This window comes from Centruroides sculpturatus, unplaced genomic scaffold (genome assembly GCF_000671375.1).
Source record: "Centruroides sculpturatus isolate CEXI.00-Female unplaced genomic scaffold, Cexi_2.0 scaffold7, whole genome shotgun sequence".
Classification (NCBI taxonomy): Eukaryota; Metazoa; Arthropoda; class Arachnida; order Scorpiones; family Buthidae; genus Centruroides; species Centruroides sculpturatus.
This window is the reverse complement of record NW_019384510.1, coordinates 1,180,496-1,303,260: the sequence shown is the minus strand read 5'-3', so window position 1 is coordinate 1,303,260 and position 122,765 is coordinate 1,180,496. Positions and strand designations below refer to the sequence as shown.

The 122,765-nt window shown below is 33.2% G+C and overlaps 5 protein-coding genes across 7 annotated transcripts in view; 4 read left to right on the top strand and 1 right to left on the bottom strand.

Moving 5' to 3' along the window:
- Nucleotides 1–3,863: 3,863 nt before the first annotated feature.
- LOC111622354 lies at nt 3,864–4,682 on the bottom strand. Its single transcript, XM_023364713.1, has one exon. The coding sequence runs from the start codon at nt 4,680–4,682 to the stop codon at nt 3,864–3,866; it is 819 nt and encodes a 272-aa protein (XP_023220481.1).
- A 4,024-nt stretch (nt 4,683–8,706) lies between these two features.
- On the top strand, nt 8,707–73,465 carry LOC111622379 (protein kintoun-like). 2 transcript variants are annotated; one of them, XM_023364738.1, is made up of 6 exons: nt 8,707–10,873; nt 12,019–12,114; nt 37,275–37,341; nt 55,761–55,837; nt 55,915–56,114; nt 71,586–73,465. In XM_023364738.1, exons 1-6 carry the CDS (start codon nt 8,981–8,983, stop codon nt 72,481–72,483), a joined length of 3,231 nt encoding a protein of 1,076 aa, XP_023220506.1. In that variant the 5' UTR covers nt 8,707–8,980; the 3' UTR covers nt 72,484–73,465. The 2 variants fall into 2 exon arrangements, with proteins under 2 accessions (XP_023220506.1, XP_023220508.1); XM_023364740.1 differs by lacking the exon at nt 12,019–12,114 and having other exon boundaries at nt 8,708–10,873.
- Nucleotides 73,466–79,529: 6,064 nt separating this feature from the next.
- LOC111622380 lies at nt 79,530–83,774 on the top strand. The gene is made up of 2 exons (XM_023364741.1): nt 79,530–80,601; nt 81,831–83,774. Exons 1-2 carry the CDS (start codon nt 79,713–79,715, stop codon nt 83,672–83,674), a joined length of 2,733 nt encoding a protein of 910 aa, XP_023220509.1. The 5' UTR covers nt 79,530–79,712; the 3' UTR covers nt 83,675–83,774.
- Nucleotides 83,775–93,643: 9,869 nt separating this feature from the next.
- Nucleotides 93,644–109,699, top strand: LOC111622381 (leucine-rich repeats and immunoglobulin-like domains protein 2). Its single transcript, XM_023364742.1, has 4 exons — nt 93,644–93,924; nt 106,433–107,323; nt 107,399–107,561; nt 107,958–109,699. Exons 2-4 carry the CDS (start codon nt 106,451–106,453, stop codon nt 109,280–109,282), a joined length of 2,361 nt encoding a protein of 786 aa, XP_023220510.1. The 5' UTR covers nt 93,644–93,924; nt 106,433–106,450; the 3' UTR covers nt 109,283–109,699.
- Nucleotides 109,700–120,671: 10,972 nt separating this feature from the next.
- LOC111622382 overlaps nt 120,672–122,765 on the top strand; it is a 9,730-nt gene continuing 7,636 nt past the window's right edge. Inside the window, exon 1 of one of the 2 annotated variants that reach the window (XM_023364744.1) lies at nt 120,672–120,805. In XM_023364744.1, coding sequence (XP_023220512.1) covers nt 120,790–120,805 — 16 coding nt within the window. In that variant the 5' untranslated portion in view covers nt 120,672–120,789. The other variant, XM_023364743.1, reaches the window with a different exon arrangement.

The following is a 122,765-nucleotide window of genomic DNA, read 5'->3' as shown; positions in this document are numbered from 1 at the left end:
GTTGCTGTATGGTGAAGCAATGTGGCCGTTTGACATCATGTCTGAAATCTAGGGTGTTTCTATCTATCTATCTTTGATATTGAAAGTCGGTGGTTGTACAATATTTCATAAATAACAAAAAGTATATCTTAATTTTGTGTTTCGATAATAATATGTTTACTTCCAACACCGAGAAATATAAGCGGAATATGTATGTATTGAATCAAGGCTTCCACAATTTTCATAATGAAGTTAGTATGTATGTTTGGGATGAAACTAACATCCCGAAGAGCACAAGAAGTAGCATCTTGCTGTTTGAAGCACTTACAGACTGTGACAACCCAAAAACACATTATAGCTTACATGTGCACTGGCCAAAATGGAAACATAAAGTTGGCCTTAATGTGGATGAAAATTGTTCAGGCCAGTGACAATGAAATAAATATCATTGATCACAAATTTTTATTTTCAGAACATTCATTTTTACCGAACGATCGTGATTTTGGAGTAGTAGAAATGGCAATCCAAAAAACCAGTTCCTTGTATATTCCCCAGAATTATTATAAACTAATACGAAATTGTCGAAGACATAATAAATTTTTAGTACATGAAATGAAACGCGAAATTTTTTTTCAACCCAACCTCTGGGGAAAGCAGTTTAAAAAAAAACAAAAACCGTGAATTGGTTAAATATATGCTGGATCAGATTTACAAGGGCTGCACCATACAAAATGTTCTACAAAACTTCGATAGAACGAGATGCTGAATTTAAAATTATCGATTTGTCACCACAACGAGGAAGACCAAGTAATTTCGGAAATATAAAGTTATCTTTTCTGTATGAAAAAAGGAGATCTATTACATCTGAAAAATACAAGGACATGATGGATTTATTACCATATATACCTCCCGTTCATCATGAATATTTTAAAATGTTAAATCCTGAATAAAATTCATTTAGTTATACCTACGTATAAACTGAAAATGTATAATTTGATTGAAATTCTTAATAAAACTGAATTTTTTTTTGTTATGTTATATTTTCTACTAGAATATTCTTTGTTTTGTTTCACTTTTTATCAAATGAATAAATATTTATAAAAATTTAAATAGTATTTTGTTTTTATTATTAAAAAAAAAGACTGATCAACCGAAAAAATTCCCAATTAAATGAACGATTACAATAATTCATTAATTTTGAAAGTGAGGCAAGTCCATTTAGTTATAATGAAACTCTTACATTTTTTAGTCAGCACTGTAAACACTATTGGATTATAAACTTACATTATCTGGTACCACAAAATATTAAAAATATATCTATTAACACTTACCAATATTTTTAAATTTATTGAAATGCGAACCTTTAAATATCTCGCAATAACAAAAATTGGACTTGCCCCATTTTCAAAATAAACGGCTCATATATTAACTGCACATGTGTATATGCGTATATATTGCATTCTAATTAATTACAGCACGACCTAATGGAGATTTTGCTTATCCTGGTTGTATAAAAAATCCCTGCCTCCATAAAGGGCGCTGCTTAACGATGCAAACAGCGCCCTCTATCGAGTTAGCATCGTTCAACAGCGACAACAGTAGGTCACGTGGCCATCGGTGGCGAACCAGGTCAGAGAAGACACTGTCTGTAACGGGTTAGTTTGGCGGCACGATTTGTTGGTCGGTTCGAATGCCCGCCATTGCAAAACGATGCGGAGGATGCTTATCAAAACAAGAAAAAAATTCGGGGTATCAGTTTGTAAAGCGATTACATCTTATAAATAAGTAAAACAAGAAGTATTGAAATAATTACGAACGTACACAACTATACAATAAACTAATTAGTTCAAATCTCATGGGATGCACCATACAAAATGTTCTACAAAACTTCGATAGAACGAGATGCTGAATTTAAAATTATCGATTTGTCACCACAACGAGGAAGACCAAGTAATTTCGGAAATATAAAGTTATCTTTTCTGTATGAAAAAAGGAGATCTATTACATCTGAAAAATACAAGTCGTATCCTGAAAATTTCGTATGGTGGGGCGTTCGTAACCTGAGGTACCACTGTATAAATAAATTAATGCAAGCAAATTTTATTTCTAATAATANAAGCATAAACCTTACGCCGTTTCCTGTTTAATGTCTTAGCAATAACAGTATACAGAATAAAAATGTTATCAACAGTCGAGTAGCCTGTACGAAAGCCAGCCTGACTCTCTGATAAAATATCTCTCATACTCAACCAACTTATTAACCGATAATACAAAACTCTACAAAAAATCTTAGAGACACAGCATAACAACGAGATACCTCTATAATTTGTAAATACTGATCTTGAGCCACCCTTAGGCACTGGAACCAATAAAGAACTCTTCCATTCATCTGGAACAACACCAGTTCTCAAAACCTTATTAAAATTATCTAATAAACAAAAAAAGCACTATTAATTTTCCAAAATTCAGTAGGAATACCATCTATTCCCGGAGCACCACCAACACTCGACTTACTTAAAACAATTCTTAATTCCTCCTCCGAAATATAAGAATCCAATATTTTGTTCGACCAAGTCACGCAATCATTAAAAACCACTAAATCAACATTATATGGACTCTCAGAGCCATAAAGGGAGAAAAAATAACCAAACAAATCAAGTAAACTAATATTTACCCTAACACAATTTCCTCTTGCTCTACATAAATTCCAAAATAATCTATTATTTTTAAAAAAGCTTTTAACACTTTGTAACCTTTTACAAAATTCTCTCTTTTTTGCTAAACATAATTTCTTTACCAAGCTCCGGTACAATACAAAAACTTTCCTCTGAGCCGCCAAACCATTTTTTTAAAACTCTAACCAAGCTCTGTTTCTAGCTCTAATCATTAGTCGACAATCCAAGTCAAACCAATCATCAATTCCAACCATAGTCTTTTTCCTTTGAGTCAATCCTTTCACTTTAGCCAAATCCAATATCACCTTACTGAGCTCCAACAAAGATAAATTAGGGGTCTGTTCCAAGCAGCACCTCAAACCAGCGGACAACGACTCCAACTGATCCATATCCCAGAAAATCCTCTGATAACAAGTACCAGAACCACCCAAAGAATCTGTAGTACAATCTTCCAAATAAAGTACTATTGGGCAGTGATCAGACCAAAAACAACTCTCTACTCTAAAGCATTTAATACAATTCCACACAGAAGGAGTAACTATTCCCAAGTCAATTACCGAGGATCCTCGGTTAGAAACAAAGGTAAACTCTCCCGCTTCATCACCCGAAGCTCGACCATTTCGAATTATTAAACCATTATCCGCACAATACTCCAGAACTTTTCCTCCTCTCACATTCATATTTACATCCTTGGAAGCTCTACTTCTCTTATTAACAGTAATACCTCTGCTATCACTTATACTTGTCGAAATTATATTATGATCACCAATCCGTGCATTGAAATCACCCAACCAAATCCAATTAGAATCGTCGATCTCAAACCTGGACAATACATCAAAAATTTCTTGCCATCTTTGTTCCTGTATATAAACAAAACAAATATTAAACTCTCCTAACGGTAACAAAATGTTAATCAGTATAATATAACTATCTCTATAAATAATGCTAAATTTCAAAGAAGATTTAATGCAAAGCAACCAACCAGCCATAGGTCTACCTCTATTGTGAACCCTCAAAGCATCACCAACAATACAATGATATTCTCTTAATTCCTCCCAATAACATCTACTCCTACCTTTAACGAACCATGTTTCCGATAAAAAAAACCACGTCATACTTCAATAAATAACTCCAGAAGGACCGCGGTTTATTACCAATCCCAGCACAATTCCACGCCATAATAGAAAACACAGAAGTCATTGGTAGTTGCTATGAAATCGGCACCACCTTGGCCGATACTTCATCATATTTATACCGAACTCCATCTACCAATAACTTATCATAGCTTAACCGAACATTCCTTGCTCCTTCCTCCCTTTTTTTCTTTCCAAAAATCCTTAGGTTGTATCTAATATCCCTTAAACGTTTAGAAAAATCATCATACACAGCAACATTAAGATTCCGGTTTTCAAATACAGCCTTTTTAAATTTTAATTTATCACTAAAAGACCCAAATTGACAAATCACTGGTCTAGGTTTATCTCCAATTCTCTTCCCAATCCGATGCACATTTACAAAATGTAACGCGGATAAATTCAAAGTATTAACCGCAAAAGAACTAACAGTATCAAATATTTCCAGAGACGACTCCTCTTTCCTCTCTTCCAATCCATGAATAACAACATTGTTCATCCTTCTCTGATTGTCCATCGCATCCAGTTCCCTCTCAAAAAAGGACAATTTCGTAAAAATTTTATCCATATCCCCCGAATGTCCGACACCGACCACATCCCCTCCAACCTTTGCCTCAACCTCCCCCAACCTCACCTCGAAATCAATCAACGCCTCATCTACATTCTTGAGCCACTCTGTCAAGTGATCCAGTCTTCTAATAAATTCATCAACCTTACCATTCAACGAGACACGCAATCGCAATAGAAGCCTAACTCCCTCTGCCACATCAAAATTTGAATCCTGTAATAAATTCGCAATATCCTCTTCACCAGCAGAAGTCTCACCCCTAAACCTAGCTGTTGCTCTTTCCGGAACGGTTGGAGAAAATGTCTTCCACTTCCGAGCCTGGGACATATTTATAAACAAGACTTACCTAGAAAAGAAAAAAACAGTACGTTATAACACGCTCCAAAAAAAGTCGGATAGTCTCTTCGACAGCAATTTCTTTAAAAAACTTGAAAAAAACAAAAATGACATTCCTACGTACTGTACAGTACATCGGATTTCAACTGGAAATTCAGTTACTCTGGTCTGTTTTCCTTTGCTCCGATCTCAAAACGTACTTCTCGCAAAATCTCAGGATAATGATAGTTTAAAGGATAATGGAAGTAATAAAATACCGTATTTCGTTGCAAAAATAAATTTAATGGCAATTAGTACTTTAAAATTTATTGACTCTCGTGCTTTTAAAATTTGGGGGACCAAACGAAGCTTAATTTTCAGAGTAGGGATGGATTTTATATATAAAAAAAATTGTGAATGTTAATTACAAAATTAAAATCGTCATTAATTCTGGCCCTACTGGAGCTTCGTACGACCCACTTTAACACCAATCCTCCTAATAAACTTGCCTGCAAAATTTCAGAAGATTTCGACAAAAGGTGCAGGAGTTATAAAGCTTCAAATAGGATTAATGAAATCGTGCCCCTCACGTCCATACATACAGCAAAAACCCGCAAATCTTTTGCATTTCTCGACGTTTCAATATCCTCCTAGTCCAAAAACGTAAAAATCTTGGAGAAGGTCATTTTTGACCGATCTCCATACTTTCTTTCTGTTATATAAAACAGTCAGGAAAGTAAAAACGAAACTACAACACCAAATTCCTCAACTATAGCAATATGAAATTAAACTGTTTACATAACAAATTCCAAATTTTTGATAACTGACAAGTATTTTTGTTTTCGCTTGTGGAGATAAATTCGGTTTTACAATCACTTACGTCGGGTGTATCAAACTTATTTAAACAACGGGCCATTTAACACGACTGGTAAGATTCACGCGGTCCTCATTATATTTACAAATTTTCTTAAAACTATAATTTGAAGTAAGAATGCAAGAATATAAATAGGGCAATTAAAACACATTATACAGTTCAGTGAATTTAACTCGACAATATATAATTGCTATAGTATTGCTTTTATTTAAACATTTACTTTATTTAATGTACATATTTATAAACTAAAATTAATTGTTTTCTCCTGAAACTTGCCAGCGATTTCTTCCTCCTACTAGTTTTCCAATATCTGGATCGAAAAACTGAGAACAAACAATCTTTGTTATGGCAGATAGATGTTTATCACAATATAATTGAATTGCTGTATGTTAGATTTCAATGCAAAAACGTCTTTGTAATGCAAAAAATTATGGTCGACTGTCTCACTGTGAGACAGTCTACCATAATTTTTTGCATTGAGTTAATCTTAATTTGTAAGCCGTTTTATTTAATTTCATCCGCGAAAATAATTGCTCAACATAAGTACGTACTCCCAAAAAGGCATAAAATTTGTGCAGCAAACTTTTTAATTTCCGGGTATTGATCACTTAAATCTATACTAATACATTATTATAAAGAAGTAATGTTTGTAAGTAAGTTTGGATGTAGCGGGAAATCTCCGAAACTACTTATCCGATTTCAAAAATTCTTTCACCAATATTTAGAATGGAACTTCAGGGTGGACATAGGCTTTATATTATTCCGTTAAACATTCATATAAATTAAAATACAGTATATAATCTAGGTTAACGCTTTTATGTCTAACAGATGGCGCTACGAGTACGACGCCCTAAGTTTGCTTTTCTGTGAGGCATTACGCTTTTCTGTAAAAATGAACTAAAGCGGATCATCTTCTATCTATCTATATAAATAAAAATGTAATGTTCGTTTGTTCCTACCGATTCCTTTTAAATTTTGACACAACGCTGCATTCGAATGCGCACGTGTTTTTATATAACATACGTGTCGAAATTTCTCGCACTGGGGGGAGACGGACAGGATTAACGCTTACAGTAAAGAACTCTGCTTCTATTTATACTATTTAAGATGCGGTTTTTTGCGTTTTTGATCGCGTTTTAATAGGGTACGTCGACAGAATGTACACTAAGAAGAAATTTTTAGAAAAATTTCCCCCCACGGGGAAGTGTTATACATTTATAATAGATACATTTTGAGCCACAACAACGCGTGGCGGGGTCTGCTAGTAGGAATATATTTTGGGCGCTCCTACTTCTCGATATTTGTCTTTTAAAACCGAATCATTCTGGAAATCAATTCCAGTTTTATCCAAGTCGGAGAATTTTCAACTTTAAAGGAAAAAGGTCCAATGAAAAGAGAAAAAATTTCTTGTAATTCTTTGAAATCGTTAAAACGTTTATCGAATTCGTTTATGATTTATTTTTAATTGTTTACTTGGACATTACTCATTAAACTGGTGTTAAATTGACACAATAATGAGAGTTAGTTTAAAAAATACAAATTTTCTTTATTAAATCACCTGTACTTTTTCCGTACACTTAGTAACAGCCGATTGCAGAGACAACGTTTAGAGACCGACGGCTGTTTATAGATCGGGTAGACTGCTGTTGAGAAAAATTTCATGGCAGAGACGGAGTTTCTCGCCTGCCACAATGTAGACAGCGATTACAAACAAGTTAAACAAATGAGACAATTTTAATAATTACAGAAATCTGTTTACAGATATGAAAAATGTAATATTAATAATAAAATATTTAAAGTTATTCATTTCGACAGTAATTAGATGTCGAAATAATTCCTTAAAAATCTATTCCGAAGACGAATTTTTAATTCGCTATAAATTTTCTAAATATGGATTTGTTCGTATTTTAAACCGTAATGGCGACGAAATTAAATATCGAAATGGAAAAGGATTGTCATTAATTGCCGAACAATGATTTTGACAGCCTTAAGATTTTATTTCTGGAAGCTTTNAAACAACAAAATTAAATACTTTAAATTTGTTCTAAATGTTCCAATTTCGACATTCAAATGGGTGAAGACTTAAAACTTCAATTTAATTTAAATCAGATGCATTTATTTACAATTCGAGTATTGTGTCGGTTATAAAACGTTAATGCATTTCGGAGTCATTGTAGTTAATCCCTAGTCAGATTGTTCTGTTAAACAAATGAGACAATTTTAATAATTACAGAAATCTGTTTACAGATATGAAAAATGTAATATTAATAATAAAATATTTAAAGTTATTCATTTCGACAGTAATTAGATGTCGAAATAATTCCTTAAAAATCTATTCCGAAGACGAATTTCGAATTCGGTATAAATTTTCTAAATATCAATTTGTTCATATTTTAAACCGTAATGGCGACGAAATTAAATATCGAAATGGAAAAGGATTGTCATTAATTGCCGAACAATGATTTTGACAGCCTTAAGATTTTATTTCTGGAAGCTTTCGGAATATAGCTGGCCACCATTTCTGACGTCACAAACGGATAACCCGATTGGCCCAACGACTCCTAAAACAGGGGAGTAATAGCGAAGTAAGTAAGAGCCAATGTTTTTCCGAAGTTCGTTTAGAGAACTGTCAAAAATAGATGATCGTCGTCTTTGCAACGCATTTTAACCGAGGTTCGGCCAGCCAACGTCTACAGGCCGTTCTGTTGATAAACAGCGTTTAACGTAAACTCTGTCTCTGCAATCGGCTGTTTGAGTTTGAGGGCCTTTTTATATCAAGCCCATCGTGGGTTCCGCTGGTCCGGCTACAATGGAGCGGCCGGATGGTAAGAGATCCCGACATATCCGGACAGACTTCCCCAAAAAATTCTTCGGATTTTTCGACCCATCCGGAATCGATCCCGAATCTTCGCAGTTATCGTCTTTAAATTAATCATTTGGCCAATCGCCCATGGAAGCTATAGCGGTCATTAATGCTAATCATTATTCAATTTTTAAAAATATATATAATTTACAAATTAAAACTTATGCGTGTAATTAAATTTTACAAACAGCTCGTAAAAAATGTAATTAAAAAGTACAGTACTTTTTAGATGTCGATGATACAAATTACAAATATACCAAACAATCGTATATGTCAAATCGTCATTAAAAGTAAAGAAAATTTAATGTGTATACGATTTGAAAATTATAATATATTTTTAAACTTTATAAGAATTGCAAAAACGAATATTTTAAGAAATTAAAATAAATAAATGTTGGTTGTAGATGTCGATGGATGATGTAACCTCAAACCGGAAGATCGACGAATACTGTATGTTGTAAACAAGTGACCGTCGAAAGTACTTTTAAATTGCTTGGTGGAAAATTGTCGTTTGGTTTTTTTGATAAATTCGTATCAATTATGTCGTTATTTTGATTATTTATTAAGTAAAACATGGCTTCGAGCGATATCGAAGAGTTCACTTTAAGTAAAGAAGAATCGGAACGTTTAAAGGAAGCTTTCAAAGACGAGAAGTTCGTTCGTTTGTTGCACGAATATGCAGAAGAAGTGAACGATCCTGAAAACAGGAAGAAGTACGAAGAAGATGTTATTGCTGTCGAGAAGCAACATGGCCACCAAGTAACGTTTATACATCAAGAAGCTGGCTATGTTATTAAAACCAGTGAAGAAGGGGAGAAGAAGGCTTTCGTCAACGTTTGTCAGAACGATAAGGTGGAGAAGCCTTCGTTTACTAGGGAGTCGGAGTCCGACGCAGAGGGAACTCTTTGGAAATTGCCTCACCTGCTGACGCCGCCCCGCCAGGATCTGGACAAGAGTAACCGAAGATGCGTCGTCTACGACGTCGTCTTTCACCCCGACGCTCTCCTTCTCGCCCGGAAGAACGAGCGTTTTCGCAAAATGCTCGACGACGTGGCTTTGGAAGCCGTCGAGAGTAAATTTGACGTTAAGTTGGATAGGGCCAACGTGCGGTTTCCCAAGATGAAATATAAGGGTTGTCCCGTGGCTCCGGTTACCAGGAAGAAGATGGAAGCGTCGTTCTCTCCGAAGGATTCCGAAGACGACGAATTTGACGACCGGTTCGAGGAGTTATTTAGACCTCCGAAGAGTTCGTTCGATTGGAGCGAAACTAAGAAAAAGAAAAAGAGCGAAAAGCCGGAGGAGGCGGAGGAAGGTTCCCGGACTCGTCCGAAGTATACCGTTAAGTATCGTAATCGCTTCGATATTCAGGATTATGCAAACGTTCCCGGTCGGACCGTCGACGCTCGACCTCAAGAGATAATCGTAGAAATTCACTTACCGCTTTTGAGTTCTGCTTCCGATTTGAACTTAGACATATTTGAGAAAAGACTGTTATTGATATCCGAGAAAAAAGGCGCTAGTTATAAATTAGATTTGGCACTTCCTTACTCCGTTAATGAAAATGATGGAAAAGCACAGTTTGATAAAGCTAAACGAAAACTTTGCATTACGCTAAAAGTTTTGCCTTCTGTAGATAATTTAGATACGACCTCGTCCGGCAAGATTGGGGATAATTTAGATACAAGTTTATGTGATAAACTAGAGAATACTTTGGATGCAAGTCGATTGGATAAAATTGATGAAGATTTGGAACTAAAAGAACAAATAGTTTATGACAAAACTGCTAAAGATTTTTCCTGTTACAGTTTGACTGTAGATAATATGGATAACGAAGAAGAGTTTGAAAAAATATCTATTGATTTAATTGAAAATAGTAATATATTAGATGAAAATAATTCGTCAAATGTTTCGGCTAGTATTCGAGATATTGCGGAGATGAATGATATTACCGAACGATTTGAGGGAAATCTTCACGTTGACGAGAAGAAACAAGAAAACGGTACAGAAAAATCACAAATGGAAGAGACCATTCAAGAAAAGAGGCATGACTGTGATTTAAATATGCCCTTATCACTAACAGTTCCTTATTCTATACCAAAGTTTGATTATTATCAAACTTCTAAAATTGTGACACTTGTTATTCAAGTAAAAAATATTGATTCTAGTTCAATTTACACTTATTTCTGTGACTGTCGTCACAGTTGTCGAGTCACATTCTACACGCTAGGAGAAGGATTTGTTCCTTTCTACTATTGTTTATTTTTAAAATTTGAGTATTTGTTAGCTACGAATACCGAGACCATGCGAGTGAGTTTAAGCAGAGATAATTTAGTGTTTCATCTTATCAAAGATGCTAATTATTGTTATTCCTGGACTGAATTCCAAGCTGGTTTGAACAACAAACAACTAACAAAATATGAGTTTGTTTGCAAGAATGCTGTCCTAAAGACTATACAGGAATTGAAGGTAATGATCTTTGTATATATTTTAATTAATATCCTATTGCAGTCGTTGGCACAATGCAATTAATCATATTAGATAATCTAATTATTAAAGATGATGCTTTAATCTTTTCTACTTGGCAAACTTCTTTTAATGTACCATAAGGTCACACATTATAGAGCCGTGTCGCCGTTTGTGAACCGTAACGTATCAACTTCATGATTCTTTAGCAATAAGAAGCATACCAAAATCGAAGAAAACATAAAATTTAAGAAATATGAACTTCTAATAGGATTAAATTGCGTAAATTTGCCAACGTCAGATCCTCTAATTTTATGCACTTTACTATAAAAAATGTTAACTACACGATAAACTTTCGGTTTATTTAAAAATTAATTTAATATTTTGCATTCAAAAAATTATTTTTAAAATTTTGAAAATGTATGAGAGATAAAAAAGAAAATCAATATTTATTTAGATAATGTAATACCCTTGAGTAATTTTTAGATTATTTTACAATTTAAAACAAAGTAACATCATTTAGCAGTTTTGTAAAGATGATAAAATTAAACACATTCTTTGGACCTTTCAAATATAATATTAAAATTTTTTCTTAAAAATTACTGAAATTTTATTTATTTTCTTTAAAAACTTACTGTGTAAACAACAAAACTTTTCTTTTATAAAACAAAAATTACGTGATAAGGATAAATATGTATTGATAATCATTCATCAATGATTATGAGATGAGCTGTTCTCTTGCTTATTAATTAATACATTTTGTACTGTGAGAATAGCTCCATATTTTTGGCTCAGTAGATTAAAATCATTGATAAATAAATTTAATTTTGATCATTAATTAGTTTTATCAATAATTAATGAATATGATCATTAATCAAAGAAACCAGTTCTTTGATTAATGATTAAATTCCTAGATTTTTTTGTTTGTATTTTAGAAAAATGTCAATAAAATTTATTTTCTTTCTTTTAAAATAAGCTGTTTTTGCAATAGGTAGATGCATAAGTGTACAGGAAGTACTTTTAATTTTTTTTTTATATGTAGCTAAAAATTCTGTAGTTTTATTGGTTATTAAATTAGCAATCACTATACAGTTAGAAAAATTTTTATAACATGTAAAATTAAAATAAAAACTTTAAATGTATCTTAGGATGAATCTGAAAATGTTATGGCTGGAGATAAACTAACAAATGAAAATGTTCATGTTGAAGATGTCAGCCTCAACCAAGTGACATTTGATATAAATGTAAATATTCCTGTTAGACATTTTTAACTCTTAAACATGTAACTTTTATCATTTTATGTAGAAGTAATTCTACTTCTCAACTCTGGATTAGGTGTCATTCCACTTTTGCCAGTCTTGAAATCATTGTTCTTTTTTCTATAATATTCTATTGGTTGGGACTTGAAAGTTTTATTGTTTAATTTATATATATATTACTTACCTTTCAGTAACCATTTTACAGACCCGAATGCAAACAGTTCAACAGTAGCAGTATTTTGTTCTTTCAAAGAAACATGATTTGAAAAATGATAAGAACAATAATTGGGCTGCAATTTGAAAAAAATGTAGACCTATAAATTCCTACCATTGTCCGTCTGTCTTTCCTTAATTTTGAGAATGGAATTAGATAGATGAAACACAATATGGAAACCTTAGAGGAAGGAGGTCCTGATTGACTATATATGAACTTCCAGTTGGCTTCAGAAGTCATGTTATTTTAATTCAAAAGTTTTCCCTGAAAGCATTAACTGTTTTCAGGAGAAAACGTGGAAAAAATGATTGGTACAACTCTATTGTTAAAGGAAAAGTATAATGTACAGGGCAAGACACTACTAATTTGAGGTGAAGAGCATATATTTAAATTAAATAAATTAAAAATATGATTAAAAATTGTAGCCCGGCATTTATTTCAGAGCATTTATTTTTAAACCATGTGCATGCTCTTTTGACATGTGAACAATTTGCTTGAATAACAAAACAATATTTGGTGCATTATTAATAAAAGTTTCCAGTTACAAGTTCTGCTCTCGCTGGCCTTTTTCTTGGATGCTTCTGATGATATGTTATCTTTCTACTATTAAGCATTATTATTAATGGTTCAAAAATAGTACTGTTTGATTAACTTTACCCTAGTTCAATTCTGAAGATTTTTTTTCATATGCACATGCAATGAGAGGTCACAAACAAGCTTGCTCTATCTCTGAACCCAAACGAACTGTTGATGGTTCTGGTCACAAAATCATTATGCAGGCTAGTTAGAAGTTTACTGCATGTTTCCTCCATTCCTCTCACAAACTATTTTTACCCATATTCATCTAAATAGCATAATCTATGTTGACTGCTGATCATTAAAGCAGTTACCTTACAACTGCCTGATTAGGATAGAGAATTTTTTTAGGGTCCTCAAAATCAATTTTTGCATGCTATTAAGTGCTATATGACATCATTTCAAAGAGCACATATATTGGATCTGCATTCAGTTCAGTGTACACTGAATTTGTCAGAATTTTCTCTAACTTAAGAGAGTTAGGACATGATTTCATTTCTAGGGACTTAAAAGCAATAATTCAGACTTTGAAAATGATTTTCAATGCAGTCTTTTTATTTATTTATATTTATGCACTTCATTTTTTTAAAATTAAGTTTATGTAAAACTATTTTATGAACTGTTTGCATTCTATCTTAATGCATAACTACACTAATTACTTTTTCGTGTAACTAAAAATTTAATGATTTCTTTGATAAATTAATATATGCTCATTAATGCTTAATGTTAATTACCTTAAAATAATTTTAATAATCAAAATTAAGCTGTAAATGTATAAAATATGCTGAATTTGTTTTTATAACAATTGTATGTTGTTTATTTCTCATCAAATGTGACAAATGATTGATTGCAAAATTGTTGTTGAATGTATAAATGTTGATATTTTTCATTTGCTTTTTTCATTAAAATTAAACAAATTAAAAATTTTATCCTTTTTTTTTAAAAAAAGAAAGTAAATATCATAAGATGTACGAGGACTGTTCGAAAAGTATCGGACCTTTGGTCGGCAAAAATGCATTTATTGATTTTGAGGTACAAAACCCTAATCCCCTTCAAAGTAGTCTCCTTGGTAGTGTATACACTTCTCCTAGCGTTCCTGCCATTGCTGGAAACACTGTTGGAACACATCTTTTGGAATGGCCATCAGCCGGTCCATCGCATTCCGCACGATGTGTTCTCTTGACTAAAATCGGGTTCCTTTTAGTGGCATTTTCAGCTTGGGAAATAGCCAAAAGTCACACGGAGCCATGTGGAGAGAGTATGGAGCGTGACGAACCACAGGAGTGTTGTGTTTGGCGACGAAAGCCCGAATAAGATGCTCAGAATGGGCGGATGCGTTATCACGACAGAGCTGCCAAGTTTTGATTGACCACAGATCTGGTGGTTTGCATCGCATAGCATCGGAAAGACGACGAAGGACCTCCTAGTAGTACTCCTTTGCGATAGTTCGGCCTTGTGGTGCGTACTCACGATACACCACCCCACAAGAGTCGAAAAAACTGTCAACATGACCTTGATATTGCTGCGGACCTGCCGTGCCTTTTTTGGCCTCCATGATCATTCCTGAAAGCCTGCTGAATCTTGCGAATGGTTTACGCTTGTGTATTGCCAAGGTTTTTGGCAAAATTTGATGTAATATCGCTGCTCATGTTGTTCAGTCATTTTCCAACTTAGTGGAATCCGACGAGAGCTCACTACACGTTCTCACTCATAGGCCGACTGCCAATGATTGATGCTTCCTGCAGGCGGGAAAAAATTCAGGGCTGTGCATGACTGTCTCCTCCACAACTCCACCAAAAGAGGCCTCCTGGGCATCATTGGTTTACGCAGAAAAAATAAAAGTCCAATACTCTTTGAACAGACCTCGTATAAGTTCAAGTCCGTGTGTTTGTTGATACTTTGATTTCTTTGATTAATTAAGTATAATAGTGTTATTTATCCAAAAAATTGACTTCAGATAGTGCTAATTTCACAATGTTTTACAATGCTTAATGGTGATCTTTTGTAGGCATGCTATTAAGTTATATTATTTCCACTAGTGTTAAGTTTTATTGTAGTGTTAATAAGTCAGTTTTCTAATAAAGTTGATTTCTCTGGCTTAACCATTTTTTATATTATTATACTAGAATTAAATTAGCATTTGTAGTTTATTTATCTTTTTAATTTTTTCTTACCAAGTATGATTATTATCCAACATTATACTGAATTAATCATTGCACAGAGAATCTCGTATCGTTCCAACTTCTTGAAATTTGAGGTGAAGAGCATATATTTAAATTAAATAAATTAAAAATATGATTAAAAATTGTAGCCCGGCATTTATTTCAGAGCATTTATTTTTAAACCATGTGCATGCTCTTTTGACATGTGAACAATTTGCTTGAATAACAAAACAATATTTGGTGCATTATTAATAAAAGTTTCCAGTTACAAGTTCTGCTCTCGCTGGCCTTTTTCTTGGATGCTTCTGATGATATGTTATCTTTCTACTATTAAGCATTATTATTAATGGTTCAAAAATAGTACTGTTTGATTAACTTTACCCTAGTTCAATTCTGAAGATTTTTTTTCATATGCACATGCAATGAGAGGTCACAAACAAGCTTGCTCTATCTCTGAACCCAAACGAACTGTTGATGGTTCTGGTCACAAAATCATTATGCAGGCTAGTTAGAAGTTTACTGCATGTTTCCTCCATTCCTCTCACAAACTATTTTTACCCATATTCATCTAAATAGCATAATCTATGTTGACTGCTGATCATTAAAGCAGTTACCTTACAACTGCCTGATTAGGATAGAGAATTTTTTTAGGGTCCTCAAAATCAATTTTTGCATGCTATTAAGTGCTATATGACATCATTTCAAAGAGCACATATATTGGATCTGCATTCAGTTCAGTGTACACTGAATTTGTCAGAATTTTCTCTAACTTAAGAGAGTTAGGACATGATTTCATTTCTAGGGACTTAAAAGCAATAATTCAGACTTTGAAAATGATTTTCAATGCAGTCTTTTTATTTATTTATATTTATGCACTTCATTTTTTTAAAATTAAGTTTATGTAAAACTATTTTATGAACTGTTTGCATTCTATCTTAATGCATAACTACACTAATTACTTTTTCGTGTAACTAAAAATTTAATGATTTCTTTGATAAATTAATATATGCTCATTAATGCTTAATGTTAATTACCTTAAAATAATTTTAATAATCAAAATTAAGCTGTAAATGTATAAAATATGCTGAATTTGTTTTTATAACAATTGTATGTTGTTTATTTCTCATCAAATGTGACAAATGATTGATTGCAAAATTGTTGTTGAATGTATAAATGTTGATATTTTTCATTTGCTTTTTTCATTAAAATTAAACAAATTAAAAATTTTATCCTTTTTTTTTAAAAAAAGAAAGTAAATATCATAAGATGTACGAGGGCTGTTCGAAAAGTATCGGACCTTTGGTCGGCAAAAATGCATTTATTGATTTTGAGGTACAAAACCCTAATCCCCTTCAAAGTAGTCTCCTTGGTAGTGTATACACTTCTCCTAGCGTTCCTGCCATTGCTGGAAACACTGCTGGAACACATCTTTTGGAATGGCCANATTTATTGATTTTGAGGTACAAAACCCTAATCCCCTTCAAAGTAGTCTCCTTGGTAGTGTATACACTTCTCCTAGCGTTCCTGCCATTGCTGGAAACACTGTTGGAACACATCTTTTGGAATGGCCATCAGCCGGTCCATCGCATTCCGCACGATGTGTTCTCTTGACTAAAATCGGGTTCCTTTTAGTGGCATTTTCAGCTTGGGAAATAGCCAAAAGTCACACGGAGCCATGTGGAGAGAGTATGGAGCGTGACGAACCACAGGAGTGTTGTGTTTGGCGACGAAAGCCCGAATAAGATGCTCAGAATGGGCGGATGCGTTATCACGACAGAGCTGCCAAGTTTTGATTGACCACAGATCTGGTGGTTTGCATCGCATAGCATCGGAAAGACGACGAAGGACCTCCTAGTAGTACTCCTTTGCGATAGTTCGGCCTTGTGGTGCGTACTCACGATACACCACCCCACAAGAGTCGAAAAAACTGTCAACATGACCTTGATATTGCTGCGGACCTGCCGTGCCTTTTTTGGCCTCCATGATCATCCCTGAAAGTCTGCTGAATCTTGCGAATGGTTTACGCTTGTGTATTGCCAAGGTTTTTGGCAAAATTTGATGTAATATCGCTGCTCATGTTGTTCAGTCATTTTCCAACTTAGTGGAATCCGACGAGAGCTCACTACACGTTCTCACTCATAGGCCGACTGCCAATGATTGATGCTTCCTGCAGGCGGGAAAAAATTCAGGGCTGTGCATGACTGTCTCCTCCACAACTCCACCAAAAGAGGCCTCCTGGGCATCATTGGTTTACGCAGAAAAAATAAAAGTCCAATACTCTTTGAACAGACCTCGTATAAGTTCAAGTCCGTGTGTTTGTTGATACTTTGATTTCTTTGATTAATTAAGTATAATAGTGTTATTTATCCAAAAAATTGACTTCAGATAGTGCTAATTTCACAATGTTTTACAATGCTTAATGGTGATCTTTTGTAGGCATGCTATTAAGTTATATTATTTCCACTAGTGTTAAGTTTTATTGTAGTGTTAATAAGTCAGTTTTCTAATAAAGTTGATTTCTCTGGCTTAACCATTTTTTATATTATTATACTAGAATTAAATTAGCATTTGTAGTTTATTTATCTTTTTAATTTTTTCTTACCAAGTATGATTATTATCCAACATTATACTGAATTAATCATTGCACAGAGAATCTTCTGTTACTATAAACTTTTATATATATTTGTTTTTATTAACTAAAAATAACTGCTATATACTAATAACACTATAAATGACAATGCATAAATTTTTTGTGTTTTTGATAAAATTTGTAAATATGGGATTACAAATATAGCAGATCTTGGTTTGTGATGATTTGATACGTGCCAAATTGAAAATTTTTTTGTATTTATTTTTTTGAAAATTTTATAAAATTTATATATAGTCCTCCTGCTAGTATGAAAATTTCTCATGTAAGGTTTCTGGGGGTATGTATCACTTTGGATAAATATGCTATGTTATAGCAATGTATTGTGTTTACTATTATTACAAAAAATTCTTAAAAAGATTCTTCTAAGACAATACATACAAATGTATCCTTATTCCAATCCAGTCCTTTCAAACACACATTTGAGGAATTAACAATTTCACAGCGGAGTCAACCTTTCTTTTAATCATTACAACAGTTAAAATATACCTCTGGCGGTGGCACTTATACAAAATTAAAAATATACATTTGGTAAAATATATGGCCAGAATGAATTAATCCTGGCCATATAAAAGATCCTTAAAAAGATTCTTCTAAGACAATACATACAAATGTGTTTTTTATTGTGTTTATTCTGTATCAAATGTTACAATGATGGTAATATATAGGCTCTATGAAGAATTGCAGCTATGGCATTATTTATGTAGCTGGGTGGTTGAATGAAGTGGCTGGTATAATGTGAGGACATAGATTCAACTTGTTAACAGAACACCTAAGATGATTGGAGGTGATTCACGTATATAAATCTAGCCTTATCGCCACATGCATCAATTATAAAGAGGAGTTGGTTTTGTCGGTACTCTGGCAGGTGCTGATTGACACTAATCTTTAAATGTCAAGATCAACTAGCCATACAAATGCACTTGCATGTCATGTGCACTTCATTTTTTTAAAATTAAGTTTATGTAAAACTATTTTATGAACTGTTTGCATTCTATCTTAATGCATAACTACACTAATTACTTTTTCGNCGTATATAAATCTAGCCTTATCGCCACATGCATCAATTATAAAGAGGAGTTGGTTTTGTCGGTACTCTGGCAGGTGCTGATTGACACTAATCTTTAAATGTCAAGATCAACTAGCCATACAAATGCACTTGCATGTCATGACAAATATTTCTTGAGCATCAAATTTGAATGATTCTTCAAATTTTCATAATCCAAATGTTTTGTTCTATCAGAAATTCCATTTAACACCTGAAGAAGAACTCGGGAGTTCTAAAACATTAGTGGTGAACTTTCTCTTTTGTTTTTTCATAGCACACCAGTCATCGATTCATAGGGTATGCCGTTTCTTGTTATATATACTGAAACAACTCCTTCAAACGTTTTTTATTAGGAGATCTAGGAAAGTGATTCTGCTGTCTTTTTCTTTTTCTGCAGTAAAATTGATTGAGGTGTATATCTGGGATAATTGCTGTATGAACTGTGAAAGTTTAAAATCAGTTCCATTCCACGCTAGTAATATATCATCTACATATCTAATATTATAGTAAAGACTAAATACGGAACCTGTTACCGGTGTAATTTTGCATGAAAAAATATGTAAAATAAGCACAAAACAGGAATTGCCAAGAACATCAATGTAGACCATGTGAACTTGCACTTCATACAATGCATCTGTGACTGTTCAGTGAAATAGTTGAGCAGTTAAGTACTTTCTTAAAATTCTATCTGGATTATATTCCCATTAAAAGATACTAGAAAATTAGTAGCTTAACCCTGTATATATATAGGAGAAACTTTTATCATACAGGCATTAAATTACAAATAAATGTCGGTCTAGTGACATTTATTTGTAATTTAACACCTGTATGATAAAAGTTTCTCCTATTAAATGGTCGGTGTGCTGTCCACTTCTGTACTGTATATATATACAGTAGTATCTCAGGATACGAAATTAATCCATTCCTAAACTGAGATCGTATCATGAAAATGTCGTAAGGTGAATCATTTTTCCCCATATGATTACACGTAAAACCAAATAATCTGTTCTAACACGAAAAACACACTCAAATTAAAGCTAAGTAGTGCATTGAAAAAAAAAGAAGACTTTAGTAAGGAAAACACTGAAAAATGAGTTTTGTAGTTGTAAATGTATAAATAACCATAATAGAATAATAATTGATTAAAAAATGTAGTTTTATTTGCAGATAGACCTTTGAGGATAGGTGGAGGTGTAAACTGGTGGCAGAGGAGAGGGAGAAGGGAAATAATACTAAAACTTAACTTACATAACATAATGTAACAATAACTTAAAAATAACTTAGAAAAGATAAAAAAAATTAGTGTTGTTATATATATATATATATTTTATTCACTGAATTACTGCGACAATGATATAGCATGAAATAGATGTGCCATTATGCCATTACTACGACAGGTAGCACATAGCACTTGCCTGTGTTGAGTTTAGTAGTGTTTTGCCCCCATACATCATACTTTTTCTGTTAATACTACAGTCATGCCAGTTATGTATCTAACTCCANCAATTGTAAACGCACTCGCTCTAAAATCGAATACATAATTCATATCTCACACGTAAAAATAAACGGCTTTAATGTTTCTAAAAAGGGCCCCCCGAACCGAATTATACACTTTAGTTAGGCCCACTCACCAGATGTCGCCACGGTCTACCTACTGAAAAGACGCATTATCCCTAAACGGGAGTAAACTTAACATAGAAGAACACTTATTTTAGTAATAAATTCGTGGAATAATTCTCCAAAATGCCTCCTACAATATATATATATATATATTGTAAAATATTTAATGCTGTTTGCTTTCTTTCCTTCACTTCCATCAGCACTTTCACTGGATGGAGGTTGCTTAGTAAAATAAAATATCTATTCAAAGAGGTTTGGCTTTGCCTACTTTTAAAATGTTTTTAAAATGATTTAGGTAAATGTCATTACTCTGAGCAGCAATACGGCCGGTGTGAACCTTTACGGGATATTTCTTTTCAATAAAATCAGTTGCTTTGTGATAATACCTCAAGATTTCCTTTATTGAGCGAGATCCTTCCACGACGAAGCAAACATTCGGACTGAGACCAATGAACAGAAGGAACACGTGATCATTGTGGTGGTGCTACGAACTAATGTAACATCGTATGCTGAGTTTTAGTTCATACTGTGGAGCAAAAATGTGTTTGAATTTCATGTTGTATCCTGAAAATTTCGTATGCTGATGCATTTGTATTCTGAGGTACTACTGTATATATATATATCAAATATACAAAATGTGATATATATATATCATATTTTGTATATTTTATCTGTATATTAACATACTTTTAATGTTCTCTACCACTAGAAGTGTATTTGCATTCTTTATCATAGCTGCTGATGGTGCTCTACCACAGTAAAGTGAAGTGCTATTTAGGTAGATTACATTTTTATATTAGGTTGGTGTGTGGCTATACAGAAAGCATCTTTATCATCATATGTCATTTTTGGAACATAAAGACTTCTTTTGTTGATGTAAATGATATATGAAGTTTAAATGTACCAAATGCAATTATGTTGGTAAAAAGAAATTATTATACAGTAATACCTCGACTTACGCTACCCCAACTTATGCGAACCCAGAGTTACACGATTTTCAAATCTCATCAAATCGTCTTTTGTTTGAGCGCCAGGCAACTCTTGATTACTTACTCCTCCACACTATTGTTCAGCTTACATGTTCAGACGTGTCGCATGGAATCGATGCATAGCTACAATTTTTTATGTGTTATTTATTTCTGTGTATTTTAATATCTACAGAGACTTGAGAGACTCTATGTGGTGATTTCTTGTAACCATGAATAAATCAAAAGACGAGATAAGATTAATGAGAACATTTATTAGCTTACATACCTCCAACTTGGATTTTACACAAATTGCGAAATTATACCCCAACTTATGCGAATTCGACTTATGCGGTTATCGCTTGGTCCCACCTATCGTGTAAGTTCGGGGTATCACTGTACTTTAAACAATTTAATGAATCAAAATTAAACAAAAAATTAAAAAATGGGCTTTTCTTTCAATGAAATTAAAAATAATGAATGTGTAGAAAAAGAAAAGAAACATAAAACCGAGTTAGTGTTTACTTGCATCTTTTTCTTGTTGATTTTGCTAGATCTTTGTATTTGTCAAACTGATGCTAAGATTAGATGATTTTGCATGAATTGTTCTTAATTCAAATGTTGATTTTTAATAAAAAAAAAAAGAAAATATTGCATTTTGAAACTGCTGTATATCCATTTTTCTGTCAGTCTTGTCATGAATGATTTGTACATTTGCAAAGTTTACTCTATGATTAAGTTAAAAAGAACACTTTTAGTGTGAGCCACAGGTGGTACACAAAAGGCAAAATTTAGAATATAATAATTTACTGTACCATTTTATTGTGTTGTGTGTCTGGACACAGTCATCATTATAATCTAATTCACTATAAATAATAATGTGGTGGCTGGCAACATAATGCTGATCATGACTCAACTTGAGTGATGTCAAGCTTAGTCACTCTTCCTTCTGGTGAATGTGCTGGTATGAGCTGGATCATGTTCCCCATCTCATGACTTAGTATATTTGTTTTGTACAGTAGAGCATCGATTGTCCGAATCAATTGGGGACTCGGGTTGGTCAGAAAATTGATTTTTCGGATAACCAATTATGTATGAAAAAATATAGTAACCTATCCCATGTTGAAATTCATTCAACATGACCATGAGAGAGAGAGAGGTCCCTCTCATGGTTGTGCCAGTGCTGCCAGCTAAAACACGCACACCAACAAAAATAATATTGGAGTAGCCAAGACATAGCCAAAGATTGCAGCGCCACAGCACTAGTGGAAATTTAAATTTGCCGACTGGAAGCTTTCAGTTAATTGACATTTCGGTTGATCAATATTTGGATAATTGATGTTCTACTGTATTTTCTATAAATATATATATAATTAGTAAATGTGGAGTAGTAAATATATGGGATTCACTAAAGAATACACTCAACCATGTCACTTTGTTTTCTTACCATCTTGACAACACATGTGCATGAACACAGATTGATCAGTTTGCATGACTTATTTGAGGTTTGCCAACATAATGCCTAAATATCCTAATACAAATTTAAATGCCTAAAATATAACAGATAGTGCATACATTTCCAGAGAAAGAAAAAAAAGATTTGTTCTGTTGCAAATGTGGAAAAGCCTGTAGTTTTTATTATCAAAAATATTTTCTGATTATTCTGATTTATCATCATCTAGTGAAATTAGCTTATGCTAAATTTGGGTAATGAAAAATTACATAAAATGGGTTCTAAATGAATATTACAAAAGTTGTCTATAAAGCATTTTTCATATCAAACTACTGATTAACATATGTTATCATTCTTGTAATTTTTTTCAGCTGTTAATAACTTCATGTAATTTATCCTATTTACAACTGCTAAATTATTCATGTTTGAAATTTTTTATTTGTTATAATTGAGAATTAATTACTACAGTAAATACATTGAAATTATCAATAAACAAAATGTTCTTAAATTTATATCTTAAATCATCTTCATGTTCTCTTAATTTATTAGCTAAGATAATTACACAGAATCTAAAGGAAAGTCTTAATAATTAAACAAATACAAACTGTTCTCAATTTGTAGATGGGATCTCTTCCAAGAGGTTGTTTTTGTTCATTGCAGTAAACACTTTTAGTTACTTAAGCAAAATAACACTTTTATATATAGCATTTCACTAATTTTGACAAAATCTGGAGTCAAATTAGTCGGTTTTCCTTTACTTTAAGCATCTATATTAGTCTAAAGGAATTTTATTAATAATTTTCCTACCAATTTTGTTTATATGAATAATTTTTTGTAATGATTAGTGGAATATACATACAACTTATGTTATCTAAGCTTTTACAATGTAATAACATCATAATTATAATGCAGTCAGTTTTTATCTGAAATATTTCTTCATAAATTTTGATTAGCGTGTTGTTATATATTCATTAGCAAACAATCTTCTGATGTATTATTTCTATAATTCTTTAATTGTTTTGGACTTTTCTATGTCTATTTTCATGATGAATAATTTTCAATTGTTATAGTTAATTTTATGGGAATCTCAAAAGGATCTAGGATTCTAGATCTTTTGGGAAATCAGAAGAAGTAATGATTGGAATTATAATTCAGGAAAATATTTATAGTGAAATTATATAACATTATTAAATACAGTAAAATACAGGATAAAATGTGTAGCAAACTTGTGTAAAGAAAGAAAAATGAAAAACTAATTAAACATTTGATATTTATGTTTAAGAATGTAACAGACATACTTTATGTGATGAAGACTTGCTTTTTAATTAATAAAGTGTATGCTGATTGAAATTGTAAGTTTATTCATAGAAGAAATTTTTAAGGGACTTTGCCTGCAGACAATGTTTGGTTTTCGTTTTGTTTTTTAATCAGCACAAATTCTTCAATACATTCTGAAGCTAGCAATGTGAGGAAATGTTGAACTTGTTAGTTTGAAACTTTTCAATATTTTTTGTTCCTGCTTCATATTCATAAAATGGATGCATAATAACTTCTCTAGGAACAGAAAAATTACATTACTTGTGGATATTATTGTAACTAATTAGGATACATACTCAAATTTCAATTTAATGCCACTATTTGCTTGTGAAATTAGCACTAAACTGAAGAACCAGAAATAATACGAATTATATATACCAGTAATAATGAAGTCTGTACAAAAATTTAGAGTTTGAGAATTTGAAAGTCATGTGATTTGATGATAACAATGTCATTTGCAATGCAAAGTCATAAATTTAGTAATCTGTGGATATTGAAGGTTCTCTATTTATTATGTATACAACGTCTTGTGTGAGGTTCAGGTGCCATATCATCAGTGATGTTCACATTGAAACAAAATGGCTGCTCAAGATCAAATTTCAAGTGCTTAGCTATAAATTAACACCTTAACTGACTCTGTAAATTCTATATGCTTTCAAAGTGGTATTAATCTTCATTTTCACAATTATACATATACAGTCGACCCCCTATAACACTGTTGATTTTTCCATTTTATATGAATTCCATGTTGTACGAGTCACTTAGATTTTACAAATACTGAGCCGTTCACAGCCTGGCACACGTATTTGTAAAATCTAAGTGACTCGTACAACATGGAATTTATATAAAATGGAAAAATCAACAGTGTTATAGGGGGATCAACTGGTACAATGTATAATTGTGAAAATGAAGATTAATTTAAATATTTGGAAATATCAAATGATGACAGATACTTAGAAATTGTTTAGAAAGATGCTTAGAAATTGTAAACAGATTTCTTAAAGAATTATACAGAAATGTCTAAATTGGTTTGATTTGGTGCTGAGAATTTCCTATTCCAACCTATAAGGCAGACTTTTTCACATTTAATTAGAAGAGAAAAATATAATTTAATTGGATCCAAATTACTTAGTATAGCAATGAGAAAAAGTTATAGTTTCTGGATACAAATTCACTGAGTTCAGCATTAATAATTAACGCTGAACTCAGTGAATTTGTATCCAGAAACTATATAAAGCTTGGCGTAAGTTTTTAAATTTAACTTTTTTACTTAGAGAAAAAGTTAAAAATCCAAATCAGGAATGGAATCAGAACTGAAAAGTAAAAGTACAGAAAAAGAATAAAGACCCAAAAAATGTAATGGTTTGTTTGTTCATTTTTTATGTATGGCCAGACAGAAATAAAAGAGAAGAAAAAGAGACCAAAAGAATCACTAGATATAGATGAAAAGTGGAAGAGATTAAACAGTGTGGAAGAAAATCAGGTTAGGAACAGTGAGAAAGTTGATTCAGCAAATTTGACAGAAAACTGGATAGGAAAATAATGATGATAAAAGTGAGAGGTCATACGTGTGAGGCTATTATATTTTGACTTCATTTACTTCAAGTAACAGTTGTAATTTGTGACCTTATTCATTTGTTTAAAAATGTAAATATGTATGATTCATTATATTTATGACCTTTTTACAACAAAATTAATAAAATAAAAGCTAAGGAGGGGTTGTTGTACAAAAGAATTGTATTCAGCCAATTTGCATAATATAATTTTATTGTCAAGTGGATGAAAATACTGAATAAACACAAATGGAGAATTTTTAATTTTATATTTCAAATTATATGTAGAATTACAGTAGTGTTTATTTAAAACAAACTCTTGGCTATAACAAACCAATTTTAAAAGTGTGAATGAAATGCCCATAAGAACAATTTTTTTTTCGGCCACGACAAATCAGTATATAACGAACAGTATTTAGATTTTTAAAAATGAGTTATCACTTATAACAGATTATGAATGATCTTGTAGATTTCTTTGTACACAAAAATTATTTATAAGGAATTGTTTTATCATACTTGTTTTATTATTATTTCTTCCTGTCAAAAAGTTGAGGAACCCAAAAATAAAATCTTGTGCAGGGAAGATAAATAAGCTAGTTTTGACACTGCTCATATATTTTATTCTATTCTGGAATCATTAATTTCTTCTTGTTTTTCGGTGATATAAATGACGTTATTTTTTAATTTTATTTGATTACAGACAAATAACTGTCTTATTATTCAGATAATTTTCCAAAACTATTACCACAAATTGGCAAATATTTTGCAATAATCTTAAATATTTTTGTGATCTCTTTTTCTTCTTTCTTGAAATTATTAACAAAGCTTATGCCCACGATGGCCAAGTAAAAAAAAACCACTAAACACTGATAATTGGTTGTGGGCTTGCACCTCACCAATGGAATGGGTTGGCCATGTGGAGTTTTCCAGGTTTTCTTCATGTTTGTAGCATCTAAGTAAGAGTCAGTTTTCCATTGAAAATCCTTCCAGGAAGCATTTCCTTAGCAGATCACCCACACGTCACTTTGCTGTAAGCAACTAATGCAATCCATTAATAAAGCTTATAAATTTCTATTTATTTTAATTACTAAATAATAATTGCCAGTGTGCAGAATTTTTCAAAAATCTGTTTTAAATAGCATTTTTCTAATATATTAAATAGTTTTTGCTGTTCCTCATATTAATTCTAAAATCATAGCTTATGCTGATAATCTACAAATCTACAAGCTGATCTGAACATTTCAGTTGCTTTCCTTGAGTTTCTAAATTTCAAAAGTAATTTATCCAAAATAGTATGTATCTGTTATTTACTATTAAAAAGTCCAAATTATTTACTTTTTATATTAATGGACAGCAAATTAATTACATTCATTCATACAGTGAGTCGTCTTAACTTTTAAGTAACATTTGATAAATATTTTAAAAGATTTAGATGTTAGAAGGGAAATCTTGTGGCATTACTAACTTAGTTTTGAGAATTCTTTTCTTCACTAATTTTCAATTCCTGGTTGACTATCTATATGATCAACACTAATTTCATTTCTTCTTAACAAGGTTTTGAATGCACTTTCTGAAGTTTATTTTCTACTTAAACTAGGTCATCTACTTCATACTAACTTAAGCAAGGTGGCACAAATAAGATTTGGATTCCCAAAATTCTTTGCATGCATTAATTATTTTGATTAACTGTTGTTTTATCAATACAGTAGATCCCCCTGTAAAACGGGTTCATATAACACAGATTCGTATATAATGGCGAAAAAATTGCAATCGTATTCGTATAAATACGCTAAAGAGACTTGTATGATACGGTAAAACGTCATCACCAACTCGTGTCACAATAGGATTGGTCGAATTTAGACCAATAGCGGATATTGTACAAACCATTGAGTTTAAACTAGCAGTTGACCTAATAAAAACCATTTATTATTTAATGTCCATAAAAATTATATTTATATTAATGATGTCTCCAAAGTTCAGTGAATTTTTCGCAAAAAAAATAATTTATCAGGAAGCACGCACCCGCCATTTGATGCGCCACTCCGTGACAAAAACAAGCTTAATTAAGCAATGGCGTCGTCAAACAGTGCACACTCGGTAAGTAATCCTACAATTGTTTGTTTATAGCATAGTTTATATGGATTATTCCCAAAAAATTATGTGTTTTGGAAATGTTGAGTCAAATTTTCTAGAATCGATTAATTTTATGGAAGAAAACTTTCAAACAGCCATAGTCCCTAAACTGCATACATGCTGGGCTGTGATTGGCTCATGTATTTAAGGGCTCGTAGAACATGAATTTCATAAAACACGGAACGTATCTATCGTGTTATAGGGGGGTCTACTGTACTTTAAATTAATGGATTGCTTTAACCCAGGGATCAACAATTCAGATCTGTGGGCACTGTGGTGCCTTCATTATATTACACACATACTGAGCCCAATAACCATATTATCTGTACACGAGACAATATAATCGTGCAAGCATGGCGTCAGCAAATACCAATCAAGGTCACACACCAATGCACTTGCACACTTAGCATGTAGGAAGATTCTCGCTACTGGTACATTTGGTAGTATGTTATCGTTCTGCAGACAAGCTTCTCATATTTTGGGTATTAGTGACCATATCATGCAAGATAGTTGTGCTTTTCACTACTAAATATGTATCGTACTGGTTAAATGGATTTTATATATACTGTGTAGCCCATCATGAATAATTGTAAAAGAAAAAGAACTTATTGTTTTAATCATGACTGGGAAGAACAATTTTGCCTTATTGATTTCAAAGGCTAATGTGTCTGCTTACTGTGAAATAATAGTGTGGCGATCCCCAAGAAAAATAACATTGAAAGACGTTTCAAAACCATTTATTCAAATTTTGATGCCAACTATCCTGTGCGCTCCAAAATAAGAAGAAAAAATATCTTCCTTAAAATCACTTATTACCAAACAACAAAGCATTTTTGCTATACCTTTGGAACAGTCTAAAGCTGCAAAAACCGCATCCTTTAAAATCTCACATTTATTAGCTAAGAAGAAAAAACCATATGCAGATGGGGAATTAATAACAGAAGCCATGTTTGAAGCTTCTGACTTGTTATTTGAAGGGTTTAAAAATAAATGAGAAATAATTTCAGCTATAAATACTTCACAATTGTCAGCCAGAACAGTAATCAGAAGAATTGAAGCATTTTCAGATGATTTAGAAACACAATTATCAAATGATATGAAAAAATGCATTTTTTTTTTTTTTTGCTACAATTGGATGAATCAACAGATATAGTAGACACAGCTCAGTTAGTGGTTTGTGTAAAAATGGTGTTCAATGGTTTATCTACAAAAGAAGAATTCCTTAAAATCCTTTCACTAAAGGGGCATACTAGAGGCAAAAATATATTTTTTGCATTTAAAAATTTTGCAACGACTAATAAATTACCACTGCAGAAGTTAACTTTCATTACTACAGATGGCGTACATTTGATGACTGGTAAGAACATTGGATTTATTGCTTTATGTAGACAAGATTCTTCATTTCCTAAATTTGTCTATTGCTTTATACATCAGGAAGCATTATGTGCAAAAACTATTGGTTTTAATGATTTAATGTCACTTGTAATAAAAATTATTAATTGTATAAGGTTACGAGAAATGCAACACGGATTATTTAAATTACTTTTGGTAAAGGAAAATAACGAGTGTAATGACCTTCTTTTACATATTGATGTGAGATGGCTCAGCAGGGGTAAAATACTTGAAAGATTTATCAACCTTTCCCAAGAAATAAACGAAATTCTTTCATCAAAAGGTGAATATTACAAGCAATTAGAAAACAGTGATTGGTTGATAGATTTGGGATTGTTAATCGCTGTTTTGGCCAAGTTTAAAGTTGCAAGGAAAAAATCAGCATATTGCTGATATGATTAGTGCAGTAAATGCATTTAAAACTAAATTAGCATTACTGAAATTACATGTAATAAAAAATTTGTTAATGCATTTTCCAAATGTGAAATGTATTATTGAAAGTTTGGTTAACAAAACATTTAATGCTATGTCATATATAAAAATTATGGAGAATTTTTCAGAAGTTTCTTCTCGATTTGCAGATTTTACAAAATTAGGACTTGTTGTAATATTTTTTCTTAATTCATTTAATGTGTTTTCTGATAATGTATCTGCTGCAATTGGCAAATATTCTGAGTAGAACTACAGATGAAATAGAATTAGAAATAATAAATCTGCAAAACAATATTGTTTTAAAAGCATGTCAGAATGATAACATTAACATGATTTGGAATTTAGTTTATAAAGATTAATATCCTATTTTAAGAAAATGTGCACTAATAATTTGTTCATATTTTGCAACTACATATAATTGTGAATATCTGTTTTCAAATATGATGTATCTAGAAATAAAATATCGATCAAAGCTCACAGATTTTAATTTAGATAACTGTTTAAGAACATGTAATTATAATTATACTTTCAATTATAACAAATTGGCAGAAGATTTGCAATGTCAAGCGTCACACTGATTCGGATGTATGTATTTGTCATTGCTTGTTTTGCATTTATAATTTAAGTATTTCTTGAAATAAAACCTTTAATATTTTGAAATTTTTTTTTTCATCTGCCCCAATAACTTTTGAATTTATATTGCACCTTATTGACTAAAACGTTGCTGACTCCTGCTTTAACCCACCCACACTATACTTTTATCTGTGTTGCTCCTATACCAACTTATAAATTATCTTGTTTGTCATTTTCTAATTTTTGCTCTTCTGTATCTAGACGCACATTCTTTTATTACACCATTACAGCAACTTTAAGAATGGAGTCCTTTTTATTTTTTTATTTTACTTTTTTAAATCNTTTATTATCATCATCATAATCATATAAACAAATAGATTATCTTCAAGTTTCAACCCAGTGTTACATTATGTCTCAAACTATTCTGATAAAGATGTCATTTTTATTTTTTATGTAAAATGTTTTTGAGTCAATTCAATTCATCTTCAGATACAACTCCAAACTCAATTGAATATAACTGACTTTCTAACTTCCAAACATCAGTGGAACTTCAAATGTTAGTAAGTGTGACCTCATATTCTGGAAAAACAACAATTAGAGCAATATTTTAACGTAAGAATACATTGTAAAATCTTTTTCATTTATATAACCATAACCAGAAAATGTGGAAGAAAAAAAGACATTGAATACAACATAATTTGCCATTTTTTTCTCTGTATTTTCTGTTTGTGGTTATCATCTTTGAAGTTCTATGAGGTCCTTGACAGGTTCGAACCATCACAAAAATTTGTGTTGAAATTATTCTTTTAAAGAATGAAAGAAAGAAAAAAATAGAAGCTAGACATTTTTTGGTTCAAAGATGCAACCTTTGTAAACAAGAAAAAGAGGAATGTAAGTCCTAAGATCAATAATCTCCGGTTGGGAGATTGAATTAGACTTCGATTCTGATCTCTCCTGCAATCTAAGTTGGGATCCCATTACACATAGTAATGAGTTATTGACCACTTAGAGAGTGAGAATGAGGGCAAATGACTAATCAGAATGGGCAATCGAGGATGGGAGAGCAGGTAAAAATTACAATAAAAAGCATGCAAGTAAAAAGAAACATGTTAAGATTGTGGAAACAACCCTGAAAATAAAATCTAGTAAAACTTTAAAATTACATTAAGAATGAGTTATTGGTTATATAAAATTCTTCTACAAGTAGCTTTAAACTTATTTACATTAATTTTTGTACATTAATTATTTACATTAATGTTCAAAAATTCTTTGCCAGAATGCTCAGACATGCAATCTTATAGAAGAAATGCTATGAAATGTTTTATCTGTATTGCGTTTAGTGCATACAGAATCTGTTGCATGTATGAACTATAGTTCTAAATGTAAGAAAGGAGGAAGGAATTAAACTGTTATAGTATTTGTAGTAAAGGAGCTGATCAAAATATTTGATTTTTTTGTGAAAATCAAGTAGATCAAATCTATAAGATTATTTTGTCAGATATTGTATATGGTTGGTTGCTTAAATTATTGAAAGAATTAGGATATTTCTTCAATAAATGTATTGAGTTGAGTTTAACATGTAGATGCCTGTATATGTACAGTAATCTTATTATTGATTGAAAGTTATCAAAAATATAATGATCAAAGTACCAGACAAGATGAAATAGATTTGCAGTGTTACTTCAATACTGGCATTATTTGTTTTTCCTGAATTAGGGGGTGCATTGTTTTTGAGGATAGTAATTTCATTCTTCATATATCAATACTTTGCAGATGTAAATAAATAAATAACAATTAAAGGGATTACAGTAAATCGTTAACCAAAAAGATTAAAAATAATAAACTTAATTTTCAATTATAATTATAATTATAATAAAAGGTGTTTAAATTCCATAATATTATGAGAGGAGATTATAAATTTTAATTTAAAATAACAGAATATTTTATGCATTATGTTTCTAAAACAATAGAAATAAATGGTTTTTTCTGTATTGTGATGGATTATGTTTTATCTTTCATTTTTTTTTTTTTTTTTAATGTAAGTGATAGGAAATTATTTATTGCATTATCATAACTTATTTTTGAGTTGTTTTCAGATTTTTATCTAAAATGAAAGTTTATCTGTTAAAGATAGAAAAGTGCATCTGTTCTTATTACTTTTATTTTTGTAGAGATCTTTTTACTTGCAATGCTGATTTTGAATGAAATAAATATTTAGACAATTTTTCCAGAAGTACTTTTTACAGATTTTTATATTTAATTTGTATTATTTTGTATCATAAAAGTTCCATTATTAGAAATAACTGTAATCTCTACTTAAATTATAATTTTTTTTATTCTTAACTTTTTTATATAATAAAAAAGTTAGACACAAGTATATTATACTTGTATTTGCATGAACTTTATTTTTTCTTAATATTAAATGTAATGAAAATACCTCTCCATTTAAATGCATTTTTGTTTTTTTGGTTTTTTTTGTCTTGGATACAAGCCTTAGAAATTGCCGAAACCTGCATTTTAATCTAACATATTAACTTAGTTCATACTTCTCTTCGTCCCAGCTCCAAGCCATGTGGCTCCTAGCCTCCTAGATCTATGCCCATTTAAGTACAGCCTAAAATATATATACATTATCTTGTATTAAATTCTTGTTTTAAAGTTTGATGGTAAACAATTTGAGTAATAATTTGTAATATTATTTAACTGATTAAATCACTTTGGATAAAATTAATTTGTGGACTTTCTTGCTTAAAGTTTAAACTAATTAAGTAATTTATTAACATGTGTGAAATTAAAACTAAAAATAAAATATTCAATGCATCTTTATTTTTTTTATTATCATCATCATAATCATATAAACAAATAGATTATCTTCAAGTTTCAACCCAGTGTTACATTATGTCTCAAACTATTCTGATAAAGATGTCATTTTTATTTTTTATGTAAAATGTTTTTGAGTCAATTCAATTCATCTTCAGATACAACTCCAAACTCAATTGAATATAACTGACTTTCTAACTTCCAAACATCAGTGGAACTTCAAATGTTAGTAAGTGTGACCTCATATTCTGGAAAAACAACAATTAGGGCAATATTTTAACTTAAGAATACATTGTAAAATCTTTTTCATTTATATAACCATAACCAGAAAATGTGGAAGAAAAAAGACATTGAATACAACATAATTTGCCATTTTTTCTCTGTATTTTCTGTTTGTAGTTATCATCTTTGAAGTTCTATGAGGTCCTTGACAGGTTCGAACATCACAAAAATTTGTGTTGAAATTATTGTTTTAAAGAATGAAAGAAAGAAAAAAAATAGAAGCTAGACATTTTTTGGTTCAAAGATGCAACCTTTGTAAACAAGAAAAAGAGGAATGTAAGTCCTAAGATCAATTATCTCCGGTTGGGAGATTGAGTTAGACTTCGATTCTGATCTCTCCTGCAATTTAAGTTGCGATCCCATTACACAAAGTAATGAGTTATTGACCACTTAGAGAGTGAGAATGAGGGCAAATGACTAATCAGAATGGGCAATCGAGGATGGGAGATTGATATAATCCCCAGACTTCAATGACAAGGGGTGCCCAATGGGGAGAAAGCAAAGAGAGAAACACAGTTGTCTTTCAGTTATGTCATCTGATGAATCTGTGTCGCCCTACAATCTGAGTGAAATCATTATTGCCCTAACTCTCTGACATTTTACCCCCTTCATCCTGTGGATAACTTGCCTTGAACCTCTGACTGCTGAACATCACCTTGTCACTGCCCTGGGGTTGTCAATGAAAGTCTTTTTGCAGGAAGATGAATGTTGATTAAAAAGAACTTTTCGAGATTATTATTGCCACCTACAGAAAGAACATTTTGTCTATCCAATGTAAGCAAATCTTTAAGCTCCAATAAACAGGTTTCTTTTGTAAAGATGACTCATATCTATGCCTCCACTGCTGCCTACATACAAAAACCCCTTTTTTATCCTGACGTGAGATTAAGATCTCCCCCCAATCAGCAAACTCACAATTCCACTGATGTTCAGAAAGTAGAATGTTAGTTATATTCAATTTAGTTTGGCATTGTATCTGAAGATGAATCAAATCGGCTCAAAAACATATGGCAGAAATAAAAATGACCTGATCTGATAAAGAAAAGCATTTTGAGATGTCAAAAATAAAAAATATATTTTTAAATTCAGATTTTTAATTTGAGTGTTCAAAATGCTATCACTTATAACATTATAATCAAACCAGTAGATAGAATAGATCTGTATGGGAAGTAGTCTTGGATCTTGTACAAAGGAAAACCCCAAAATTTAATCACTTATGTGAAACATATGACACAATTCTGATAAAATTTTTATTTTAGAAAGCTGAAAAACAATTTATATAAGAATTTAAAAAAAAAACTACTAAAAAATGAAATAAAGTTATATAAATAACAACTATTGCTCCATAAATGAAGCAAAACTGCTTCCACTACCATTACTACTAGAAGAATGATGAAAGTAACAAGTTGTTCTACAGTATATCCAAACAAAATTATGCAGCCAAATTTTACACAAAGGAAACAAGTCTTTAGTTTTTTTATGTGTAGTCTATTAAAAGAATGACATATCACTTTTAGTAGTCTACAAAAAAGATTGGGAGGTATTTTGTTTAATCACAGTGAGATTAGTTGTTATCTATGTAACTCTATATCAGTGATAGCAAACCTTTCTCCAAACAGTGGGTCAAAATTGAATTTGAAATTTATTAATTCTGAATGAGACAAATATTTAATTTGAGTAATTAAAAGTACCAAAATAACCTGGAACAAATATTTCATTTAATAGGAAATCTTTTGTTGTTTATTGGATGATAATTTTTCTCTCTGAGGTTTACAATTAGTGACTTTTCAGACTTTTTGTGACACATTTATAGGACTCCTATAACTAGGAGCTTTATATGTAGACTTTCACATTACATATGTAAAGTTTGAAATCTATCAAATATTTTTCATAATTTATAAAAATGTAATACTTTCTAAACATTCAATGTTGTACCTTAAAATCATTATACAACATCACAGTTTTCCATCATATTGTTTATTATATTGTTGTGGAATACTTTGTTATTTTTCACATATTTTAAATTGTAAAACCAACAAAATATTTTAACAATTGTTCTTTCTTTTATTGATTTCATTTGTATATATATATATATATATACATATATATTTAATACATTTTACCTTTTGAGGAGAGATTGGATTCAACATTGTAATTAGCCAGAATGCCATTGCACTTTTCTTGGGGCCCAATTATAAGTGTAAGGATAACCAGAGATGCATGAATGCTATCTATGCTGATCAACATTACTTCATAAAATATCTTATTATACAAGCTATAATCTTTCAAACATGTTGGGAAAAGAATCAAATTCATTGAGTTTTAGTTAAAACTATATATTTTATCAAACTGTAAAATTTTATTAATTACAATATTTTTTTTAATAAAGACTGTGCCATCTCCTATTAATCTGCCCCATTGTGTTGAATTTGAAATATCACAGTTTCAGCATCATTAACCATTTTTGTCAATCTTTGAATTTGGACATGCACTAACTGGCAAAATTGGTATATTTAACTAATAGTTACAAGTAAAGTAACAAATTAATTTTATCCACGCAGCATTCAGATATAGTAATTTTTGAGTTTTGATTCACTTTAAGAAGGTTTAGCTGTTGTATGATATCGGGCTATATAACGGCATACACCAGTTGTTGGTGCTTTATTATAATGTATCTGGTGTTTGTTGAGTTGTTTATATTTGTATAAAGCCTGTTACTTCTGATGTTTTGGCTAACTTAAAATTAATTATCAATTTTTCTGAATGACTATGACATTGTAATAAAAAAATTTGAATTTGAATATGGTCACCACAGAAATGCAATTTCACCTATAAAAAGTATTCATGTAGAGCTGATGATGTACAGATATTTTCTTCAGTAATAATGTAATCTACATTTATTACTGGGCAGAAAGTTTTAAAACTGTAGGACCTACTGCATGTTATACATTACTGCTTATGAGGATTGTCATAAAACAAATGTATTTTTATTTTACACTGATTTTAATTGTTACTAATGGCTTTGAGTTAAACAGCAAGGTCGCTCTCTTTACTCTTATGATTTCAGTCATAACCATATTTAAAAACTGTCAGGTTAATCTGCCACACCCTGTAGAACTTTCAAAATACAGACAGACATACAACAAATAGAGTATGACAGTTGGATATTATAGCATTTAATTCAATTTAGTTTCATTGGATTAAAAATTTTTCAACTTTATCATTTTTATAAATATTTGTGAATTTGGATTAATGTGTAAAAGTGTATTGAAAAAATTAAATAGTTTCTAGGTGTTTTTTTGGACTACATGTTTTTTTTCTGGTTATTTGAAGAGATGCATCAGCTAAAAAGGTTGAGAAACATTAGTTTATTAGATGAAAAGTATACCTAAGACTCTATATAGTAATTAAATGATGCTTGCCAGATTTTTATTTGAGCTTTTTAATAGATAAACAGTTACATTTGGCTACAGCATGCTTCAGAACTTTTGTATTTTATACAAAATAGAAGTTGAGTTGGGAATATTTAATTTGGTTAAATGTCAATAATCAATGTGCTCATATGCTGACTGAATGGATAAAATTGATTTTTCCAAGATTTTTTTTCTTCTTATTTATTTCAGATTTATGAACATATTCCTAATTGATTGAAGTGTGCTGTATTCAAAACATAGTTATTAATTTTTTGAGGAGTTAATACATCAGACTTAAAATATTAATATTTTTTATTCTATTGTTAATCACATATTTTACAAAATTAAACAGTTTTCTTTCAAAATCTAGATTTCAAATATTTCATAGAATTGTTAGAAAATGCTACTTTGATTACTTAAATATTCTTTCATTTTATTATAATTTTAAAATTTTAACCAATAGTGGTTTTGTTGATACTATTTAAGTTTTATTGTTAATCTTGTTTGTGTATTACTGTAATTAATTTTATTTATTATTTTTTCAGCTCAAACAATCAGTTCAAGATCAAATCGAGAAAGAAATCAACAGTCCACAAGATGCTGCGAGTGATCGTAAGTGCAGCAGCAGTATTTCTCATGCTTTCAATCAAATTTAACCCAAATAATATTTTTCTATTGCTTCCTTACTTCTTAGAAGGAAACTACATATTTTAGAGCTAGTATAAATCTTCAATTATCATTATACATTAAATCAAAAATACTAACTATAAATTATAGTATCTGAAAAATTAATTTCATCTGATAAAGAAATTTGTGTTGTGGTACACTTCTAAGTGCAAATTTAATGAGTAATTTGAAAAATCTGTAGCAACTAGAAATCACTAAGCAATGATTTGTCAAAAACCTGTTTATAAGAAACAAGTATAAATAGTTTTTGTAGTACTACAGAGGAAGACATTTATAAATATTAGAGGAAAAGGTGGTATTATGGAACACTGCAGGTATTATGGAACCACTCCATTTTGAACTGATAATAAAGGCCAACTGTAGCGGATTGTGGCCGAACTGAACTAAGCAGACATCCGTAGCAAGGGTAAAACCCATTTCACTTCAGTTAAACAGTTGTCCGTAGTGAATCAGTATATTTGTGTTTTTTGAAATTCGAAAGTTTTGAATGCTAAGTGAATTTAATTATTTTTAAAATATAAATTGTGTAGTTGTAGGTTCAATGGTTCATGTATTCCGTTTCAGAGACTTAGGGGTATATATTAATCTGTGTGATGTTCACATTTTTTAAATTTTGGTCTTGACAGACAGAAGTTAATTCAAGATGGCGATTCCATTGGTGCTTTTAATATGGAACTTAACCCCTCCGAATTCTCTCTTTGCAAGCAGACATTTGTCCGGAGCAATTTGTGAAAAAGACACTAGGTAGAAAGCCAATTCTTCCCGAGAATATCGAAAAAGAGCTGCTGGAATATATATTGCTGATGAAGGTCATATTTTTCTATTATAAAAGCATTTTTTCGATAAAATGCATTGGAGTAAATAATTTCATAATTATTTAACATTCTTTGTACTTTCCTATTTGTTTTGGATACATTAAAGCATTTTTTGAAAACATACAGTAAGGTTCCATATTACCACCCAATTTTCTCTAAGCCTACTTTCTGACTTTTTATACAAAAGCCTTCAAAAACCATACTTATAGTTACACTAGCAAAAAATGCAATTAGGAACATTTAGTTTAATAGTTACCAGTATTTTTTGCACAAAAAATGTGGGTGTAGTTATGATACTTTATTTACAATTCACTAAAATGAAAATGGGGCTCCATAATACCACCTTCTCCTCCTACTATAATTTGATAAATGCATATCAATTTTACAGTAGTGTAATTGTTCTATGCTTATTTTTTGAATAAATATGTTGACAAAATAGCTTCCCTCTTAGTTTCTAATGATAAATATTTTGGAATCTTTTTTTGTTTTAATATTGGTTTCATTCCAAAATTTATTGATGTGTAAAAACCATAATTATTTTAAAAACAGTTTAATCCGTTTTTTTAAATACATTTTTATATAAATGTAGACATTTGTGTATGAATCTTAATTAAATATAAAGAAACAATCCAGCAATGAGTCGTATGACTTTCCTGGCTATTATGAGATCACCTTATTTAAAAAATATCTTTTATAATTTAAATTAAAATATAACTTAATAAAATTGTGTGTGGTGCCATCTGTTATGAGATTTTGTTATAAAAACGTTTATATTTTTAATTATTATAAAATAGCAAAAAGCTTAATTTTGAGGGTAGGAATGAGTTTTATAAAAAAAGTATAAATGTTAATNATCTTAATTAAATATAAAGAAACAATCCAGCAATGAGTCGTATGACTTTCCTGGCTATTATGAGATCACCTTATTTAAAAAATATCTTTTATAATTTAAATTAAAATATAACTTAATAAAATTGTGTGTGGTGCCATCTGTTATGAGATTTTCGTCTGACGACTGTAGGCTTAAAGTGTATCTCCTAGTGCACCTAGTATATCTCCTAGACCAGTTCCTTTTTTTTAAAAACGTTTATATTTTTAATTATTATAAAATAGCAAAAAGCTTAATTTTGAGGGTAGGAATGAGTTTTATAAAAAAAGTATAAATGTTAATAATGAGTGTAATCATCAAGTCTGACCCTATTGGAGATACACACTTTTTAGCTCCCTACCCCCTCAACCTTTAACCACCAAAATTTAATAGCATCAATGCCCCCTATATACAAGCCACCATGCCTAATTTTGATACTTAATATATACTCTATCCTGAGATATTAAGCAAAATAGATGCTAACACACACACATACATATATGGATTCATGGAACTTGTTTTTGCTTCTTTTGGATTCAGGCGGTCTCAAAACGTGGAGAATTGCAAAAAATACTTAAGGTCAAATTTGACATGATTTCCATACTTTTCCTTGTTATGTATACATAACAACCAGGAAAGTAACAAGTGGACTCATTTTAATTTATATTTAATTTTAAAAAACTTTCAAATAATATTTCATCAGTTTATTATTTTATTTGTTAGTCTTCAGACTGATGCATACAGAGAGAAAATTTAACAGAACAATTAGTGTTAGCAGCATGGGCGTAGCCAGGAAGGGGCATAGGTGGGAATGGCCCCCCAGTTAACCTGGTGTCCTCCTCAGAAAATTACAGCTGAAAAAGTGTTGAGCCAATTTGCAAAAACAAATAAAAAGCTGAAGCTAATTTAATTGGGTGTAGTGTACCCACTGAAACTCTAGATTAGGTATGGCCAACATATGGCCCACAATTAATCTCTGAATATTGGACTTAACTTCAAATAATTGCTTGAATGGGTCTGTGATAATTCCTCATATCCTCACAATGTGAAGTTATGGGAAAGTTGAGAAATTCTAACCATTAAGAAAAAAAAAAAAGATCAACAGCTTTCTGTGTCCAATGTGAAAAGTGTATCTCTAATTTCTATGTACAGTTTAGTCTATGTACGGGTGACGCCACAATAAAATCTCACATTACCTGAAAATCTTGCTAGGGCTGCCTCTGGTTTGGGCAGTGAAAAAAGTTTTCTTTCCAATTTGGCCTGGAGGAAAAAACTGTTGGCTAAAAAACCTGGTCTATATTTAGATTAAAGACGGTGATCTATATTAACGAATGCTAAAAAAAATAATTGATTGGTTAATTTTTGTTTAAGGGGTTGTTAGAGTTTGATATTAATGTTACAAGAATGTATGATTAAAGGAAGTTTCATATTTTGTGTGTGTTAAGTTATTGTCGATTCTTATGGAAATTTCATTTTAATGAACAATAATTTGAAATAATTCAATTTTGTGTCAGGTTGGCCTCTACTAAACATAACAAAACTCTGGCTATGCCAATGGTCAGCAGTGATTCCATTAATTTTCAGTTTGACAGTTGACATATATTGTTAGATGAGCATGTTGTGACAAAAATGTATGCTGACCAGTGTAGTATAGAATATCTGTAGTGTAGTACAAATGTACTGATGGGCACATGGGTGGACACCCATGTACCCATCAGTACATTTTCAAAATGATGACAAAAATTCACAATTATTTTTAATGAATTTTAGTCTCAAAAAGTTTACATAATTGTGTTGAAAAAAGTGAATACTGTTTGGTACATAGTAAAGTCCTTGTATACTTAAATGTGAACAGTACATAACATATGGCACACAGTAATGAATGTATCATGAAGGAAAATGAGAACCAAACAATTGCTGGATTATATCAGACTATATAATCTGGCATTTATTTGCCTTTAGTATATAACTATCAGGTTTTAATTGTTGATAGAAAAATGTGAAATACACATGCTATAAACACACAAATGAACACATGATAAATACATGTTTTACAGTCTTTGCTTGATGTTCATGTTAGCATTTCACACTTTCTATTCAGGCTATTCATATATACAGGATGTCCTTTCGTAGTAAATCAAACAAGCTGTACAACTTTGTAATTGACTTTTTTCTGTATTGCGTGCTGTTTGAGATAGGAGTGTTAACTTCTGAATTTTACCACATAGCCACTTTACTACAGTAGTCACCACTGAACTTAGACCAGACCACAGTTAACATGTCATTCAATAAATAGATTTAAAAACAAGTAGCTTTGATTCATTGCATGAATGTTTTATATAATTTAGAACAAATATGCAGTAATTAATCTTTATTTTTGCTAAATATCAACTTGCTATCTTGCAGGTTTAACAAAATTAAGCCAGTCAAACTTGAGTCACAGGCATCAAAAAACATAGACCACTGCATGTTTAATATTTTATTGCATCATCTTTGTGACCAAAACACCTACCATACATTTCGGCATGCTGTTGACTAGGTGTTCACATTTATTTGCCGTTATAGATTTCCAGACAGTTAAGATGGAAGCTTTTAGTCCTTCAACTGTCCAAGGACATATTTTTCGCAGACATCTCTTCGTAATGTTCTATACATTCTTGATTGGTAAAAGATATGGGCTGCTGGATGGCCAAGAAAGATCTACTATGTTCTTTTCTGCAAGCCACTGATTTGTTTTTCTGCTTGTATGACATGTGGCCCCATCCTGCTGGAAAATGCAGATTCTATTTGGATATAGCTTTGCTATGGACAGAAGTAAATACTGTTGTAGAATGTTAATATATTGCTCTGAAGCAAGTATTCCATCATGTCAAGTGACGCATACCACTGGCACTCATACATCCATGAAGCTGGCAGGAAACTTCACTGAGTGATATAACAATGATGGCTCATTAGCTTGACTGGCAGATCGAATGACACGTTTCCTTTTGTCTGTTGCTGATAATTCAAAGTTTGATTTATCAGACCACAGAATTTCATGCCACTTTTGTTGAGACCAGGAAAGATGTTCTTTGGCTCACTATATCTGTTTCTTCTTTTGATGTGCTGTTAGCAAAGGTTTTTCACATGCTGCATAGAACTGGAAATGCATTTTTTGCAGTCTCCTGCAAGCTGTCAAAACAGATACATTTTTTCCAGTTGTATCATTCTATATTATAGTTACATTCAATGTCTGTGGCACAGTAATTTTTTACGATTCATTTAAAACTCCTATCGTCAACTTTTGAAATTTTTCACTGATGTCCAGCAGCTTTGTTAGGTATAACATGGCTGTGGTTACTTTAATAAACAATAATCTGGTGCACTGTTGTCTTGATTAGCATTAGCTCTTTTCTAATAGCTCTCTCAGACATGCCACGACTTTGTTTAGCAATGATAGCATTCCTTAAATCTTCTGAAACAGCTTTTCCACTGGTCATTGTAGACAAAATGCAAAGGTTTGTAAATAAAACTAAAAAAGCCTTATATTATTCACAGGATTACTGCAGACTAAAGTTAGGCTAAAATAATCAGTTCTTTTAGAAATACTGCAATTATAACATTATTTAAATACAAATTATTGGCTGGTCTATGTTCATTGATGGGAGTGATGCAGTGATCTATGTTTTTTGATGCTTGTGACTCAAGTTTGACTGGCTCACTTTTGTTAAACTTGCAAGATATCAAGTTGATATTTAGCAAAAATAAAGATTAATTACTGTATATTTGTTCTAAATTATGTAAAACATTCATGCAATGAATCAAAGCTACTTTTTTTTTAAACCTATTTATTGGATGACATGTTAACTGCAACCTGATCTAACTGGTGACTACTGTACATCACATTCATATCTGTAGCCGTCTGTGTTTATCAGATGTAGATGTATAAGGACTGTACTGTGAATCTTGTATATAATATACACAATTGGAAAAGATGCATTAAATAATACCTTTGGACTCTTACTTCAGAAGTTTTCTGAACAAAAATCTTCCAAATTTTTGTAATCTAAAAAGAGCAAAATTTGAACACACTAATTAACATTTTAATTCTTTATCAGCTCTGTGCTATCCATTAAAAAAAAAGCAAAATATTTTTTAACAATCTATTTATCAAATAATTTTTTTATAATAGAAAGATTATGACAGAAATCCTAATACAGTACTGTATTTTCTTGATTCCATGATATATATTTTACTTATTTTCCGTGTCTAAAGAAGCATTCTAGAATCAATGAAAATATGGTACTTTACAGTTTGTTTTCATTTAAATTATTTAAAACATATTGATACTGTATTACACAATATTTAGTAAATGTGTTAATAGTTATGCTGCATACTGTTTTGATTTTAATATTAGAAATTCATATATTATCTCGTAATATATATACAATGCATTCATAAATTTGTTTTTTCTTACTATTGTTTTCTTTTAATAAGATTTTTCATGACTTGCACTAGCTATTCACAGTAATTCAGATCACAAATCCATTTTTATAAATACTGATTTTTTTTTTTTTGTATTTGTTTCTCTTGCAGGTGTAACAGATATATCTTAATATAGCAAGCTCTTCATATACAAAAGATATTTTGATGTATCATCAATCAAATGACTAACTATTTATAGCAATGTTATTTAAAATTCTGTATTTGTGTTGATTTCTTTATATAAAGTATACTGAAATTGTCACTAACACAATCTTGTTTTAATCATTAACTTAAGAAATTAAAAGAAACACACTGAGAAACATCTACATGTCATGTGATTTGCTCTTTCTAATTATTGTAGTTATTTTTAATTTATCTTCTGATACAGTAAATATAAATTTTATGTTAATTAAAATTAGGAGAAATTAATTAAGCAACATATCAATGACTATTTATATTATACAGACTATATTTGTTATATATCAAATACTATTTATATTTTACAGACGATATTTGTTCAATTTTAACTTTCTACGGGATGATCTATCTTAACTTGTGTCAATTTGCACCTATATACATATTCAAGAAATGCAGTTATGATTTATGAAGCATATCTCTTAATACTTTTTAAACAAAACTTTAAAAAACATAATTCTGATGAAATTATATGTTAATAATTTTAAATATTAATTGCTTACATTTTGAAGTTAAATCAGTTATTACATTTAAACAGCACATATTACTTGACAGTTTTTTTAGGCAGTTTTCTAAATTACTCTGATTTATAATTATTCTTTTGAAAAATCAAAAGAAATTAAGTTTAAAAAATACATATTTTTTTCCGTGTATAACAGAACATCCAAATAATTATATTTTATTTGGCAATGTACAGTATACTACTGTCTTGTTTTACATAGTATGGTATAATTTGTATGTCATCAGGTACTGCATGAAACAAAATTCTGCATAAATTTATATAACAAGTAAAGGAGTTTCAGATAATTATGCAACCTTTTACAATTAACAGAAAAAACATTAAACTATAGTTAAACTGTTTTACTTGCATTTTTGTTATAATGAATAATATTTTAGTCAAATAACAGTGCTAAATTTTTATTATAGTATATCAATGATGCTATTTTCAAAACAACATGCAAACCCAAACATGCAAAACCCACTTCTGATTTGATTAAATCTGACTCTTAAATCAGTAAGGTTCTGACCTTACTGACTTACGAGTCAGATTTAATCAAATCAGAAGTGGGTTAACTTAACTATTTATAATTTGTGAAAACACAAATTTACATATATCAATCTGATAAAATAATAATTGTATCTATGTACAGAGAATATGTAGATTCATATCTGAATATAAATTTACCTGTGAGGGAGTAGAAAGAATTTTAATCAGTAGACCTGAGCATTATCATATTGTTGGGACTGGATTTACAAATGTTTTATACTTTTCTCTGTATATATAAAATTTAAATTGTATATTTCTAAATTGATAAAGTTTGATTTAAGTCATTAAAACTGATATTTAATTTTTTAAACTAATGTTCAAACAAATAATTTTGCTTTGTTTATAATCTTATAATTTACAAAAAAATTTAGTTTTTTTTTTATATTTTCATGGAAAAGTTAGCATAAATATAAACTGTCTTGTCATTTAATAAATTAATTGACTTAATTTTATAAATATGTAAATCTTTTAGTTAAATAATAAAGTATCCTCTAAAATTAACATGCCTTTTCTAAGTGGATTCTTTCTATTTTTCTAAAATAAAATGATAATAGTAATGTCTCTTCTAAGGAAAAAAAGATGTTGATTCTCTTAGAGGATCCTTTAATATTTTTACAGTAAAATAATAAATCTTTGGACCATGTCATATTGAAAATTTTTACATAAAATTAATTTTTGTTTCTAATTTCATACTATAACAAAGTGTTTAAACTTGAATGAAAAGATATAAATGAAGTATAAAATAACAGCTCTTGAAATTGTTTCTGAAAATAGCTTAGTTTAATAGGGTTAAAAGATATAAAAAGGATAATATACTATCTATTTGTTACAAATTTTATTGTAGCGGAATGTTTTTTGATGGTTGTATGATAGACTAATTTGCAATAGGCTTGTGTAGTTCTTAGTTTCATGTTGTGACGTGCTAATATTTTTTTATTTGTGTATTTGCTTACAGTTTTGTAAAAGTTCATAATAATAATAATGTATGTTAAAATGTATAATATGTTATCTAATGTAAGTAATTAAGCAATTAATAAAGGAATCATTGGAAACTTACAACAGAAGTCATGTCATAATTTTTTTTTAATTGAACAGATCTACTTTATGTTAATCTTTGGTAATGTTGTATTAAAAATACATGCTTATTTCTTATATGCCTCAATTATAAAGTGATTTAAACTGTTTTCCTTGAGAGTGGAAATTTTTCTGGTGCTTCTGGATATACTTGTTGAATCCAAAGGTATTAGTTTTATAATAAGTTTTAGCTACAAGAAAACTAGATTGAATTGGATTTGTTTTCTAATACAGGTAACCCCCATATAACATGAGAGTTACGTTCCAAAAAATTGCCGTGTTATGCAAATCCGTGTTATACAAAACTGTCTCACCTAACTATCAGTGCTCTCAGTTAGAGATGACTGTTCATAAGAAGCAAAAAGTGTATAATGATTGGAAGATAAAGGATTAAATTGGATTGGATTGATGGAATAAGGCAATTCAACATTGGGTTATCTACAAAGGAATGTCCCTGAAGGCCTTTCTTGGAAACTGGTCTTTACTTTGGTGTTAGACATGTGAATAAAACCTAAAAAAGTTATATGTGGACAGCCTGTTGATCAGATGTGACCCAACCAACTACTAGTGTTGAATGGTTTTATCTGCTCAGCTAGTGCTGGGCCTATGAAAAGTAGATACTGTATGAATCTCCTGTAAAGCATCATACCTATAATAATAAATATTTAAGAAAATATGTATCTGAAAACTTTCATTTACTTAATGCTTGAAAATATTAGTCACTATTACTGTCATCAAAATCTAATGTTTTGCCTTAAATAGGGTCAATTAAATGTATCAATAATTAACTTACTCTGCTGACATTTTGAAAAATTTCTAAATTGTTGAGCATCTGTGTTCAATTCATTGATTATTGATGAACAAATTCCAGTTTTATAATGCTGTATCCATTGCCTTAGTCAGAACTGTCTCCAGTGAGGACAGATTTTAAGTTTAAAGTTGCACTAACTTTAGTTACAGTTACATAATAATAATAAAATGCACTGTGCCATTGGCTTATTTTATTATCAGCTAAGTCAATAAACACTCATTTAATTAATAAGTGGATGCAACTTTGAGACATAATGTTTGAATTTCACTCTCAGCAGAACTGGTGAGAATAAAGCGACTCTCTAGTGGACCTACCACCCTAGAAACTACTCAAGAGTAACTATTGCTCTCAGAAAAAACTGTTTTTGAAAGTTTATGGTGTTGTGTGAGTAGCCAGGAGATCTTTTCAGATAGACTGGCAGCCAAAAGACTGTTGCTCCCTTAGCACCACCCAGGGGTCACGTGTAGGGTACTTTATGGCTAAACCTACGGAGGTGAGCAACACCAATCCCTGGCATCTCGGAATCCAACCCTTCAGGCAGCTAAAGACATGGCCATAACTGACGATGACTACATGACATTGTGGAAAAACTGCTGAGAAACAGGAACGGGGCCCCACTTGTGTGGTCTGTTCTGTCGCGGAGAAAAAGTCCAGGGATTTGACTTACCTCGCAAAACATGGATTGTATTAAGCCGTGTCAAGATGGGCCATGGCAGATGTAGAGACTTTGTTCAAATGGAAAAAGGTTCCAAGCCTGGAGTGTGACTATGGTGCTCCACATCAGACTGTTGAGCACATTGCACGTGAGTGTAGACTGTGGGCTTATCCAGGAGAATGGAGTGACATACTAATGTCCACCTCAGAAGCCATAAAGTGGATAATCGAGTTGGATCTACAGCTCTGAACGCTCTTTATATTCTTGTGTATATGTGCAGTCACATAATTGTACAGTTTTATAATTGTTTAATTGTACATAGATTTACTGCTTCTTATTCTCCTGTTTCATTTCTAATTTTGAATTACTCCATTTTGTTATGCTTTGTTTATGTCATGTATAAGCCATACACTAAATAAATAAAAATTTCTCTCAGCTCTCAAATGGACCATAACTTCAGATTGTAAATATATATAATTGAAGTATTTTAGCACTAGAGAACCATTTTTTATGCCCATCATATATGTTCACAATTACTGGATAGGTGAAGGATGAGGGACAATATATCGGGATAAAACTATTTATGAAAATTTCTGAAGACTTGATTCAGATCTGTCAAAATGGCAAGGCTGACAACTTTTATCCATCTGGCTGTCCACTTCTGAAATTGAATCTTTAGATTTGAAAACTCTTAATTATATTAATATCATGCTGGAATTCAGCTTCCAGCAGAATATTATTGAGACTTTCTAAATAAAAAAAAGCAGCCATAAAAACCAAAATAACCAGCAGAAAAAGGGGAGAGAGCTAACGTTTACACCCATGTTGAACAGTCATCATCAGGCTAAACAACCCCAGACATAGACATGCATTTCATCCATGCATAGCTCCACCCAGAAACAACTTCTCAGACATTTAGAACAGGTTGAAATTTACAAGGCCACCTGCAAAAAAACTGCTATCAACAAAAATATGACTTACTTGAACCTATAACTGGTGTATACAAAGTTTAATCTTCCAAAACAAATGTTTTCCTAACCCCTTCTGGGTTCTTCAGGTAAATCAACTGGATCGAACACGGTTACAAAACTTTGAACAAATCTGAACGCTGTTGTGTTTCAATTGTTTGGTTCGTTTGCGTATTCCGTCATGTGACAAGTTTGAAAGTGCTTGAACTTAACGATCAATATCCAAACGTTAGTGAAAGTTATGTCAAAATACATAACATGTGTGAGTGTGAGATAAAATATCTATAATAATCTCACATGTTCCCCAGTAATTTTTCTTTACCACATAATAAATAGTATAATGCTATCACTTTGTATGTAGTAAGGCCTGCCATGCCATGTAAAGGCCAATTTCATTTTCTGTATTAATGCATTATCCACATGTTCCCCACAAAAGAAAAATTAACATTTGAAACACAACAGCATTCAGATTTGTTCAAATTTTCGTAATTGTGTTCAATCCAGCTGATTTACCTGAAGAAGAACCCAGAAATGGTTAGGAAAACATTTGTTTTGGAAGATTAAACTTTGTACACACCAGTTATAGGTTCAAGTAGGTCATATTTTCTTATATACAACAGGGTGTGCGGTTGCTGATGTATGACTGCTGTCAATTTCATGATGTAGATTCCTTCCCTCTGCATGGTAATTTCATGATGTAGATTCCTTCCCTCTGCATGTAAAGCTACTATTTTCTTCCCCTCCCTTCTCTTTCTCACATCACCTCCTCTCTTCACACTTGTACTGCAATCCCGCATTGTTTTAACAGCTAGGAGTCATTTAGCCTGATAATGCTGGTTCAACACAGGCAAAAATATTAGCTCTCACTGTTTTCTGATTGTTAGTTTGGTTTTGTGGATGTTTTTTTTAATCAAGTTTACCTAGTTGTGAGTGGCTGTGTTTTATTTTGACTTTCCTAAGTATATATAATTTTTCATTCCCGGATGTAAACGATTAAAACTATAATTAACTGACCTGGAATCAGATTAACAGATTTATGGCTTGAAATAATAAAATTTTTAAATGATGTGATGTTGAAAATTAGCAAAACAAGTCATTTAATTCATCACTACAAAAAGCTATAAAAATTACATTTAGCATATTATAACTGTAGTAGATAAGATCTGAAATATGAATTAAAAGAAAATTTAATAATTTAAACTGTAGATTCCAATTGGGAAGATTTACTTGGAATGGAAGAGCTAAATGATTCTGAATAAATAATTTTTTTTTATTTTTTAATTTAAGTAAAGAATAACTTGTAAGGGGCTGTCTATAAATTACGTAAGGTATTTTGGGGTGGGTGGGGGTCAAGGATTTCTTACGATTTCTTACTCAAGGGTAGGGGTAATAGATCTCGTCTTACATAATATTCTTATTTTTGATTTTTGAACGCGTTGAGTGGTGGCGTTTTGAATATGGCTTCAATTTGGTGGTTTCTATTAATATAGACTGATAACGCTAGCAGATTCACACTCTACACATTTTTTGTCATGGGAGAAAGGCTGTGTCGTGGTTTCTCTCTCTTGTTTTTTATTAGAATAAGTGCACCACTCCTATGGGTTGTATAACACTAAGAATACATAAACCAAAATACATGATACAAAGTAAACATTGTATTTTAATTTTATAACTTATAAACATATTTTAAGTAAACATAAAATTAGTATTCGGCTTTTAGTGAAAACTAAAATGTAAAACTAGAAATTATAAATTATAAATAGTCTTTTCTTCCATATTGTTTGAACATAATTGTAAAAAGCATCAAATTGTGATTTCTGAACAAGCTTATCGAGTGGATATGGCCACCTGAAACCAGCAAAAAATTTCTAATTTCAGAATAAGTATATGTCGATCATAAATTGGACAATGATAGATCATATATATGGTAGACGGTGTCTAGATTTTTTGTAGAGCAAAAGCAAGAAGCAGTTTCTGCCCGGTTATACATCGCCAGGTAGCTTCTAAAATTACCATGCTCAGTAAGTAGTTGAGCCGTAGCAAATGTTACATCTCTAAGTGGTGATGAGAATCTACATACAACACTAGGAAAATAAAGTCTTGTTATTCTACCAGTTTTACTGCTCAACTACTTTTACTGATTCCACCACTTTTGCATAGTGTTGTCATGAATATAATTTTTAAGGCTGGTACGTGAGCGAGGGATTGAGTGTAGTCCAACTGACTTAGCCTCAAAGTTGGCTTTTTCATTTCCTAATATGCCAGTATGGCCAGGAACAAATATAAAAATTATCTTATTTACAAGATTTTTAATATGATGCTGGATATATGTGATTTTATTGCTATTGCAATTGGGATTTAATAGAGCTTTTAGGACAGACTGAGAATCACTGTAAATGTTGATAGACAGAGTTTTGTTTGGTAGTGAAGTGGCCCACTGAACAGCTTGGTAGTCAGCATCTTCTTCAGCTTGATAGATGGAGGTATGTGGGAGGTATCTGGTACCTTCTAACATATTTTTGGCAAAATATGTCAGTTTACAGGAAGATACAGATACTTGAGCCAACAATAAGGGATCTTTTGAACCCATCTGTGTAGATATTAATGTCCACATGTTTATCCACGGAGGAAGCAGATGACACCAAATAACCTTGTTTACAGGATGATGATCCGAGATAATCATCCTGTAAACAAGGTGTTTGTGGTAGCATACAAACAGCCATAGATAGAAGTAGAGACTGTTGTTGAGCCTTGACGTTTGTAGTTCTGATGTAGTAGTTTAGAACTTTTTCTACAATACATAGTGGCAAAGGAAGGAACTATGCTAGTATCAGAGAGGCATTAGTAAAAAGAGTTCTGCAGCACTTTGAAATTCTGATGTCAGACTGGCTTTGAAGAGAGAGTAATTTACTTGCTACTGAATTTTTACTAGTTAATGACCACAGCCAGAGGCCGCGTAAAGTAGCATTGGTTGTATTGCCCCATTATATAGAATTTTACAAGCTTTATGATTTAGTCTCCAGATGCTCCTAGCACATTTTAGCAGCATATAGTTTATTTTATTAACCTTATTCAAGATGTAATTAATATGGCAATGGAATATGGTTTCTATTTTCTCTTGTTTTATTTTGTATGACGTTTCTGTTGACAAGTGCACTAGCTAGTCGATCTGGCAAAGTTTTTTGCGTCTTTTGCGAAAATTAAAATTAATACAAAAATAAATATTATGATGTTAATAATAATAATAATAATGTTAATAATTAAAAAATAAAGTTCTTAAAATAAATTGTTTATTCAAATTCATTAAATGTTTATATTTTTAAATTTGTTCACATAAAGTCTTTTATAAATAATAGTACATATTAATTAACTAATTAATAATTATATATTTTGGACCTAAGGTTTTTAGGGTTTCATAAAAAAACATTTTTTTTGTTAAAATCTTTCTATAAAATCATGCCAAAATATTACATAAGATAGGGAAGGGAGGGATCAAAGAAACTATTACGGTTTCTTACACAGGGGTGGGTGGGAGTCTAGAATGGCCAAAATCGCTTTTACGTAATTTATGGACGGCTCCTAAAAGTAATTTTTAAACCACATACAACATCTTATTTTGCCATGAAAAATCTTTGTGATTGTTAAACATTTTCCTAGGCAAAATAAGGTGTTGTATGTGGTTTACGTTACTGCTGAGGATAAGTGGTTGAGTAATTTTTTTAATAAACTAATTTTTTTGTAACTTATTAAACTTATTAAAACACACACAATAGTATTAAGATAGAAAGTCAATTAAGAACTGAAGATATGATGTATGTATACATGTAGTGATAGATCTAGATTATGATCTGTGCACTTTAAATTCATCTAAAAATTCTAAAAATTATTGGTCTTAAAAACTAATAAAGAAAAGATGTATAAAATTACATAGCTAAAGGTAATTCAAATGATTGGTTTAATAAGAATAAAGAAAGAATGGGTGAATGCGTCCCCAATACCCTTCATCTGCATCCTCCACTGTGTTTGCTGTTGCTTTGATTAGTAAAAGGCTTTGAAGTTTTAGAGAACTGGAACTCAAATGCAATATTTTTCACTAATCATTGCACAATATTAGATGAATATTCTGCTTATTATTTGGTTGGTTTACAATCTGTTATTTAATGCATCATTGAATAGACATACTTCAATTACAATAACGTAGTACATTCACCTAAAATTTTAACTCTGAGTTTAAATATAATATTACAATAAAACCTCTTTATGTTGGACACATTATTTCATAAGAATGTATAATTTAAATAGGTGTCCAAGATGCATGGAGCAACTGCTTAATTAAATGAAACAGTTGTTTGGGGAGTGGTGACACCACAGCTTGAGTGAAATGTACTGCTGTGTTATCAATGCCAATTGTTTGACTGTACAAAGGTAGTTGCTGTGGCACCAGTGTGATGGTTCATGATGTGATGTGATATTGCCCACGAAGGAAACATACAAACAAAAGGAAAGGCACACAACAACTTTTTAGGTTACACAATCCTTTCTTTATTCATGACGAATAGGTTAGGTTCTAAGGAATTCCAACTGTTCTTGTAAAACTTTACAAAATTTGAGGTGTGTCACGTCAGGATTTTTTTTTCTTTGTTGGGTTTTCATACAATTCAGTAATATAACTTTCTGCAGAATAGTTGCATAACAGTTTTCTTAGCCTAACTGCATATGTAAATCTTACTTAACTAACTCTTAAATTTAACTTAACCTAAAGAGAGAAATAGGGATATGAAAGCAAGGAAGGAGGAAGAATGGAAGTCTACAGTCACCCTGGATTTGTTCTTTTGTCTGTGCTTGTATGCCCTTTGGGTAGGAGTTCTTTTGGAGGTTATTGTACTTGCCGTCTTGTCGATTCCTTTGCTGACCGCAGGGTTGTTGATTTTCAACTTCTCTTCCTAATTCAATGCTTAAGTATGATCCTTCTTCCTGTACCAAACTATTCAATCCTCTCTGAGGTTCAAAAAAACATTTTTGAGCCTTCTGCTAGTATGGATCTCCTTTCGTACCTCCTTTCTTAACAGTATTTGTCCTCACAATCCTCTCGTTTAGATCTCCCTTCGACCTTCTTAAAGATGCATCTAACCCCTTTGGTCTCCAGTCCAAAAACTGATCAACTCATCAGTTGTTTTTCACCCGGCCACCCTACCTCCTATCGTTCTCCTCCTGTTCGTGGAATGGCTAATCCTACCCAAAGGCAATAACGGTCCTCTCAGAAAGTTCCAGGAACGGATAGAAGAAAGAAATAGAGGAAATCACTGAAATAGAATAGAATTATGACTATATACATATATAAGTTTTGATAATGATAAGGTCAACATGATATGGGCTGGAAGATGGAAGACTACATCTGGCACAAAGACTGGTGTGGCTGTTGGCCATATATATATATATAATTTTAACATATCAATGTATTTCATGTTGCTATTTTATATTTTCTACTAGCTGTTTCTATCTTGTGGCATGTGTTTTATGCTTCATTTTATACATTTACATTTATTTTTCTTTTGTTGAATAGTTTTGTGAAGCTTTTAGTATTTTATACTATTTTTGTACTTGTTCACATGGTTTTATTATAGTTGATGGTAAATGATAAGTTTATATATATATATATAGCATTTTTAAGCCTTTTTGGCTATTTTTTATGACATTCAAATTTTGATCTTATAATGAAGGCTCCACTATTGGATCAAAATTTGAATGTCATCGTTGACTCCCTGATTACAGGCTTCCAAAATTTGTTTTCCTTTTTCCTCTGTGGATACCCGTGTGTGTGTTATCCTTTACTAATGTAGTGTGCTAAGAGAAAACTAACAAGGTTTGGCAACCTGTGAAATATTAGCTTTAGAATTGAAAAATACCACCAGAGATTTGAAACTGATTGCTATCCTTGGTGGTAATATTTATTCAACAATAAAATATCACATAATCACAGGTGAGAAATGACTGTCAGTGAACAAGAAGTTAAAAGGCAAAAAGGGATTGTTTGTTGAGATGCATCTTAAATTACTTGTTTCAGAGGTGGTAAAGTTTGTTGAGAATGGTTCCTTGTTCATGGGTCATAAAGTAAAAAAGAAGCTTAAGGAAGATAATGGGGCCAAATGGAAGAAAGGATCAGGCTGTCCAGTTGTCACATTGAACCAAAATAAACAAAGATCTCTAGAGCACATCTTGACAACAGTAGATGCAAGTTACCAATGGATGGCAGGAAAAAGTTTGGATGTTTGGACAAAATGATGAAATGGATTGTGGAGGGCCTTGAGTATGAAGAAAAGTCCCAGAAATCAGCACCCAAAGTCATTCCAGATCAGAGCAAAAGGCAGCTTTGGCATTCAAAGAGACAAGAAAAGGGTCATTTAAAATGGATATCATGGATGATGAAACTTATTGCCCTTTCATCTGTAATAAGAAGTTCAAATACTTTTAGAAGAGGGGAAAAGAAATAAACTGGATCTAAAATTCAAAAGGAAAGGCAAGTTGTACAAAGATCCTGGTGTAGATAGTGATGGACCAAAGAGACTTTTTACACTTTTTTATGTAACCTCACAGGGTGCAGTTAATTCCAAAACATATATTAACATTGCAAGTATATTGAAGCTCTTCTGTTTTGTACCTAAGGCAAAATTAACCAAACAATGACAGTTATATATTTTGACTCAATTTAGCCTCAGCACAAGAACCATTTTCACAAAATCCGATGAGTTGAAAATTGGCTGTTCAAGAAGAAATGTTTCCAACTGAACTCTATTGAGAATTTCTTGGCTTCTCTGAATGAAAATTTTATGAGTTCAGGTGGGAAACGAAATATTCTCCAGAATAGTAAACAAATGAGGAGGAAAAAAACCATCAATGAAATTCCTGTCTTCTACTAGACAAACATCTTTACAAGCATTGATAGAAAAGTTTGATTAGCTACCAAATGTGAAGCAGATAGTTCAGTTCACTGAACAGACTGTCTAAAATACATCCTGGTCATTAATTCATGTTAATAATAATATTAAATTAATCATTAAATTCAAAGTTACACCAAGAAAAACTTTGAGTATATTATAACTGATATATTACAAGATTTCTGATTAATGTATTTACAATAAAAGTCAATCACAAGAAAAAGAATTGAATATCATTGAAGTCATTAACTACATTTATGCTTTGAGTAATAAGAAACAGATTGTTTGACTTAATTTCATATCAATATTTTTCACCATATTTACAAAAAATTATGTGAAAATTTATACAGTTGTTAACATTGATGAATTACTTCTAAAATAAATTCTGTCTCCAATTTAAAATTATATTTTATAAATTGATAATCATGGAAAATGCATTATTGTAACCTTTAAACATTTCATAGAAATTTAAAGAAACTAAATATATTTTAATTTTTTAAATGCATTTTAGAATCCAAACAAGATATGCTAACAATAATGAATTCTTCCACTAAACTAAGAACATCCTCCGGATCCAGTGAGGATCAGGTAGAGATATTTAATAACAACAATGATGCAAAAAAAGTTTGTTGTTTTCTTATATTTTATATGTTATTTTTTCTCAGAATCAGAGTCCATTACAGAAGAAGAGAGGAATTCTGAAATATCCCCGTTGTTACTGGAGAACCATATCGGAATCTAGCGACGATACATTTTGGTCGTCGCTAGATAACGACTGCACTCCCGTGGGATCATTTGACAGTTCGGGTGAAAAGCCCAAAAAATGTGTTCGTTTCAGCGATCAGATTGCAAAAACTGTTTTCAGGTAAGTGTTTGTGATAACTTTTAGTTTCATCTTATAAAACTCATTTATTTTAGTACAAAGTATAAATAAAACAATTTAATATTCCAACATCTACCTGTATTTTCATTTGTATTAAATCTGAAATTATTGCAGCTATTTAATTTATATTGGATTATGTAGTAAGTTCAGAAAGAGTTGTAAATAATACTTTATGATGAAACTTTTATCTCCAGATTTATAAAACTCCTAATTTTATAAAAAAATTATTGTTTAAAGCCAAACAAACTTACTCCAAGTCCAATGTTGTTCATTAATAACTAGTTTATTTCTGAACATTGTCAAATCAAGATTAAGAATGATTTAAATTTGTTTGGAACAGTTTTATGTTATTGTTTGTTCCAATTATTTTTAATTAAGTGGTTGGAAGTAATTGAATCATAACATATAACTTGTAAATGTTTCATTCATCTTTCTTTAAACTGTTTGTAGCAAAGCAATACAGAAAATCAAAAGCATCAATTGATAATATTTTCATATATAATAAGTGAAACATATTAGACAAAGTCATTTAGAATCAATTATAAGAAATTGGATATCACATTATCAGCATTCAGTAAAGTAAAATCACATGGATAAATGCCATTTTCTGTTAGTTATGAAAAGCATAAACCAATTAAAATATGAGAATCAAGAAAGATATAAGTGAACATTTTCTTTTTTCAAACAGAACATCGAAATAAATGCTGCTACTTTGATATACAAATTGTATTATGATCTCTTGTATTTCTTAATAATCATTAATCTGATACTGCTTCTGATATTTCTGAAACTGCTTATTACTGAGAACAAGTCTGTGTGATTACCAAGAATTATATGAGGTCTGTTCAAAAAATAACCTAACTTTATTTTTTTTATTTTTATTATTCAAGTTACAGATTATTGGTCCTTGTTCCCTTCAAAGTACACCCCTCCCCTATTCATGTACTTATCCCAGCAGTGTTTCCACTTAGCAAAACAGTCCTGGTAAGCTTGCTTTGGACTGTCCTTCAATGCTTGTGACAGATTTATTTTAATGTCATCAATTGTGTCAAAACGGTGTCCTTCAGACTGATTTTAATTTTGGAAACAAAAAAAAATCACAAGGAACCAGGTCTGGTGAATAGGGAGGCTGGGGAGGACAGTCATTTGATTTTTGGCACAAAACTGTCAAATTGACATGGCTAAGTATGTGTATTGTCATGGTGGAGGAACCATGAGTTGTCTAGCCACAAATCTGGTCTCTTCTTGCAAATATTTTCACACAATTGTTTCAAAACACCTTGGCAGTACTGATGGTTGACTTTGAGGCAAAAATTCAAAATGCGCAACTGATTTTCTGAACACAAGTGTCATCAGTTAAGGTCGAAGGCTTTCCTGGTTGAGGGTCATCTTCAACTAATTGATAACCATTTTGGAATCGGATAAACTATTCATAACACTGTGTATGACCTAGACCATTGCCTCCATAAGCTTGATTCAAAAGTTGAAATGTTTCCATAAAAGTTTTCCCCAGTTTCACACAAAAGTTAACATTGCATCATTTATTCCATAAATCGCACATTGCAAAAATTGCCATGAACACTAAAATACCTTTCACTCAAAAAACAATAAAGTGGGAATGAAATAAGATATCAATAATCTGAAAAAGCAGCTTACTTGGTAGGTTATCACAAACAGTATTGTCAACGTCATGGCACTAAGACACTTCATTTTTGCCCAATTTAAAAAGTTCAGTTATTTTTTGAACAGACCTCATACATGAACAGCAGACTGTTAAACAAGGATGCCCATATATTGGGGCAAGTGCCTATGCCTTTTTTGCCTTTTTGTCTCTTCCTAATCCCCAAGCAGGCCTCAAACTACAGAAAACTTGTGACTTCTAGCCAGTTCATCAAATATAAAAGAAACTAATTAATGATATTTGTCTAGTGACCCATGCAACCTCGTCATGTGTCGACCAAAACCCCATTCCTTGTTTTTGAGGCAGAGTGCAACTGGCACCACCTTGTGGGAGTGCTGATCCAACATTGAATCATACAATTTGAAGCTCCTTGCATAATGTATGATGTTCTTTTTTATAGCTTGTGTCTCCCATTATCATAGTCTGTGGGCACTGCTGCTGTTAAATGATGAAGGCATCTTCATTATTTTCATTTCCCAATGTCAGAGTCAATGAAGTTGATCATCTAAATATTTATGGAAAAAATACAAACAAAATAATCATTTAAGTGTATTATTTAAATACACTTTGGTGATATTTAAACATAAATATAATTTTTTTCTGTCCACCACATTTTTAGCATTCTTCACCAATTTGCACTCTTTGGCTAATCTTTTCTCTATATCTGTCTCATTTGGAACAGTGTGTCCCAAAAATATAAATAATCTATATGTTTATACNAAAATGTAAAACTAGAAATTATAAATTATAAATAGTCTTTTCTTCCATATTGTTTGAACATAACTGTAAAAAGCATCAAATTGTGATTTCTGAACAAGCTTATCGAGTGGATATGGCCACCTGAAACCAGCAAAAAATTTCTAATTTCAGAATAAGTATATGTCGATCATAAATTGGACAATGATAGATCATATATATGGTAGACGGTGTCTAGATTTTTTGTAGAGCAAAAGCAAGAAGCAGTTTCTGCCCGGTTATACATCGCCAGGTAGCTTCTAAAATTACCATGCTCAGTAAGTAGTTGAGCCGTAGCAAATGTTACATCTCTAAGTGGTGATGAGAATCTACATACAACACTAGGAAAATAAAGTCTTGTTATTCTACCAGTTTTACTGCTCAACTACTTTTACTGATTCCACCACTTTTGCATAGTGTTGTCATGAATATAATTTTTAAGGCTGGTACGTGAGCGAGGGATTGAGTGTAGTCCAACTGACTTAGCCTCAAAGTTGGCTTTTTCATTTCCTAATATGCCAGTATGGCCAGGAACAAATATAAAAATTATCTTATTTACAAGATTTTTAATATGATGTTGGATATATGTGATTTTATTGCTATTGCAATTGGGATTTAATAGAGCTTTTAGGACAGACTGAGAATCACTGTAAATGTTGATAGACAGAGTTTTGTTTGGTAGTGAAGTGGCCCACTGAACAGCTTGGTAGTCAGCATCTTCTTCAGCTTGATAGATGGAGGTATGTAGGAGGTATCTGGTACCTTCTAACATATTTTTGGCAAAATATGTCAGTTTACAGGAAGATACAGATACTTGAGCCAACAATAAGGGATCTTTTGAACCCATCTGTGTAGATATTAATGTCCACATGTTTATCCACGGAGGAAGCAGATGACACCAAATAACCTTGTTTACAGGATGATGATCCGAGATAATCATCCTGTAAACAAGGTGTTTGTGGTAGCATACAAACAGCCATAGATAGAAGTAGAGACTGTTGTTGAGCCTTGACGTTTGTAGTTCTGATGTAGTAGTTTAGAACCTTTTCTACAATACATAGTGGCAAAGGAAGGAACTATGCTAGTATCAGAGAGGCATTAGTAAAAAGAGTTCTGCAGCACTTTGAAATTCTGATGTCAGACTGGCTTTGAAGAGAGAGTAATTTACTTGCTACTGAATTTTTACTAGTTAATGACCACAGCCAGAGGCCGCGTAAAGTAGCATTGGTTGTATTGCCCCATTATATAGAATTTTACAAGCTTTATGATTTAGTCTCCAGATGCTCCTAGCACATTTTAGCAGCATATAGTTTATTTTATTAACCTTATTCAAGATGTAATTAATATGGCAATGGAATATGGTTTCTATTTTCTCTTGTTTTATTTTGTATGACGTTTCTGTTGACAAGTGCACTAGCTAGTCGATCTGGCAAAGTTTTTTGCGTCTTTTGCGAAAATTAAAATTAATACAAAAATAAATATTATGATGTTAATAATAATAATAATAATGTTAATAATTAAAAAATAAAGTTCTTAAAATAAATTGTTTATTCAAATTCATTAAATGTTTATATTTTTAAATTTGTTCACATAAAGTCTTTTATAAATAATAGTACATATTAATTAACTAATTAATAATTATATATTTTGGACCTAAGGTTTTTAGGGTTTCATAAAAAAACATTTTTTTTGTTAAAATCTTTCTATAAAATCATGCCAAAATATTACATAAGATAGGGAAGGGAGGGATCAAAGAAACTATTACGGTTTCTTACACAGGGGTGGGTGGGAGTCTAGAATGGCCAAAATCGCTTTTACGTAATTTATGGACGGCTCCTAAAAGTAATTTTTAAACCACATACAACATCTTATTTTGCCATGAAAAATCTTTGTGATTGTTAAACATTTTCCTAGGCAAAATAAGGTGTTTTATGTGGTTTACGTTACTGCTGAGGATAAGTGGTTGAGTAATTTTTTTAATAAACTAATTTTTTTGTAACTTATTAAACTTATTAAAACACACACAATAGTATTAAGATAGAAAGTCAATTAAGAACTGAAGATATGATGTATGTATACATGTAGTGATAGATCTAGATTATGATCTGTGCACTTTAAATTCATCTAAAAATTCTAAAAATTATTGGTCTTAAAAACTAATAAAGAAAAGATGTATAAAATTACATAGCTAAAGGTAATTCAAATGATTGGTTTAATAAGAATAAAGAAAGAATGGGTGAATGCGTCCCCAATACCCTTCATCTGCATCCTCCACTGTGTTTGCTGTTGCTTTGATTAGTAAAAGGCTTTGAAGTTTTAGAGAACTGGAACTCAAATGCAATATTTTTCACTAATCATTGCACAATATTAGATGAATATTCTGCTTATTATTTGGTTGGTTTACAATCTGTTATTTAATGCATCATTGAATAGACATACTTCAATTACAATAACGTAGTACATTCACCTAAAATTTTAACTCTGAGTTTAAATATAATATTACAATAAAACCTCTTTATGTTGGACACATTATTTCATAAGAATGTATAATTTAAATAGGTGTCCAAGATGCATGGAGCAACTGCTTAATTAAATGAAACAGTTGTTTGGGGAGTGGTGACACCACAGCTTGAGTGAAATGTACTGCTGTGTTATCAATGCCAATTGTTTGACTGTACAAAGGTAGTTGCTGTGGCACCAGTGTGATGGTTCATGATGTGATGTGATATTGCCCACGAAGGAAACATACAAACAAAAGGAAAGGCACACAACAACTTTTTAGGTTACACAATCCTTTCTTTATTCATGACGAATAGGTTAGGTTCTAAGGAATTCCAACTGTTCTTGTAAAACTTTACAAAATTTGAGGTGTGTCACGTCAGGATTTTTTTTTCTTTGTTGGGTTTTCATACAATTCAGTAATATAACTTTCTGCAGAATAGTTGCATAACAGTTTTCTTAGCCTAACTGCATATGTAAATCTTACTTAACTAACTCTTAAATTTAACTTAACCTAAAGAGAGAAATAGGGATATGAAAGCAAGGAAGGAGGAAGAATGGAAGTCTACAGTCACCCTGGATTTGTTCTTTTGTCTGTGCTTGTATGCCCTTTGGGTAGGAGTTCTTTTGGAGGTTATTGTACTTGCNTGCAAAAGGGCAACAGAAAAATAAAAAAAAATGACTAGAATCACAACGAAACTGAAAAAAGAGATTGTTGAGAAATATGAAGGTGGCACGCGTGCTCGAGATTTAACTGTTGCATTCCGTATTCCGAGAACGATGATAGCGACAATTGTGAAAAATAAAGACATTATTAAATTTGCTAACGTTGCGAAAGGGGTTAAATCAATTTCTAAACAGAGATCGAAGACATTAGATCATGTCGAGAAATTGCTTTTGCTTTGGATAACTGAAAAACAGTGTGCCGGCGACAGCGTATCGGAAGAAATTATTTGCGAGAAAGTTAAAAGGATACATGCTGTTCTCATGAAAAATCAAGCAGAAACTAGCCAGGAAAACGAGGTATTTAAATCCAGCCATTTTTTTTACATGAGAACGGATTAATCATTTTTACATTACTTCTTATGGAAAAGGTTGGTTTGGTATACGTCCTATTCGGTATAAGTCCAAACACCAGGAACGGATTAAGGTCGTATACCGAGGTTCCACTGTATTTGACAGTTACATAAAGAGTTAACACAAAGTACTTATTTTTTGATGTCTCAAAAATATAGATACGTTTAAACTTTAAGCAATAGTTCATAACATAAATTGATGAAAATTGTTTTAATATGAAATAAAACTACCATTATGCTTAATGATTTCAAAAATTGTGATTAGGCATTGATTTAATTAAACTGTGTAAGATTTTTGGATCCATTTGAAACCAGCACATGATGATTTCTTGTTTAAGCTCTGAAACCATTGAAATATGCCTGTTATTAGTGTAAAGTAATACCTCAACTTATGCTACCCCGACTTATGCGAACCCGGAGTTACGCGATTTTCAAATTTCGTCAATTTGTCTTTTGTTTGAGCACCATGCAACTCTTGATTATTCACTCCCCCCACACTATTGTTCGGATGTGTCGTGCGGAATCGACACATAGCTACAATTTATTTTGTGTTATTGATTTCTGTGTTTGTTATATCTAAGGAGACTTGAGAGACTCTATGTGGCGATTTCTTGTAATTGTAAACGAATCAAAGACGAGATAAGATTAACGAGAACATTTATTAGCTTACATACATCTGACTTGGATTTTACAAAAATTGCAAAATTATACCCTGACTTACATGAATTCGACTTACGCGGTTATCGCTCAGTTCTACCTATCGCGTAAGTACAGGGTATTACTGTAAATTTTTTAAGCAATAATGACCCACAAGTTTTAAATCGGATTTATGTCTGGGCATTTTGCTGGCCACCTTCATAACTTGAATAATATGATCTTTGAGCCACTTAGTTGTTGAGTGCGAACAATGAGTACTGGCATTGTCCTGTTGGAAAATCCAATCAGGTCCTCCAATTTTTTCTCTACTAGGTAATAAATTATTTTGTAGTACTTCTTTATAACTTTTAGGTGTCTGTCTATCAGTTAAAATTACTAAATTTGATAAACCATTAAATCCAAAGCAGCCCCACACCATAACAGAACCACCACACTGTTGCCTACTGAACGAACTGTGCTCCTCTTTCCTAATATGCCATTAATGAGCCCATCTATCTGGCCCATTCAAATTAAATTTCTTTTCATCACTGAAAAGAACTAAGAGTNTAACTTTTAGGTGTCTGTCTATCAGTTAAAATCACTAAATTTGATAAACCATTCAATCCAAAGCAGCCCCACACCATAACAGAACCACCACACTGTTGCCTACTGAACAAACTGTGCTCCTCTTTCCTAATATGCCATTAATGAGCCCATCTATCTGGCCTATCCAAATTAAATTTCTTTTCATCACTGAAAAGAACTAAGAGTCATTGGTCATTTCACAGCATATGATCTTTAGCCCACTGCATTCTTGCCAATTTGTGTTGTTTTGTTAGCAGTGGTTTTTTTCATCAGGGCGGCAAATTTCGTATGTGGAGCTGTTGAAATTCTTTGACAATCATTGCTTTTTGATATTTTTAATCCACTTTCAAACAAAATTTGACAAACTTATTTATCCTATTCTGATACAAGACACACAATTTGATTATCATCCCTTTGAGACATGATTTTGGGACTTTTTAATTAATGTTTAGAAGGTTTTGGTGATGATTTTTCCAAAATTTTATAAATTTCAGTAGTAGATCTGTTTATTAAAACAGCAATTTCCCTATCACTATAGCCTTCTGCTTTTTATTTCCATATTCTTGCACTTTCTTCTATACTAAACACTCTTCCATGTTGCATTTTGGAAAGTTTTTATTCAATATTCAAATTACTACTTGACAACAATGTAAAAGTTTCCCATGATGTCATTTATTATTATTTTCATAATTTTAAATCGCTTATGCTTCAAATTTTGCAGTTCTGTTTTATTACCTATACTTTTGGGATAGCTAAAAATATTTTTGTTGTCAAATTATTAATATAATGATCTTTGATTTTGAAATTATTAAAATTCAGTGTAAAATAACTTGCCTATACAAATGAAATCATTTACATTTCTCTTAAATTCCTAACAATTCTGAAAAGCAGTAAAATGTTGATTATATATACTTTTGGGACACAATGTAATTCACAAGCAGCAGTGCCATTTCACAGTGGGAAGAAAAGAACCATATGATAATCAGAAAAAAGATTAGGTGGCTATGTATAACAATGAGATCTGTGTACATCAAGCTTATGCAGGCGTAGATGAAAGCATAATTTTGTAAAATGCTGAAAACTGAAGTGATAAGTGGTAAACTAAGAGATGTTGCAAAAGAATACTCAGAGTTAGCTATGGGTGGAACAATAGTGAGGTGTAGGATTTGCAATATTGACTTACTGTACATGAAAAACATCAGAAAACTTAGATTAAGATGCATATTACAACTGGTAAACACTTGAAGAACAAAGAACTGAAAAAAGTAAATTACTTTTAATCAGTTATTCATTAATGAATCATTTTCATCAAACAGACAACTTGATCAATTTGATGCTAATATTATTACTATGTTTATTAAATCTGGTATTTCTCTCTTCAAGCTAAAAGATTCTGAAATAAAACAAATACTTAGAAAAGAACACTGAGAGAGTAATTTCTATTAAGGTANATTATACCCCGACTTACATGAATTCGACTTACGCGGTTATCGCTCAGTTCTACCTATCGCGTAAGTACAGGGTATTACTGTAAATTTTTTAAGCAATAATGACCCACAAGTTTTAAATCGGATTTATGTCTGGGCATTTTGCTGGCCACCTTCATAACTTGAATAATATGATCTTTGAGCCACTTAGTTGTTGAGTGCGAACAATGAGTACTGGCATTGTCCTGTTGGAAAATCCAATCAGGTCCTCCAATTTTTTCTCTACTAGGTAATAAATTATTTTGTAGTACTTCTTTATAACTTTTAGGTGTCTGTCTATCAGTTAAAATTACTAAATTTGATAAACCATTAAATCCAAAGCAGCCCCACACCATAACAGAACCACCACACTGTTGCCTACTGAACGAACTGTGCTCCTCTTTCCTAATATGCCATTAATGAGCCCATCTATCTGGCCCATTCAAATTAAATTTCTTTTCATCACTGAAAAGAACTAAGAGTCATTGGTCACTTCACAGCATGATTATGATCTTTAGCCCACTGCATTCTTTTCCAATTTGTGTTGTTTTGTTAGCAGTGGTTTTTTCATCAGGGCGGCAAATTTCGTATGTGGAGCTGTTGAAATTCTTCAATGATCATTGCTTTTTGATATTTTTAATTCACTTTCAAACAAAATTTGACAAACTGTTCTGATACAAGACACACAATTTGATTATCATCCCTTTGAGACATGATTTTGGGACTTTTTAATTCATATTTAGAAGATTTTGGTGATGATTTTTCTAAAATTTTATAAATTTCAGTAGTAGATCTGTTCATTAAAACAGCAATTTCCTTATCACTATAGCCTTCTGCTTTTTATTTCCATATTCTTGCACTTTCTTCTATACTAAATACTCTTCCATGTTGCATTTTGGAAAGTTTTTATTCAATATTCAAATTACTACTTGAAAACAATGTAAAAGTTTCCCATGATGTCATTTATTATTATTTTCATAATTTTAAATCGTTTATGCTTCAAATTTTGCAGTTCTGTTTTATTACCTATACTTTTGGGATAGCTAAAAATATTTTTGTTGTCAAATTATTAATATAATGATCTTTGATTTTGAAATTATTAAAATTCAGTGTAAAATAACTTGCCTATACAAATGAAATCATTTACATTTCTCTTAAATTCCTAACAATTCTGAAAAGCAGTAAAATGTTGATTATATATACTTTTGGGACACAATGTAATTCACAAGCAGCAGTGCCATTTCACAGTGGGAAGAAAAGAACCATATGATAATCAGAAAAAAGATTAGGTGGCTATGTATAACAATGAGATCTGTGTACATCAAGCTTATGCAGGCGTAGATGAAAGCATAATTTTGTAAAATGCTGAAAACTGAAGTGATAAGTGGTAAACTAAGAGATGTTGCAAAAGAATACTCAGAGTTAGCTATGGGTGGAACAATAGTGAGGTGTAGGATTTGCAATATTGACTTACTGTACATGAAAAACATCAGAAAACTTAGATTAAGATGCATATTACAACTGGTAAACACTTGAAGAACAAAGAACTGAAAAAAGTAAATTACTTTTAATCAGTTATTCATTAATGAATCATTTTCATCAAACAGACAACTTGATCAATTTGATGCTAATATTATTACTATGTTTATTAAATCTGGTATTTCTCTCTTCAAGCTAAAAGATTCTGAAATAAAACAAATACTTAGAAAAGAACACTGAGAGAGTAATTTCTATTAAGGTCTATTGAAAGGTCTATAGCAATCCACTGTATAACGATGACTGCAAAATCAAAGAAATTATAAGAGATTTCCCCTATGCTAGACAGATCCATTCTTAACATTTAATTGCACCACTGAATAGAGAAAAGTCAAGCCAATGTTTAAAACTTACTTTTTTAAGAAAATTAATTTGACAATAGTCATGTAAGACTTCAATAGTATGGTAAGCCTGTGGTCATTTATTGCTTATAACAAGACATGGCTACAGATGTTATCAGATAACATATTTGTAGAATTAAGAATTGATAATAAATTAGTATCATGTTTTCTTCTCAAAATAACAAATGCATTATGTTTGGCATTATTCCACTTCTAATATTGATAAAAAGTAATTATTAAATAAAAGTAAAGATATTTTAATATTTCAATGAACAGCAAGATTCTTTTGTACTAAATTGCATTTTGCTCTTGTAATTCTTATGAGTAAGCGTAAAATTGTTTGAGAGACCAAATCATATAGGAACACAACTAAGATGGAAACACAGGCTTATATTGGTTTCTGAGAATATGCATTTTGAACAACATATCCCTCATTGGTCCTCTTTTAAACTTTACAGCAATCTTGATGATAGAAATTACATGTATGTTATACATAATATTGACAACTGGATTCCAATGTACAGTACAATAAAATACTTGTATTTTATAAATGGGGGTTATGGTAAAATTCTATTAAAACAATAAAAATTAAAAGTTGGTGTAAAAAGTTGAATGTTTTGTAAATTATAAAAGGAGGGAGTATAATAAAATGCAATTAAAACTGTAAATTAAAAAGTTGGTGAAAGAAACAATAAAAGCCTGTGTTTCCATCTTAGTTGTGTTCCTATATGATGTGTTCTCTCAAGCAATTTTATGCTTACTCATAAGCAAGAATCTTATTGGACCATACTAAGGAATTAAGTAATTTGTCCAGAAGTAGCCATCTCATATTAAATTAAATAATTAGAAATAATTTAATTTAGAATATTGTAGGAGAAAAGATTGGCCCAAAACTTGCAACTTCTATTTATCATACAGATGTTTTGCCATTACACTATCTGGATCTACGTTGATCTTTGCTTACATACCAATTAATTTAGATATAACCATAGTGGTCACCATGGTGCAAAATGTGGATGACTTAACATCTGGCATGGAGGGCTGTGGACACTAAGTTGTTCCCATTTTGTGCTGTGAGTTATCTGGATAGTTAACTGGCAACGTATCTGTATGATATGCATGTGTTGCAGATTCAAGTCCCACTAGGTCAATTCCTTCTTCCAGAATTTAACATAAGATGGCAGCTTAACTGCCTACCTTTATTCAAATTAATTAGCATTAATGTAGTCCAATAAGAATCCAGCTGTTTATTTTAATACTTCAATTAGTTATCAGCTGGTTTGAAATAGCTTTATAACAATATATAGAAAAGATAAAGGCTGCTCACAAAAAAATGAGAGTTTGTAAAGATTTTTTCTAATAATGGCAAATATAGTTTTAGTACAAGAAACTTTTTGCACAAATAACAGAATATGTGCATTCTTAAATATTGCTTGTTTTTCTTTTTTAATAATCTAGCAAGGTTGATATGGTTCTGTCATGTAGATTGAGGGTGAAAATATCTTTGATAATACAAATATAATTATGATGAATAATACAGATATAATTATTTTTTATACTGTGCAATCATTGACTAGATCATATGATGTAATAACATTTACAGTTTTCAGTTTAATTCATTATTAGTATTTTCATCAGCACTTACATCACTTAGTTTCTGTATTAGAACAGGAAAACACAAAATAACACAATAATTGTAAACAATACAAATTAAAGTAGCGATATTTTAGTAAACCAGTAAGAATAAAAATAAAAAATAAAATGCAATATAAATGCTTAAATGATATGATATGCTTTAACAGTTCTGATAAAACATAAATTTAGATTTAGATCTTAAAAACATATCCATTATAACCTTAATTATTTTCATTATAGTTTTAGAGGAGTAAAAAGAAAGATTTGCATATTAATCATAAAACTAACTGGGAATGCTGTTGATCAGATAGACTTGTTCATTTTCAACAAAAATAATAAAAAATTTACATATTGCAAGTATATAAACGTTGGTTCTGCTTATGATGATGCAGCATATAATATTAATGTTGTTGCAGTTTGATTATCTGTCAAAGTTTTTCTGTTAGGACAATAATAATCTAATATCTAATTTATACAGCTAGATATGAGACATAAATTCAATTTACTATGAAACATTTTTGTTACTATAGTCTCCACTGTAAAAGTGTAGACATGGGTCAGCCCAATCTGGAAGGTCTATTGCAGATGAAAGGTATGAAGGAGGCATGTGAATAATGTGTGAGAACATTAGAATAAAAAGTAATTAATGAAATTTGTGAAAAAATAAAATAACAAAATTATTTATTATAAAGATGAAATAAAATTGTTTTAAAGATGTAAAAAACAAAATGGTTGAAAGATGTCAGATCCATGCCTCAACTTCCAAGTGAGGAACCACATTTCTCCTTCCAGTCCTTTTATCTGATGAAGCCCACTTCCTGCTCAGGCTGACTCATGTTTACTCTTCTGCTAGAAAACTATAGTAAGGATACAAAATCTTCAACATGTCAAACCAATACTTAATTATTAATCTGTTCTCTGAGTATTGCTTTGATTTGCTGGTGGAAATTGAATGCTATGAGTTGTTATTTACACTCCTTAAAAGTGAAATTGCATCACATAAACAAATGCACATATACACCTGCAAATTGAAGAACAGTAGATGTGACAGGGATGTGCAAATGATTAAGTTTGTGTATGCATGCGGTTATTTAGTATCTAGTTTTGTGTAATAAAGGCCAGCAACCAGCTTGGGCTGTAAATGCTGTCGGTGTTGGTTCATTGCAACAAAACTTTTGAAGAAACATAGAGAATGCATGAGATGACAGTGAGCAGAATACCACCAGTTAATGGCTGGAGAACAAGACCTCATTCTGTACAACCTCTCTGTCAATGTGTGCATTTGCCAGGTGTGTTGGGCACAACTTCAGTACTATCTGGTGATGTGTGACATGATGGACACAGGAACATATGCAAACATGCTGAAGAAGGAATGGATTGCACTAGCACATGACAGACTGCACAAATTTCATAGTTTCCATTACGACCTGTTCACCACAGCACATGACATCCAAGCTGCCTGTTGCTGTCAACAGGTAAATCTGTGCCCACTCAAACCATTTGCAACAGGTTGCACAAAGTTGACTGCATGCATGGCAACCAGCAATGAGGGTGTCGTTAACTGCTTGATACATGGCTACACATCTGGCATGGTATTTGTCATGGCAACTTGATTACTGAATGACATCAGGTGTTATTTACAAATTAATCCCACTTCTGTTTGTGGAGGAATGTGGACACCCATCCATAGTCATTAGACTGTGGATGGGTGTGGCAGTATCTTGGGGAACTACATGCAAGCCCTTTTTGTTGAGCATCACACTGGCCCCACACTGGAAATTGCAGTTGGGAGGCATTGTGTTTGATCAGTGGATAACCTGGTGCACATTTTTGGTACTCCAATAATAGACCAGTTCATCATATAAATTGTGGGGCTCACTAGTGCAGGCTGCATCAGATACAGTGTTCCAGCAAGACAATGCCCGACAGCATGTTGTATGGCAAACTCTCACCAACTGAATGGAATTCACATTATTCCCTGGCTGGCAGTTTCACCAGATCTCTCTCCCATTGAACACTCATGGGAGCTCATCGTATGTGAGGTGCACTGCAAACTATCATCACATACTATAAATGACATGCATGTTGCAGTGGATGCATGCAGCTTAGCATGGGCTACTTCAGGCAACCATTAATTGTCTCATTGATAGTATGCCTTGCCATTTAACAGATTGTATAGCTGCCCATGGGGGGCCATATTCATTAGAGAATAAATAGGTGTTTGTTGCATATCTTTGTTCCTTTAATTATTTGTACTGTATATATGTCTAACCTCTACCAATCCTGCAATGTGCATGTAGCTTTGCACATTCTTTTCTGGTGTTGCAATTTTACTTTTGAGGAGTGTAATAGAGTAGGTTATTTACAAAAAATGATTTATTACATCTTATCTAATTTTAATTAGTCTATCGTTCATCAAAAGATATAAATTACTCTCTTGGTAGTTGCATTTTTACGTCACCTCTTTCTGAAAGACCTCTTTTCAATGAACTAATTAGATTGGCACTCCACACTGACTACCTTCTCGATAACTGGATCGATGACTAAGTACTGTACATTAAACAAAAGCTTTACTATCTAGTAAATAATTTTAATGTAAAATCCAATAAATGTTTTTGATTTTACAGAAGATCTGCATCAGGTCAACAGCATTCTAAATTGAAATGCACAGAATCAATATTTAAATTTTTAAACAATTCGAACAAACTTAAAAATATGTAAAATATAGAATTGTATACATAAAGATTTGGTGGCATTTTTAGGATGTATAAAATTAAATATATGACAATAAAATTATTACAAAATAATAATAATAAATTCTATTTTTGTCATATATTTGCTTCTGTTTTAATTTTATACATCTTAAAAATGATACCAAATCTTTATGTATACAATTCTATATTTTACATATTTTTAAGTTTGTTCGAATTGTTTAAAAATTTAAAAATTGATTCTGTGCATTTCAATTTAGAATGCTGTTGACCTGATGCAGATCTTCTGTAAAATCAAAACCATTTATCGGATTTTACATCAAAATTATTTACTGGATGGTAAAGATTTTGTTTTATATACTTCTACAATGACAATCAACATATTTATAATGTAAATTAATATTTTTCTTAATCCAAATCTTCATATTTAATAGAAAAAAGGATTTAAATGCTTTTACTATAATTCTAACCAAATTTTATAATTTTATACTATATAATATTAAATTATTTCAACTAAAACTAGAACATATAACTTTTATATATCCCTGACAGAGCTAATTCAAGTATTTTGGGTCAGCGAAAGAAGAATCAAAGAAAGGCACGTAATAGAAAGAAAATGGCAAACAGAACATCTGAGAGTGACAACTGCACTGAAACTTCGGAAGAAAATTCTGACTATAACAGCACAAATGAATCTGAATTGGGACCTGATGACTTAAGTAAATACGGAAGGAAATTATATACTTGGCAAGAAAATAAAAATGCTGATAATACCATTTTAGATGTGGAAAAGATTCAGTTAAGTAAAAATGAATTTGATAAGAAAGAACAACTATCTGTCAGTTCAAATAATAACTGTTGTATAGAGTCACAATGTGAAAATAATAACAAAATGACTATGTCAAAATCTAGTCAACAGTTTACATTTGGTCTAAAAGAAAACCAGAAAATCACAATCATGCAGAGACCTTCATCAGCTGCAAACTTTCAGAAACCCATAGAGAAATCTTCGGGCATTTCAAATTTTGTCAAATCTCACTGCCTTTATAAACCTGGCGAGAAAAGAAATGACAAAGGTTCTCAGAAAGGAGATAATCCCCACGGAGAGACCAAACAGAAAAACAAATTCCGGAAAAGGAGAAGGTGGCGCAACAAAAAGAACAATGCAAACCACTTGACAAATGCACCTGCCAGCAACCAGCTACTAGAACAGAATATTCTGAAAAGAAATAACAACAGGATTAGTAAAGAGGAAGGTGGTAATTGGATTTATGACAATAAGCCAAAGTATTACAACAACAACAACGCGGAAGTTGCAAACAAGGCATTCGAAAATTGTAATCTTCCCAATGCATTTTGGATGTGTAATCAATCTGCAGAATTTGATCCCCAATATAGGACTAAGTGTATGGTCAACTTTGCAAACCAGGTAATGTTCCAGTTAGATTAGTAGTTTTGGTACCAAAACATGAAATGGACATTTGTTAGACAAGTTAAAAATCCACATTCAAAACAAGAATAGTCTGACTTTATATGTTTTAATATTTAACTTCATTATAGCATGATTATACAAGATATTCAGAATATCACATTTAGAACATTTCATTTGATATTTTCATAATTAAATATTTTGTGAATTATCAAAGGGGGAAAAAACACACAAGAAATTTAGATATCAAATTTAGAAATATTAGCAAAGGATTATAATTGCGTCACAAGTTCATTAATTCTTCACTTCAACGTATCATAACTATATGGTTTTTGGTATCAGTGGTATGATGATTTTATTCAATTTCACTAAATCAGAAACGAGTAGTGTAAATAATAAAAAATTATATACATATATATATATATATAAATATAAATAAATAGCTACAACTTTGTAACATACAAAAGTCTAAAAACACAAAAAAAATTGAAAAAGTTTTAAAATTTTATTAAAAAACAAAAATAACAATAATAATTTTTCTTTTTTTAATTAAAATTATGCAAGTCACACTATGCATGGTTACTTATTTTGGTTTGTTTAGGTTCGTAAAATGTAAACCGAAGGTTACGGCCACATTTTATAGTTTGTTAATTCTATATATCAAAGCATAGTTACAAACATTAAGTGGCTTTGGGTAAAAACAGTCTTTTTATTCATTGTCAAGTTGTTGTTTTTTTTTTCTTTTTGTTTTTACATTAGTTCTTGTTAAATTGTTTTCGTTTTGTTTAAGTTTGAACATTACGTATGTATATATTCTTTAGTTTTGTGTTGTCATTCTATGAATGACCAAATTTAAGTGTAATCTTTCTTCAGAGCATACACTTCAAATAAATGTTTTTCAAAGAAAGTATTCGTTTATATTTATATACGTGTATTAGATGGATACGGGTTTCGGATAATGTTAATTCACTAAAGACCGTAATAAAGTATGTTTTGAAATTTCTGTCCTGCATTTTCTGAACTTTAAACAATCTCATACTTCTATAAATGTCTTTTTGTCTACTTACTGTAGAAGAACTGTAAACAAAAATGGCAACTTTGCAACAGAGAAGGCACTTTATTTGTTCTGCAGTCTGCAAACTTGGAATCAGTCATCTTTGTGCAATAAGAATGTTTGCTTTACATAGTGGTTCACTTTGAAATTGTCTGCAAAATTCATGTTTTCCAGACAATTTCAAATTGATCCATCATTTAAGGCAATCAATTTTTGCAAACTGCAGAACACAAAATGCTTTCTTTGTTGTGCAGTTGCCAGTTTTCCTAGGGGCACTTCCTAGATGCAGCTGACAAAAAGATGTTTGTATGTAGACATAGATGAAACTCAGACATATACTCTATCAATTGATGCATATTGCATGCATCTCAGGTTGTAATTAACATAATCACAATAATTTAAAATGGTAGCATTATTTTTGGAGGACCTTATATATGGTCATCCAAAACAAATTATAAGTTTAGAATGGTTGCATATTATTCATGATTTGGTTGCTTTCAAAGAAGCAGTTGAATATAAATAATGACATGCAGTTATTCCAAAATGTTACAAACAAAAACTTAAGAATAAGGAATCAAACCACATATTGTATTGATTTTCAACACCAATAACTATATAGGATCTTAAATGTAAAATATGAGGAGAAACATTAAATTTAAAGTAAAATTTACCTCTAAATTCAGATTTAAAACTCCAGACATTTGATACTGGTATCAATATTAATATTTATTAAATAGTTTTGTGACATCTTTCAAGATTATACTAATTAAGTTTATTGTGCCAAATAACTTGAATAAAAGTTATGGAACAAAAATAAATTGCAAATGATCTTGAAATATTTTACAAATCAATGACAAAAAATTTAATTCTCATTAACAAAAGAAAGCTAAAAACATTAATGGTTCTAGATAATGATTCGTGAATATTTACTTTTTACTGTCAACAAATATTATTACAAATTAATTTTCTAGTTGTTAGTAATTAAATATAAGTCCAAAATTGCTTAAACACCATTAGAACAATTTAAAATCTATTTTAAAAACTTTCCTAGTTTAACAATACATTTATAGTTAGATTATTATAGTAATTAAATTTTTTCTAGAACAAAGTATAACGTTTTGTAACATCAAAACAGGTTATACAATGATTAAAATTTACAAGAACCAGACATACAGACTCAAGTTTATAATAAGAACCAGACAGTGTGATATGCACTTTTTTTAATAACATTTTCAAGTCATCTCTGAGATTATTATACAGATATAGTATCATAAATTCATACTTTGATATATGATCTGATCCGCTGGAATACAGCAATAATTTTTGTGTGCAATCTCAAAATTTATTATTATTTTAAAATATTCACTTCAGACACACACAGACACAGTATATCTTGGTTGATTTTAACACACTGATAATGGATGCATTTTTCCTGTAAATCAGACCCTGGGAAGTAGGATATGGAACTGTTTTCAGTTTGCCAGTCATTTTGCGTGTAATTTAGAGCCAAGGACGTAAGCTGTGGTGGTTAATAACTTTCCAAACAATTATACGAGTCACAATAAATTAGTTATAGCGTACAAAGACTTAGATAAGTATCGCATAATATTTTCTTGGTTTTGAGTCATACTATTGTTCTGGTAGAATGATTTATAAAAGTTTTCAAACTACTTTTTATAAATTTACACTTGGCCAAATAATTTATTCATTAGACACAGCATTTGCTTTCATTCTATTTTTCATATTAATAAATTTAATTATCTGTGTCATCTGCATGCTAGAGTTGAAACTTTCATTATTGGAGAAGATAATTTATCAAAATAAATTACTAAACAATTTAATTTTTTGTGTGTGTTATCCTAGCTATTGTCAGGTATCTCATGCTGCATATACTGTAATAGCATTGTCAAACAGCTTATACTGTGTGCACCATGCACTATAAGCCATTAGCATAGTAAATCAACTGACAACCATTGTCAGTCAGATTTTGCAGTCTACTTGTTTTGATTATTGTGAATATTATAATAGATACATATAAGACTATAATTATCATCATTTAGAAACAAATAATTATTATTAACAAAAATGCATTATTAAATAAAATTGAAGACTCCTTAAATGTCAAAATATGTAAACAAGTCATAACTGGTTTGTTCATTAGACATTTCAGGCATATACTTAGGTAGTCTGGAACAGACATTTAAAGTTTCAAAGCAGTTATGGCATCTGCCCACAACACTGTGATCCAGGATTGAATCTGGACCGTCAAAAAGCATAGGAATTTTTTACAATAGTCTATCATTGATATGCCAGACCTTGTTCATCACAATCTAGATGTCCCATTCTTGGTCTGGCCAAACCCGTGATGGGCTTTGAAAAAGCCCTATTAATGCTCACGGCAAAAATTGTCAAAAAAAAACCAACAACGTTTTAGAAAGTTAACTTGTAATCCGTATATAAAACCTGTAGAAAATATTTGGGTTATGCAGAGGCAGACCTACATTTTTGGTGCCCTGAACTGTTAACGGGGTTCCTTCACAACTAGCAACAATAGGGAAACATCCAACAAAGTCCAAAAACCCTTGCTGTCCTTGCAGGACCTCGAGGTCCAGATGACAGAAAATGGGTGGTGAGGTGAAGTTTTTGAAAATGGGACATACAGTGAACCCTACCAGTTTGAATAAAAATTTCTTAAGATGTGCTGTATCTTACAATTTTCAAGTTAGTTATTTTGAGTCCTTATGAAAATAGGCATTAGAGCATATTCTAAGGTCAATACTAAGTACCATCGCTTCAACCATTGACTTGTGATTCTCACTGCAATCAGTGGCGTAGCGTGAGTGTCAGCTGTCCGGTGCGGCGGAAAATGTCGCCGCTCCCTTATTTAGGTATTTCAATTTAAAAGACTAAAATTCAGTTTCGCCACAGAATAAGTAATGAAAAATTCCGGTCTCATTTCAATCGCCCGAATCGTAGGTGAGACAAAAATATGAAATGAAATGGTTTAAATTTTTACAAGATGATATTATTATTTATTGTGAAATTTTGCTGCCCCCACTACGCTACGCCACTGACTGAAATAGGCTTATTTTACTATAAGAATAAGATCTATTACTTAAAACACTTAAGAATACGCTCCAAACGCTTAAAAAACTTCATCAGTTTTTTTGAAAATTCTCTCATTGCTTTAGGGGTTCCCGAATCCTAAGCTTCTTTAGTTTAATACTAGAATTGTCACTGGTCTATGATGCTCAAGGACTTTATTAAAAAAAGACTACAATAATATTAAAGAACTGAAAATTCCAATAGAAAACATAGAATAAAATTTCTATTATATATTACATAATAGAAACATATACATTATTTTTTCCAGTTTTCTAAAGTACTGTTATAATTAAATGTCTTAATCTAGACATTTATTTGCAAGTACTTTGTTGCTATATTAGAATCACATGTATTAGTAGACCGTTGATTAATGGAAACTACCTCTTATATAATGTCATATGAAAGATGGACTACGTTTATAAAAGTATAAGCAGGGCCATTGAGAACTCGTATGCTGCCCCTTAATTGCTTTGTTTTTGTACAAATGAAATGTGTAGAATATTTATTTATTAATAAAAAGCAGTCTGAAAGATTTTATTATCTGTTAGTTAAAATAAAATTTATTTTATAAGGAAAGGAACTAATACAGGCTCCTAAGTTTATTTTGGGCCTGGGGAAAACCCAGCTTCCATCTCTAGATAACCCTGTCTTAAAGAATTGAAAAGAATTAAAACAATGGAATGCTTGATTAAATGTTAATTATTTTAATTTGTTTTTCAGAGTTTTTACAATTTATCTATAGAGCCTCTCTCGATGTCTCGACAGGCCACTACAATCGAAGCTCTTGTATTAAGAAAGAAAATATATATTTTTGTCAAATTTTTAATAATCTTTTTCTTACTATACAAGAAATGCAATAGAATGAATGATTTATAATAATCGTTTTTGAGGCCTGATCCAAATGGTCCCGAGACCCCTTACAACAGAATCTACCTACCAATTACTTTGAAATAACATTGAAATTTATATTGAGAATTTAAAATTAAGTAAATATTCCAAACGCGTTTCCTATATATTTTCTAAGAACTAATGATTTTAAAACCGTATATGAAGAGACCAATGAATTTGATGCATGTATTACTGTTGCTTACAACTTAGGAGTAGGAACACAACTTCCCTCTACTTTTCACGACTAGGTGCATTCAGTTTTACTAGATTTTATTTACTTATAGAAAATTCTCTTCCGTGTAAATAGACCAGCATCAACTTTTTCTATCTTTTGAATTTACTTTGTTAAGTGTAAAGCATGAGAGACTATAAATAGAATTAATTTTCATATATCCTTGAAAAGGACCTCCAGTTTAAATTGTCTTAATTAACCGGAAAACCAGTCTTTGATGTTATTTCATTTGCTCCAGATCTCTGTGTTAAAAATGGAACTTCACAGGTGTTAATGGCACTACGTTTAAACAGATTATTCCTCGTGTGTCACACTACACGATAGGTTAGAGTAGGAAGTTATGTAATTAAAGTTGTAAAGCCATCAAACACGTTAACCCACTTTGAAGGTGTGAGAGTTACGAAGCAGTGCAGAAAATGTGTTCGGTTACGAGGACAGTATCACGCTTAGTACAAGATGGTATGTCATTTTTCTGGATGACATAATGTAAAGTATGCCTTTAGCGATAATTCTTCGTTAGAAGTTTTCTTCTCTGATAATTTTGCACTTTTTTCTAGTTCCATAACTGGTTGAATATTCCAAAATTGATCTTCCATGTAGATATACAGTATAGTCTATATATATATATATATATATACGTGTTTGCTATTACGTGCATAAATTTAAGTAAAACAATCAATGTAGTTCTCAAAGTGGCTTAAAAACTATGAGAAAATGAAAGCTCTAGTATTTTCTATTTAAAAAAATGTATGGGTATTTATCGTAGTCACAAAATTCTCTTTAATTCCTCAAAAAAATTTAACGTTGGTTCTTATCACCGATAACTTGGGCAGGTCTCTAGTATGGTGGCTTTATCTCGGAATCATTATTTAGAATTGGGTTATAAACATAAGAAAAATACGACATACCTAAACGTTTGTTTGTAGCGTGCAAAACACTAAATCATCTGTCAAACCGGAACCTACGTCAAATATAACTATCTCTTACGTGTGGTGTGCGATTTCTGTGTTCGTAGATTACAAAAATGTAGAATTATCTTGCAGTTTTTATGCATCGCATCTTTAAGATCATTTAAAATTAGTAGTAAAATTAGAATTTTGTATCTCCTGCAAATATCGATCATTACCCTCGTACGCACGCAATTAAACTGTTGAACAATTGATTTGCGCTTCCTAATTTATTAAAGTGAATGTTGACAGAGATGGAAAGAGAGAATAAAAAAAAAGTAAACCATCCCGTAAGAAGAGCAAACTAGCTTAAAGGTACAAACGGTAAATACAGGGGTGCAAAAAGGGGAAAACGAGACACTCACCTGCAGAAGAATGCAGATTTATGGCCAGGTAATGGAACCGCTATATACATACACACACCACATCTGCCTTCCCTTAATGAAGCCGATCCACGAATAGATGCAAAGAAGAAAAAAAAATGCCGTGACCTACTTTGGATCCCGATCTACCGGTATCAAACCGACATTCCTGTAATTCATTGTGGATATTCTGCTTCAGTTGGCTCGACGTGTGGAAGGTGCTAACAACGTCTTTAATATCAGGTAGGTAGTGTTTCTGTATTTGCGTATCGTTTCGCCAACGTGAACATTAATTAAGCGTCACTAACTCGGAACGTGTACAAAAATTCTCGATCCTATGTCATTCCTGTGCCGTGTTTGGAGCTTAGGAGGTGTTTAAAATGTTGAAAATGTATTTTTTGCTCATCACGATTCGACCGAATGATGGTTTTGTGTCCCTAATTCTAAAGGTTAACACTGTTTTTATTGTTTACTATCGAGTGCCTGAGGTGAAGGTACTCGATACCTGACGGGTCATTCTACTGGCAAAAAGTTGCTCGGCAAACGTGGTCAAACGCTTCCTACTGTTTACGCCCGATAAGGATCTAGTGAAGAATTTACACACATTTCGAGTGTTGGTTAACAAATTTTTGCTTACAGAAACGTTTTATTTTCAGAACACGATGACCTACCCGAGATACTTATATTTTGTCTCACTGCTGTTTACAATGGTGGTGTTGGGTGGGAGCCAGACTTCGAGACCTTCGTCGTTGGGGTGCAGCTACGAACCCGATCGCCTCAACATGATGTGCAGAAATACCACTTTAGATAACATTATCCACTCTGTAAGGATTCTAGATGCTGCGGCAAACGCCAGTATACAAACTAAGTCTATAGAAATAACGGATTCAGTGGTTCCTCATCTTCCTTACATTTTTCCATCCTTCAATACCAGTCTCGAATCCTTATCGCTAACTCGTTGTCGGATGGAGTTCGTCTACCCCGACGCATTCTCCAAATTGGGCGAGACCCTTAAAATGCTGAATCTCTCGCAGAACAAATTGCACGCTGTGCCATACGCTCTTTCTGTGTTGAAGAATTTGAAAGTGTTAGATCTAAGTGACAATCAAATAGTTTTTCTCAGGCCCAGCCCCGTCTTCGATGGATTGATAAACCTGAGAGAATTGATCCTGGATAGAAATTTCTTAGGATTATCCTCCCGACACGTGACAGACGTCAGACACCCGAATTTTTCAGAGCCTCTTGCCAACCAAACTCGCTTGTTAGCCTCTAATATAGGGAGAGAAGATTTTGATTTGGGTGTCACTGTCAAAACCTTAATCAAGTTGAGTTTAAAGGGAAATAAATTGGGTAAAGTTCCGGACGAAGTGTTCAAGACGTCATTTCCATCCTTGCGTTATATCGATCTTAGTCATAACTTGATCCAAGCTCTTCCCGAATTCAGCAACCATCTTTTACCCAAGTTGGAAGTTTTGTTGTTGAATTCAAACTTGATACAAAGCGTGGCCTTTTATTCGCTTCCGGTTAAGCTGTCTCATCTAGATCTTTCAGGTGAGTGCTTAATTAGTATGCTTAATGCATTTAACACGATATTTTTTCTAAATTAATATTGTTGTTTCGGAGATGATTTCGAAGCAAGTTATTTTCGACTAAAAAACAGTACGAAATTAATAATAGAAGGATGTTGCCAGTTGTTTAACCAGCTACTGGATAATTAACCCGTAGCGCTGCTCTATTTTAACTGCAGTAAACATTATCGTATGTGATCTGAACCCATAATAAATAGATTTAATCAATTACTTATTGTTCATCGTTGCGAACGTGCATCGAATCTCATTGCTCGGACTAGAAAAATAAGGTTTGGAAATCAGGAATTTTATTTGCTTCGACAATGATTATTTCGTGTTAGTGGTCTTATTGAGCCTATTCTTTTCACAAATTTAATTATTTTCTTGAAATTCTCAGTTACTGATTTTATGTTGATTACTCTTATAATGATTAGCAAACTATTTTTGAGAGCAATTCCTGTTACGTTGAAACCAGTTGCTTCAATTCATCGAGGAATGCTTCGAAAGATGAAACTTTACATATTAAACGCGAATCAATTGTTTATTTTTGTTTTAGTAATCCACCCGTGCAAGGATTATTAAAATTCTATTGAAAACCTTCAAGGTTATAAAGCAGCAATGCCGCTCGCCTTGGGAATAAATGATTGTTTCCTTTGTTCATTGAAAAACGTCTAGATTTCTGAACGTATAGGCCTACCTGGCATTTCTTGTCCTACTTATCTTACTTATCAGGTTAGCCTCATTCTAATATAGCGCCTTTGATAGGAATTTGAGGTTTTTTTCTCGTGTTCTGTCTGTCTAAGCCATTGTTTTTAGTTATAATTCCAGTACTGATAATTTTTCTTAACAGATACCAAACGTGATTGTACCGATGTTACGAAAACATGTAAAAGTAATTGAGTCTTACAGAAGCATCTCCAAGGCTCAATTATAGATTTTGAACATCATTTATAATATTAAGGATAATAGAGAGTCCCACTTCATATTTTTCTTTTGTGTCACTTCATTACATTTAAAAAGGTAAAGGGTGTATAACCTCTTCATACAGGTCACGAGACTGCTGCACGAAACTATTATTACTTAGATAAGAAAGTTATGAAATTCTCTTCTGTAGATTTAATTTTTAAATTTCTGACCTCGTGCGTGCAAAATTATACGTGGAATAATGTAATATTAGTATAAGGAACCTAATTACAACTAATTTCTTTATAGATAATCCTTTCGAATGCAATTGCGAAGCTCTTTGGCTTTACGAATGGCATCATCACAGTAACAATACCGTACTGCTTCCTGCTTGTCAGTCTCCGAAGCACAATAGAGGACTACATCTTTCTTCTATAGAACAACGACGTTTGTGTCCGGAAGAGAAGAATTCTGTCAGGTATATCCACAAAAGTACGTGGAAATACAGAATTTTAGCAACTACTACCACTTCACATTCTATAATCGTCACCTGGGTGGTAGAACGAGAAGGTTTCGATTCTTGGGGTCTCGTTTATCGTCGAGCTACCGACAGCCCTTATCAATTGATCCTTAGCAACGACCACAGAATTATCAAACACTCTTCGGAGGGACCCAAACGAGAAGTAGTGTTTCGCGATCACATCGAAAAGTTGGATCCCGCCACAACTTATATAATCTGCGTGGCCATAACGCAAAATAAAAAGTATCTGATGGAACCTGCCAGATGCCATAAAATAACTACCGAACCCTCCGTAAAACAAAAAAGCCCTAAATTTGCTATTGTTTTAACTGGAATATCTACAACAGAAAGGACAATCGCAGTTAAATGGCACGTTATTACGGAAAACAGAACAGATACGTCAATAGATGCTAGAGAACTCATTTGGAAGTTAAGCATTCGTCGTTTCGCTACATTAAATGTCACACAGATGATCGTAAAAACGCCTTTCGTTCCTCGTTCGGATAAAAATCACGAATATATCGTAGATAACTTACAGCCGGGTTTTGGGTACACGGTTTGTCTAGAATCGGGTTCGGTAGTAGAAGGACGTGACGCAATTAATATTCCATCTTATCCAATCGGGACGGTGAATCATAAAACGGAAAACGTCCTTTGCAAAGAAGTAACGACTGTGGCAGAAGAAAATTTGCCAATTACGGAAATAGCAGTCGCAACCACGGTTTCTACCACAACCACAGTTTTCGTGGCAGTTATCATATTCTTCTGTTGTCCCAAATCGATTTTCCAGTGCCGTGCCAAAAAACTGAAGGATAAGTTATTGAAGAAGGAACATAAATCTCCTCTGGAAGAAGAAGATATAGTATCTAATAATTTAAATGATGATAAAAAAGTAGAAATAGAGGGTAACATGGAGCCAAATTCCAATTTGCAAAATCTTCGTTACTTTGGTTCGACGTTAGGAAGTCAAAAAAAGAAAATAACCCCGGTGGGTATACCTCAAGTTCCTTCGATAAGTCCTCCGGTTGTTCCTCCTCCGTTGAATATTTCCGAAATCCCCCCTTTAGCGAGTACTCCCGAAGTCCTGGCTCCACAAACCGAAACGCAATCCCCCGCAGACGAACCTACGCCACCCACAACCGACGAATCATCAAATTACACATTGTCTCCGGATTACGAAGAGTCGGTGCAGTCGACCGAACAGGAATCTAACGAGACAAACGAAGACGAAGGTTATCTCACCCCAAAAACGTGGAGGAAAAATCGCAAAAATAGAGTCTCCAGTTTCAATAACGGCGAAGGATACATTCATCCGAAAGATATACACTACTTGGGAGGAAGAAAAGTTCAAGTCTTCATTAGAGGCTCGCGCACGTTACCGCGAAAAGCCTTGGTACAGCCTTCGAGCAACGAGCCTTGCGTCTTTCATCCTCGTTACAGTTTGCCTCACGCCTGGAGGAGGAAAGCGAAAGAATCGAACACGCAGCAAACCGAAGAAAGCTCCAATACGGCGGCGTTGTGGTTTAAATCCGGTTCTAGCGAGGACTTTTCTTCCTTGAGGATGGACAGGAAAGATTCTAGGAAGAGTGGCAAAAATGATCCTAAAAATCCTTATTGTATAGAACACGTGTAAAATATTTCATCTGCGTAAAATCACCATTTGATGAGGAAGAGACTTTTTAATGTAAATTTTATTTATGAGACTGGGAATCTCTATTAACATATTTTTTTACAATTCTGCTATTAACATATCATTAAAAGAAAATATATTTTTATACGTAGTTACGATGTTTGCTCAATTTTAAACCATTGATAAAACTATTCGATAAGATAATGTGGTTTGCATCCGATAGATGGCGGGATGTAAAATAAAAAAGTTAAAACTTTAAACTTCAAAACTCTATCGACATTTAAATTCTCTCCCCGCAAAAAATAACGATTAATTTTATTCTTATTCAAATATTTTTGGAAAATTACAAAATCTACAAAAAACGTTATTAAATTAAAAGGAAAAAAATTGTAGATGGCGCTAGCGTTAGTTTTTATCTTTTTAAATCGCTTTGATCAATTGCCAAGGCAACGAACTCTGGTTTAAGGATAGCGTGCGTTAGCGCCACCTACAATGTTATAGAAGTGTTGGAAAGATTTTTTTTAAACTTTTTATTTTTTCTTATTTTAAATTTATTTAATAAATTTAAATTGCTGTATTTTAACGCACAACCAAAAATAATTATTATTTACCAAAGCGCGCATATTAATTAAGTAAATATTAAGGAATTTGATACGTTTAATATTCAGCCGCAGCTAATTTTAGTCATTTAAAGATTAAAAAGTAAAAAATAGTTATGAGTATTGTGTAAGATTTTATGCCAATTAATTATGACGTGTTGGAATTTTGAACGTGTGCTAATTCTGTAGAAAAATTGGTAATTGCACTACGTGTTAGCGAGTGCAACGCTTGCATTTCTGCAGTCTACAACTTTAAGGTTTTTCGGATTAAATCCCCGTATAAAACATGACTCTGGTGTTATCGTTGAAAACTTTATAAACTCACTCAATCGTATAATGGCGCGTTATACCGAAACAAGAAGATATTTGTTAGGGCCCTAATTCCAGAGGGTTTTCAAATGAAGTTTTCTTTTTATTTATCGTAGTTATAATTGACAAAAAAGTTTTTACTAAGCGTTACAATTTCAAACGAAAGGTATATTTATTATGCCAATATAATTTGTTTACAAGAACACAAAAGTAATGGGATTGACTCTCTCCAATTTCATTTTGGGGCCTTATCTGATTACATTCTACACTTTCCTCCAAACATACCCGTCCTACGCAACGCGAAAGTCTCCGAGATCCGTAACAAGCTACTACAGTCGTAACTTGTATGGAATTTTTAGACTCGTTAAAAAAAATAATATTGATTATATTAATTCAAATTTTCTCCCATAAATTCAATTAAAATTACACTTCCTCAAATCCTCGTTCGATATTATTATTATTATTATTATTAAGCATTCAAATATTATCGACCGGAAACACGATTCTGAGCACTAAACTTCATCTTGTACTCGACACATTCGTTGGTTTGTGGCTTAATTTATCACGGAGTAGACTTCTTTTTAATCGAGTGGTGCTTAAATATTTGAACAGACAAGAACTACGCTCAAATTACTCAACAACAAAACATTCGACCGGACTGTCGAGTGATTACTTAATGATTTTTATTGTATTGGCTTAATTAAGTTGTCTTTCGTTGATTCGCCTTTATTAAAGACATTCTACGCGCTTAAATTCCACCATTGCCACGTATAATTTACCCCTTTTTTCGTCTTTTATGTGGAAAAGAATGCGAGATAATGAAGGCAATTTAGTTTTTTTTTTTCTTTTTTTTGTAAGGAACAGAATTACTATTAACGTGTGAATGTGGCATCGAACAGACAGTTACCCGACATTCGGTAGGTTTATTAAAAGAGTTTTTAATAAACTACTTACGAGTCTACGATAATAGATAAAGAACAGAATTTGGAGGACCTTTGACATTTTCCCATCATTTGTGTCAGCCGTGTATCCAGAAGAAACGAGTTGATCAACTTGCGTAACAACACACCAACGAATTAATATATCGAAGAATTATAAAGAAATCTCATCTTGATATCGATTCTAGAGATGAATTTAATGATACGGTGCCATTTTTTCACAAGTCCACCTCTGGAAACATATTCTCACCCACCTATACCCAAGGGTTGGCTCGTTAGCCAGATAATTTCACGCTCGATTGGTTCGATATAGATTTTTATCCGATGGTAACATAGTCAAATAATGCTTTGCAAAACATACACCGAGTAATTAATTTTATAACGGTGTGATATGCTCCACGCATTTAAAAAAACCGAAAGAATAAAGAATAATCGCTGGCGTGAAAGTCGAAATCGTGTTTTACTTGTGCGAAACAATGTTTTTGCCATTCGATTGTTGCTAAATAAAACATCTCGGACGATTTTTTTATACACGTCCGAGCCAAAAATCAATGGAGCGTCGGTGAAAACATTTCGTCAACACGCTCCATTATTTCGGCCAGCTTTGGAAAAGTCACTTTCTATCCGCTAGAGGGCGATGTACTTCCGGTCACCGAGACGGAAGTCGCTCAGTCTGGTTGATAAGTCGCCGCTCGGCGTAGAAATCATGGTCGAACAATGATCATCATTAACTTGCCTCACGAACTCTCAGGTATTTGTATATTCTGGAGAAAGGGGTGAAAAACCCACAGACCACCATTATTAAAATCTTTGTGTGTTCGTTCGACTGGTCATTGACTCGGTCGAACGGGAAAGATGGCATTGACAAAATATTGTTTCTATATCTACTTCATTTCTTTTTAGTTTTTTCTAGTTACAGTCCATCGATTGTAATTGTTAAAAATTGTCACCTGCGGAAATGTACTTACTTGAATGTAACACTCGACTTGCCGTCTAATTATTTGAAATTTTAAAAAATAAAGTTATTTCATAAAACTATTCCACGTCACAATTGTTTCTCTTACGAAAATTGAACAATCGAATCAAATTAGCGTGGTTGAAATCGATTGTTTTCTAATATATTTTAAATAAAAAATTGCCCATTATTGAAATTGATTGTTTAACTTGCTCAAATGACACACGATTAGTCGAAACACAGCAATTGTTTTATTTAAAATCGATTATTGAAATCGACAATCGTCGACTTCGATAACACAAGAGGAGGTAATTGAGCCATTTAATCATTTTTCTATTAAGTATGCAAATTTAAACAATTATTAACGTGTTTGAACACGCGTCGCAATTGATTTTTCAATTTTTGCTGTATTTTTTTAAAAATATACGTATACAATTTTTAAAATATTAATTGTTTTGAATAGAATTCGGGAAACATTTTTCCTCATATTTATAGCTATAAAACTTTACTTTTTAATCCGAATACATTGAAAATTTGTGTGGCTGATAGATAAAAAGTAATCTCATCTACCAACCCGCAAAATTAAAAGCGTTTTAATTTCCTTCGAAGCAATTAAAACTTTATTAATAATTTAAAACACTCGATCCCGGGTTCTGTACATTTATTTGAGTCCTCTTGTTTTGATTCTGTGTTGAATTTTTTTACTTTTGCAACCAGTTTTTGATGCTCCGTCGACCATGCTTTATGCTAAATATAAATATCTATTCTAATTAAAAATGATTTAGGATAATATATCAGAATTATTTTGGAAGGATCATTTGAGAAAATCCATTAAGGATCCGGTACGTGGTTGTTTTCGCCATCCTTTTATCATTAGAACAGAAAAATGACCAGGAAATGCTACGCTCGACCTTTATCTAGATGATCGAAAGTCAGAAAATATTCGATTAATTCGAATTCTCTCTTTTTATAAATAAATCACCAAGCTGTCAAAAGTAAAGAAGAAAAAAGTTTTCGAGATGAAATCATTTTCTATTATTTTTCGTGGGGGTGAAACGGTTGGATGAACTTTTATCTTGTATGATTGGAAATTGCATGCAATTTGATATGGTATCTCTACAGCCGAACGTACGCTGTAGCAATTTGATAAAGTTCCTTCCGAGGACATCGTCTATTAAGGAAAAACCAAGCATCTACTCCTATTTAATTTACTTATAATTAAACGGTAAAGAATTTTTAATTAAATTAATTCACGAACTTTGATTTCGTTCTTTCTTCTAAATGTGGCGTGTAAATGATTACCGGGTGTTTAATTATGCTTTTATTTCTGTTTTTGATTCGAAAATATAAAAACATTAGGAAAAAAAATAGTAAAAATTTGCATACGTACGGGTTACTTAATTGTTGCATTGGCAAAACGCCATCTATTACTTAAAAATTTTAATTTTTGAATGTTTGTATCGGTCAGTTAATGCTAAAGAATAAACCGAGAAGAGTGAATATACGAATTAAAGATAATACAGAGGAATTTTGTTTAAAAATATCCACGTCCTTAGAAAAGTCGAAGTTACTCGTACGATGTTATCCATTAAGGCATCTTATGGGTAACTCCCTTCCATGAATGGGATGCCCTAATGCGTGGGAGGAACAACCTTCGTAATACATGGGAGTCGCTCCTCCCACACATTACGACATCTTCCTCTTCCTTTTTCTCCTTCTTTCAATATCTAAAAGTTTTGTATATCCGACATTTTCCTTTATTAAATCGAAGGTAGGGCATTTCGCTCTTACTGTTAAAAGTAATTTTTCTACTTTACAAACTTGAAGTCTCACACCGGAATTCCTTCTAATGTGGAGTCATCTCAGGCTATTTCGTAGATTAAAATCTATAAACGCCATATTAATTACTCGCTTATCTTACTTCCTGTCCACTTTCTCCTTCTGAGAAGAATAGATGGTAAGATTCTCTAAGAATTAATAGATTCTATACCGACTGAAAAGACAGAAAACCTAAGTTTAGTGTGAGAGAAATACATTATATGACAACGGGGCATCTCTCGCATTAAGCTAAAACTATCGCATTGTATATCAAAAATTGAGATTCGAGTTAAGCTCGAAATATAAAAAAAATGAATCTTTATTTACAAAATTAGAGATAATTTTAGCCCGAAATACTTAGAAAATTCCTCGATCTTTTTATTTTTCCGTCGTTTTTACCCGTGCACGAAGTATAAAAACAAAAGACGTTCTTAACAACTTGTCGAAACACCTATTAAACCATCCACTCAAACTGGATGAACATGAATAATTTTCAAACTCGAGAAAATTATAGTAATTTTTTAAAATGATCGTCCAGTCAAAAAGTTTAAAATGTTTTCTTAATAATTAAAGCACGACAGTTGCATTTCGAGACATACGATAGAAAATATGCGCAATTATAAAGCAAAGAAAACACTTTCTACAACGGATTCTTTCTATTTGTACCTGTAACTGGTTGCATAAAAACAACCTCTGTACACCAAAAAACTCTTCTTTTTCTCGGCTTTTCTATTATTTATCTAAATAAATTTATTTTATAAAAGGTACGAGTTAAATGTAGCAAGAATAGTTATTTTAAGAACATCTAGTACTTTTCAACCTTTCTAAACTGGTCTTCTCTTCTAATGCTATGTGATATGAAGCCATCGCTCGCCATTTACTTGTTACAAACTATTTTAAACTAAATTTGTATATTTTTAATTTATTTCTCCCGAGATAATTGAAAAATATAATTTCTACTATTTCTAAATACCCAATTCTCTGTAGGTAAACGAGAATATTATGAAACAGCGCTGTATTACATATTTGATAAACGAAAAAAACATAATAATATTGTGTTTGGAAAGTCTTAAGTATAGAAAAACTCTCGCTAATTTGAATTTATTCATTGCAAATAGTGATCGAGTTTCATAGCGTGACCGACAGACGCGCCCAGAATTACATAATCTACCGTTTAAAAGTAGCATAGATCGATGGAAAATGGTTAATTTTCTATATCACTAAGAAATATCACTTTTTTAAACGTTAAGACGGTATTTTGTGTTCCGCCATTGTTGAAAAAGTGCCCGAACAATGGAGGAACACAAAGTACACGTTTCCGAGAAAAGAACACGCTGTATTTATTTTAAGGGAAGGAAAAAAAAAAATTAATTCAGATTGTACTTGATCGAGGTGTAGCCTACGACTAGTTCGAGTGTTCAAGAACTGCGACGAAATTCCAATGGAATTAGATAAATTTTTAAAGACCCGTACGATACACATTCACGGTTCTATAAGTTATTTCGTCGTTTTTATAAAAATTGGGCGGAGTCGGATTCTCACGCCAAACTTGTAGATTGTTGTACCAGGCACTTTTGTATACCTAAACACAAATGGAACAGGTTTTTAGACTGCACCCTGATGTATTGTCGAAAAACAACCCTTCAACTACCGCACACACACGAAAAAAAAAAGGAACATTAAAACACACGGAAGCTATCTTAAGACGTGACACTGGAAATTGTCGATGACCAATTAAACTGCAGTTTAAATAAACTATGTTTAAAAGCCTTGAAAATATTTTAAACATGTCATGAAATCTTATATCATTCTTTTTTAGCTTAACGACTTCGAAGCCAACGTGATATTGCTGAAAGATAATGAAGAGAGAATAATGCTGATAGGTCTTTAAACTGTTTTCTTTTTAAATCCACTTTGTAATAACCTTCCAGGTGTTTTTAGAAAATTTCAAAAATATTCGTGAATATTTCTGGTAATTTGTCTTTTTGCCGCTTTACTTTACAAAAACCATAACAGATGGCGCTGCGAGACGTTATAATCGATAGTATACGGCTCCACCTGTAATAATTGTAAAAGAATTTACAGCGCCGCCTATTATTTGAAAGTATATGTTCGCAACAGTAGCGCCGCTCGCTAATTTAATAAATGAGTGTTGTAGCGCCACCTACTATTTTAATACGATTTAGAACACGAAAACGCCATCTGTTAATTATAAATAATATCTCGTAACGCTTCATCCGTCTTAATAAGTAATTTAATAATTGAATTTTTTAATAGAACTGTGTAATATTTTAATAAAAAGTTTTATAATGGCAATTTAAAGCTTTAATAACATCACGTAGGCATTGTTATCGAAAGAATTAAAATTCTTAAAAGTGTTTTCTTAACAACAAGAAACTGACGTAAGTTATGGTAAGTAGAACGCTTGATTTAGTATTAGCTATTGTTTAAAAATTCTTAACACCTCTACTGGATATGTTTTAAACACTTAACGACCCACCTTATCGGCATTATTCGCTCTTATTTTTAGTGTTTTTTTCCGGCTTCGGCATGCCGAACAGTGTGTGTTATCGCACGACGAGTGTTAAAATCCTCATAAATGACGTCATTAATTATCAATTACGCGCATATTCTCGAGTAATTAAGCGAAATATTTAAGTGACACGTTTCGCGGTACAGGTGTATTTAATGAATCTATACATTAGCACGAGGATCGCATTTGTTCCTTTATCAACGTCACACAAAAGATACAGTTTGACGGACGGACAATGGATATTTAATCTTATTGGAAGAGCTGCCATTCTTTTTTGTACGTCGGATGAAAATACAGAGGGCAAGAAAACTCTTAACTTTAACACACCAAAACAAAATTTACATTTATCACGAATTGAGACTATACAAAACGCTATTAATTAGAGTGTGTTTAATGTCCCCAATTTTCACTTTTTTTTATTTTATTTTGTTTTTTTTTTTCCTGGAACGAACTCGAAAACTCGAAAGGAGTGGAATTTTTTCACGATATTTTCGTATAAAAACGAATTTTTTAGTGCGTATTTTAGATTTATTTTTATGTCAGGCAATTATCCTCGTTTTTTGGAGGTGTTCGCTCGCCAACTTCTAAATTGCAACGGGATTTTTCAGCCGTCGAGAAAGATTTTTTACTATTTTCCAATTGGCGTAGCAAAATATTACTTCACGTTTTTTCGTACCAACAAATACATTGTTTCCGGGTGACGTCATATTCTCACGATGGCGCAAAATTTTCGTAAAAATCGTGCAGTTTGTAACGATCGTTCGGTATTGTTCGAAAATATATTCGAGAGTTGCCCCCTGTTTTTTTTTTTTTAAATTTAGACAAATGTTTCTTGGGTGAGGTTTTCGACAATACTTAACTCTATAAGAAATCTATAGAACTGGTCACGTTTCGCGGATATCCGAGATATAAAACTTATAAAAATAATACTTTTTCCCCCTGCAATTACAATATATGACGTTCTCTGTATCGATACCGAAACAAAGCTTTCGCTCGTGTTCTACTGTACGTCGAAATCCTATTAAAAGATGTATCGTGCGGTACGCAACGTCGCTACGATTGGCTATTACTAATGAAAGAGACGAAGTTAATGCATGGCTTACAGGGAACTATGTGACAAGTTAATTAGTAAAATTAAAACAAAATAACTTTCATCAATTCTGGAATTTTTGAATTTTTTCTAACTTTCGTAATATCGGAAGATTTTGCCTTAATCTTAATTAGCTACGGGCACAACGGAGGGGTTCGTGTCGATAAGAACACTGGTTCCGACCAGAAACTTTTTAAAAAGAGACATTATCTAAATGCAAATCGATGCAAATTAAGTTGTTTAACTAGTCGAAGAGTTTGGGAAGAAGCTAATTATTGAAATATTAACGACGAAATTCCAGTAAAATAGTAAATTTTTAGGTGGAAATTTCAGATTAATATTAATATATAGGACTTGTATGATCAAAAACTTTTCCACTTCGACCAAAATCGTCCCTCGACTCGGTCCAATTCGGCAAAAAAGCAGCGCGAGTCATCCGTAAAATTGTTTTTTTTTTTTAAATTAAATATTTTTTATGCAAAATTTGCTTAAAGTTTTGGAATTTAACATAATTTAAGAAAAGTTTGAATTTTTAGAAAATATTTTGAACGATTTTTCGTATTTTTTTGAGATTTTAGAAGTTTTCCTCGGAAATTTGCCAGGTAAAAAAGTTAAATTTCAAATACGCTTAAATTCAGGAAGGTAAAAAATTAAATACCCGAAAATTTTTACACGAGATACGTGAAGATTGGTATTTAATAACACTTTGTACCATTAAAATCAACAGAAGCATTTAGAAAAATCCATCAAAATCGACAACAAATATAAGAAGGAAACATTAAAATGGCGCGTAAACTCCATTAAAATCGAGAGTAAAAATCACAAACGAAGTAGCCATTAAAATTAAAAACCGTACAAATATTTACAGAGAGCCTGGAAATCACGTAGACAAATACAGTGGCAGAAACCCTAGTAAAACCTAATAAAATCAAATACAATACTTAAAGCCACGTACTGTACAAGCATTTATACCACGAAAACGAGTAGACGAAGAAGACGTAGAGAAACCACGAAAATCGAATAGAAGTGGTCAAATATGGAGGAAGAATGCGGGCAAATGAGGAAAACAAAGTGAGCAGAAGGTTAAAAGTGAAAAGCAGACAGCAGTAGAAACTGCGAAAGCCGAGCACGACGGTGGATAGGCAAATAGGAAGTGGGGAAGGACGGCAGTAAAGCGAACGGAGAAGATTTTCGCACGGTGCGCGGACGGGCAGGTGGCACTCGACCGGGTCGACGTAACGCCCGCGCTTCACGTGCAACTGTTACGGGAGCAACGCCTTTTTTCGCTGCCAAATTCTCCTCTTAAAAAAACCTGTTTGATCAATTTGTCTCGGAGCGTGGGAATTGCATATTTTCCGAAGCGAGCGATTAATGGCAAACTGGATAGAGCTTGAAAAACAATAATAAACGACGACGACTTCCAAATAAACAACCACCGCAAAACACAAAAGAAAAGGTAAGAGTTTGCCGGAGTAAACGGCGGGCCACGTTGGCCACCGGTCCGGACCCGGGCCTACGTATAAATGCCATAAATATAGGCGGGCGTAATTTACGTAACCGGCGGACACGGGGGATTTTCGTAGTTGTTTTCCAGCGGCAACGTCGACGGCGCGGGAGACGTCGGGTAAATCGAGTGGAATAAAGGTCAACATCCAGGTGCGCGCCGACACCCCCCCCCGAGGAGTAGACCGATCCGGGACCAGTTGCCGGGTAGAGACGCGGATCACACGGCTTCAGTCGCGGTTGCTGCGCGGAAGGAGGAGGATGGACGTTTAGCGGAGTGCAATGACTCCCGGCGCTGTCGATTGCTCGGGCAAATGCCACTTCCTCGTGTGTGAACGGCGAAAATTATAACGTCTTGACGTGTCTCGTGACATTATTTTAAGCTCCGTCGACTTTCTCCGAGACCGCTGCGTTACTATTCCGGTTATAAACTTCACTTTCCTCGATTCGGTTAATAGGCCGCATCCCAAGACACTTTTAGTAGCCGCCAGGATTCGGTGCAACGCAGGTGAGTGCAGTCTTTCTCGCTTATCGTCTCCATCGCCCTCCTTTCTTAATCTCGCGCACATCTTCCAATTTCGCCTTTTTTCTCTGTCCTACACGCGTTTTTTTTTTTCGCCCTCTCCACTTCCGTATTGCGAAAAATCGCCTAGAAGAGTCCTCCGCGTACAATAAATCACCCAACCTGTTTCTATAAGGCCTACGTCTTATCGTGTTCTACTTTGGGGTGTTTCGCCGCGCGCGTTTTTCTTCTTATATTTATTTTCGCGTTACGTGTGCGGAGATTCGCCCGTCTTATCGATCTATCCACTGTTTTCTTTTGTGTTTGTGTGTTCGGACGAATTCTTTAGTCGGAATTGCTTCGCCTTCTACGCGCAAATATCTGTCCGACTTTATTTGGTAGAAAATTAAACGTACGGTACAGTACATACATACGTAAACACGGGAGAGCTTCATCGGAAAAGCTGGGGTGTCGTTCTCGTAGAAACTCGTAAAACGTCACCCGCGTAACTTAAAATTTACATTTAACATAAATTCCGTGACTATTTCTGTGGCGGATTACGCTTAATTATCGAATTATTGCCGGTAATATCGTTAAACGCGTCACTTTTTGTAGTGTTACGTACGGTTTAAGGGATGATAATGTGTAAAACAACTGGTAGATTGTTTCCGGAGCTCGGTTAACGTCACAAAGAAAGCCGGGACGTAGTATGATGCATCTTCAGATATAGCACGACGTAAGTTCTCGTCCGGTTAAACCACTTAAAAAATTTTTGTTACGTCGATAACGCATTCGGTATATCGAGTACTTCGTTACTATTATCTCACTTCTAATTCTGACATAGACAATTTTGTATATAAATTCCCTTTAGCGCGGCCGGGACGAAAGTAATAAAGGGGAATTTTTAATGGTACGCGGTCCTTCTAGTTTCTAAATTGATTGAAGTATCTAGCACTGAATCATTTTGTTGGTTTTATTATTATTTTAAGCATTTTCTTGCCGTTTTCTGTTTGTTAAAATGTGCCTAATATTAATTTCTGAGCGTAAAACAGATTTTTAGTCCGTTTACGGCCGTGGTGAAGCCGGCCATTAGCGATTTTTAATTCATTAAACGCGTAGGCGTTTGAGGTAATGAGATATTAATGTAAATGCACGCGAATTATTTATAAATTCCCATCAATTTTTATAATCGGATACGTTATTAGGCTACCCCAATTGCGAAAGTATACGACTCGTCCACCTGCCTACAACCTACATAAATGAAAATGGCTGTAGGAAAAAATAAAAGAAAAACACTGATTTCATCATTACTTTTCGAATAGTAAACATCAATTGAATAAATCTGATAAATCATCTTTGCAAATAAGTTATTACCAGTTCGTCCCACTTTCAAAAACACCGAGAGCCAAGTGTTTCGTAAAGGTATACATTCTCAATAGCAAGAAAAAAAAATTATTTTATAGCTATTTTTTATACGAAAGGCAATTTCCTTTGTCTTACGTGCATCTTCATCAATAAGGGGGAGAGGGATAAAAACTGTAACCTCTTCATCATTATTATAATGAGGTGGCAAACAAATCAACGGTGTGTGAAAAAGATCCGTAGAATACTGGCTTAGTGTTATGCAAAAGCGTTACACCCGGGTCTCGTAAGATACGCTCTACATGCTAATTTCAAACTCTAGTTTCTACATCTACCCCCCTCTAAATCGGTTTTTAATTGGAGCCTTCGACCAACTCGCTATTCTGTTTCCATAGAACAGATGCGCAATGTTTACCAGGTTTACAAGGTTACGTCTCAACTCCATTGTAAATATATATATTTCTGGATATTCGTAATGCTGGCTTTCGCAGTTTTATTCGGTGTATTTGATAAATTTATATTATTAAAGTCGATTTACACGCCCGAATTTTACGCGATTCGTAGTTTTGAATGATGTAGATGTAAGTTTACCACGAGTTTATTTAAATATAAGAGGAAAATGAAGGTAGATTGCATTTGACAATCGGTTTTTATTGCTCTTACAAATAACGATTCTTTACATTAGTCTTTCTGACCTTCGGATATTATGTCAAAACTTTCCTAGAATAATTCTTAAACTACTACATATTTTGAATTGCCAGACGTTAAAATTACGAAATTCTTAGAAAAAAAAGCATTAGTAACCGGTTATAGTTTGGTATATTAGGTACAAATGTAGGTGAGGAAACCTCATCCAACGCGAGTTACAATACTCACCGTGTTTGCAGTTGATATAAATGCAAATTAATCGCGCAAACTCGCGATTTCTTTCGATGATTTTGAATTTTTGTAATTCTTTAAAGGAAACCCAGTGATTTTCTTAATCGTTCGCATGGTTTAACTCTTTAAAACAAAGAATTATCTGAATTTCGTGCAAATATTTTGTAGAGAAATCGATTGAGTTTATAGAAAGAATGTGAGGTTTTATAACAACTGTGCACTCGAAGGAAAGTCGTCTGACAGCCGTCGATTTAAAAAAGTGCACGGAGCCATATATGGATAGGTATTGGGAGTTAACAGTTAGGCTGCGAGTGTGCTGCTGCGTGGGATAGTTTAGCAACAGGTATACACCTACGCGGAACTGTGTCAAGTCTATCAACCTTGAATACGTCCGATCTTCGGCAAATTCATTCTTAAACCCCTGGTCAATGGCCAATTCGTGTTTTTAGTAATCATAAAAACAAAACATACGTCTACTAGGCATAAAAATATATTCAATCGTTATCACGTTGCCATTTCTGAATCGTGACTTGTTCTAAATTTTTCCATTCTTCATCCATGACTACCTTTCGAATTAAATATCGTATTAAAGGATACCGTCTAACACGTATACGAGTAACAGTATCTATATTAAAGGAATCGGCTGCGAATTCTACTATTGTTTTCCTTTTTGAGGTTAATTAAAAGAAAAGTTCCCCCTTCCTTCGAAAGTCGAAAATGAATTTTTGACTTTTCTCGTTTAAATTGAATTTTTTCGGGATGAATTTACGCCGAAAGTACCCTCTCTCGAGCTACTTGGTTTAACTTCTAAGAAAGACAAACGTACAACAGTTGGATGAATGCGTGCCAAGGACATTCGTTTTGACAATGTCTTGTCGGTAATACTTTTTATAGTTTTCCCCTCTCGTTCTATAATAAAGACTATTATGTTACAGGAAGATCTTTCGAAATCGTCTTTCCCAACGTTAATTAATCTCTGGACAATATTTAAGTATCGGAAATTCTTGTTTTCTCTGTGTTAAGTAGCCCATCGTACACGGAGTTAGAATTTATCCAGTATCTTTAAGACAATGTAGAACTGTGTAGAACTTTAATCGTACAGGCAATAACACGAATAAAACAGAGGAATATTTTATAGAACATCGAGTCTGAAGCTGTTTTAAATGTCTCGTTAGGAAACCGTTCACACCCGAAATAGAGAGTAATTAGAATGAAGAGAAATCGAGTACACGGGATACCGAAGTACGTAAAGATCGATTATGTATCTTTGAATATTTTAAAAATGAAAGACGGGCTGCTTGGAATTGAGCTTAGTACTTTGGTCAATTTACGTGACATAAAAAGGAAACCAGGTAACGAAATCAGATTATGCGAAATTATGTCAGGATCAAGTGTAAGCCCCTTCGTAACACTTGTAAGACTGGTGCTCTCGACCTAACAAGCTGGCAGATCAAAGGAGGAAGATCTCAGAATCCTGCCATTTCTGTTTTACTAACCTAAACTTCATTGTCTGCACGAAATAGGACAGTAGAACATAAGCGCACCGATTCGGGACGATAGAGCCTACCTATGCCCACGTTTAAACTGATTAATTGTTACATTACTTTAAAGTTTAGTTTTTATCGTCGAGTCAGAAAGCGAACATTTCTAGTTTTATCGATAGAAAAAGCACGAAAGTATTTTTACTTTTAATATATTCGGGATTAATCTTACGAAATTGTTAGACGTTGTGTCGAAATTGTTACCGTCTAAAGACAGAAACATTTATTTTAATGAGCGTGTTCCCCTATTTTATTCTTTTTCTTCTAGGGAGTGATAGTCATCGCTGCCAGAACAATGGACTGTATGTGTTTTGGCCAGTCACTCTTCTTCTCGATAACCCCTCATTTAGTAGAAAAGTCATAATGCCCCACCCGACTAGTTTGAAGATTTCTTGTGTTGTCGAAATATTCTCGACCCTGTCGTGATTATATCGGGCCTCTTTCACCCACTCTTTTCTACCACTGCAACAATCGCCTCTTGTTAGAAAATGGTTATGCATCCACCTGCATTCTCGACCCTTAATGATCCATCTCTCCGCGGATGGCCAACGCCCTCAGCAATGACCAGCGGACATCACTAAGAAGAAAAGGTTAAAGAACTCGCTGTGAAAGGGGTGAACGAACCGTCAACGAGACATCCCGATACGTCGTGGCGTAAAGACCGAATGCTCCCGTAAACAATCGAAATCGAAGCGTGCAACACCTACAACGGTAAGGCAACGAGTGGCGGACGAATGGAGAATGGAACATAAATGTTTTAAATTCAAGGTTACGCGGACGAACGTAAACATTGCGAGTCTTGCTTGACCACCCGCCAATTGTCTTAAGTTTTTCTGTTGCGGAGCGGGTTCTTTGTAGCCACCTGGTCTCTCGACGGTAGCGGGAATTCCTCTCCAATCCTTCTAAAAAGAGCCTTTTGTTTTCCAACTGTAATAACGAGGCTCTCCGGTTATTCGGGGAATGTGTCATACTCGGTTAAGGACCAACTACTATTGCCACGCTGGCAGAAATAAAGGCGGTAGCCGCTCCGATGGCTTTAATTAAGCCTGCGCAACGAGTAACTGACAGATAAAAAAAACGCTACTAATCCGGGCTGACGGGATTACGTACCACAAATTCTCTTTAAATTACCCGTGTACGTCGATTGAAATGCCGAAATTCGGCCTCAATAAACCAATTAATATCCCGGATAAATCTTGGCACGTGTTTCGTTTAAAGCCAATTCTACTTTTACCAAAAATTAGGGGTGAACAACTTGGTTAAGGCACGATGGACCAAGTATCACTCGCGTGCATACGTGTTTCGCCCTTAATCTCCGAATGACCCTTTAAAGCCGTAACAATGCGCTAAAATGCCCTTCGAAATGCTTTACGGCAAAAAAAATGATAATGCAACGTGGCTAGTTATGTCTGCTCCATTAAATATCCGTTCGGGAGGATGGTTAAGTTTAATTTTACGCACTTTTCATCCAAATTTCTAATTAGGTTTCCGGCACGGACAACACGTGATGGCTTTTTTTATGCATCGATACAAATAGGACGTATCGAAGTGTTTTACTTCATTTCGTTGGCAATGGTTTAATTTTCAAGGATATGGTCTAAATGTTACGATTTCGATGCACTTTTTTCGTTGCCGGTAAGCGATTATGCCATCGAGGCATTCGGAGAGGTGGCACAATCGGTCTATTCTAAATTAATAAAGGCATAAAGGTATCTTTATAGTCTAAATCCGGTATTCTTAACGCACTTTTGAGTTGTCTTTGCTGGCAATTTTGGCGTAACGGGTCGACCCGTTCGCTTTTCCTTTCACTTTTTTTCAATCTTAGTTGGGTGACATATTGCCATAAAAACTTGACCTGTTCTAATTCTTCTCTAAACATTTCCTGCTTGGTTTCCTCCATATTAGATTTTAAACAAAAGAAACAATACAGTAATGAAATATTTCCTCACAACGCCTTTAACTAACACAGGAAATGAAGAATATATATTGAAAAAAATATCCTACTTAAGGGAAAATTTCCTATTTTCTGTAAATGACGGCCAGAATTGTGATTCTGTATCTTTCGACTCGCATCGGATGAGGAAAATTAAATAATGGCGTATTTCCTTACTCGACTTTAATATAGAAGTTATTTTAAAATGTTTTATCGAAGGGAAATTTTCTTTGATAAAAATGCAAAGTGTAAGGAGGTCAAATTATGTTTGTTTCGGGATCCTAGATATACAGTTTGATAAAATATTCCCTTACTTGTCATTAACACAGAAGGAATGACACATATATATACCCGATAAAGCCTTCTACTTATCAAATTTCTATAACTCGAAGACTCCCGTATCTCTAGATGAAGTGCCTAGCTAAATATAATCAAAGAATATATGTTAAAATTTTCTATGAGTTTTAATCAAAGGGTTCAAAGTTTACCCATCAACCGAACTCCACATTTTTGCATGTGTATTTGATGCTATCTACTTAAATTGAATGATAAACTGTCTTGTCACTCGCTTCTGTTCGACACGAACACGATTAAATTACATAAAAAGACTCTGCTTAGTGAAATTTACTCGGCGCTGTAAGAAGTAGAGGAGCCACTTCAACGCGATTCCACTTCTTCAGACTCGTTCCAGGATCTAAGAGATGGCTACGGGGTATAATGATAACCCTATAGCAACGTTTCGACCCAACCACGTTACCTTAAATCCCATTCCTTGGCCAGGTAACCTTATTATACAACTAGAAACGAGTTACGGGACGAAAATTCTGTATTTTTCCACGCTGGTACCAGAATTTGAATACGGCTACTGGGTACAATCAGGGTAGCTGCACTCCCATCTTTATAAGGGACCATAAAAATGCTACCAAATCTGACAGGTTATCCACGATACGACCCACGGTAGGGTCAAGGCCACCTTCTAATCAGTGCCTCTCAACGGACGTGAACCGAATTAGGATATAAATGGCCGCCGTTCACGTGGGACGTTTTCTAGTTAATTATTCTTTAGGTGGCACTCGTAGCCACCTAGTGAGATGAGTCACGTTTCGCTGCGCCCTATATGATGCAGTCACTTTAACTTACTACTGACCTATATCCGGTATTTTGCTCGACGAGTTTACCTACTTCTGCCCTTTTTTTTAACTGCGCCTACTCGCCCCCGGAAAGACCTTTTTGTCAAAAATCCAAAAAATAAAATACTCCGAGGGTATTTTTCTTTAGAGGACCTTCCCCCGATCATAAAAATAAGTACTCCCAGTCTTTTAAGGAGATTTTGATTAACCGACGGTCATAAATAAGGGGGAACGTACCAATTTAAAGCTAGATACCTCCCAAGTCGAGAGCATACAACCTGAACACAGAGTACGAAAAACAAGAATAAAAAAGAATATTTCCAGCAATTTTTCCACGCTGGAACTGGGTCAAATTTCTCGGTGTTCCCCCCATTCCCCTCTTTTGAATTAAACTCAGTTAATGAACTCGAACCGATGGCGTGTATAAAGTTATTGTACTGTACGTTAAGAAAGCATCCCAATTATTTCTTCAAACATAAATATGGGTAGCCTTCTTTCGACACGGCTCGTACATATTGCAGCTCCTAATTATCTGACGTAAACGTTACCGAAAACCTGTTCCGTAACAAAATTGGTGACACTTCCCACATGAGATAACTAACCTTGACTTAGAATAGTAAAAAGTCAAAGTAAAAAGGGGCTAGCAGCTGCGACCGGTGCTTAAAAAATCGCTATACTCAAACCTGTTCCAATTTATTAATCAGTAAATTTGTTTATATATTTATGCCAGGAAAATCCTTGAAGTAGTCGATGGGATTAATTATTTTTAATTAATAAAATAAACTAGAATTTTAGAAGGTTGTCTTAATTTACGTTAAAGGGAGCGTGTGAATATCCATTCTTTTGTTAATTTGTTAATAATAGAAACTATTCTTTCGATCGGATCTGTAAAGAGGTTGTTCCGCTTCTACTCCCCAATGAATAAACATAAACATAAATATGCATTTTTTTCTGTAATAAATGAAATTCCAACGTGCCATTCGTGCCGTATTATGAATAATTTTGTGTGTTTCAATGAAGAAATTCTTGCTTTTTTTTCCTCCTTTCTACAATAATGAAGCTGTTGATGTACGGAGCTAATTTTTTAATTTTTATTGTTAGAAAAAAAAAACTAGACAGGAGAAACGTCTTGTCAACTAAAATGCATTTCACTTTCAATGACTTTTTTTTTTTTATTATCCTTACAATAATACAACCGGCGAAGGTTGTTTTATTCTCGTTTCCTTTACATAGAAAATATATATTTTTATCCCAATTAAATTATAGAAATGTTTCCTTTCGGTTTAATTCTATTTTCCTGTAGGAAAAGGTTGCTGGTTTCTTACGCGCAACGAATTAATTTTACTTATTTTTTAGTTACGAAATATATTTAATTTTTCCTTTACAAATTTTTAAAATATAAAAATTTCGTCGCTTTAACAATGATTTAATTAAAAACTATTCGAACGAACGTACTCGAAATATTTTTACTCCATTTTCTCCCATTTACGTCCGTTTAAACGAATGTACAGTCGACCCCCCCATAACACTGTTGAATATTCCGTTTTATATGAATTCCATGTTATACGAGTCACTTATATTTTACAAATAAGTGTGCCGGGCTGTGAATGGCTCACATATTTGTAAAATCTAAGTGACTCGTATAACATGGAATTCGTATAAAACAGAATAATTAACAGTGTTATAAGGGGGTCGACTGTAATTTATTTTTCTAGATTAATAAACTTAAGGTAAAATCATCGTTAATCGTATTAAACTTGATAAATCGCTGGCGTTTTTAAACTTTTCGGACCCGACTATAAATCACCGGGTTAATCGAATGACCAGACAGAACAAATCTTAAGTGCCGAGTAGAAATCTTATCGCTTCCTCCATTTATATTGACAGCGCTTGGTGCCACATTTCCACTATTCCGGAGTCTTTCTGTAATGAATTAGACCGAGGAAAGTCTTGACAGTTATCTCTCTATTTTTACCCGGGATCGTATCCTACTTTTCCTGTAAAATAATATTTTAACACCGTTTTAAAGCCCTAGAATTCGAATAATTTAAAAATATAACAGGAAATTCTTATTGATATCCTTCCTAGAAGGCAACGATTAAAATTTATCCACGTCTTTCCTATCTGAAAGCTCTACCACTGGATTCGTTCGAACGCTATTTATGGAAAGGTCACTTCCCGATGTACTCTTCTAAAAGACCTATAAGTGTTATTGTTATCTCTGGCTTTTTTTCTCACAACCGAGAACACTGGTCGATAAGGACGGCCATTATCTTATACATTGGATTATCGGCCATTACCTTATCTACAGGTGGAGTCTACAAATAGAAGTTCACTTTGCCCGAGTTAAGAGGAAGAATTACGATAGTGGACACCAATAACGATTTCGCTTTCCACCGACGACCGCTATAACACTCCGTAATCGTTAACACGGGAGAATATTTTGGAAAATCCAGGTCCTTCGACTAACAATTACCTACTTTTGACCGCAAAAATGAATGTTTTCTTCGTATTTAATGCTTCTATCTCTGATATAACTAATAAAAAAATTAATTTTCCCACTTTTCGAAAGAGCCATTAAAATTTTGTATTTATTATAATTAAAAAAAAAAATTAAAAACTGGAGGCATTTTCGAGGTCGACGAACTAGATTCACGCGGATGGATTTTATTTTAATTATGAGCATTTATCCGCCATTATGTGTAGGAAAATGCCGACGACGAAGACTTTCTCGGAAATCTCATCCCCCGAAACAAAGACAGTTTGGCCCTAGTAGTAGTTCTGCTTAATTTCGCCAGGGTGCGCTGGCCCGTTAATTTTCTCCACTTAACTCTATGCCCTTCTGCCGAGATATAGAACAGGTGCGGCGGAAAGGTGAGTTTTTCTTTTATTCCTGGGGAAAAAAAAAATACAAGATCAGATTTGATTCTTGGACTTATCGGAATTAAACTAGTTTAGTCCGGGTAATTATTTAGATAAAGAATTTTAAAATTCCTGTAGCGAAGAAGGGACGTGAGCGTTTACGTAATTTTCCTTCTTCCACGCCTAATAATCAGAAAATCAATAAAATTTTATTTTTCTTCGGAAGGAAACGTTGAAGGGATAAGGGTTTTGGGCTAATAAACCGCGTGAGAAGAGAAAAAAAGCCCATGCTGGTAGCGGAGTCGCACGTAAAGCGGGTAACCATCGACAGCTAGACGTATAAAAAGTTGCTAGCTGGGAATTTTAAATTTACTTGTTTTGTGTTATAGTGGCCGAGCGAATACCAGGACTGCCATCTTCTCTGATGAATGAATGGCCCGGGGCGGGCGGGTTGTTCGATAAACGGATGCCACACCCCGACATGTCTGATGCTGATGGGCACAGGTGTGGTGGTTGTTTTCGGAATCTTAAAATGATCCGAAACTGTTGGCCCGGATACACGTCGAATCCCGATCTCTCTAGGCAATTTCGCTACAACAAAAATTAGTGTTGTGTACTCGTCTCTCCTCCTTTCGGCGGGGAGATTACCTGTAGGCATCGCCAAGGTAGGGTGAGGAGAAGATCGGCCTTTAAACGCTGCGGTGAATTATTGTCTTTTTGTAGACCTTCATCAGTCAAATAGTGTAAAGGCCAATTACCGTCCCGGTTTGCTTTCTTTGCTTTGCTCTTCAATTATACTATATCTGGGTCAACAAGAATGCCATTTGTTTGCCACTTTGTTTGACTGCGACTTTTTTTAACTCGTCACCATTAACTATTTAGTCTATTTTCGTCGATTGTCGCCCTTCTGCAGCCGGGTCGTACGGTATTTTCCGAAGATTGCCATTCTCGAGATGTCTCTTTCTTCTCTTCTCTCTCCCCCTTATCGTTTCATCTTACGGAATTTCTATCCGGACACTAAATCCATCTAATAAAAAGACTTTCCCACTAAGGGGTGATATTTTCAAGGTCGGTTCTGTGCTATACCAAGTGTTTCCCCTAGGCAAAAATCCTTGAGACTACTTTTATATATGACTACAGCAGCATCGCTTCTTTATATAGCGTGGACGATAGCTTCATTACGAAACAATACATCGGACTGACTGGCTGAATATCGAGGAGCCAATGCACGCCGCATTCATCGAGACGGCGATTAGCATTAATTAACTAATGTGCCTTATAAAAAAAATTTAATTGCAGCCGGTTTAAAATCGAATCGCCTTAACATAATGGAAAACGTCTCACCAATCATCATTGACATGATAAATTAATTAATTTCGATTCATAAGTAGATATAAAAGGGGGGGAATGAATGATCTGGAAAGAAATCACTCTTCGTTTTTTTCTTTATTTTTCTCTTATTCAACTTCTCTAACACGCAAAAATTCTTCTTTTTTACCAACAATGTAACATTGTTGTTTTTTTTTTGCTCGTTAAATGATTCGATATTTATTAAATTACCCGTCCCGATTATAATTAAATGTCAGTTTTATAGAAAAAGAAAATTAGTGAATAGACTTTTACAAGAAATATGTCAGTCGAACAACACAAAAAAATCAAATCTAATTTAAGTTTCGACAATTAATTAATAATGCGGTGAACAAAATTATAATTCAACGTCGGTACATATTAATACAGGTGCACAGTATTAATACGTTGCTTCTTTAGAAGCAACCAGCAGTTTCAATAATTGTTTTAAAAACGCAAAATGTGTAATGTCAGCTGCAACAATTAACAATGAAACGAAAAGAATCAATTATAACTATAAACAGAGCAACGAGTAGGAGTCAGTTACGACTGTTATTAAACACAGGAATTCCGTATCTGTTACAAAAATTAATAGAGCAATAATAAATCGAAAATTAAAATTCAATGCCAGTTATGGCAGTTAATAGAGCAATAAATAGAAAATATATTTTCAATGCCAATCGAGATTATTAATTTAACGCGACTTTTTCATTCTATGTATGTTACTGTCGATGATAACATTACGACAGGCGACTAAAAATATGGCGTGAGGCGAAAATAATAAAGGGAATTCGTGTTGCGACATTTGCGACAGAATAATTACGTCGGTAGACAGATTATCGGAATGACAAACGAATGCGATACGAGTTTGAGGATAAAATTTAAATATGGAATTCGGATACAGTCAAGGGCACGAAGGAGGAAAATGCCACTTCCTTTACCACTCTATAATGAGAGAATGCTGCAATATATTAATAATTAATGTTAATGATTCACGCACGGTAAACGTTTTTCACTTTCCACTTCCGCATCGGATTGTTCTTTTGTGAAGAACTATTAATAAAGAAGAGTTAAACAATAATTTGTCGATGGTTTAATTGCTGGAGAGATTCTAATATTAAAAATCGAAGTGGGGTCGAGTGAATTTCCTGGTGTACTTTTTCACTTTCGCTTTCCTCTCGTATCGTAAATATTAATAGTTTTAACTGGCGGGTGTGGAATTTTTAATGGCATTCTTCCAATTGCATCACTGTCGAGTTTGTCGAGTTTCTCTACTTGCATCATTGTCGAAAATGACATTAATGGGGAAAAACCTGATTAATTTCAGTTATATAATATTGTCGGTGAGGTAATTATAATAAAATTTCGCTACAGGATATACAATTCTCGCTTGCTTTCGGAGTAACGTCGATGCTATTATAGACGAACGGTATTAAATTATTGTAATTTTTATCTTTCAGCGCATTAATCGAAGAAGAATGAAGGATAAAACCAGGAGGAGTCGAGAATGGACATTTTTAATATTATTTACTGCTCTTTGTTCCGTTTACGGACAGTGTCCTTGGTCCAGAGAGCTGGTGGATCTTCACACGGATTGTATTTGCACTTATAACAATGTGCAGAGGTTATCCGTTCAGTGTAGCCCGGTGAATTTTAACAAATTACTGAAGGCATTAAAGGATTCCGTAAAAGAAATTCCGATCGATCTTCTGTACATCAACAACAGCACAATAGACGTTCTAGAAGACGACACCTTCAAAAATTTGGATATAAAGAGCATTCAGTTATCACGCTCGGGGTTAAAGAACATTTCGACTTCGGCATTTTCGGGACTAGAAACGAAGCTAACGAATCTTAATTTGCACGGTAATCTTCTTAAGGAAGTTCCTACCCAGGCTCTGAGAAGATTAAGATTCTTGAGGGAGATCGATCTAAGTCACAATCTGATCCAGAAGGTATCGGACGGTGCTTTTATGGGCATTCCTATAACCACTCTCAAACTGGCAGACAATACTTTAAACATATCAAACGGCGCCTTTCGTGGGTTGGAGTCGACCTTACGTAACCTCAATTTGAAAGGTACCGGAATCGGCACGGTTCCGGTGGCAGTTAGAAGTCTTCACGTTCTATCATTCCTCGATTTGGCTCAAAATAAAATATCGGAAATAGCCGACGGGACGTTCGAAAACATGCACACGCTCACAGCCTTGAATCTGGAGAGGAACAGGCTAATCAATATCAACGGATCGTCTTTCAGAGGGGTCAACGATTCTCTTAGTTCTCTATCGCTGCTCAACAACTTATTGTTGGACTTTCCACTGGACGTTATAAATACCCTCACGGAACTCAGGGTAAGCTTTAAAATACATTTAATTAATAACACAAAAGTTTACCTACGCCATCGTATTAACTAAGGCTGTATTTAGGTTCTTGATTTGGGATTTAATGGCATCCGTTTCATCCCCAAAACGGCATTTAGTCGCAATTCGATGTTGACTCTTCTGGCCCTAGATGGAAATCCTCTACCGACCTTGCCTCTAGAAGCCTTTCAGCATTTAAATTCGACGTTGAGGGGTCTCAGCATAGGAGGTAAGTCTTCTCCACTCGATAAATATTTCACGGATGGAAAAAATGCCCATTAAAATTCTGATGCATGCATAACTATAATAATAAATGTAACAGTTTTGTTTTGCATACGTATAAAAGCCATAAAACCTTTTGGAAACATTTTACGAGCGGTAGCATTTTAACGATAATCGCCCAACCAGACAAACAAGTTAAGCGAAAGTCGTAGTTATACAAATTGTGATTTAGTAATTAATAGTTGGCCGGAATATAACCATATTTTGGTCATAGATATCAATTAAATTTTGAAATTTATGGGTGTAACGCGTAATCTGATATCACCTTAAGTGTCGATTACTTTACGCGTATTACTAACCACAAAACAGGATTTTATAACACGTTTTTATTTTATAATTTCAGGGTCGTATCTGGAATGCGATTGCAGATTAAAATGGCTGTCCGAATGGATCATTACCAATAACCTTCAGGTTACGAGTCGAGAGAGAAATCCTCAATTCTGTGGAAAACCGGAACATTTACGTTCGTACACTTTCTCGCAGATTAACCCACGCGACTTAGTTTGCGACAAAACCGTTCCGACGACGACGGAAACGACGGTTCAGTCTCGTACGACCAAGACCCCCAAGAGACTAGACGACTTTCGCACCGTTCAGAAACTTCCCGCCGACGAGAAGAGAGAAGAAGGCTCCGTTCTTAAAGTAACCCCGGGAGTGTCCCCCGATTCCACCTATCCCACGTTATCGAGAAGTGACAGCTCGCGAACACGCCTAGAAGACGAAGAGGTGCAAGTGGTAGACATCTACAGGAGTGGTTCCAGAATCGCGGTCGAATGGGAAAGCATTTCCGACAATCTTCTAGGATTCAAAGTCATCTACAGAAAATTCGGAGAAGACGAATTTCGAGCCGGTCCGGCTCTTCCGAAGACTCAGAAGCGATTCGAACTGGAGAACGTTCCCTCCTACGATTGTATTGTGGTTTGTGTCGTTACGCTCGAGGACGGTGTGACGCTGACTGCCGACAACGTCCCTCATCGCCAGTGCAGAGAACTGAAGAGAGAAGCCAGCGGCAAACCCATCGAAGTGGATAAAATCGTCATAGGTGCATCCGCGGCCATCTGCTCGCTGATCATCGTAGTGGTGCTGATTCTGGTTTGTTGCTGTCGCAGGAAAAAGCACCACGAAAAAAGTGGCGTGCCTCCTCCCGCTCCGGCAATAAAGTCGGATCACGAATGGGAAACCTCGTCCATGTACAGCGGTAGAAGCATTCCCAGAGCCCACATGTACCACTTAGAGCCGACCACCAACGGCTCGGTCAACCACAGCTTCGTAGTAGACGATAATCGTTCGCATCTTTCTCACTACTCCCAAATGCCCAATGGGTATAGCAAGGGTCGACCCAATGCCGACGGTCAATCGCACCGCTCCTACACCTCTAACAAGTACAACGGCAATCATTTTCTCGGGAATCCGGAACTCAGGAAATCTCAGCAATCATTATCGCAGATATCCGGGCATCATTCTTTTATCGGCAGTCATCTGTCGATGCCCCACCAGAAGAAGAAAGATAGATTGACATCTGCGGGTTCTCTGCACTCCTTGACCGAGTATTCATCCGACTGGAATGAAAGATCCAACTGGAAAGATCAAGAAGTCGATATTTATGTGGGTCAAAACAGAGCCATACCCACACACGCCAAGTATCGCAAGAGTTACGGAGGGAGGTGAACCACTCCGAGGACTCGTACGTCGGAAAAAGCCGAAAACCAAGACCGACGAGGGCCAAGCAAACCAAAAGAAATGTACAACCGAGTCGTGTAATACCATTTTAATCAAGTTTTCTCACTTATCTTGGTTTGTGCCATAACAACGGAGTATCGCCTCGGTAACGACAAACATTAATCATCGTTAACGTTATCATTCATCATATTCATTTATTACACCAATTTTAATGGATATTGTACGAAGCGTACTGTACGTCGCCGGACGCAGGTAGTCCTTACTCGAGTATTCCATAACTACACGAGATCGCGATGAAAACCCTCTTTTTGTAAATTTAAATTAATATTTTTTATATTAATGATTAAAAAAATATCGCTTTAAGAATTTGCTAACACCTTTTTAATCAGATCGTCATCAGTAATTTTGTACTACCTCTTTTTTAAATAAAAGGTATTTTGTGTATTCTTAAAAAACTTTTCCACAGTTTCCAAAATCGTACACTAACTGATGGGATAATTTATTCAAAATTAAGGGAGGATTAACGTGTGAACGACACTAGAAATAACCTCCACCCAGAACGTCTGAATGATTTCCACAAATATTCCGACCTGGCGTATTCAAATGAGGTTGTTGGCGACGATCCTTTTCTTATGAAAATAACGCCATTGAAGCGCGAAAAATCCCATTGCGCTATAAGGAAATTTAGATTTTTTGTGGCGCCTCAATACCCCGATCGACCCGGGCACACGCGAGACAAAACAATATTAAATTGGCCGGTAACGAATCTCGCCCCTTTACGGTAAAATAAGGTAGAAACGGCGTAAAGTTCATTTATCCGCAGCCATTTTTTATTTGGTCTTTTTCTTTTCTAATTATAAGAATGGTAATGCCTTAACAACCGACTCTCTTCTTATCTCCTCCCTTCATCGATTGTCATGGCTTTTGTCACGATTCAGCTCGGGGCTTTCCGAAACCATTTTTGCTCTTGTGATTTATATCCTGCTTGATTTGGACAGCAAATAACTACCTTTCGGCCATTAGCGAAAGGCTGCCGAGTTATTTGACTCGCTGCGAGTTTTTACCGATTCTTAATCAAGAATTTCGATTTTTCAGATAGAACCCAATCGCGTGCCAAAGGATTCGACCCGTAAAACCGGGCAGGAAGAATAATAAACAAATACAAATAATTGATTGGCGGCTTCGCCACTTTTTTGCGCCTCTATTACCCGAAATATGAGACTTTTATCCTTAATATCGCGGCAAAATTAATTAAAACGTCGGCAAAAATTCTCCGTAAATTTAAAGAATGCGCGTTATACGTTACCATCCAAAAGTATTTTTAACTGTTGGGGAAGGTGCGTCGATACTGCCATCTAGTGTTGAGAAGAGTAATTATTATTCCCGATGTTTCGAAGACTTCCGAACTAAATCAGTTTGTCGGTCTGTCCGTTAGAATATAACATTTGAAAAATTCTAATTATTTTCTTAATAATATTCCTGTATGAGAGTAGACAATTAAAACTATTAAGTATATTTTATTATCACTTAGAAATGGCGTAAACTTTATTGTAAACTACGCTTTAAAACAGAACATTAAGCGATAGGACAAATAATTATTCGTCTGTACGATATATTGTGTTATATTATTATTCTACGGGATAAGTTTTATTTGTCTTCCAATTGTTTTTGAGTTTTTGATATACGATTATTATGAAAAATAAACTAGTATTCTGCGTTGACTTTTTCGTACGATGAAATCCATTAAATGATACAATTATTTTTCCGTAAAATAACAATGAGAGCGATAACGAATACCGTACTAATAACCGTGACGTCATAGGAGAAGACGAGAAAAAATACTAAAGGTCACACCGATAAAAATTCTATATCACAACTTTGCCTACCAATCACGATACTTCTATTATTCCACAGCAGGGAAATGTTTTCTTACGTGAAGCACCGTATCGCCATCTGTTGGTTAATAAGCGCAATAATTTTGAAATGCTTTTTACTCCCGCTTCCGATCCACTGAGCTATAATATTGCGTGTAGTTTTCTCTTAAAAAGCAGACTTAAAATTTCGCAACACGTCATTTGAGAAGAGCGACGCGCGGCGGCAATCGATCTTACAATTTTTACACACATCTGGCGAATTATAGTACGCATTTATTTGCCGTATATAAGTGGGCCGAGCGGAACATTCGGTTTAAGCAGAAACTTAAAAAGTTTACTTTTCCTTCTGGGGCCCCCGGCAGTTCTATTTGACCTAAGTTCTACGGCCCACCAGAGGCCGAAAGGTTCCGTTCCCCGAACACCGGGAGTTCGGTCGTGGGTTCGCGCTTGGCTAGGACGTGGAGTTTTCTGGGTTTTCTCCACGTCCGTAACGCCCGAATGGGGGCCAGTTACTCTTAAAAATACCTCCCGTAAGGCATTCCTCCTAGGCAGAAGTGGTGCGTCGCCGTCAGTTTCGTAACTACCATTCCCGCGCTTTGTGCAAGAATTTTGCATTTCGGCTCCTTAATTAATTAGGTTTGGGAAAATAATAAAACAAATACACGCATTTGCACTCCCTTTCAAGTAGACTTTGCGCGGGTGCACCCGTTACACCTGCCTAGTTACGGCACTGGTGCCGTAACTTAACTAAACAAAACTAAACCTAAGTTCTATAGCGGGGGTGGGCAAGCGAGAGTTCAGTGGGAGCCGAAATGTAGGTTTTGCAAAATGCATGGGAGCCGCAGTTCTGTACTTTTTTATTCTGTGCCACAGTTCTGTACCGCGATTTTATTATATAATATAAATATAATATAAAACAAATATTGAATTTTTTTAATAAACATATTTTCACAAAGTTGTGGAAATAAAATTGTAAAAATAATAATAGTGAGCAGAAATTAACACTTTCGGCAAGAGCCGCATTTGCTGGTGTCTGTTCTATAGAAATCTTAGCCGCTCCTGCGGTAGGTTTGTGAATTTTATAATTATTCTGAATCATGTTACAGAGAATACAGGATTGGATCGATTGGGTACAGCAACGCAACACATGGGTAATGTATCGAGGAGAATGCCTCCTAGGAGAACGATTTCGTAGAAAATTGGCACCTATTTAGTTTTTAGACACGTGAAGAAAATCCGGAAATTTCACGTAACCAACTGTTAATGGCGCTCGAAACATTTAACTTTTAATCGTTTTGTTAGTGTCTCACTCGGTTTAAATCACGGGCATTTCTTTCTTCAATTTCGAGTCACCAGTCTGTAAGCAATCGTACGAAATCCGGAAACCGAGTAAGAGCGGACTTACCAGACTTGAAATATTTTTCAGCGAACACAATTACATTAACCTAAAAAAAAGTTCTTTGAATGCCGGAACCTGTGACTTGCCCAATGAATTGGGGAAATCGTGCTTTTGCAACCTAACACAAGACAGTACAGAAATTACGCCTTATGTGTTTCGGCATCCGTGCAACGCCTTCCATCGGGAAATAAATTATTTTTTCGTTAAAGAGTTTCGAAGTACGCTGAAAGGCTCGATCTTCTATTTCCTTTTGCTTCGTTATTTACTTTTCTGCTTGCATATTTTCTAAACGGAAATTGATGACGTAAACCTTGAAGAAATTGCGGGCTGGCAAACTAGAGAAGACGACGGTGTCAAAACTTTAAATCGAATATAGGTTTTCACTTATCGGTACTTTCTTTAAAACTCTTTCCGCCCTGTGGACACTAAGAGGGTCTCATTTAGCGATTCCACTACGGGATGGTGAGGGACGGGGACCGACATATCCGGTCGGACCACCTCCCGAAAAATTCTTGGGGATTTTTCGACCCGTCCGGATTCGATTCCAGGTTCCCCAAAGCGGCAAGTCGCCGCGGTCTCAAACCTTTCAAATCTGGCACGCGGACTCAAACCTTTTTGAGTCCGCGTGCCAGATAATGGTATACACCCCTGCACTAAGCGCTGACGGACCTTTTGTTCGTCTTCGCAGTTAGTTTTGGTTTTCTTTTGAATCGTTCTAATCTCTTTTATAAACGCTTTGAAAAGCTAAGAAAATCAAGAATTACTTTTATAAGACTTAAAATTGCTTTAAATAACTCTTGTATGTTTGTTATGGTATATTTGCATTTTATTTAGACACTTGAAAAGGGCTTATGACCACAGCGTTTTAAATAAATAAATAAATTAATAATAATAAACTCCAAGGACATACAAATGAAGTTTGGCCTAGAGAAATGCAAAACACTTCACATAGAAAAAGGAATCCCGAAGAAAGAAGATTTTGCGCTTGGAAATAAAGACGTTATTGAATCCATGGAAGAGGACGAGTTCTACAAGTATTTAGTATTCTAACAGGACAAAATAACAGAAAATACACAAATAAAAAAAACAGTAAATAAATAAAGTAGCAAACAGCATCAAACGTTCAGAAAAGACCGTTCAGCATTGTTCTTCAAAGCTTATCCCGCAAGACCGCAGACGAATTATTAATGCAGTTTCTAATACCGCATCGTCCACGCGTAAAATTTGGGACGATTTGGGTATTTAAGTACATCACGAAACCGTTCGAAGGGTTTTACACGACAACAACAACATCGTTTGGTCTCGAATGAGAAGTGCCCCGCTCTTAAGCCCGAGCACAAAGCTGCCCAACTCAATTTTGCTAGGAAAAATATGGCCATTCAATCGAATAATGTAAGTTTTTTGTTTCGTTTAGACTAGGGGTCCCCAAACTTTTTATCCCGTCGACCCGTTTATAAAATATTTGTTTTCTTATCGATCCTCAGATTAAGTATCTAACAAAAACATTAAATCATTTTTGCATTTCTAACGTTAAGAGATAAGGAGACCCGCGTAACAACCCAACAAAAGAAGTTACAGTTCACATATCTTATAAAATCCATTTAATAACATTAACAGAAAAAATTTTCCACTGATTTATAATCTTAAAAAATAATAGCAAAATTATAGATAGATGGAAATTTGCATATAGTTCTTAAACCGTACGTGCCATAATACGTAAAATACACAATTATCTTTGAAAACATAAGTTATATTGGATGAAAAACCTCTTACTGTCATTTTGCGACTACTACCGAATGCCTTAAAAATACGTTAACATACATTTTTATTAAAATAGTTGATATTAGTGGGATGGAAGTGTCCAAAGAGAAGCGGCGAGATTACTGATAATCTGTTGAAAATTGGTAAGTTTTAGTCGCAAATCACCACGGATTTCCAAGTTTTATCTGTTCCTCCGTTTTGTCAAAATTGCAGTCGCGTGGCTAAAACCAGCTTCAATCACGTATGAAGTTGGGAATGCGAGTAAGAAAGGTTCGGCTTCCGCTCCGAGCTCGGTATATTTAGTGGCAATATCGTTGTTGCTCCAAAATTCACCGAGATTTTTATTTTTAAACAACGCTTCAGCTTCGAGATCTACACATATTTCAATCGGTTCATCTTCTAAGCCGGGTTCGCTACCTTCGTTATCTATTTTTACATCAAATGGATTAGCGAACCATTCGGGAACACGCATATTCTCCGAGTCTTCGAAACGTACTTTAAAGTCTTCTCTTAATTTATCGAGATGTTTAATATATATCTCCAAATAGTGGTCGAAAACCTTTCATTTTCTTTTAGTACTCTCGAGTTTGAAAAATATTTAAAATCGGATCGTGCCAGTGAAGATTTAAGACCGATATCTGGCAAATGTCGAGATTCTCCGGTGAATGTGAACATTCACACAGTCGTTTCGTGTATGTTCGAAATATATGCTAAATATTTCGAACATACACCGGCAAATGTATGTTCGAAATTCGGCACGCATTGATGGTGAATGTTGAATAAAAATATTTTTATTTCGTTAAGTCAAAAATGCAACTTTTTAAAAAATACGTCAAAATAGGAGAAAGCTTAAGTAACAGCGCGTGTAAATAAACTGTTGAACTTAAAACGAACAGCACATTCTTAATCAGAAAAGAAAAATAATACGCAATAGTAAACTTACACATAAATTATGCGATTAACGTTATACAATCTTATTTATTGCAACAACTTAAACTGTTATAACACTTTGAATTTCACAAGAGTCCCTCGGTTTTTAACTGCATTTATTTGAGGAACACTTCTTTTTGCAATGACAGCGTGTATAATCTTGCTCTCCACTTTTCAAATTATCTGCAGACGCTTCTCTCGGCGATATTTCTTGAGAAGAAATCTTCTCTATGGAAAATTTTCTTTACAAATTACGAACTGATTACGGGTATAAAACTGCTTGAGGGTACCTTTTTGTTTGCAAATTTATAAAAGTCGGAGTCTTCTATTCCAACAACAACCGCCAACACGTTTTGAGCATCTGTACGGCCACGGTCGCCATCGGGGACTTGTATTCGTACTGTATCACCAATTTGAGCAGGAGGAAATTTTCTTTTTGAGGTCTGTAACATTTTCGTTGCTCGCAGTAGAAGATTCTCTTTCGCGGCCGCTCTTTTTATAGAAATAAATTCGTGTTGTTCAGTCAGGGCTTGACACGAAGACGTGGCAGGATGCGGCTCCTCTTCAATATTTTCTTTTGGAATACGGTATTCGTTATGGCCACTGCTTAAATTTCCTTCAAAATTATTAACAATTTCTTCGAGCTGTTCTTCGGTTTCAATATTTGCGATTTGTTCGCCAGGCAAATATGACGGTGCTCTGCCTCTTTTTGGTTTAACGCCAAACGTGGCTTCGTAAGGACTTTGGCATATTTCTTCGTGATATGTAGTGTTCTTGGCAAATTGTACAAAGGGCAATCCATCTGACCATTTATTTGTGTCGTTATCGTTCATCCATGCAGTTAACATATTCTGTACATCCCGATTGGCCCTTTCAACCGACTATGACGAGGCTTTCCACCAACTATTTTGACATCTCTCCACATAGCGCATAGTTCGGATATGACTCGATTACAGAATTCCCTACCATTATCTGAATGCAATATAGCTGGGGTACCAAATGTTAAAAATATTTGAAGAAGGTGATACGCTACTTCTTCAGCTGTCTTAGTTTTCGAAGATAGTAACTGGACAAATTTCGTTAAATGATCTCGATATACCATTATGAACTTATATTCGCCATCCTCGTGTAACTACGGGTCTATCAGATCGACTCGACATCTCGAGTTTAACTCCGAACTGACCATTGGTTTCGCAACAATACCTTTTTTAGGTGCACTGTGTTTCATTTGACATTGTTTACATAAATTTAAATACAACATTACAACTTCATACGTAATATTTTTGTATTTAAGTTGCAATTCTTTAAGCATACGTATTCTTCCTCCATGGCCTGTTCCGCTGTGAGTTTCAGATTGTATACTGAACAATTTATCATTGGCAACGTAATACTGTATATTCGTTTCTCCTGGTTTGAATGGAACAATTAATTTCTCTTCGTCATTAATTTTTAAAACGTCAAAACGTTTTAATCGTTTGAATCGAAAGGTGTGTTGCACTTAGTTTTAGCAGAAATCACTTCAGAAAGTATTTTAGAGTACTTTTCTTGAGAAAAATAAAAACAATTGTCTTCTCGTTTACTCGCAATTAATGCACGTAGCGTTTCAAAAAAAATGTTCTTGGTTCACTGCAGTATCCATTCAATATAAATTAAGGTATTTGATAGAAAAATAAAATTCAAGAAAACATTGCACGCACTAGCAAACCTTGCGTAAGACTGACAAACAGCAGTGTTCCAGAGTATAACAAATAGATACCACGTGATTTCAATTGCCACAGAACAAAGGATTTGGCGACAGACTGTCGCCTCTCTGTCGACGTCGGCTTCTTGGGTGTCGTTTCGACCTCCACCGAAGCTTATCTGTGCTTGTCGACATACACCGGCGATTGTTCGAATGTACAATAATATAACCAAATATTCGGTCTTTCGCCGACGTATTTTGTGTGTTCACATTCACCGGAGAATATCGACATTCTCTAATTTCTGTCTGCAAACGCTTCTGTACTATATTAATGATTTTTGAAATAGTACGATATTTTCTCTGTAAAGGACAAAATATCTACATTTAGTCTTTAGATATAAAATACTTAGTGACAACCCTACTAGAGTGTAACAGTGCCACGTATGTCTGTGTATAATGAACTACCAGCGTTCGTAATATGTTTGTGACACTAGTACAGTTGCCAGATGCGTGAAAACAGAGTAACACATGGTTAAAGCGGCGTAGGCTAAGGCAAAACTCAAGTTATAACTAGGGTAGTCAGTAATGTTGATCGTATCAGTATTTCGAATTTTTATTGGAATATTCTATTTCTTTCCTAGACAGTTTAATTGATCGTCTTTGGTATTAATCGACCCCCTTTCGACCCTCGTGTATTAATCGACCCTTGGGTTCGATATCGACCACTTTGGGGACCCCTAGTTTAGACCTTTTTTTTAACTCTTTCCCCCCTGTGGGCACTAAGAGGGCCTCATTTTGCAGTCTCATTATGGGTTCGGCCAGGCCCACAATGGGGCTGCCGGGTGGTGAGGGACGGGACCCGACATATCCGAACGGACCACCCCTCCGAAAAATTCCTGAGGATTTTTCGGGGGGTGGTCCGTTCGGATTCCGAGTCCGGGTCCCCCAGAGCGGTAGGCTGCCGCCTTTGCCGCTCGGCCATTCGGCCGCGTAGTTTAGACCTATCGCGCTAGCACAAGAAATAACAACCTTTTTGTCGTATAGATAATCTTTTCGGACGAAACAAAATTTAATTTGGATGGGCCAGATGGTTTAGCGTCCTATCGACGTGATTTACGAAAAAAGCTCAAAGAAACTTCGGTGGCGGGAGTGTTACGGTTTGGGATGCTTTTCTGCATTGAGAAAATTGGATTTGGCATTCGTTACCTGTCGCGTGAACAGTGCCGACTACCAACAACTTCTGGAGAACAAATCGCTGCCGTACAAACATAGATTCAGAAAAATTCCTCTTATTTTTAACGGGACAACGCATCTATCCACGTATCACGGGATACGAAACAGTGGTTTGAAAATAAACGAATTTACCAGTTCGTTCTCCCGATTGCAACTCTATAGAAAACTTTTGTAGATCTTGGTCGACCGAATTTATGACCAAAATCATCAATATGCCGACATTGAACACTTAAAACAAGCAATTGTCCCTGCTTGGAACTCTTTCGAGGTAAAAACCTTGTTGATAGCGTGCCAAATTGCATTTTCAATGTTATCGGTAAAGGAAGTGCGCAAATAAATTACTAAATTAAACTATTCTGTAGTATGTAATTCTTTTTAAGTTCATTTCGACAAATTATGTTTTTAAAAATCCTGAACAATATAAGAAAGGTAGATTTATGTGTAATTCCTAACATTCGTATAGTAAATTTACAGCGATTCTATACTTTGTGGAGCATCTTATCTGGTGTAAAATCGATGTCTTAATGTAACGTCGGAAACACGTATATAAAGTTCAGTTTTTCCAATTATAAATCAATAAGAACAATTGATTAAAGACAAAAAAGTTATTTTACATTTCTAAGAATAAATGTCTTTTGTTTATTATAAAAATATATTCTAATTTTTCTGTGGATTAAATGACACGATTTGATTTTCTTATGAAATTTGATAATTTAATTTAATTTTTTTCGTCTCGTGTACTGCAAATATCATTTATAGATTCGTGTAATTTTGACTGTAATTTTTAAATTTCAATTAATTTTAAAAGACAATTGATGTAACCCAATAAAGAAATACTTTATAAATTGAGTAAGCGTTATTCTTAGCAACTAATTACGTATATTACTAAGTATGGATAGCGTGAAAAATGCCTCATATGTACAGTACATTAAGGCTATTTTCTCATCGAAGTTTTTGCTAAAGTTTCAAATTTATTATTGTTGTTGCGATTTTCCATATTTATAACGATGATAATTGTCAAATTTTAGGGAAAAAGTGATATTTTTTGGAACCGTGTGTTTTGATGGATAAGGCACCAAAGCACACGGACGGAGAGAATGCCTTCCTTCCGGGAGGCATCCTCTTTGCGGATTGTCCATAAATGCCTCCAATTTATACGGGAAATTGTCCACATTTATCCGTAACAAAGTGGAAAATAATGGGGGATTGGAGCTTGACTCGTCCGGGACAAATCACCCCGATAAATGTTCAAAATATCCGAAAAAAAAAATTATTCAATAAGTTTATATAAATCTATTAGAATTCACTTTGAGTTTGCGTTCTAATTAAGTGATTTTTAAGCGGGCACTCGGAAGTAGTCGTAACTTAAAACAATAAATTATGTGGATGCGCGATTTAAATGCTGGTATCATTAATTATTTATATCTAGAATATTTTAAAAACTATCATTCATAATTCACGTATTGTTTAAATGAAGATAAATATATAAAATAAATGCCAGGCCTTCTCGACGAAATGAGATATTAATTTTAGATAAGTTATCTTTATCATTTTTTGAACTTTCGTATAACATAATTAATCTTATAATGTTGAAAAAATTATAAGTAGAGGAGAATCTCTCCACCAACATTTATTTTTGGCATTAAATTTAACTTTAAAATTTAAATTTCTAAGAACCGTAATCGATTTTATCTGTTAAAAAATTCATTATACTTCTTTTATACAAAATACGACTTTAATAGTTTAATAGAAGAGATAAAGTAATCGAATTTACTTTTGATTTTCGTATAATTTTAATCTTTTAAACTTTTAGACTAAAGCGCACTCTTCTACTAAATTCGTATTACGTTCACTTTAAAATATTGCTGGAGCCGCTCCCTCTATACGTATGCCTCAGAACTTTCTTCACATAATAGATGCTTAGAATTCCTCATATAAAATTCCGTAAATGTACTGTACGCGAGTCGTGGCTAAATTGGAGTTCTATCGAGTCATATAGAAGCGCGGGTGTACAACGCACACGACATAAAATGCCTATAAAATCTCCTTTAAGACGTACATACTCTATAGTTCATATAATATAATATGCGCAGGAACTAGGAGACTATCCTACGCGTATAATATAAGCACGCGATGCATAAATGTATACGATTCTATACATAAATACACTCGTAAGCGACTTGTATAAACTGAAAATTATCGGTAAAATGCGACTAAATTTCTACGCTAAAAAGCCTACCGTCGTTTTAAATTATATTATTTAAACTATATATTTAAACATTTAAAGCGTACAATCAATTTTAACGCGATTAAAAATTGATTTCGATTCATTAATGTTCCAACTTATTTATAGAAGACGATTTAAATCGTTCCTAGAAGAATATGAGTACATATTATATTGCAATTATCAGACATCCCTCATGTTTCCCTTCCATTCGATATCAGAACAGTTACAGGTTGCTAGGACAACTGATTAAATTAGAGAATAAAACACAACAGCTTCTAATTGCTTAAAGGAAAGATATGGAAGTAACAGCTGAGTCAGCAACGTCATACTCATTAACTGTTGTCATAGGTTAATTATGAACACTATTAGGAACATCGAAGAGGTTAATCGATGTCAACAATGATAAGTAAGTAGCCGATTTTCATCCGAAAAAAGGATGTGTTACTTTAATACTTCTCTATCCGGATGTTCGCTCCTCTCTTTTTTTGCCTTAAAGATTAGGAAACTTTCTTCGAAGAAAAGTCGCAAAAAATACTTTGCCAGCAACGTTAATTTAAGTATTTATAGTTTAAAAAGTAATAAATAATCCCGATCTCGTGTAATTTATAAATTTTATCCAGGTTAATCTTGCTTAATTTAATTAATTTTACTTCTTTATCTAGTTAATTGTATTTAACGTCTCGAAATAATTTTATATATTTATAACTTTAATTACGTTCGATTTTGTTAATATTTTTCATTATTTTAGTTAATATTTTTGAATTTAATTCAATTTAAAGTTTTTAAATTTTATTTAATACGACTACAATAAGTGTCGTTTCCTTTAATTATCATTAACGGTTTTAAAATTCAATTAAAAATCAATTTCGTTCAATTTACTTTAATCAATTTCATAAAATTTTATCATTTTATTGAAATTTACAAATTTATAACAATAAATTAAAAATTATTCGGTTTCTGGTTGTCGTCAATTACTCAATTAAACTTAATTCCGTTTAATAAATTAATTACAATTAAGCTAACACGAAAGAAAATAAATATATTTAATTGTAGAAAAAGCGATTATTACTTTTTAAATTAATTAATTTAAAATCTCACCTGCTATGTAGTTAATAATAGAATTTATTTAATAATACTTAAATCATTACTTAACAAAATAATTGACGTAAGACATCGTAAATTTTATTATTTAAGATTTTAAAGTTAAGTTATAATTCACTGGACAGAAAAATAAATGCAACAATCGTGACGAAATTTATATATTTTAATGCAATTTTCTTAAGTTAGTTATGAAGCAGAGAAACATAGAATATGATTACTCTAGAAATTATTTAATTATAATTAAACACTTTTGCATNAATAATATCCGAAGACTATTACTTACCAATTTACGAACGCATACTATGCGTTTGTAAATTAAATACTGTATGTATAAAGTGGGTAGAAAATAACTAGGCATAGAGAAATCGTTGTAGTTTCTATATTTCTAATGCAAAACTGATCAAATTTATCTGACACGTACGTACAGTACCTCACTAAATGAAAAAACGGATGCATACTTTAAAATTCAACGTAAGTACCGGCGCTATCCACCAACTTCCTCAAATTACCGGGATTAAAAGTCTCAGACTTCTAAAGAAAGTCGCTGGGACGTTAGTGTTAACGTCCCGATTCGTGCTTCAAATTTTTCCAGTGTTCGATGGTCTTGTTTCTTTGCTCGATTCTACTAGACTTCATTTTATGAAAGGTTTTCAAGAAGTGTCGACCTGGCGCAATCTGACATTTTTCTCCGGGGTTAGACAAAGGAGGAGGCGTACCGAAATTTATAAATTAATGTATGACGATTTCTCAATGCATAGTTACTTTCCAACCACCTCTTATATAAATATACAAATACTAAATAGGCCTTTACATATAAGGATATACAACAGACTTTTTACGACTGGTATAATTTGCCAGCAAACAATTCCACAGTAAAAACAAGTATCTACATTTAAACAAATACATATTCATCCTCAGTTTAGAATACGTAATTTTGACTGTAGGGCAAATAATATCCTAAAACCAAACAATTCGTTCGATTCTCAGATGTTATTTGTATTGTCAGCGTCACAATCTATTGAAATAAAACATAAAGTATCTGCCTTCTTATGTGACTATTTCGATAAATTAAACCCTGCCAGGTAGTTCAAATGCACGTAAATAAAAGTATTGTATTCTTCTTTAACAACCTAAATTAAATATTTACTGTATCATCGAGTGTGGTGTGTTTAAGAATTCTAGTTACACAAATATATATGAGTTCCTCTTTCTTTAAAAGGAGCAAATGGCTCCACCCACTCATAAACGTAAACGATAATTACGAA

Coding starts and splice junctions, on each gene's coding strand:
- LOC111622354 (XM_023364713.1), bottom strand. CDS start 4,682: ATGTCCCAGGCTCGGAAGTGGAAGACATTTTCTCCAACCGTTCCGGAA.
- LOC111622381 (XM_023364742.1), top strand. CDS start 106,451: ATGAAGGATAAAACCAGGAGGAGTCGAGAATGGACATTTTTAATATTA. Junction 107,324..107,398: donor ATACCCTCACGGAACTCAGG/GTAAGCTTTAAA, acceptor GGCTGTATTTAG/GTTCTTGATTTGGGATTTAA. Junction 107,562..107,957: donor GAGGGGTCTCAGCATAGGAG/GTAAGTCTTCTC, acceptor TTATAATTTCAG/GGTCGTATCTGGAATGCGAT.
- LOC111622380 (XM_023364741.1), top strand. CDS start 79,713: ATGACCTACCCGAGATACTTATATTTTGTCTCACTGCTGTTTACAATG. Junction 80,602..81,830: donor GTCTCATCTAGATCTTTCAG/GTGAGTGCTTAA, acceptor ATTTCTTTATAG/ATAATCCTTTCGAATGCAAT.
- LOC111622379 (XM_023364738.1), top strand. CDS start 8,981: ATGGCTTCGAGCGATATCGAAGAGTTCACTTTAAGTAAAGAAGAATCG. Junction 10,874..12,018: donor AGACTATACAGGAATTGAAG/GTAATGATCTTT, acceptor AATGTATCTTAG/GATGAATCTGAAAATGTTAT. Junction 37,342..55,760: donor ACAAGATGCTGCGAGTGATC/GTAAGTGCAGCA, acceptor AATGCATTTTAG/AATCCAAACAAGATATGCTA.